Below are 144179 nucleotides of genomic sequence, written 5' to 3'. Positions count from 1 at the left end.
GACTAGGGACAATAATCCTGTGGTTTATACCCCCTGCCCAGACTCTGAGTGACAGCTGTGTGGAATCTGTAAACCCCGTGGGTAATTATCCCAGGTAATCAGTGCAGTCAGCTTGGTGTGTGAATATGTGTGTATGTGCAGTACATTTGCAGTGCTGGGAGGAGACCGCTTCCAGAGCATGCATGCTGTCTGTCCTGCATGCTGTCTGTCCTCTGAGCTCCTTCAAAGAGTCTTCTTAGGTGGGAAACTGGTCAAATCTGAAAGGAATAGAAGGGTGTCCTTACAAACTCTTAAAACGCAAGTAGAACCAAGATACCAACGTCCTCATTCAACAGTTAACCAGAGAGCAGTTTGTTGTATTGAACTGAATGGATAAAGCTTGGCCAGGGGTGCAGCTTTCAACCCCAGGGGATCAACTTTGTTAAGATGACTTGAAGGAAATGCAGATTGGACCGGTAGTAAAGGCTACAGGTAGGACTTAGGTCAGGGACAGGTCCTAAGTAATTCTCTTTGGAGCTGGGTTTCTTCTCTCTGCCACGGTGGCATGGTCACATATGCTTCACCAGCACGTTCCGAGGCGTGTCGTAAAGGCATTCTCTGAGGGTCGTGTTAGCGCTGAGGATTTACTAGGTCAACAGAGGATTTCGACCTGGGCTCTGCTGCTATATATATTGTGGCCACACGAGGGCGCGTAAAACCCTAAATAGTGTCCACACCTGCGAAAGCTGGCGTTGAGTCCACAAATCCTGGCCCTGCCTGCGCCCCTCTCTAAGCTTCCAGACTTCAGACTAGAGTCCACCTGCCCTGATCCTGGAGTCCTTTACTCTGTTCAGCAACGCGCACTGGTCACAGCCCCTCTGATGCAGGAGAAAAGGGGACTAGACTGAGATGCAAAGATGGGGAAAGGCAAGAAGTCCCTGCTCCCGGGAGGTCCTGACCATCAGCCGGCCTCGGAGAGCCCCTCCCGCCCTGCTCTGTGTCGCTAAGGCCAATGGGCTGAGCAAATCTGCTGTCTGTTCCCTGTCACAGGAACTCGACTCCTTGTCCAAAGCCTTCCTGGAACAGAGTCTCCTGCAGGGAAGTAAGCGGCTTTCCTGGAAACTTACAGGGAGGGCCTTGCAGATGGTTCTTAAGTGGGATTTTTAGGGATGAATAAGGATCAGAAATTCAGGACGAAAAGTTAATAAAAAGTTAATAATAAAATGGAATCCCTCCCGTGGAAATAAAGAGGAGGAGGAAGGGCCCTAGGCAAAGTACATGAAGATGTACAGTCCTTTGGACTGGTGCTTGTCAGAAAAGCCACTGTGGGAAGACGCCTATCTTTTATGTTTCCTTTTTATGCTGCTATTTATTTCTTCCTATTATTAAGTCTATAGTAAAGTTAGTTTTTTCAAAAAGCACTTTAGTTAGGTCTGCCAAGAGAAACAAGAAAGAAGTCATTATTTTTCATTATTTAAGATTGGCTTGTGTCGATAACAGGTGAGGAAGAGCTATATCAGGAATTTTCGTGGTGCATCAGCAGAAGGAAAATGAGTGAGCCCAGTCCAGGAGGACAGTCAGGGGCTCCAGAATATTTGAAGAGTTATACATGTTTCCTGTATGATGGATTAGATTCCTTATAAGCAATCTCTATATAGCTGATCTAACTGTGTAGTTCTAATATGATTCCACAGCACTGACCTTTCAAACCTTGATTCTCCCTGTCTGTCCACAGAAACATTATTACCTACCCTTGACCCTGATTTCTCACTGCTTTCTTGTATCCCATGGACCTTATTATACCTGAGAAAACACGTCTTTTTTTACCCCTAAGATATGTAGGGGCACTCTCTCCCTCTTACAGGTTTATCTTTTCTTGATTATTGTCATTTGTCTATGAAGATGCCAAAAATCCCAATTAATTTGATTTCAGAAATTAAAAGCTCTCAATTTTGGGCTGTCCCTAGGTGGTGGTAGACTTGGGGATAGGCAGAGCTGAATAGCTGTGAGTAACTAATATTCTGATATATTGATATTTGATGGTCAAGATGAAGAATGATTTTTCCAGTCACCTGGTACAGAGTGGTAGCCACCTAGAAAGGGTATTTTCTAATATATCCATTGAGGAGAGTAGATTTCTTTTCCTTCTACTCCCTCGCTTTCCCCTCTCTCTTACTGTTTCTCTTCTGGTGAGCTTCTTCTATTTTTTAAAAATTTATTTATTTGGCTGCGCCAGGTCTTAGTTGCGGTACGTGGGACCTTTATTGCAGCACGTGGGACCTTTATTGCGGCATGCAGGATCTAGTTCCCTGACCAGGGATCGAACCCGGGCCCCCTGCGTTGGGAGCGTGGAGTTTTAACCACTGGACCACCCAGGAAGTCCCTGGTGAGCTTTTACTGACCCTCTGTTTCTATGCCTTCATTTTTCTCTTAGAATTTGTGGACTATGTGATCACAAGGAAGACAGAGAAAGGCAATGTAAAAACTGATTCCAATAGTTCAAGACTTCCTGAAACATGTATTTCAAAAGGAAGCTCTTTGGAGGAAACAGAAGTAACATCTGCAGTGTCTTTAGAAAGCAGATTACTGAGCACTATCTGTAGACATTAGGCCTTTGAGCTCAAATTAATTTTCCAACATCCTAGGTTCTCTTAGGATTTATGACACACTCTAAGGTTTAATATAGAAATGCCATCTGAATGCTTTAAGATGTGAGGTTCATCCATTCCAGAGATAATCCCATCAGAAAGGAGGATAACATGGTAAAAATCTAAATTATTTGTAAGTGATCTGATGTTGGGACTCAGGGCACTTGGGTTTGAGTTCTGTCAGACTTTCCTATAGAAGTCTAGATAAATCACTAAACAACCTCTTTGGCCACAGATTATTTCCTTGTGAAATAAAAATAATATTTTTCATGCATACCTCTTATTGATTTCATTAAGAATCAAACTAAGTAAAAGATATAAAAATACTTTGAAAAACTTACAGCGTTGAACAGATGTATGGTGGTGTTTTGATTTTGCCTTGGTTGGAAACAAAATTATGCCTTTGAAAAGTAATTTCTAGATGTTAAAAACACATCACATTTAACTGTTGGACTGTCTGCATATTACCAAACGTCAAAAGCAAACTATCCAGATGTTTGGTCTACCAACATGCCAATCATCTGAAGGTTTCCAAAAACAATATTTAAGTCTTTATCACAGCCATTTTTTTCCCCAATAGTTTGATGTCTCCTGATAAATTCAGTGGGAAAACTTTTATTTAAATTGGTTATTTGGTAATATGCCAGTTATACCCAGCCTTTAAAAATTGTCCAAATCTCTAAGCGACTTTTCTGAAGATGCTATCTTTTCATGACAAATAGAAACGGAGCAGGACCCTATGGTCCTTGCCCCCCATGTCCTCTGCCTGTCTTTCATCTGTGGAAAAACTTTAGCCAAAGAATAAGTTTAATCAGAGAAGTGAGAAAATGCAGAAACAAAGGAAAATGGTCAAAGGAGACCAAATAATAATAGTTTAGTCATTAAACATTAATCAAGGACCCTTAGTTCTTACTCAAGGGCTATAGATAATATTATGAGCCATATCCTGTGAGCTGTCTTATAGGTACTGAAACCCTCACCAGGTGGAAGAAGCTAACTACATGATGGTCAGACTGTAGCCATGACATAAGCTGCCACAGTTCCAAGAATTGGCCTCAAGGAAATGGGAACAAACCAACCCTAGAACTGAAGATTAACTGTACTTAAAACAACCAAGATGGCAGCGGTCAGACTACCTCATGACCAATTTCAAGATGACGGTCAGAGCTGACTGTGCTGTTTCTGCATGTAGTCTCCTCCTTCAGCCTATAAAAGCCCTGCCTCTGATTGTCAGTGTCGGGGAGTCAGCCTTTGGACAGGTGTCCGCCCTGGTTGCTGGCATCCAACATAAAGCACACTTTCCTTTCCACCAACCTTGCCTCTTTATTGGCTTTTGAGCAGCAAGCGCTAGACCCCACTTTTGGTTACAAAATGAGGAGTTGTTTAGAAATTTAAAATTATGTAATAGGACATTTTAGCTAGGCAAGGGCTTGGGACTCACAGCCTGAAGCCACTTGGAGTTAGGGGTTGCCCCTCCCCCGCAATATACATCAGCTTTTGGAGCTTAGATGCTATTAAGTAGAATTGGAAGGGGTCCTCCCTACTTCAACTCTAGTCCATGTATTTATATACCGTCTCAATAACTGAGGGAGAATAATCTTTTAAGGTGGAAAAAAATCAAAATCCTGACTCTTGCCTTTGAGGTTTATAGATATAAGCCCATGTTGGATAGACTGGAGCAGCCCTAATCAAGGCAAATTTCAGAAAAACACTAGGGATCTTTTAGGAAAAAAAAACCAACACTGAAAGGAAGAGGAAAGGACCAGACTATGTATATGGACTTAGTAGGTCAGAAGAGAGTGGAAAAGGGATGGAGATCATATTTCTGGGCTATTAGAATCCATTCCCATGACCTGGGCATTCTGATTACACTGATATACCCTGGACAAAGTGATTTTAAGTCACATGAGTATGACTTAAAAATTTTAGACATAAAATGCTCTAATCAGTGATACATTGGTAAATTTTTAACAACTGGCTCTCAGGGGGAAAAAAAGGCATGTTTGCACATAAGTACATATGCTTATTATAAATTTTACTGATATAAAGAATGTGTGTCATAATTTTTAAATAATAATAACACATACAATATTCTTTATTGTAAATTCCATACAGCCTTTGGATTCTCACAGGATGCTTTCTTTGATTTCTGTTGAACAATTGTGTCTGTAGCCAAACTAGCTGCTGCAAATGATGAATGAGGGTAGTTCTGATATGAATATCAGAACTTGTATCTTTGTTTATGCAAATGAACAAAAATGAAACAACAAAGATATATATTTGAATTTCTCTCATTTGTCAAAGATGTGAGTGACTTTGTTTAAGTGGATAATAGTTTTCCAATACTGAAAGAATAGTCTCTTAACTTTTTTGTGCTATTCACATTGTAATTGCTATAAAGACTCTTTTTTTTTTTTTTTGCGGTACGCGGGCCTCTCACTGCTGTGGCCTCTCCCGCCGTGGAGCGCAGGCTCCGGACGCGCAGGCCTAGCGGCCATGGCTCACGGGCCCAGCCGCTCTGCGGCACGCGGGATCCCCCCGGACCGGGGCACGAACCCGTGTCCCCTGCATCGGCAGGCGGACCCTCAACCACTGCGCCACCAGGGAAGCCCTAAAGACTTATTTTTAAGTTGAATTTGCATTATAAAAAACTTCTCCATCACTTTCTGAAGTATAGACAATGTACAAAACAATCAGTGATTTATAGCACTTGCCTATTTCTATAATAAAATTCTCCCACCAGGGTCCATTTCAAAGCTACTAATGTGACGTCGCTGAACACAGAGTAGAGGTGTACACACTACACAGAGTAGCACACGGTTATACAGATAGTCCCAGACTTACGATGGTTCAGCTTACAATTTTTTGACTTTATGATGGTGCAAAAGCGATACCCATTCAGTAGAAACTGTCCTTCGAATTTTGAAATTTGATCTTTTCCCGGGCTAGTGATATGTGGTATGATCCTATCTCAAGATGCTGGGCAGTGGCAGGGAAGCAAAGCCCCCGGCCAGCCATGCAATCATGACGGGAAACAACCCGTACATTTATAACCATTCTGTACCCAGACAGTCATTCTGTTTTTCACTTTCAGTACAGTATTCAGTAAACTACTTGCAAGGTGGAACACTTCGGTGTAAAACAGACTTTTTGTTAGATGATTTTGCCCAGCTGTATGCTAACGGAAGTGTTCTGAGCACATTTAAGGTAGGCGAGGCTAAGCTACGAGGTTAGGTGTATTAACTGCATTTTCAACTTAACGATGGGTTTGTTGGGACATAATCCCATCATAAATCAAGGAAGATCTGTATGAGATTTCCATCACATGATTATGGTAGACCTAGACAACAAGAAGAGCACAGGATAGTAATATGTAGTATAATAGGAAGTGATAAGTTTTCAGTGTGTCCTTTGCTTTTGTGACTGCTAATTTTATGGGTAAACTTGACTGCACCACGGGGTGTCATAAGGCTCAGTAAAGCAGATTCCTCCTCAAGGTTGGTGGGCATCATCCAATCTGTTGAGGATCTGAGCAGAACAAAAGGTGGAGAAAAAAGAATTTTCCTGTTTTTTCTTCCTGCCTTCCTGCTTGAGCTGGGACACCTCATCTCAACTTCTACTGCCCTTGGACTGAATTACGCCAGCAGCTCTCCTGGCTCTCCAGATGGTGGATCTGGGGACTTCTCAGCCTTCATCATTGTGTGAGCGAATTCCTCACAACAAAATTCAATCTCTCTCTCTCTTACATAGGTAGGTAGGTAGATAGATAGATAGATATAAATATAGATGTAGATATGTATTTATTTATCATATGTATATGATATCTGTCATAAAGAGTGAGTAAATGTAAATATAGTATGTATGGTGTTTCTCTGGGGAGCTCTAATATAGGTTTTAATATAATGTATCTAATTATACATTTTTTTACAGGTTGGTTTTTTAGTAATGGCTGTGTTTTACAACCAATACTAGCTGTCTCCAGCATGCCACTGGCTATAATCCTTGCAGGTCAAGCAGTTTTACTATAAGAAGCCTCTATCTGAGCATGAGGTAGGGGAGAAATAAACCTAAAGAAACCCTTTTTCCTTGGAAGATTTGGGTGGGAGTTTGTATCAGACCAGTGGACAGTTGGGGATATTGACAGGTCCTGGCTGCAGCAGGGCCACCTACCAGCAACATCAGATGTGCAGCTTCACTGTAACACTTGTAGTTACAAACCCACCAGTAATATGGAAGCAAGGAAGGGGAAGGCAGCCGACACCAGCAAGCAGGGCTTTCTGGAAGGTTGCTTGTTCCAAAACCTAACCTTTAGAAGTATGTTTAAGTTCAAAACCTAACCTTTAGAAGTATGTTTAAGTTCCTCTTCTTCCAGCCCAGGCATCAGTGGAAACGTGGGCAGTTATTTTAATTGTTAAAAAGAGTTCAGAGAAACTTCAAAAAGAAGTCTAGTCTTGTGCGACTGGCCTCAAGTCATTTCATTTTGGGCATTAAAATATGATGTGACCTTTTCCATCTCCATCTCCACGATACCCAGCTCTCGTGGCAATGCCGTCAAATGACCAGAGGGAAAATTGTCTAATTATGTGAGGCTTTAACGTCTAACACAGACCTACAGCTAAACTAGAAAATATTCATTTCTGAAAATGACCACACAGAAAATCCTCAAAAAGTTGTGATTTTATTCATTGACATTGTGGTTCATTAAGCCAATAGATGAATGAAGCATTCCTTGGTGGCTAAATTCCAGTGTAAGCAATGCAGACTTCTCCAGATTAATATTAAATGTGATGGTGAAAGGATTACACATGACAAAATTAAAAATGCTTAATAAGGGTCTTCCCTGGTGGCGCAGTGGTTGAGAGTCCGCCTGCCAATGCAGGGGACACGGGTTCGTGCCCCGGTCCGGGGAGATCCCACATGCCGCGGAGCGGCTAGGCCCGTGAGCCATGGCCACTGAGCCTGCGCGTCCGGAGCCTGTGCTCCGCAACGGGAGAGGCCACAACAGTGAGGCCCGCGTACCACAAAAAAAAAAAAAAAAAAAAAAGTGGGGTTAAAACACATGTCACTTGTCATTTTACAATTCTGAATTGAGCCTGCATAATTCAGCAGAGCATTTTTTTTAGTGTTTATTTATTTTTACTTGTTGACAGTTTGTTTCATTTATTTATTTATTTATGGCTGTGTTGGGTCCTCGTTTCTGTGTGAGGGCCTTCTTTAGTTGCGGCAAGCGGGGACCACTCTTCATCGTGGTGCGCGGGCCTCTCACTATTGCGGCCTCTCTTGTTGCGGAGCACAGGCTCCGGACGCGCAGGCTCAGTAGCTGTGGCTCACGGGCCCAGCCGCTACGCGGCATGTGGGATCCTCCCAGACCAGGGCTCGAACCCGTGTGCCCTGCATTGGCAGGCAGACTCTCAACCACTGCACCACCAGGGAAGCCCCAGCAGAACATTTTGAGGTGTTTTAGTCAAAGGCTAATTTCTTTTGTTCTCCAAAGAGCAGAGCTAAACAACAGCTTCAGGGTCCTTAAAAATGCATTAAAGATCAGGCTTAGAAAACATGCAGCTTCTCTAAATACATTTATTGACCTGTTGGCTGGAGTGGTAAAAATATAGGAAGCATAATGACAAGTGAAAAGCCAAATATGTCTCGGGACAACAGTGAGAATATGCAAGATTCCTGGCATGTTTAGATTTCTTGATTCTTGTCCTGGCAAGTAGCATCTCAGTGAAATGGATTTTTGGATTCATTCTCTGATCAAAAGAAAAAAGTTTGGAAGCCATGGTTATTATAAATTATAAAATATTATGTAATAATAATAAATATTTATAGAATTTAAAAAATGGTAACAACCCTACTGAAAGACAATATCATTAGCTTCATTTTACAGGTGAGAAAACTAATTAAATAACTTGGCTTAAAGTCCCTAGTTTTGGGAAGAACTAAGAAAAGAATTGAAGTTTCCTGAGTCCAAGTCCAATTTTCTCTCCATGATACTAAATTGCCAACCTTGCCCGGTAATGGGGCATGCCCACCTATCATTCCAAGCCCCTAAAGAGTTGAATGGGTATTTTTTGTGATGTTATGCTTCTGGTCTCTGTGACAGAGGAAGAAAATGGGCCTAATGTCTAGCATTCCCTGCAGAGTGGGTCACACCAGGGGTTCAGCTGAGTGCAGTGATGCTTGGTGAGAGAATGAATGATGCTCCTCATCTTATGACCCTTCTGATCCTTTCCTTGAGGAAGTTATAGTCAATGGTTTTTGAGGCGATTATTCCCTTTATAATCTCTCTGCAGTTTCCGTCCCAGAAAAGATTCAGGAAATTCAGGAAAGGGTGGGGATTTGTAAGAATAACTCCTTTAATATAATTTATCCTGAACCTTTCCCTATTTATAACTTTTTGTTGTTGTTGCCATTTTTAGATTTGGAGACTGTTTTTCACTGAAAGGAATATATTCAGAACAATTAGGTTTCCTAGTCTAACTCATGTAGGAGTGTGTAAAACACAAAAATAAGTGAATTATGAATTATTGAGGCATTTTGAAAGGAATAAAATTGCTAAATCTTGTAGTGTGTTCTTAAATGTTATTTTCTGACTACCCTGCAAGTTTCAATGATCAGCACTTAAAAACAAAATTTGCTCTTCAATTGAGACCCTTTTAAATAAAATGTTCTGTCATATTACTTTGTATTAAACTTATAACTATCTAATAGAAATTTATACAAATTTTAGCACATATTTCAGCAGTCCTGATCTAGTAGATGATAAAGTAGCCACTTTTCTCATTACTATATTAGTATACACACAACTCTGAGTTATTTATGTTCATATTGATGTTTTTTTTCATTTCTGAAACTGAGTCATTTAAAAAATGTAAAATAAATTGTGTTTTAGTGTATTGTAGAACTCAGTGTCACATCTTTCTTAAATCACATAGAAGTTTGAAAATATTTGGAAACAGCAAGAAAAAAGAGTCTTACGTGTTACGGTTTACTGTTTTTTCCACAGTCAGCTTCAGGTTTTAACATACAGGTCATGGCCTCACAGCAAGGATTGGCACATTCCTTTAAAGCACACACACAATGCGAAAGTGGGTTCAAGTATTTTTTTTCCTGTAGACTAGGTGCACAGAATTCTGGTACAAGATGACAGTGAAATTTCACTTTCTAAACTAAATTACTCTGCTATACAAATTGCAGTGTAAATGACCAAGGAAATTTAATAATAGAAAAAATGCTGAGTAGTGAAAACTACCTCCTAAAAAGGACAAAAATAGAATTATCCAAGAATTATCCCAAATAAATTTGCCCACATGGTATTACATGTAAGTTAATTTAAAAGTTCAGAGGACAATATTTCTATACTATTCAAAACAGCTTGAAAATAGAGAAAAAAATTTTCTTAATCCTCAGTTCATTTTACCACTCCTGCATAATTTCGATAATGAGATTTGGTAATGAATATACACATACATACTGTTCTCATTTATGAGTACAAATGCAAAAACTTGAATAAAATATTAGTAAAACACTAGCTTATTAATATAACAGCTCTCTGTTATAAACTATGCAGGGTTTTTTTGTCACCAAAAATGCAAGAGTGACTCAACTGTACAGAATAAAGTAATATAATCCATCATATTAAAAGGCTGAGGGGAGAAAACAACTAATATTATTGTGATAGATGGCAAATATTAGTACAAATTAGGTAGCCATTATTTACTTATTTAAGCGTATATTAGTAAACTATGAACAGAGTTATGCATCATTATGATAAAATCTATCTGATGAATAGCAAATATTCAATAATGTAAACTATAAGACAAGAATTATTTATAAGCTATGTAAAGCAACTATACTCCAATAAAAATTAATTTTAAAAATTACTCGTAGGCTATATTTTAATGTAAATTCTGACAAATGCTATGAGTGAAAAAATACATGAAAGTATAAGAATTGGAACATAAAATCACACTTTCATTATTCATATGTGCTACAATTCTTGACCTAGGAAAAAAAGAGAGGATCAACTCTAAAAACTTTGAATGAGTCACTAAGATAGCTGTTTAAGATAACAATAAAATAACGTCAAGAACACTAATAAATTAGAACCTAAATAAAAAAGAAAACATTACACATATTAATAGCAAAAAGAAAAAAATTGAAAATACTTCAAAATAAACTTGCAAAATGTGCAAGAACTGCATGAAGAACATTTTATATAACTTCCCTGAAAAACTTCAAAGGCAACTTGTCTTTTAAGACAATACTTAATATTGTGAAAATGCCAGTGGCCTTCAGAGTGAATTATGAATTTAACACGTTTCAACCAGAATCTCAATTGTATTTGTGGACAAGTTGACAAAAAAAAAAAATTACTGGGAGTTTTATAGAAGAATGAACACTGAATAATTGCTATGTAAACACTGCAAAAAAAAAAAAAAAAAGCCAGTGAAGAAATTTTCTATTAAAGATATTAAAGTGTGTTACATAGTTACAGTCATTAAAATAGCATTCCGGTTGTGTGATAATATCTAGACAGGTAGATAGAATTATTTTTTAAATCTAGAAAAATACCTGCATATGTACATAAAAATAATAAAATAGCATATAAGATCATGGAAAACTGGATTTTTCACTAAAGGATACTATATAAAGTATATATACACTACTTTTTAGATAAGAAAACAGTTGTTTAAAAATTCAGTTGTTCGTAAGCTAGAACTCTCTAACTCTGATTTTATTCAACTACAGAAGAAGAAAATCAACAAGATATGGAAACAGTATAGCAGTTGGATGATATACTTAAAGAATATTAGGTATTATACATAATATATAGTAGTTCCTCTCTCTCCTCTCCTCCTCCCTTCCCTCCCTCTTTTTTTTGTGTGTCTGTATGTACTGAATACACGTTATTTACCTGCTGAAATTAGAAATACCAAAGATTGTGAACAACTTCAATGATCTTCCACCCAAGAAACCACATGGGAATGTAAGGAAGTAAGAATGAGATAAACATAAGTCTAACTTATTGTAAGGTATCACATCATCTGTAAAATTTCATGTCTCATTATAATTAAGAGAATATTTGCAATATTCTTTATAAATGATTAAGTTGCACCATGTAAACTTTTAATATAATTCAATAGCTTAAAATTTCTGAATAAATAAACTTAGGCATAGAGAGATTACATGCCTTCCTCATTGTCATAGAGCCTCTTAAAGTAATGGATAAGTCTTGGGCTGCAGTAGGCTTCACCAATTACTAGGTTTGTATCTTGGATCTAGTTACTTAAATTTTCTGTGTCTCACTTCTTTTCTAAATTGGGAAAATAACAAACCTATTTTGTAGATTTGTTGTGAGTAATAAGGAGATTGTGATTATAAAAGCATTTTGCAGATTGACACATAAAAATTATCTTCAAATAGTAACTCATTTTCTCAATCTTAAAAGTAAAAGAAGATAGCTAAGAAAATAGAATGCTTTCTTTTAGAAATCTAATCTGGGATTGCTAGTAAACATTCTATCAGAGACATTCTTTAGAGTACGCTGATGCCTTGAAGGGGTCAGATTTTTATGAAGATTAGCAGAAGTATAGTAATTATCTTAGACGTTCTATGTTAACCCATTTTCTACAGGTTTGTGTGATTTTTCTTTTTTCTGCTTCTGTTTTAATTTCTCCTCATTCACACACTGGTTTGATGAGAGAAGGCCAGCTCTTTTTCTATAGAGAGAACTTACTTCTAGACTTTTAATTGTTATTGCTCAACAAATGATCAGCTGTGACTTTATGTGATTTAGGAATTTCTGACTAATATATCTAGGAAAGATCATAAGTGACATCTTATAGTTAATGATTTACTTCTTTACACTGAACTTCATACAGTCATGTCATAAGGGTATCCTGGCATTGAAATGCTTTTCAAAAGATTACTAAAAGCAGTACTGAAAACAAGTGCAAGCCTACTTTTTACTAAGATGCCAAGTTTGTCTTTAAAAAGAATTTCCAAAAAAACATTTTAAAGGAAAAAAAAGAAAAAGAAAACAGTATAATTCTTATGCAACAATAACTCTTTAGTACATTTTTTAAACCGTGGGTATTTTCATACCTCAGGAGAGCCACAATCACAGACTTCTCCTACTTCCAGAAGTTGGTTCCCACACACTGGTTTTATCATCATATTTTTAGGAACCAGTGTTTGCAGCAAGCATCTTGGTTTTTGAGATAAAATATATTTTTTAAAATGTGAGCGACTGACTGTACTGAAATCCTTTGGGAATTTTGAACTGTAACCAGAAGAAAAATGAGAAATACCGTGACACACAGTGATAAGTGAACATGATAATCTGACTTGTCTAACTATATTACGTAGTTCAATGAAAATTCCAAATTTAGTATAAATGGACCATATTATATGTGGAGCATGATAGAGCATGCATACTATGCTGGTTGGAAAATTCTTTTCCTAGACACCCAGTTGTAGAGTTGGAAGAATTTAAATTCCCGTGTGGATTCACTTCTGTCCTAAAGGGCAGCAGTGATGAGCCTCGCCATTTATTATCATTCACTCATCTCGCCGAGGGCTAAGAGGTAAGTGATAATAACAATGAATAGTGAAAGGAAATAATTGCAGAATTAGAGGTTCTATGGACATATTTATCTTTCTATTTATGAACACTTCAAAAGCAAGGTATGATTTTTCATTTTTCTATCCCAGGTCCTTGCAAAGTGCCTGGAATTAAAAGGCAGCTATTAATAACATAAAAATGAATTGATTGGTGATGGGAATTTATAAGGATGTTGTCATCATCTTAATTAGATAAATACTTTTAGAAAATATATTATTTTAAGCTAAAATTATTTTAAGTTAAAATAACATGGTCATTATACTTATAAACTCTTATCTTGGCATATTTGGAGATCTTAAATAATGAACTCTGCTAGCTAGTAAGTCCTATACATCAAGAAGCTGGAGGGTGGGGATTTCCCTGGCAGTCCAGTGGTTAAGGCTCTGTGCTTCCAATGCAGGGGGCACAGGTTTGATCCCTGGTTGGGGAACTAAGATCCCACAAGCTGTGCGGTGCGGCCAAAAAAAAAGAAGCTGGAGGGTGAATTAGCAGGAAACACAGCCGTACATAAAAAAAATGTCCATCCAACTATATAGCCTGCATCTGAAATTCTTTTAAGATTTAAGAAATATTTTTTTCTCTAGGGTGACAAGGGCTCACCTCAGATATTCATTCATCACACAACTCCCAGAGAGACACTTAGTGTTATATGGAACATCAGGCATACCGAGGACATGACCCAACTCATGTGCCACCACTCCTACAAGAGAGACACTATTCTTTCTCTTACCCTGGAAAAAAAAATAGAAATATCTATTACTTCTGATTTTATTCAGTTATTTGTTAATTTTTGCCATGTTCAGTGTTACAAAAAAATAGTTTGACAGATGAAAATTATTGAATCATTGAGCTTCTTCCCCTGTCATTGGTTATTGTAAATTGTTGCATAAACATTTGAAATGATTGCCTCCTGGTAATCTAACCATTGAGCCAGTGCTCAATCAATATTTGCTGAATTAATGATGAATTCTTGGTAAACCATGGTTAAATTATGATAACTCCATTCTTCATAAGAAGTATTAAAATACACCATAGTATGTACTCAAAGACCTCCAAAAACTATTGCCGTGATGCCTATGACATTGGTAGTGTTTGGCCATATGACACCAGCATGTACTTTGTCTGACCTTCCTGGACATAGATACTAGGGATGATTAATTTGAAGTTGCCTCGGGCCCCAGAGGATACCTGGATTCCCTTTATGTCCCAATCTTCCTGTTTTTACTCCCTAACACAAACTAAAGAATGAAACCTCTGGGATGGTCAATGTAAAGAGATATTCTGTTTCATAATCCAAGGAATCTTCAGTGTAGTGATCTAGCAGGAGGTTCATTTCTACTTTTATTTACTGATTCAGCAAATGTACATTGCGCTAACTCTGAATAAGACATTGTGCTTGTCTTCCTGGAGGTTATAGAACCTCATGGAGCTATATTTTTACAAACCTCAATAACGGCAACAGACGATGGGGAGCACAAGGAATTCGAGGCTGCCAGTCCTGTAATTCGATTTTTGAAGCCAACTCCACTGTGTGAAAGTTACAGGTACATTGTCAGAATTTGAATCTTTGGAACCATCAGCTTTTTTCAACGATGTTTGAGATTTCCTTAGTTCCCCTACCCTTTTCATATTCACGAGGCCCCAGAAAAGCTTCTGCTGTTCTATAGCATTATAATGACCACAGATGGCTATCCCACATCCAAGAGTCAATTTTAGTGTTCTGACATGGATCTCCCATAATCTCACAGGTGAACTGCTATTAGTAGAACTTTAGGCTCTCTGATAACTGATCAGGGAGGTAGAATTGAACAGGAGTCTCTGCCAAGAAACCTTTGGGATAACTATCTTCTCTGCCAAAATAGGCCTGGCCCTGTCCAGCGTGTGCTCACCTGAGTAGCTGAGCATGGTCATGGATCTTCATCTTCCCCAGGTTAGAACGATGCCAATTCAGAAAGTTGTTAAAGGTGACATCTGCGTTGGGTACCACCTTTATCTTATCACCATCAGACCAGATTTCCATACCTATCAAGACCACTTGAACATCTATGGTATTATAAATCTGTGGAAAGAACATTTTTCTTCATGAAAATGTTTGAGATTTCTTTTTTTTAAAGTTTTGATTGAAGTATAGTTGATTTACAATGTGTTAATTTCTGCTGTACAGCAAAGTGACTCAGTTATATATATATATATATATATATATATATATATATATATATTCTTTTTCATATTCTTTTCCATTATGGTTTATCCCAGGATATTGAATATAGTTTCCTGTGCTATATAGTAGGAGAGATTTCTTTAGTATTTTACTGACCACAAGTGATGGATAAATGTATCCGAATTTTGAAAATAGAAAACCTAGAAGTTGCCTTTGCTACAGTATATGTGATTTTACCTTGATGTTGATCATTATCTGCTAAATTTCCCAAAACTGCTGGCCTTAAGCCATTGTGACTCTCCCAGCTCCTTATTTGGTGAACACATAGGGAAGCCCTAAGCTCCTGTGTGGAAATATATGTTTAGAGAACAAATATCTTACCACATTGAGTAGGTTTATCACGTCAAACACAAAGCTTCTTATCAAAGTTACATTCCTATTATACATGTTATACTGTAAAACACAAAATGCAAAGAGTAATTAAAACCACAAATTAAAGTGAGGAAGCTGATGGGGTACAGGATTTTACATTCTAAGAAAAATTACACATTTCAATGTAAATAAATGTCTATTCATTCCACATCTATCTTATATAAGAATCTATTTCAACAAATTCTAATTCAAATGTAAGAAGTTTTTGGCAGGGGAACAATTTGGCATTCATATAAAATATCAATTCAAATTAAGTTGAATAAATCAAGTTAATTTCAATGTTTTTAAACCAATTTAATATTATTAAAATTTGGTTATAAAGCAGTATTCGAGAGTTAGAAGCACAGATTCTAGTATTTTTGACCATATGAACATAATTTGTAAAGTATATATAGTTTTATGTCTATATGTATTATAGTGAGAACTTTTAAAAGATTTTAGTAACCCATTCTTTTATGTTTCTAGTTATTGTGGTGGTTTTACTGTTGCTATCTGGCATTAAGTATATTTCCAATACCTGAATATTTTGGCAGGAGATTTTAAAGGGGGGGATGAATGACAACTATTTTTGACAAAACAGGTAGAACAGACAAGACAATCAGGTGGACAGGCTTTGTATTTACAGCTAGAATAGTTTATTGCTTGTGTCCGCTTGATAAGAAAACTTAAAAGTTGACTTAACTGGCCAAGAAGTACTTATATTTCGTACTCACAAAGGCATTATCCAGCACCAAAAAGAGATCGATGTATTTCTCAGCCTGAAGAAAGTCTTTCTTTACAAAGAGTGAAAGAACATTGTTAATATCTTCAACCTAAGAGATTAAAAAAGCTTACAAAGAGATTTAAATAAGTAAATAAGGGTTGGGCTTTACTCATACGAGTCATTGCTGGGTGCACCAGTATTTCATACATCATTGCTGAAGTGAATGTTGGTCGGAAAGCTGCACTCACCTCTGGCCCTTTGAGTGACCTTGAGGTTCGAATAAGGCCCTGTTTCCCGCCAACATTTCTTACACCACAGGTGTGATTAGCTGGGTCTAGCTCCTCCTGGTTGTATACGAGGACAGCATGTTCTTCTTGGTCTGTGCTTTTCAGAGGCTTTATCATGTATCTCTGATTGTGATGTGTGAAGTATCCCCTGCGAGATACAGAGGCTCATATTTCAAGATTGTCTGCCAGAGTCACATCCACTGACCAGAGTGGAGGGATACCTCTCCCTGAATCCCAAGATCACACATAGAGTTTTCATTTGTAGGCCTTGCAGCTAACTTTTGCTAACATAAGTTATACTCAGTATTTATCAATACTAAAATAGAGCCTATTTTAATTACCTAGAGAATTCTGAACAAGATGTATTAAGATGAAGCTATCCCAAAGAATTTGGAATTTACACCATAGTTTATTTTCATACTTAGCAAATATTTCTTGGCAGGTCCCAGGCATATAATAGAAAATGCAGTAAAGGCATGTTTAGATACCAAGAACCCCAGAAGAGAGAAAGAATGATGAGCACATCAGCCAGAGGAACAGTTTGTAATTAGTATTAACTTAAAGATTTTCTCTTCTTAGAAGGAAGATTAGTTCAGAAATACAAAGTAACTCCATATGATAGAATATTAGAAAGCCAACACAGCTGTTAAAAATTACATCTATGAAGGTATTTTATGATCTGGTAAAAGGCTTATGATGTCATGTGTATGTCCCAGGTTGGCAGAAGAATCATGTATATTTTATTTCATATTTCAATCATGTAAAATATATATTTGTCTGTATGCATAAAAGGCAGCAACCATGACAATATTAATAATAGCGATACTCAGAGGTAAAATTTTATGGTGGATATTTTTGTATTTGTGCTTTCTCACACTTTAAAAATTTCCCCTAATTGGCAAGAATTACTTTAGTAAACAGAAATACCACACACACACACACACACACACACACACACACACACACACACATACACCCATACACACAAACTTCTAAAAATTATGTTCAACCATGACATTTGCAGGGTAGAATCTTTAAGAAACTGAAACAGGTGGTTTTGGGAAGTGAGTGGTAGAGTGGGTGATAAACATGAAAATGGATCCAGATATCATCAAGCTCCAGAATGTAGTACTTGTTTAAAAATTGCTAACTTTAACTTTTACTAGAACTGCAGATAATGAGTGCAAGGATGATACATTATTCTTCACTTTAACCACATATATTCAACATTTTATCAATGGAAACAATTTTACCAAGATAGTAAGAAGATATGGTGTTCAGAAAGACTCAAATTTGTGTAACAAAATGGTGCTTGATGTTTAACATTTTTGCAAGTGGCACTCACCTCAGCCCATCACAAGTACAAATGCTGGCAACAGAATCCTTTTCATTTAGGACGTGTCCTTTATAGTAGCAGTGTTCCTAAGGTTGGAAAAAATGTGTTTTTTTTTAACTACAAAAATAAACATATCACAGTTGTGTTGAAAGCTCTTATCTTGAATATGTAGGAAAGTTCTTCAAGTAGTGGCTGTGGCCAGACCAGTTCCCAGAAACAAAAACATTGAGAACCTCAGAGGTTTCATGAACTACTCCACGGGGAATTTGAATCTAAATGGACTCATGGCAAGAGTGGATGCTGCATTTGAGAAGTAGCCAGTTCCCCCGTGGGATCTATAGCACTCCCCAAGAGCTCTCAGGTTTAAGTGTCAACTTTTGAGAATTTAGTTCCCTTGTGCAAGCTCCACTGTGCATCACATATCAATAAAATGAGGTATTCATTTTTCCAGATTCTAGAGTCCTCAAGGGGCCACACCACCACTCCTGAGCCCCTCAGACTAACTGGTCCAACTCATTATTTTAACTAGTGTGTTAGTGGCATCCCTTTACCAGCATCCAAAGCCCAGAGAATTTGTCTACAACTAGAGATTCACACATGGTTGGCACTTCGTAGAAGCAAAGTAGTGGGTCACTTATGTAGAATGATCCAAGAAAGCTAATGAATAAACTCTTGCTCAGAATAAACTGACTTGCCTCAGGGCCTGAAAATCCATATGTGTCTTTCTTTCCTTTGTAAGAAACCTTGTCATCATAAACATTTTCTTATAGACGACTTGGAAAAGGTATCACATTAAGATATCACTGGCCATTCACACTTGAGCATGAATAAATTTATCAGATATTTTCCCCAGAGGTCAATGTTAGCAACAATCCAGACATCCATGAAATGAGAGTCTTGACTTGAGAAGGGAATGGAGAGTCATTCTGTGGCATAAGTCTTGTCTGTTCTTTTATAGAAACATAGATGTTTGGGGCACCATGGAGGGTGGCTCTGAGAAACTTGCTTAGCTTGGTAATACTCTATGAATGAGTCTTTTTATATTCTCTTCCTGTTTTTCCCTTGGCCTTGATTCTCTATGTCTGATATCTATACCTTGGCATTATTCATATGATGGTAGTTTAACCAGATAAAAAATTATATTAATTAAACAATTGATATACCTTTGCTGATCTCGGGATAAATGCATATATCATTAGAAAACAGTAAACAGCGACATGACCCTTCAAGTACCTAGGGGACAATATTTCTAACCTATTGATAAGATGGTTTAGGGGAAAGCAGACTTTTGGTTGCTTCTAAAAATGCAACACTTGGAAGCCTCCTACTACTCCTATCTTTTAAAAAAGATACAATTTTTTTCATCTGTTATCTCATTGGTCTTAGATGATCACCCTGTTTTCAAGTCCTTTAATTTTTTTTAAGTTGCCCTTGAACCTATGAATCTTATGATGTAAGCAGCAGATCCAAGCAAGAGTCCCAGAAAGCATTCAGAACCTACCATGTTCTGAGGGCTTGTTGTGATTTTCTCTCCTCTGGGTGAGTAATATGTTTCAAGGTAGTCTGGCCCCAGGAGATGCCTGTAGAGAGCAGAAAGCTGCATGATACTCTCATGGTGGTAATAAAGGCTAATATTCCTGTAAGATCATCAGTACTAAAGGAATGATAATGTCTACAGTGAGAAAGAGCTGGCATTCTGACCACTGGTCCTTTTCCAACATCAGAAGTCTGCTCCTGAAGCAAATCAAAGCATTAGTTAGACCTCTTAGATCTGAGGAAATAAATACCCTGAAATACTTTTCTGATAGAAAAATCACATAGGAATTTTTCTACCTTCAAATGGATTATTTTGGGATTCTTTGAACCAAGGATATAGCCTCCAAAGGATCTCTGTAGGGTGTTGGGTCATAAATACACATGAAGGACCACTGCATTCAGGGAGAAGTTTACTGACTATTATAGAACTTGGTGGAGCCCCATACCCTGGGATCTATCTCAAACTTGTGTGCCCTGAATGAGCATTAGATATATGTTATTATAAAAGTAATGGAGGAGAGGACCTTCAAGATGACAGAGGAGTAAGGCGGGGAGATCACCTTCCTCCCCAAAAGTACATCAAAAATACATCTACATGTGGAACAACTCCTACAGAACACCTACTGAACGCTGGCAGAAGACCTCAGACTTCCCAAAAGGCAAGAAACTCCCCACGTACCTGGGTAGGGCAAAAGAAAAAAAAAACTGAGACAGAAGAATAGGGACAGGACCTGCACTTCTGGAAGGGAGCTGTGAAGGAGGAAAAATTTCCAAACACTAGGAAGTCCCTTTGCAGGCAGAGGCTGTGTGTGGCAGAGGGGGGAAGCTTCAGAGCCACGGAGGAGAGCACAGCAACGGGTGCAGAGGGCAAAGTGGAGAGATTCCCGCACAGAGGATCGGCGCCGACCAGCACTCACCAGCCTGAGAGGCTTCTCTGCTCACCCGCCAGAGTGGGTGAGGGCTGGGAGCTGAGGCTCTGGCTTCGGAGTTCAGACCCAAGGGAGAGGACTGGGGTTGGCTGCATGAACACAGCCTGAAGGGGGCTAGTGTGCCACAGCTGTCTGGGAAAAAGTCTGGAGCTGCCTAAGAGTCAAGAGGCCACTGTTTTGGGGTGCATGAGGAGAGGAGATTCAGAGCACCACCTAAATAACCTTCAGAGATGGGCGCAAGCCACAGCTATCAGCACAGACCCCAGAGATGGGCATGAGATGCTAAGGCTGCTGCTGCTGCCACCAAGAAGCCTGTGTGTGCGAGCACAGGTCACTATCCACACCTCCCCTCTTGGGAGCCTGTGCAACCCGCCACTGCCTGGGTCCGGTGATCCAGAGACAATTGCCCTGGGAGAACATACGGCGCACCTCAGGCTGGTGCAACGTCACACCGGCCTCTGCCACTGCAGGCTCACCCTGCATTCCATACCTCTCCCACCCCATGGCCTAAGTGAGCCAGAGCCCCCAAATCAGCTGCTCTTTAATGCCCTCCTGTCTGGATGAAGAAGAGTTACCAGAGGGTGACCTACATGCAGAGGCGGGAACAAATCCAAAGCTGAACCCCAGGAACTGTGCGAACAAAGAAGAGAAAGGGAAATTTCTCTGTGCAGCCTCAGGGGCAGCGTATTAAATCTCTGCAATCAACTTGATGTACCCTGCATCTGTGGAATACCTGAATACAAAACTAATCATTCCAAAATTGAGGTGGTGGTCTTTAAGAGCAAGTGTAGACTTGGGGTTTGCTGTATGTGACTGACTAGTTTCTGATTTTTATGTTTATCTTAGTATAGTTTGTAGTGCTTCTTATCATTGGTGGATTTGTTTATTGGTTTGGTTGCTCTCGTCTTTTTCTTTTTTAATTAAAAAATTTTAATTTAATATCTTTTGATTTTTTATTTTAATAACTTTATTTTACGTATTCTTTTCTTTCTTTTCTCCCCTTTCTTCTGAGCCATGTGGCTGAGAGGGTCTTGGTGCTCCAGCCGGGTCTCAGACCTGAGCTGGGAGACATGAGTTCAAGACATTGGACCACCAGAGACCTCCCAGCCCCTCATAGATACTGTATCAATCGGTGAGAGCTCCCCCAGAGATCTCCGTCTCAACACTAAGACCCGGCTCCACTCAACAACCAGCAAGCTACAGCACTGGACACCCCATGCCAAACAACTGGCAAGACAGGAACACAACATCACCCATTAGCAGAGAGGCTGCCTAAAATAATAATAAATTCACAGACACCCCAAAACACACCACTAGATGTGGTCCTGCCCACCAGAAAGACAAGATCCAGCCTTATCCACCAGAGCACAGGCACCAGTCCCCTCCACGAGGAGCCTACACAAGCCACTGAAACAACTTTACCCACTGGGGGCAGACACCAAAAACAATGGGAACTACGAACATGCAGACTGTGAAAAGGAGACCCCAAACACAGTAAGTTAAGCAAAATGAGAAGACAGAGAAATACACAGCAGATGAAGGAGCAAAGTAAAAACACACCACACCAAATGAAGAGAAAATAGGCAGTCTACCTGAAAAAGAATTCAGAGTAATGATAGTAAAGATGATCCAAAATATTGGAAGTAGAATGGAGAAATACAAGAAACGTTTAACAAGGACCTAAAAGAACTAAAGAGCAAAGAAACAATGATGAACAACAGAATAAATGGAATTAAAAATTCTCTAGAAGGAATCAATAGCAGAATAACTAAGGCAGAAGAACGAATAAGTGAGCTGGAAGTAAAATAGTGGAAATAACTGCCACAGAGCAGAATAAAGAAAAAAGAATGAAAAAAAATGAGGACAGTCTCAGAGACCTCTGGGGCAACATTAAACACAACATTCAAATTATAGGGGTCCCAGAAGAAAAAGAAAGAGACTGAGAAAATATTTGAAGAGATTATAGTTGAAAACTTCCCTAATATGGGAAAGGAAATAGTTAATCAGGAAGTGCAGAGGCCCATAAAGGAGAAACACGCCAAGACACATATTAATCAAACTATCAAAAATTAAATACAAAGAAAAAATGTTAAAAGCAGCAAGGGAGAAGCAACAAATAACATAGGCGGGAATACCCATAAGGTTAACAGCTGATCTTTCAACAGAAACTCTGCAAGCCAGAAGGGAATGGCAGGAGATATTTGAAGTGATGAAAGGGAAAAGCCTATAACCAAGATTACTCTATCCAGAAAGGATCTCATTCAGATTCGATGGAGAAATTAAAATCTTTACAGGCAAGCAAAAACTAAGAGAAGTCAGTACCACCAAACAAGCTTCACAACAAATGCTAAAGGAATTATCTAGGCAGGAAACACAAGAGAATGAAAAGACCTACAAAAACAAACCCAAAACAATTAAGAAAGTGGTAAAAGGAATATACATATCTATAATTACCTTAAATGTAAATGGATTAAATGCTCCAACCAAAAGACATCAACTGGCTGAATGGATACAAAAACAAGACCCGTATATATGCTGTCTACAAGAGACCCACTTCAGACCTAGGGACACATACTGACTGAAAGTGAGGGGATGGAAAAAGATATTCCATGTAAATGGAAATCAAAAGAAAGCTGGAGTATCAATTCTCATATCAGACAAAATAGACTTTAAAATAAAGACTATTATAAGAGGCAAAGAAGGACACTACATAACGATCAAGGGATCAGTCCAAGAAAGAAGACATAACAATTGTACATATTTTTGCACCCAGCATAGGAGCACCTCAATACATAAGGAAAATACAGCCATAAAAGGGGAAATCGACAGTAACACAATCATAGTAGGGGACTTTAACACCCCACTTTCACCAAGGGACAGATCACCCAAAATGAAAATAAATAAGGAAACACAAGCATTAAATGATACATTAAACAAGATGGACTTAATTGATATTTATAGGACATTCCATCCAAAAACAACAGAATACACATTCTTCTCAAGTGCTCATGGAACGTTCTCCAGGCTAGATCATATCTTGGGTCACAAATCAAGCCTTGGTAAATTTAAGAAAATTGAAGTCGTATCAAGTATGTTTTCCAACCACAATGCTACGAGACTAGATACCAATTACAGGAAAACAACTGTAAAAAGTACAAACACATGGAGGCTGAGCAATGCACTACTAAATATCCAACAGATCACTGAAGAAATCAAAAGGAAATCAAAAAACACCTAGAAACAAATGACAATGAAGACACGACCACCCAAAATCTATGGGATGCAGCAAAAGCAGTTCTAAGAGGTAAATTTATAGCAATACAATCCTACTTCAAGAAATAAGAAGAATCTCAAACAACCTAACGTTACACCTAAAGCAATTAGAGAAAGAAGAACAAAAACCCCCAACGTTAGCAGAAGGAAAGAAATCATAAAGATCAGATGAGAAATAAATGAAAAAGAAAGAAGGAAACAACAGCAAAGTTCAATAAAATTAAAAGCTGGTTCTTTGAGAAGATAAACAAAACTGATAAACCACTAGCAAGACTCCTCAAGAAAAAAAGGGAGAAGAGTCAAATCAACTGAATTAGAAATGAAAAAGGAGAAGTAACAACTGACCCTGCAGAAATACAAAGAATCATGAAGGATTACTATAAATAACTGTATGCCAGTAAAATGGACAACCTGGAAGAAATGGACAAATTCTTAGAAAAGCACAATCTTCCGAGACTGAACCAGGAAGAAATAGAAAATGTAAACACCAATCACAAGCATAGAAATTGAGACTGTGATTAAAAATCTTCCAACAAACAACAGCCCAGGACCAGATGGCTTCACAGGTGAATTCTATCAAACATTTGGAGAAGAGCTTACTCCCATCCTTCTCAAACTCTTCCAAAAAATTGCAGAGGAACTAACACTCCCAAACTCATTCTATGAGGCCACCATCACCCTGATACCCAAACCAAAGACGTCACAAAAAAAGAAAACTAGAGGGCAATATCACTGATGAACATAGATGCAAAAATCCTCAAGAAAATATTAGCAAACACAATCCAACAGCACATTAAAAGGATCATACACCATGATCAAGTGCGGTTTATCCCAGGAATGCAAGGATTCAATATACGCAAATCAATCTATGTGATACACCATATTAAAAAATGGAAGGAAAAAAACCATATGATATTCTTAATAGATGTAGAAACAGCTTTCGACAAAATTCAACACCTATTTATGATGAGAACCCTCCAGAAAGTAGGCATAGAGGGAACTTACCTCAACAAAGTAAAGGCCATATATGACAAACCCACAGCCAACATCATTCTCAATGGTGAAAAACTGAAAGCATTTCCACTAAGATCAGGAACAAGATAAGGTTGCCCACTCCCACCGCTATTATTCAACATAGTTTTGGAAGTTTTAGCCACAGCAATCAGAGAAGAAAAATAAATAAAAGGAATCCAAAACGGAAAAGAAGTAAAACTGTCACTGTTTGCAGATGACATGATACTATACAATGAGAATCCTAAAGATGCCACCAGAAAACTACTAGAACTAATCAATGAATTTGGTAAAGTTGCAGGATCCAAAATTAATGCACAGAAATCTCTTGCATTACTATACACTAATGACGAAAATCTGAAAGAGAAATTAAGGAAACACTCCCATTTACCATTGCAACAAAAAAGAATAAAATACCTAGGAATAAAACTATCTAAGGAGACAAAAGACCTGTATGCAGAAAACTATAAGACACTGATAAAACATATTAAAGATGTTACAAACAGATGGAGAGATATACCATGTTCTTGGACTGGAAGAATCAACATTGTGAAAATGACTATACTACACAAAGCAATCTACAGATTCAGTGCAATCCCTATCAAATTACCAATGACGTTTTTCACATAACTAGACAAAAAAAATTCACAATTAGTGTTGAAACACAAAAGTCCCTGAGTAGCCAAAGCAATCTAAAGGAAGAAAAATGGAGCTGGAGGAATCAGGCTCCCTAACTTCAGACTATACTACAAAGCTACAATAATCAAGACAGTATGGGACTGGCACAAAAACAGAAAGATAGATCAATGGAACAGGATAGAAAACCCAGAGGTAAACCCATGCGCATATGGTCACCTTATCTTTGGTAAAGGAGGCAAGAATATACAATGGAGAAAAGACAGCCCCTTTAATAAGTGGTGCTGGGAAAACTGGACAGCTACATGTAAAAGAATGAAATTAGAACACTCCCTAACACCATACACAAAAATAAACTCAAATTGGGTTAAAGACCTAAATGTAAGGCCAGACACCATCAAACTCTTAGAGGAAAACATAGGCAGAACACTCTATGACATAAATCACAGCAAGATCCTTTTGACCCACCTCCTAGAGAAATGGAAAGAAAAACAAAAATAAACAAATGAGACCTAATGAAACTTAAAAGCTTTTGCAAAGCAAGGGAAGCCATAAACAAGATGAAAAGACAACCCTCAGAATGGGAGAAAATATTTAGAAAGCAAGCAACTGACAAAGGGTTAATCTCCAAAATATACAAGCAGCTCATGCAGCTCACTATCAAAAAAACAGACAACCCAATCCAAAAATGGGCAGAAGACCTAAATAGACATTTGTCCAATGAAGATATACAGATTTCCAACAACACGTGAAAGGATGCTCAACATCACTAATGATTAGAGAAATGCAAATCAAAACTACAATGAGGTATCACCTCACACCAGTCAAAATGGCCATCATCAAAAAATCTACAAACAATAAATGCTGGAGAGAGTGTGGAGAAAAGGGAACTCTCTTGCACTGTTGGTGGGAATGTAAATTGGTACAGCCACTATGGAGAACAGTATGGAGGTTCCTTAAAAAACTAAAAATAGAGCTACCATACGACCCCGCAATCCCACTACTGGGCATACACCCTAGAAAACCATAATTCAAAAAGTGTCATGTACCCCAATGTTCATTGCAGCTCTGTTTACAGTAGCCAGGACACAGAAGCAATCTAAGTGTCCATCGACAGATGAATGGATAAAGAAGATGTGGCACATACATATAATGGAATATTACTCAGCCATAAAAAGAAATGAAATTGAGTTATTTGTAGTGAGGTGGATGGACATGGAGTTTGTCATACAGGGTGAAGTAAGTCAGAAAGAGAAAAATACCATATGCTAACACATATGTATGGAATCTAAAAATAAATAAATAAATAATGGTTCTGAAGATCCTAGGGGCAGGACAGGAATAAAGATGCAGACGTAGAGAATGGAGTTGAGGACACGGGGAGGGGGAAGGGTAAGCTGGGATGAAGTGAGAGAGTGGCATGGACATATATACTCTACCAAATGTAAAATAGATAGCTAGTGGGAAGCAGCCGCATAGCACAGGGAGATCAGCTTGGTGCTTTTGACCACCTAAGATGGGTGGGATAGGGAAGTTGGGAGGCAGACAGAAGAGGGAGGGGATATAGGGATATATGTATACATATAACTGATTCACTTTGTTATACAGCTGTAACTATCACACCATTGTAAAGCAATTATACTCCAATAAAGATGTTTAAAAAAAATAAAAATGCTTTACAGAACAACAACAACAAAAAGTAATGGAAAGTCACATCAAAGGTTTCAGTTTATCTGGGTGGAAATTATTCTCAGTAAATTCCAAAAGCAGCAGGGAATCAAGTCATTCGTGCAGCTCTCTTTTACTTTTTGCATATAATTTCCTAGGGAAACATCAAACTTCTTAGATAATATTAACACCAACTATTAGCATCTAATGCTCAATATGCTTCATGTCTTCTATTTCAAATTACAGTATATAGAGTCTCAAGAAGATTTATTTTTCCACATTCTCTTAGGTATAATCCAGTGATTAGACTTGCAGGAAATACAACTTACTCGGCTTTTTGTAGGCAAAGAATGACTTCTTCTCCATTTAATATCATCTGATACTGAAGTTCAGGTTCATATCTTTCCTAAAAATATTTAATAATATAATGATAATTTATATTTATGAGTTTATCTAAAATAATTATAATGATATAGGTAGCTGTATAGAATAATAATTACAAATGTAATAGAAAGTTAATATCTATAATACATTTTTAAAATCTTGTTAATTAATGAGATAATATGATTTCTCTATTATAGACAAAAGGCAATTCAATGGGGCCAGGGGGTGAGGGTAGGGAGAAGACATGGGTTTGGTGGGCTTCGCAAGTAATATCTCCTCCTAGAAATACTGCCGTCTGTCCTCCTTTTTTTTTGTTCCCCCCACAGACTTGGAGAAACACCCAAACTGTTTTATTTTTTCTGATCCAGTGTGGGAGTTAACTCCCTTCCTGCTGCTTAATTGTAAAAGCATTTAGAGAAATCCTATGCCCTCTCTTGGGCAAAGGGGAACATTCGTGTAAATGGGCTTCAAGACTGAACTACTAGATGTTGACTGTGACATCACTTCTACTAGTAAAAAGGTCCTTTACTGTCTCTTTAGATGACAGCAAAATCCCACAGTCATCCCACTGCTTACCTCTTTGCCATGTTTCTCTGTCTGGTTGTTCTGTATCTCTCCTTTGTGTAAAATGTGTAGTTTTTTAGGACGAACTACTTCATAGGGCTGTAGTTCAGAAGTCCGCTTTATGGCTATTGCTAGAGAAAGAGAGGTAATACTGACAAGATATTTAAAGGTTTTTGTTGGTTGGTTTCTTGAAACTGAGTGGAAGACAATTTCCATTGAGAAGGGAAATATTGAGAAGAACAAGTTACTCCTCCAGTTCAGCTTTGATAACAAAGAATTTTTCTTTAGTTTTCTCTCCCTATTCTGGAAAGATGTGACAATGATGAAACAATTCTTTGGAACTGTCAATATATTAGTACTTACCTTGAGCTTGAACGATGAGCCAGAGGGTGGAAAGCAGGACCAAAGACATGCTGGCTACTGTAGGGAGCTGAGACGTCCCACACACCGTGAAGATTTGGTCCCCCCAGCTATCCAGTTTGATCTTCCCCTACTTCTCTTTACAAATTGAAAAAAAAAAAAAAAAAAAAGCTAAAAACCTCAAACCTTCTTTGGGAGATTGAGGAATGTTTCCTAATGACACAGGGAAGTTGCTAAGAGATTGCAGTGTCAAGATCGTGAGAATGTTCCTCATTTATGAGAGGTGTTTATGTCTGTGGTTACAGCTTAAGGAGTCACATCTGGACAGCTGCTTGGCCTCGGTGCTCCTATAGTAGTGGGAAAGTACCAACTGAGACTGAGATGTGTGTGCATATATTTGCATATTCACTAAGTTCAGCCATTGCTCATGCCGTTCGGTAATGTTGTAGAAATTGATCCACACAGTTAGAAAATACTTCAGTAGTCTGTACATATTTTGAAAAATTGGCACAGAGAAAACAATCTGTAAAACAAGCACCAGGCAAAGTTTTATAAGCTAGGATATTATAATTTCTCTGACCCTCGCTTTCCTTATCTGTGAAAAGGGGATGATGATAATGCTACCTACTCTAAGTTTCTTATAAAGTTCATACAAGGTAACACACACATGCACGCACACACACACGTAAAACTATAAGGAAATGTGCAAATGTAAATTCTCTTGATGACAGTGCTAGCCTCAAATTATACTGCATATAAAGTATTTTTGAAACGCACTTTGAGTTCTACTGAAGGAAAATAACTATTTTTCTGATTACAAAAATAATACACTTTCATGGTCATAAGCATCAAATCAGTATACTAAGGAAAAGAAGTTGGTCACCCAACAGCCCAACAGCAAGAAGTGACTTCTGTTAACATTTTGACAACTTATTTTCATCTCTCTTCCATGCACTAGTAAAAGAAAGGAAAGGAAAAGAAAAGAAAAGGAAATTAAACTTTATAAACTATAGTTCTTACTGTAGAAAAGGTTTGGGGAACCTGTTATTTTTTGCGTAGCATTATAGCATAAACATTGTCATCCTATTGTATATTGATATGTTATTTTAATGACTTTAGAATATTGCCTTGAGTGTTATGTTTTATATGTCGCTATTTGTGTATATTTCTATGATTGAATTTCTGATTACTTCTTTTGGATAACTTACTAGAAATGGTATTATTTAGTTAAAAAGGTAGAACAATTTGAGCTTCTTGGTATACATTGATCTGGTAATTCTCAGAGAATTAGCTCCAAATTACACCCCCACTTACAGAGTTTTCCCAATCTAAAAATCTATGCCCTTTAACTACTGAGCTTAGTTTTTACTGATACATTTGGGAGTTTGCTAGCATCGGATTGTAAGTTTTATAGTTACCTCTCCATGTTTATGCTTCTTTTTGTTCTTCTACATTCTGTTGTGTCATTTAAGCTTTCTCTATAACTATATATATATATATATATATATATTTGCTGGTCCAGAAGATCAACAGTCTACATATATCCTATAGTAGTTACCATTAAAATTTCACAAAATATGATCTTAATTAACATCTCTACCATCAAATAATACAAGACCTTGGGATGGTGTAACTCTTATCAACATCCCACCCCTTGCCATCTTACATGTTGTTGTCAGGTATTTTAGCTCTACCATGATTTTCACCCATAAGTTAGTCATTATCATTAGTTTGTGTTTTATACAGATAATACTATTTGAAATTACTCACAATCATACCACCTTCTTTGCTTATATAGATCCTTTTAGCATTAGTATTTTTTTAATGTCTTTGTAAAACATAGTCTCTGACAAATCATTTCTTAGAGTAAACACTGCGGTTTTAAAAAAATTTTTTTTCTGAGAGTATTTATTTCACCCTATTCTTTAATGGTGGTTTACCTGGGAATACAGTTTTAGAATGACAATTGATGTCTCAGCATTTGTGAGCTATTTTACTGTTTTTTTTTTTTTTTTTGACAACTAGTGTTGCTGTTGAAAAGTCTGCTTTCAGACTATTAAACACCACATTCATTTTTGGTTACTTATACAGCTAGTATTTCACGGTAAGTTAAATATTTATTGAGATCATGTTAAATTTGAGTTTATATTAAATTAATACTACATTTCTGGGCATTTCAAGATGGCCCTGATACTATCCTTAGTATTGTGATAGTCCCGTAACAAAGTCTAATAATAGAGATTAATTTACAAATACAAATGTAAATTACAAATTTACATCAGTTTATACAAATGGTAAACATTATGATTGAGGCTTGTGCACTACATTCAGGTAGATTTTAGAATACATCATTTGGTGCACAGAGAGAGTCAGATAATATTAGCTGGAAAAGAAATAGGGGAATGAGTATTCTGTGAGAGAAAACTATGTGAGAAAAGCCATGGATATGTAGAAAATCATAATATGTGTGTAGAACTACAATATGTTCTCCATGACTTGAACATAACGTAAAAAGTAATAGGCATATGGCATAAAGCTTTTGAGATATGCAGGGGGCCAAGTTATGGAGAGACAAATGCTAAAGGACTTAAAGAAAATGGTACCTATCTGAGAAATATTTAGCTCATAAAATTGTCACACTTGCTAATTGATTGGATGTAACAACTAAGGAAGATAGAAAAATCTGGAATGAGTTCTAAGGTGCAGCTTGAGCAACTGTATGAATCTTATAGATGACATCTACCCATTTGGTCAGTTGATCAGACTGTTTAGTTATAACCATTAAAGGCAGGATATATATCTCCTGGTGTATCTTTCAAGAGCACAGCACCTTGAAGATAATAGATGTTCAAAAATATTCACATTCAATGAAAAGAAGTTTGTAAACTGAACTATCTGCCTGAGATACTAATGCTGTTTGTTAAATAGTTGAATATCAGTCTATAAATTAAAACTGTGGAAGTAATAGTGAAGACATTGTTTACTTGATGCATCTGGAGGGAATAAGGAATGACATATCATGTACCCTTATGAACACAATATCCAAGGATTTACTAAACATAGGACTTAATTTGTGATCATAAAATTAAGACATGACCAACATCTTGACCACAGAGAATTTTGTTCCAATAAAACTTAACAACTTAACATTCTGAAATGTTTCATAATAAAGTATACTTGATGACTGGGGAAGATGTTTAAACAGTGTCTAACTAGAAATGAAAATAGAACAGCAACATAGATAAGAATTACAATAATCCCTTAAAATGTAAATATTTTACATACATTCTTTTATTTGGTAATCATAATAGATCTAAGTAGTCAGTTCAAAGATTGTGATTCCCATTTTATAGATGACTCAAAGAGACTTACTTCAAGTCATCCAGAAGGTCTGTAATATATGTCTCCTAAGTCACTGACATAGGAGAAGAGTTGCTCAATATGAGAACTAAAGTATTTCAAATATCTTATTGTGGGAGGGATCCATGATGGCTTCAATTGCTTCAAGGAAGAAGCCTATTCTAAGAATATGAGAGGATAGGAGTTAGTGGGTTGGGTGAGAGGTTTGAGATGAGAAGAGAGGGTTTAGAATAATTAAATGTATATATATGTATAAAGGCATCACTTTGCTGTACAGCAGAAATTAACACAACATTGTAAATCAACTATACTTTAATAAGAATAAATAAGTACTCAGAATAATTATTCAAAACAATGGAAGGGGAGATGACTAAGGAAAGGTAAAAAGATTGTTTAGTTAGTATTAATGAAACAACTAAGGTTATAAATCACAGAAAGAGTTAGATGTACAAGAATTTCATAGTAGACAATAGATTCGGTACCTAAGTTATCTGAAATGACAGTAAGTCTTGATACCACTAGAGTTAAAGTTTTGCCTTGCAGTAAGATCCAAGAACTATAATGTTATTATGCTTCTGGGTCTTTAAATATTAAAAGTTCTAAAGTTATAGCAGACTTTATTGATACAGAGAAGTACCACGGTGCACTATTAACGGTAACTAAGGGTAGTAACATGTAAATCTTAAATCTCAGTGGCTGTACACAACATATAGATCACTTAAAGTCCAATCAGCAGCAAGGGGGTCTGCTCCACACGGTCATTCGGAGACACTGGATGATGGAGGCCCCGCCATTTTCAACACATAACTTTCAGCGTTACCATGGACATCAACATCCATCTGAAAGATGGAGGAAGAGAAAGAGTGGAGCATTTATGGAGCTAGGCTTGGAAATAACATCGCATCTTTGGAACTCCATTGGCCAGAACTTACAGGGTCACATTTCATTGTAAGGGAGGCTGGGACAATAGTCCAGCTACACGATTCCAGAGAAAAGGGAAATGGGTTTGGTGAACAGCTACATCACACAGCTTTAATGTGTATTTGTTAGCTATCATCAAGTTGTTAGATATCAAAGATAAGTAAAAGTAGAAGGTGATAGCTGAGCAACATGAAACTTAATGGAAGTAAAAGTGAAAATGCAATAGTTTTAAAGCCATCTTTGGTGAACTAGCAGTTTTCCCAATTAATGTGGGAAATATGTGGAGTATGTTGGAAATATCCCTAAAATGCATGCAAGGTAACAAGGTCATTGAATGGAGAGTGGGATTTCAGTTATGACAGATGGTAAAGAGATTGAAGCTGAGGGGTAAGTATATTTTCAGGTGAATAAAGTAAAAGGAATGAGAGAGGGTTCAGTTGGGTTTGCTCATTCATTCAACAAATATTTAGAATTGCTTATGTTCCAGGCTTTGTATAAGGGTTTTGGGAGGTGAGATTCAATAGTATAATTGTGAGGAAAATTACACTGAACAGTAAGTGGAATGGTGCATGAGGGAAAAGAAAATACAGAATTGGGTAAGAGAAGAGTATTTTGGGTATCAACCAAAGAAAACTGCCAGCTATTGCGGACTAGGCTGTATGAGACCAGTCCCCCACTAGTAATATGTTCATGAGCTAGAGAAAAAAATGTATAAAACCTATTAAAATGAGTTTGAGAATAGCTATATAATATGTCTTGGAATTAGGTAAATTGATCTTTTCACTTCTTCCTTTTCAATATTGTTTTAGCTATACTAATTTCTATGCCTTTCCCTGTAAATTTTAGAGTTATCTTGTCTGTATATAGAAAAAAATTCTCATGAGATTTTGATAGGAATTGTGTTGAACCCATGTATCAGTTTGCAAAGAATTGACATGTTACTATACTAAGTCTCCCTAACCATGAATATGGTAGGTCTCCCCATTTATTTAAATCTTCTTTGATATACTGCATCAGCATTTTTTTTTTTTTTTCTTTTTGCGGTATGCGGGCCTCTCACTGTTGTGGCCTCTCCCGTTGCGGAGCACAGGCTCCGGATGCGCAGGCCCAGCGGCCATGGCTCACGGGCCCAGCCGCTCCGCGGCACATGGGATCCTCCCAGACCGGGGCACGAACCCGTATCCCCTGCATCGGCAGGCGGACTCTCAACCGCTGCGCCACCAGGGAGGCCCCTGCATCAGCATTTTTTATTGTTCAGCATATAAATCCTATATATGTTAGACTTACACGCATGTTTAATTTTTTAAGAAACTGCAAATGGGATTGTAGTTTTAGTTTAAGCTTCCTTGTTTTCATTAGCAGTATAGAGAAATAAAACTTATTTACATCTTGTATCTTTCAACCTTGTGGAACTTACTTATTCTAGGATTGTTTTGTAGATTCCTTGAGATTTTCTATATAGACCATCATGTCATCTGCAAATAAAGTTTTATTTTATCTTTTCTGATCTGATTTTTTCCCCCTTACTTGCCTTGTAGCACTGGTTAGCACTTCTACTACACTGATGAATAAGAGTGACGAGAACAGATAGCCTCACCTTGTTCCCAGTTTTAGGAGAAAACACTGAGTTTTTCATCATTAAATATAATTAAATATAATATTATATAATTAAATATAAAAAATTGTTAGAAGTTCTTTAACAAATTAAGGAAATTCCCTTCTATTCCTTTTTTCTGAGGGTTTAATCATGCACTACAGTTGAATTTTATTAAATTTTTTCTTCATTGATTGATATGATCATTTGATGTTTCTTCTTTAGTCTATTAATGTGATTTTTAAATACTGGCTTTTGTTTCTAGCGTGTTAATAGTTGCTGTTTCATGCATCTTTATAAAGACTGGTTTAAAATCTTTGTCAGACGATTCTATAACCTCTGTCATCTCAGTGTTTTCATCTATACTGGCTGATTTTTGTTTTTGTTTTTTTATCATTTAGTTTGAGATACCCACTGTTCTTGGTATAATGAGTAATTTCTTATTAAAACTTGGGCTTTGGAGATATTATGCTTTGAAACTCTAAATATTACTTAAACTTTCTGTTTTAGCTGACTTCTTCCAACACCTCTCTGGCAGGAGAAGGGGGACACTGCCTCATTACTTCCTACTGCAGGTAGAAATCCACATTCTCCACTCTAACTCAACTGACACCTAAAGGTGGGAATGCTTCTTATCATTCCTGGGTAGTCTTGAGGGGGTTCTGGCTCTCCACTAGGTTTCCACTGACACTTCCCTCTCTGGAGAGGTAGGAGCACCTTGTTACTGCTCCCCATATGGTCTCTTGTTACTGCTCCCCATATGGTCTCCATTGACACCTCGGTTAAGGAAGGTGGCCTTGTTACACCCGGGAGGTGATGAAAATCTTGACTCTCCATTAAGCTTCCTCTGACAACCCTGCAGCAGTGAGTGGGGAGGGAGCCCTTCATTATCCCCAGGTAGGAGTAGAAGTCAAGGCTCTCTACCTCATTTCCACTGAGACCAAGGGGAGGGGGCTGTCATGATCATTACTGCCTGGTGAGAATGAAAAAAGCTCAGGCCTCCACTTAGCCTTGTCTGACATCACCCCAGTATGGGGGTCAAAGGGTTCATTCAGCTTTTGCTGATGTAGTTGGAGTGTAGCCATAAATATTTGTGTAGTGTTTGGCCAGAGTAGAGCATTTAAAATTTTCTGTGTTGCTAACCTGTCTTGTTCCTGGTTCTTTGACTAAAATGAACAGACTTCTGTTGAGGATTTTCTTGTCTGTGTCCATTAACATTTCCAAGTTGATGGCTTCTTCAGATACAATCTGGGTGAAAGAAAACCTGGGGAACTCACTATTATGTCCTTACTTGCAGCCCAAGGTCCTAGATATTCTGTCTTCTCTCCACCTTTGAGTCTTATTATGTTTATTTTATATATATTCCACATACGGTTTTTAGTTGTACTTCATGTGAGAAATAGGGAAAAGTACACCTACTCTGTCTTCCAAATTAAATTGTTTTTAAAGGAATTCTTCTGTTTTATCTAAGCTGCTGAATTTTTACTGTAAACTTTTCATACTACTTTGTTATTATCCTTTTAACGTCTAAAGGGTCTGTTGTGATGGCATCACTCTGATTCTTGATATTAGTAATTTCTGCTTTCTCTTTATACTTGATATGTTTGGTAAAAGTTTATCAAACCTTTACCAAATTTCTCTTTTCAAATCAAATTATTACTTTATTCATTCCTTTATTAATTTTTGTGTGCCACTTCATTTTTTCTTATTTTTTATAAGATTTTTTTGATGTGGACTATTTTTAAAGTCTTTATTGAATTTGTTACAATATTGCTTCTGTTCTGTGTTTTGATTGTTTGGCCATGAGACATGTGGGATCTTAGCTCCCTGACCAGGGATTGAACCCGCACTGCCTACATTGGAAGGCAAAGTCTTAACCATTGGACCACCAGGGAAGTCCCTCATTTTTTCTTAATTTTTATAAGTTTAATTTTAATTAATTTATTTTCTTTTTAATTTTTTATTATTTGAATCGATTTTAAATTTCTAACAAGCATTGGGAAGCGATACATTTCTCAGCACTATCCACTATTTCATTTATTTAAAAGAGATAAAAATATCAGTTAAAAATATCTCCTGGGCTTCCCTGGTGGCGCAGTGGTTGAGAGTCCACCTGCCAATGCAGGGGACACGGGTTCGTACCCTGGTCCAGGAGGGTCCCACATGCTGCGGAGCGGCTGGGCCCGTGGGCCGTGGCTGCTGGGCCTGCGCGTCCGGAGCCTGTGCTCCGCGGTGGGAGAGGCCACAGCAGTGAGAGGCCCGCGTACTGCAAAAAAAAAAAAAAAAAAAAAAAAAGAAAAGCTCCTAATTTTATTTTTGTTATTAATTTATGAGATTTTGAAGCATGCTGCCTAATTGCAAAGTATTTGGAGCTTTCCAATGTATCCCATTTTAATGAAATTCTAATATATTACTGTTGTGTTCTGAGAAAATTTTTGTAACATTACAGTCTTTTGAAATATATGAGACATTCATCAACATATTAGTGAAAAATCCATGTTCTCTTAAAAATCATGTGTTTTCTGTGGTTATGAATATAATACTGTACTCATTATTAATTAGGTCATACTAGTTGTCTAGTTGGTAGTGTTGTTCAAGTCTTCTATAACTGTACTCTTAAAATTTTCCAGGTTGTTCCATCAATGCCTGAAAGAGGTATTTTAAATCACCTACCATAATTGTGGATTTACCTATTTCTCCCTTAATGCTTTTTAGTTTGTGTTTCGTGTATTTTTTTTTTTTTTTTTTTTTTTTTTTTTGTGGTACGCGGGCCTCTCACTGTTGTGGCCTCTCCCGTTGCAGAGCACAGGCTCTGGACATGCAGGCTCAGCAGCCATGGCTCACGGGCCCAGCTGCTCCGCGGCATGTGGGATCTTCCCAGACCGGGGCACGAACCCACGTCCCCTGCATCGGCAGGTGGACTCTCAACCACTGCACACCAGGGAAGCCCTCCAGCTGTATTTCTTGTATAAAATCTATTTTTTCTTATATTTATATAGCCACACTAACTTTCTTAAAGAGTGTTTACATGATATGTGTTTTTATAGTCAATTCTATTTTACAGTACTATTGAGTATATGTCTCTCTGGATGTAAATCAAATTTTAAACTTCTTCTGGAAATACTTTTTCTACTTCATTTCTTTAATTTACTGATATGTTCTTCAATTCCATACATTCCACAATTTATTCTATTTTATTCTGTATTTCAACTATGAAGTTTTTCATGCCTAATATTTTTCCTTATTTAAAAAAATATTTTCTTGTTTTATATTTGGAGTAACTTCTCTTATGCCTATTAATATGTTTATTGTTATTTTTGGACCCTCTCTTCTAATATATCTGCTTAGGCTGCCTTATTTTAGGCATTTTGCCTGTTTTCATTTTAGGTATTGTTATTTTGGTGGGGAGAATATGCTATTCTGCTGTTTCCTTTCTCTTTTTTTAATTTTTTAATTTAATTTAATTTATTTTTTTATACAGCACGTTCTTATTAGTCATCAGTTTTATACACATCAGTGTATCCATGTCAATCCTAATCGCCCAATTCATCACACCACTATCCCCACCCCCTCGCAGCTTTCCCCCTTTGGTGTCCATACGTTTGTTCTCTACATCTGTGTCTCAACTTCTGCCCTGCAAAGCGGATCATCTCTACCATTTTTCTAGGTTGCACATACATGCGTTAATATACGATATTTGTTTTTCTCTTTCTGACTTACTTCACTGTGTATGACAGTCTCTAGATCCATCCACATCTCAACATATGACCCAATTTCATTCTTTTTTATGGCTGAGTAATATTCCATTGTATATAAGTACCACATCTTCTTTATCCATTCATCTGTCAATGGGCATTTAAGTTGCTTCCAGGACCTGGCTATTGTAAATAGTGCTGCAATGAACATTGGGGTGCATGTGTCTTTTTGAATTATGGTTTTCTCTGGGTATATGCCCAGTAGTGGGATTGCTGGATCATATGGAAATTCTATTTTTAGTTTTTTAAGGAACCTCCATTCTGTTCTCCATAGTGTCTGTATCAATTTACATTCTCACCAACAGTGCAAGAGGGTTCCCTTTTCTCCACACCCTCTCCAGTATTTGTTGTTTGTACATTTTCTTATGATGCCCATTCTAACTGGTGTGAGGTGATACCTCATTGTAGTTTTGATTTGCATTTCTCTAATAATTAGTGATGTTGAGCAGCTTTTCATGTGCTTCTTGGCCCTCTGTATGTCTTCTTTGGAGAAATGTCTATTTAGGTCTTCTGCCCATTTTTGGATTGGGTTGTTTGTTTCTTTAATATTGAGCTGTATGAGCTGTTTATATATTTTGGAGATTAATCCTTTGTCCGTTGATTCGCTTGCAAACATTTTCTCCCATTCTGAGGGTTCTCTTTTCGTCTTGTTTATGGTTTCCTTTGCTGTGCAAAAGCTTTTAAGTTTCATTAGGTCCCATTTGCTTATTTTTGTTTTTTATTTCCATTACTGTAGGAGGTGGATCAAAAAAGACCTTGCTGTGATTTATGTCAAAGAGTGTTCTTCCTATGTTTTCCTCTAAGAGTTTTATAGTACCCTGTATAAAATTTAGGTCTCGAATCCATTTTGAGTTTATGTTTGTGTATGGGGTTAGGGAGGGTTCTAATTTCATTCTTTTACATGTAGATCTCCAGTTTTCCCAGCACCACTTATTGAAGAGACTGTATTTTCTCTATTGTATATCCTTGCCTCCTTTGTCATATTAGTTGACCATAGGTGCGTGGGTTTACCTCTGGGCTTTCTATATTGTTCCATTGATCTATGTTTCTGTTTTTATGCCAGTAGCATATTGTCTTGATTACTGTAGCTTTGTAGTATAGTCTGAAGTCAGGGAGTCTGATTCCTCCAGCTCCGTTTTTTTCCCTCAAAACTGCTTTGGCTAGTTGAGGTCTTTTATGTCTCCATACAAATTTTAAGATTTTTTGTTCTAGTTCTGTAAAAAGTGCCATTGGTAACTTGATAGGGATTGCATTGAATCTGTAGATTGCTTTGGGTAGTATAGTCATTTTCACAATATTGATTCTTCCAATCCAAGAACATGGTATATCTCTCCATCTGTTTGTATCATCTTTAATTTCTTTCATCAGTGTCTTATAGTTTTCTGCATACAGGTCTTTTGTCTCCCTAGGTAGGTTTATCCCTAGGTATTTTATTCTTTCTGTTGCAATGGTAAATGGGAGTGTTTCCTTAATTTCTCTTTCAGATTTTTCATCATTAGTATATGGGAATGCAAGAGATTTCTGTGCATTAATTTTGTATACTGCAACTTTACCAAATTCATTCATTAGCTCTAGTAGTTTTCTGGTGGCATTTTTAGGATTCTCTCTATATAGTATCATGTCATCTGCAAACAGTGACAGTTTTACTTCTTCTTTTCCAATTTGTATTCCTTTTATTTCTTTTACTTCTCTGATTGCTGTGGCTAGGACTTCCAAAACTATTTTGAATAATAGTGGTGAGAGTGGACATCCTTGTCTTGTTCCTGATCTTAGAGGAAATGCTTTAAGTTTTTCACCATTGAGAATGATGTTTGCTATGGGTTGTCGTATATGGCCTTTATTATGTTGAGATAGGTTTCCTCTATGCCCACCTTCTGGAGAGTTTTTATCATAAATGCGTGTTGAATTTTGTCGAAGCTTTTTCTGCATCTATTGAGGTCATCATATGGTTTTTATTCTTCCATTTGTTAATATGGTGTATCACATTGATTGATTTGTGTATATCGAAGAATCCTTGCATCCCTGGGATAAATCCCAGTTGATCATGTTGTATGATCCTTTTAATGTGTTGTTAGATTCTGTTTGCCAGTATTTTGTTGAGGATTCTTGCATCTATATTCATCAGTGATATTGGTCTGTAATTTTCTGTTTTTGTAGTATCTTTGTGTGGTTTTGGTATCAGGGTGTTGGTAGCCTCCTAGAACGAGTTTGGGAGTTTTCCTTCCTCTGCAATTTTTTGGAAGAGTTTGAGAAGGATGGGTGTTAGCTCTTCCCTAAATGTTTGATAGAATTCAACTGTGAAGCCATCTGGTCCTGGACTTTTGTTTGTTGGAAGATTTTTAATCACAGTTTCAATTTCATTACTTGTGATTGGTCTGTTTATATTTTCTATTTCTTCCTGGTTCAGTCTTGGAAGGTTATAACTTTCTAAGAATTTGTCCATTTCTTCCAGGTTGTCTATTTTATTGGCATAGAGTTGTTTGTAGTAGCCTCTTAGGATGCTTTTTATTTCTGTGGTGTCTGTTGTAACTTCTCCTTTTTCAATTCTAATTTTATTGATTTGAGTCCTCTCCCTCTTTTTCCTGATGAATCTAGCTAATGGTTTATCAACTTTGTTTATCTTCTCAAAGAACCAACTTTTAGTTTTATTGATCTTTGCTATTGTTTTCTTTATTTCTATTTCATTTATTTCTGCTCTGATCTTTATGATTTCTTTCCTTCTGCTAACTTTGGGTTTTGTTTGTTTTTCTTTCTCTAGTTCCTTTAAGTGTAAGGTTAGATTGTTTATCTGAGATTTTTCTTGTTTCTTTAGGTAGGCTTGTATAGCTATAAACTTCCCTCTTAGAACTGCTTTTGCTGCATCCCATAGGTTTTGGATCGTCGTGTTTTCATTGTCATTTGTCTCTAAGTATTTTTTTATTTCCTCTTTGATTTCTTCAATGATCTCTTGGTTATTTAGTAACGTAGTGTTTAGCCCCTATGTGTTTGTGATTTTTACATTTTTTTCCATGTAATTCATTTCTAATCTCATAGTGTTGTTGTCAGATAAGCTGCTTGATATGATTTCAATTTTCTTACATTTACTAAGGCTAGATTTGTGACCCAAGGTGTGATCTCTCCTGGAGAATGTTCCATGCACACTTGAGAAGAAAGTGTAATCTGTTTTTGGATGGAATGTCCTATAAATATCAATAAAATCTATTATGTCATTTAAAGCTTCTGATTCCTTACTTATTTTCATTTTGGATGATCTATTGGTGTAAGTGAGGTGTTAAAGTCCCCCACTATTATTGTGTTACTGTCAATTTCCTCTTTTATAGCTGTTAGCAGTTGTCTTATGTATTGAGGTGCTCCTATGTTGGGTGCATGTATATTTTCAATTGTTATATCTTCTTCTTGGACTGATCCCTTGATCATTATGTAATGTCCTTCCTTGTCTCTTGTAACATTCTCTATTTTAAAGTCTATTTTATCTGTTATGAGTATTGCTACCTCCCGCTTTCTTTTGATTTCCATTTGCATGGAATATCTTTCTCCATCCCCTCACTTTCAGTCTGTATGTGTCCCTAGGTCTGAAGTGGGTCTCTTGTAGACAACATATAGATGGGTCTTGTTTTTGTATCCATTCAGCAAGCCTGTGTCTTTTGGTTGGAGCATTTAATCCTTTCACCTTTAAGGTAATTATCGATATATATGTTCCTATGACCATTTTCTTAATTGTTTTGGGTTTGTTTTTGTAGATCCTTTCCTTCTCTTGTGTTTCCCACTTAGAGAATTTACTTTAGCATTTGTTGTAGAGCTGGTTTGGTGGTGCTGAATTCTCTTAGCTTTTGCTTGTCTGTAAAGCTTTTGATTTCTCCATCGAATCTGAATGAGATCCTTGCAGGTAGAGTAATCTTGGTTGTAGGTTTTTCCCTTTCATCACTTTAAGTATATCATGCCACTCCCTTCTGGCTTGTAGAGTTTCTGCTGAGAAATCAGCTGTTAACCTTATGGGAGTTCCCTTGTATGTTATTTGTCTTTTTTCCCTTGCTGCTTTCAATAATTTTTCTTTGTCTTTAATTTTTGCCAATTTGATTACTATGTGTCTCGGTGTGTTTCTCCTTGGGTTTATCCTGTATGGGACTCACTGCGCTTCCTGGACTTTGGTGGCTATTTCCTTTCCCATGTTAGGGAAGTTTTCGACTATAGTCTCTTCAAATATTTTCTCTGGTCCTTTCTCTCTCTCTTCTCCTTCTGGGACCCCTATAATGTGAATGTTGCTGCGTTTAATGTTATCCCAGAAATGAATGTTGTCTTTATTTCTTTTCATTCTTTTTTCTTTATTCTGTTCCACAACAGTGAATTCCAGCATTTTATCTTCCAGGTCACTTATCCATTCTTCTGCCTCAGTTACTCTGCTATTGATTCCTTCTAGTTTAGTTTTCATTTCAGTTATTGTATTGTTCATCTCTGTTTGTTTGTTCTTTAATTCTTCTATGTCTTTGTTAAACATTTCTTGCATCTTCTCGATCTTTGCCTCCATTCTTTTTCCGAGGTCCTGGATCATCTTCACTATCATTTTTATGAATTCTTTTTCTGGAGGTTGCCTATCTCCACTTCATGTAGTTGTTTTTCTGGGGTTTTATCTTGTTCCTTCATCTGGCACATAGCACTCTGACTTTTCATCTTGTCTATCTTTCTGTGAATGTGGTTTTTGTTCCTCAGGCTGCATGATTGTAGTTCTTGCTTCTGCTGTCTTCCCTCTAGTGGATGAGGCTATCGAAGAGCCTTGTGTAAGTTTTCTGATGGGAGGGACTGGTGGTGAGTAGAGCTGACTGTTGCTCTGTTGGGGAGAGCTCAGTAAAACTTTAATCTGCTTGACTGCTGATGGGTGGGGCTGGGTTCCCTGTTGGTGGTTTGGCCTGAGGTAACCCAACACTGGATCCTACCTGGGCTCTTTGGTGGGGCTAATGACAGACTCTGGGAGGGCTCACACCAAGAAGCACTTCCCAGAACCTCCGCCGCCAGCGTCCCCATCCCCACGGCGAGCCACAGCCACCCCTCGCCTCTGCAGGAGACCCTCCAACACCAGCACGTAGGTCTGGTTCAGTCTCGCCTGGGGTCACTGCTCCTTCCCCTGGGTCCTGGTGTGCACACTACTTTGTGTGTGCCCTCCAAGAGTGGAGTCTCTGTTTCCCCAAGTCCTGTAGAAGTCCTTCAATCAAATCCCACTAGGCTTCAACGTCTGATTCTCTAGGAATTCCTCCTCCCGTTGCCAGACCCCCACGTTGGGAAGCCTGATGGGCTCAGAACCTTCATTACAGTGGGTGGACTTCTGTGGTATAAGTGTTCTCCAGTCTTTGATTCACCCACCCAGCAGTTTTGAGATTTGGTTTTACTGTGATTGCGCCCCTCCTACCATCTCATTGTGTCTTCTCCTTTGTCTTTGGATGTGGTGTATCTTTTTTGGTGAGTTCCAGTGTCTTCCTGTCAGTGATTGTCCAGCAGCTAGTTGTGATTCTGGTGTTCTCACAGGAGGGAGTGAGAACACGTCCTTCTACTCCGCCATCTTGGTTCCTCTTCTCTTTTGAGTTTTTATGTAAACAACTTTTGGCAGTAACCTTTTAAAAGCCTGCTAGTGTTGGAGGGCCTCCTGCAGAGGCAAGGGGTGGCCCCCTCCCACCATGAGGACAAGGACACCAGCAGCAGAAGCCCCAGGAAGCACTCCCTGGCATGAGCCCCTCCAGAGTCTGCATGCATTTGCTTTTTATTCTCTTGTTTTTCCTTTCTTGCCTTCTTTTTGGTATTCAAATTTTTTTAGTATCTCTTTGTAATAGTTTTTTAGATTTTTTTCTTGTTGTTTGCTGCAGACCTTTATATAATTACATTAGTCTTAGCTTGTTAATTATATTGTCCACATCACCTATATATTCTTCCTAATTTTTTGTCTGTTTGAACTATTCATAATCAAAAGGAAGATGTTGAGATCTCTTACAATGAAGGTAAGTTTATCACTTTCCCCTTGTGGTTCTAGAAATTTATTAGGTGTTCAGATGCATAAAATACTACATTTTACTTGGTACCTTTTAAAATTATACAATAACTCTCTTTGTTCCCTACCCTCTCCATCCCTAATAATGCTTTTGTGCCATAAAGTATATATTCTCTGATAATTAGATACCCCAGGTTTCTTTTTATTTATATTTGCCTGATATTTCTATTCCTATCTTTTCACTTTACATGAAATTATATTTTAGATGTCACTTGTAAACTATGCATATCTGCATTTTATTTTTATTCAGTTCATCAATCTTTGTCTCTTAACTTGTAAGTTTAGTTTAATTATATTTATTGTTACTACTGGTATTTTTTGTCCTTGTTTTCATCTTTTCAAATTCTTTCTTTCTTTTTAAATAGTTGATAACTATTTCTCCCCCCAAATAAGATGAGAATTCACCTGGCTTTCATATTCCTTGCTCTTTCCCAAGTCTTACATTTTATTGATATCTTCTAGACTTATACTGTCCAAAAAGTAGTCACTAGCCACATGTGGCTATTAAGATTAACATTAATTAAAATTAAATACAAGTTAAACGTTCAGTCTCTAAGTCATAGAAGCCATATCTCAAACATACAATAGCTATGTGGCTAGTGGCTCCCATTTACAGGGTGAAAATGTAGAATACTTCCATCATAACCGAAAGTTTTCTTGAATAGAATTGATCCAGACTTTCAAATCAGGGAAATTATGGATATACTTTGTGGGAGGGGGCTATAACTATTTTCTTTTAGGATACATACATTTTATCAAGATGTTTAGTCATCTCTGCTTCATATATTTCTTGTGGTGTACTCTGGATTTTTTTTTGGTCTTATTTATTAATTTATCCCAAAGGCTTTTCAAGTGGGTCTTTGTGCAGTCAACTTCTGTAACCCCTGATGCTTGAGAATATTGTTGAATCAAACCCTTATAATTAAATAGAGTTTGGTTGGGTATAAAATCCTAGTTCTAAGTTTTTTCCTTCAAAACTTTAAAATTGCTATTGTATTTCCTTCATGAATCTATTACAGCTGTTGGAAAATGTGAGGTCAATGAAAATCTTTTTTTTTTTCTATGTGATATGCTATTTCTATTGGAATCACTGGATTTTTTTCTTTGTTCTGATATTCCTAAATTTGTCATAAATTTGCTAAGGGCAAGATTTTTTTTTTTTAATGTTTTGCCTCCCTTCCCCCTTTGACTCTCCATGGCTTTTCTCATATAGTGCTCTTTTGTCTTTCTTAAGTCTGGAAATTTCATCTCCATTATTCAAGTATTTACTTATCTCCCCTTTTTTGAGATATCATTTTTCTGGGATTTCTATTATTTGGACTTTAACATTTTTACTTCTACCCTCCATAATTTTTGGCTCTCCTTTTTTTAAAAATAATTCTTCATAATTTTTTGGTTCTTTCTGGAAAAAACTTTTTATTTGGTCTCTGCAGTTTACTGATTTGTTCCTCAATTCTATCCATTCTCTTATTTATTCTATTTTATTCTGTATACTTCAACTATTAAGTTTTCTTATACCTCATTTTCCCTTGATTCCTTTCTTTATGTTTTCTTGTTCTAGTTTCATATTTGAACTATCTTCCTTTACTCCTATTAGTATGTTTATTATTATTTTTGTCTCCTCTCTTCTAATATTTCTGCCTAGGTTGGAATCTGTAATCCAACATATTGCTTGTCTTTGGAAATGTTTGTTTCCCTAATGTGTTACTTTTGGGTCAGCTACCTCATTTTTACACAACACTATTGCTTATTCTACTAAGACATGCATATAGAGAAGGACAGCCTCAGATATTGTCAGCTAGAAAAGCTAGAAAGTGGGAAGTTGATGCATCTCCCACGGGGTGGAAACCCTCAAATACAAAGAAACAAGCCAATTACTCCCCACCCACAGACAGCTCTCAGACCTTCACGTTTGCCCCTAGAGAAAGAGCATTAGTAAGATAAACTCCTTAGATGTTACTTCCTTTGTCAGTTTAGAGCGGGTGAGGTGAGAAAGCAACTGTTAAGGATTAGTTAGTCTCATTTCCTCTGGAATCATACTGCTCAGGGTTTCTCTATTGCCCTGATTTTATCCCTGAGTCCACCAGGACTAATCCCAGTTGGAGCAGATATAATACACAACACTGTGTATTCAAGGCAAAGCTGGCAAACAGCCAGAAAAGCTCAATACGGTCTGTTCCTCTTTTACCCTCTTACAGATTTCCAAGCTGCCTCCTGTTCCAAGCCAAAGCTGCACACAGAAATCTTAAAACAAATCCACCCCCACTCCCACATTATCTGGGGAAGTCTTCCAGCTTCCTTAAGTTCTCCTGGGACTAAAGAAATAGCCAGATGTGCCATATCAGCTTATTTTCTTGAAATGACTGGATGATTTTTAAATGTAAACAAGATATGCATGTTTTCTTTCCTCACTAAATTTACCTAGAATTAGATCATTCAGCTGAATGGGTCCTTTAAAATCCCTTTCTAATTACAAAACCTATTTGTATCAGCCTAGCTTCCCTTTTCTCTCTTTACTTCTCCATTTTGTGTTTTAAGAAGAAAGCAGAAGTCTAAACCAAACAGCTCTTGTATCTTTAGTTGTGAGACCCACCTATTGCTAATGGAGGTATTATTTGAGGTCATCTGAGTCACTGCATGGAAGATTTACCATCTCAAGAGATATTAGAAGGACTCAAATATAAGTTTTATTATGACATTATCTTCAGCTGCAACAAAATAAAAGGTTCCTGGATCAGTTCAAAAGGCTATGTTTGGCAAATAAGCATATGAAAACACTCAACATCATATGTCATGAGGAACTGCAAATTAAGGCAACAATAAGATACGACTACACACCTACTAGAAAGGCCAAAATCCAGAGCACTGACAGTATCAAATGCTGGGGAGGATGTGGAACAACAGGAACACTCATTCTTTGCTGGTGGGAAAGCAAAATGTTTCTGCCACTTTGGAACACAATTTGGAGTAACCATACAATCCAGCAATCTCTTTCCTTGGTATTTAGCCAAATGGATGAAACTTATGTTCACACAAATACCTGAATATGGATAATTATAGAAGCTTTTTCATAATTACCAGAAGTTGGAAGCAACTAAGATATCCTTTAGCAAGTGAATGGATAAATAGACTGTAGTACATCCAGAAATGCAATTTTATTCAGCACTGAAAAGAAATGAACTATCAAGAATGAAAAGACATGGAAGAAACTTAAATGCATATTGCCACATGACAGAAGCCAATCTGAAAAAAGTTACATACTTTATGATTCCAACTCTATGACATTCTGGAAAAGGGAAAACTTTGGAGACAATAAAAGGATCAGTAGTTGTCAGGGGCTTGGGGGAATATTATTTGGCCTTAAGAAAGGAAGGAAATCCTGTCGTATGCAACAACATGGGTGAACCTGTAGGACATTATGCTAATTCATGAAATAAGTGAATTATAGAAAGACAAATATTGCATGATTCCATTTATGTGAGATGTCTGAAATAGGCAAACTCTTGGAAGCCAAGAACAGAATTGTGGTTGCCAGAGGCTGGGAGGGGAAAATGGGGAGTTGCCAATCAATCGGTATAAAATTTCAATTATGCAAGATGAATAAGAACTGGAGAGCTGCTGTCTAATATGTACTTACAGGTAACAGTACTTTGATGTACATTTAAGTATCTGTTAAGAGGACAGATGTCATGTCAAATGTTCTTGCCACAATACATTTTTAAAAATTTATTTTATAAAAAAGAGTATGGACTTCAGCACCAGGTGTGAGAGAGAAAAGAGTTAAATTTTAACAAGGAGATACTTTCATAGTAAACAGCATACCATAATTTTCTTCTGCTTAGGGATTTAGTTTCCATGACAATATTACTTATTTTTTTTGTTAGTTTCTGCTTTATAACAAAGTGAATCAGTTATACATATACATATGTTCCCATATCCCCTCCCTCTTGCGTCTCCCTCCCACCCTTCCTATCCCACCCCTCCAGGCGGTAACAAAGCACTGAGCTGATCTCCCTGTGCTATGCGGCTGCTTCCCACTACCTATCTACCTTACTTTTGGTAGTGTATATATGTCCATGCCTCTCTTTCGCTTTGTCACAGCTTACCCTTCCCCCTCCCCATATCCTCAAGTCTGTTCTCTAGTAGGTCTGTGTCTTTATTCCTGTTTTACCCCTAGGTTCTTCATGACATTTTTTTTCTTCTTAAATTCCATATATATGTGTTAGCATACGGTATTTGTCTTTCTCTTTCTGACTTCCTTCACTCTGTATGACAGACTCTAGGTCTATCCACCTCATTACAAATAGCTCAATTTCGTTTCTTTTTATGGCTGAGTAATATTCCATTGTATATATGTGCCACATCTTCTTTATCCATTCATCCGATGAGGGACACTTAGGTTGTTTCCATCTCCGGGCTATTGTAAATATTGTAAACATTTTGGTACATGACTCTTTTTGAATTATGGTTTTCTCAGGGTATATGCCCAGTACTGGGATTGCTGGGTCATATGGTAGTTCTATTTGTAGTTTTTTAAGGAACCTCCATAGTGTTCTCCATAGCGGCTGTACCAATTCACATTCCCACCAGCAGTGCAAGAGTGTTCCCTTTTCTCCACACCCTCTCCAGCATTTATTGTTTCTAGATTTTTTTATCATGGCCATTCTGACTGGTGTGAGATGATACCTCATTGTAGTTTTGATTTGCATTTCTCTAATGATTAAAGATGTTGAGCATTCTTTCATGTGTTTGTTGGCAGTCTGTATATCTTCTGTGGAGAAATGTCTATTTAGGTCTTCTGCCCATTTTTGGATTGGGTTGTTTGTTTTTTTGTTATTGAACTGCTTATAATTTTTCGAGATTAATCCTTTGTCAGTTGCTTCATTTGCAAATATTTTCTCCCATTCTGAGGGTTGTCTTTTGGTCTTGTTTATGGTTTCCTTTGCTGTGAAAAAGCTTTGAAGTTTCATTAGGTCCCATGTGTTTATTTTTGTCTTTATTTCCATTTCTCGAGGAGGTGGGTCAAAGAGGATCTTGCGGTGATTTATGTCATAGAGTGTTCTGCCTATGTTTTCCTCTAAGAGTTTGATAGTTCCTTGCCTTACATTTAGGTCTTTAATCCATTTTGAGCTTATTTTGGTGTATAGTGTTAGGGAGTGATCTAATTTCATACTTTTACATGTCCCTGTCCAGTTTTCCCAGCACCACTTATTGAAGAGGCTGTCCTTTCTCCACTATATATTCCTGCCTCCTTTATCAAAGATAAGGTGACCATATGTCCGTAGGTTTATCTCTGGGCTTTCTATCCTGTTCCATTGATCTATCTTTCTGTTTTTGTGCCAGTACCATACTGTCTTGATTACTGTAGCTTTGTAGTATAGTCTGAAGTCAGGGAGCCTGCTTCCTCCAGCTCAATTTTTCGTTCTCAAGATTGCTTTGGCTATTCGGGGTCTTTTGTGTTTCAATAGAAATTGTGAAATTTTTTGTTCTAGTTCTGTGAAAAATGCCAGTGGTAGTTTGATAGGGATTGCATTGAATCTGTAGATTGCTTTGGGTAGTAGAGTCCTTTTCACAATGTTGATTCTTCCAATCCAAGAACATGGTATATCTCTCCATCTATTTGTATCATCTTTAATTTCTTTCATCAGTGTCTTATAATTTTCTGCATACAGGTCTTTTGTCTCCTTAGGTAGGTTTATTCCTAGATATTTTATTCTTTTTGTTGCAGTGGTAAATGGGAGTGTTTTCTTGATTTCACTTTCAGATATTTCATCATTAGTGTATAGGAATGCCAGAGATTTCTGTGCATTAATTTTGTATCCTGCTACTTTACCAAATTCATTGATTAGCTCTAGTAGTTTTCTGGTAGCATCTTTAGGATCCTCTATGTATAGTATCATGTCATCTGCAAACAGTGACAGCTTTACTTCTTCTTTTCCAATTTGGATTCCTTTTATTTCCTTTTCTTCTCTGATTGCTGTGCCTAAAACTTCCAAAACTATGTTGAATAAGAGTGGTGAGAGTGGGCAACCTTGTCTTGTTCCTAATCTTAGTGGAAATGCTTTCAGTTTTTTACCATTGAGGATGATGTTGGCTGTGGGTTTGTCATATATGGCCTTTATTATGTTGAGGAAAGTTCCCTCTGTGCCTACTTTCTGCAGGGTTTTTGTCATAAATGGGTGTTGAATTTTGTCGAAAGCTTTCTCTGCATCTATTGAGATGATCATGTGGTTTTTCTCCTTCAATTTGTTAATATGGTGTATCACATTGATTGATTTGCGTATATTGAAGAATCCTTGCATTCCTGGAATAAACCCCACTTGATCATGGTGTATGATCCTTTTAATGTGCTGTTGGATTCTGTTTGCTAGTGTTTTGTTGAGGATTTTTGCATCTATGTTCATCAGTGATATTGGCCTGTAGTTTTCTTTCTTTGTGACATCCTTGTCTGGTTTTGGTATCAAGGTGATGGTGGCCTCGTAGAATGAGTTTGGGAGTGTTCCTCCCTCTGCTATATTTTGGAAGAGTTTGAGAAGGATAGGTGTTAGCTCTTCTCTAAATGCTTGATAGATTTCACCTGTGAAGCCATCTGGTCCTGGGCTTTTGTTTGTTGGAAGATTTTTTATCACAGTTTCAATTTCGGTGCTTGTGATTGTTCTGTTCATATTTTCTATTTCTTCCTGATTCAGTCTTGGCAGGTTGTGCATTTCTAAGAATTTGTCCATTTCTTCCAGGTTGTCCATTTTATTGGCATAGAGTTGCTTGTAGTAATCTCTCATGGTCCTTTGTATTTCTGCAGTGTCAGTTGTTACCTCTCCTTTTTCATTTCTAATTCTATTGATTTGAGTCTTCTCCCTTTTTGTCTTGATGAGTCTGGCTAATGGTTTATCAATTTTGTTTATCTTCTCAAAGAACCAGATTTTAGTTTCATTGATCTTTGCTATCGTTTCCTTCATTTGTTTTTCATTTATTTCTGATCTGATTTTTATGATTTCTTTCCTTCTGCTAACTTTGGGGTGTTTTTGTTCTTTCTCTAATTGCTTTAGGTGCAAAGTTAAGTTGTTTATTCGAGATGTTTCCTGTTTCTTAAGGTGGGATTGTATTGCTATAAACTTCCCTCTTAGAACTGCTTTTGCTGCATCCCATAGGTTTTGGGTCATCGTGTCTCCATTGTCATTTGTTTCTAGGTATTTTTTGATTTCCTCTTTGATTTCTTCAGTGATCACTTCGTTATTAAGTAGTGTATTGTTTAGCCTCCATGTGTTTGTATTTTTTACAGATCTTGTCCTGTAATTGATATCTAGTCTCATAGCGTTGTGGTCGGAAAAGATACTTGATACAATTTCAATTTTCTTATAAATTTACCAAGGCTTGATTTGTGACCCAAGATATGATCTATCCTGGAGAATGTTCCATGAGCACTTGAGAAAAATGTGTATTCTGTTGTTTTTGGATGGAATGTCCTATAAATATCAATTAAGTCCATCTTGTTTAATGTATCATTTAAAGCTTGTGTTTCCTTATTTATTTTCATTTTGGATGATCTGTCCATTGGTGAAAGTGGGGTGTTAAAGTCCCCTACTATGAATGTGTTACTGTCGATTTCTCCTTTTATGGCTGTTAGTATTTGCCTTATGTATTGAGGTGCTCCTATGTTGGGTGCATAAATATTTACAATTGTTATATCTTCTTCTTGGATCGATCCCTTGATCATTATGTAGTGTCCTTCTTTGTCTCTTCTAGTAGTCTTTATTTTAAAGTCTATTTTGTCTGATATGAGAATTGCTACTCCAGCTTTCTTTTGGTTTCCATTTGCATGGAATATCTTTTTCCATCCCCTTACTTTCAGTCTGTATGTGTCTCTATGTCTTAAGTGGGTCTCTTGTAGACAGCATATATATGGGTCTTGTTTTTGTATCCATTTAGCCAATCTGTTTTTTTTGGTGGGAGCATTTATGATATGTATGTTCCTATGCCCATTTTCTTAATTGTTTTGGGTTCGTTATTGTAGGTCTTTTCCTTCTCTTTTGTTTCTTGCCTAAGGACTTTCCTTTAGCATTTGTTGTAAAGCTGGTTTGGTGGTGCTGAACTCTCTCAGCTTTTGCTTGTCTGTAAAGGTTTTAATTTCTCCATCAAATCTGAATGAGATCTTTGCTGGGTAGAGTAATCTTGGTTGTAGGTTTTTCTCCTTCATCACTTTAAATATGTCTTGCAAGTCCCTTCTGGCTTGCAGAGTTTCTGCTGAAAGATCAGCTGTTAACCTGATGGGGATTCCCTTGTGTGCTATTTGTTGTTTTTCCCTTGCTGCTTTTAATATTTTTTCTTTGTATTTAATTTTTGACAGTTTGATTAATATGTGTCTTGGCATATTTCTCCTTGGATTTATCCTGTATGGGACTTTCTGTGCCTCCTGGATTTGATTAACTATTTCCTTTCCCATATTTGGGAAGTTTTCAACTATAATCTCTTCAAATATTTTCTCAGTCCCTTCCTTTTTCTCTTCTTCTTCTGGAACCCCTATAATTCGAATGTTGGTGCGTTTAATGTCCCAGAGGTCTCTGAGACTGTCCTCACTTCCTTTCATTCTTTTTTCTTTATTCTGCTCTGCAGTAGTTATTTCCACTATTTTATCTTCCACCTCACTTATCCGTTCTTCTGCCTCAGTTATTCTGCTATTGATCCCATCTAGAGTATTTTTAATTTCATTTATTGTGTTGTTCATCATTGCTTGTTTCATCTTTAGTTCTTCTAGGCCCTTGTTAACTGTTTCTTGCATTTTGTCTATTCTATTTCCAAGATTTTGGATCATCTTTACTATCATTATTCTGAATTCTTTTTCAGGTAGACTGCCTATTTCCTCTTCATTTGTTAGGTCTGGTGGGTTTTTATCTTGCTCCTTCTCCTGCTGTGTGTTTTTCTGTCTTCTCATTTTGCTTATCTTACTGTGTTTGGGGTCTCCTTTTTGCAGGCTGCAGGTTCGTAGTTCCCGTTGTTTTTGGTGTCTGTTCCTAGTGGCTAAGGTTTGTTCAGTGGGTTGTGTAGGCTTCCTGGTGGAGGGGACTAGTGCCTGTGTTCTGGTGGATGAGGCTGGATCTTGTCTTTCTGGTGGGCAAGTCCACGTCTGGTGGTGTGTTTTGGGGTGTCTGTGGACTTATTATGATTTTAGGCAGCCTCTCTGCTAATGGGTGGGGTTGTGTTCCTGTCTTGCTAGTTGTTTGGCATAGGGTGTCCAGCACTGTAGCTTGCTGGTCGTTGAGTGAAGCTGGGTGCTGGTGTTGAGATGGAGATCTCTGGAAGATTTTCGCCGTTTGATATTATGTGGAGCCGGGAGGTCTCTTGTGGACCAGTGTCCTGAAGTTGGCTCTCCCACCTCAGAGGCACAGCACTGACTCCTGGCTCCTCAATTTGGGATGATTTGTTGTCTATTCATGTATTCCACAGATGCAGGGTACATCGAGTTGATTGTGGAGCTTTAATCCACTGCTCTGAGGCTGCTGGGAGAGGTTTCCCTTTCTCTTCTTTGTTCTCACAGCTCCTGGGTCTCAGTTTTGGATTTGGCCCTGCCCGTGTGTAGGTCGCCCGAGGGCGTCTGTTTTTCCGCTCAGACAGGACAGGGTTAAAGGAGCCGCTTCGGGGACTCTGGCTCACTCCGGCGGGCGGGGGGGGGAGGGGTACAGAGGTGGGGCGAGCGTGCAGCGGCAGAGGCCAGCGTGATGTTGCACCAGCCTGAGGCGCGCTGTGTGCTCTCCCGGGGAAGTTTTCCTTGGATCCTGGGGCCGGCAGTGGCGGGCTGCACAGGCTCCCCGGAAGGGGGGCGTGGACAGTGACCTGCGCTCGCACACAGGCCTCTTGGTGGCGGCGGCGGCAGCATCCCCGGCGTCCCGCGCCCGTCTCTGGAGCTCCTTTAAGCAGCGCTCTGAATCCCCTCTCCTCGCGCACCAGGAACCAAAGAGGGAAGAAAAAGTCTCCTGCCTCTTCGGCAGGTCCAGACTTTTCCCCGGACTCCCTCCCGGCTAGCCGTGGTGCACTAACCCCTTCAGGCTGTGTTCACGCCGCCAGCCCCAGTCCTCTCCCTGCGCTCCGACCGAAGCCCAAGCCTCAGCTCCCAGCCCCGCCCGCCCCGGCGGGTGAGCAGACAAGCCTCTTGGGTTGATGAGTGCCAGTCGGCCCCGATCCTCTGTGCGGGAATCTCTCCGCTTTGCCCTCCGCACCCCTGTTGCTGTGCTCACCTCCGCGGCTCCGAAGCTCCCCTCTCCGCCACCCGCAGTCTCCGCCCGCGAAGGGGCTTCTAGTATGTGGAAACCTTTCCTCCTTCACAGCTCCCTCCCACTGGTGCAGGTACCGTCCCTATCCTTTTGTCTCTGTTTATTCTTTTTTCTTTTGCCCTACCCAGGTACGTGGGGAGTTTCTTATCTTTTGGGAGGTCTGAGGTCTTCTGCCAGCGTTCAGTGGGTGTTCTGTAGGAGTTGTTCCACGTGTAGATGTATTTCTGGTGTATGTGTAATATTACTTATTTAGCAGATCAAGAATAGTAATATTGTATTAGTGTTGAGCAGAATAGCAGACTGTCCAGGGCTAATTGCTAAGCAATGTCTAAAGTTGTCATTGGCAAGGGAAGGTCTTTTTCTGGAAGCAATATATAGCGGTGATGACGAAGTTGAAAAGCATGTGCCCTAATAATAGGAGCAGCTACTTTATTCGTCAGGATGGCTTCTGTCACAAATAAGAGCAAATTTAACTTGAAATGGCTTAAACAATAAGAAAATTTTATTGGTCATGCAACAGAAGTCCCAAGAAAGTACATGGTGATGCAGGCAGTCATGAATCTACCAGTTCATGACATCATTAAAAGACCAGGTTTTATTCTTTTCATTTTTCTGCTCTCTCTTATTCAGTATAGCAGCCATGCCCTCATAATCACAACATGGCTGCAACAATACCAGATAGTATATCCAAATAGCCAGAAGGGACAAGGATATCTTTCCTAGAAATTCCCCAGCATATCTCCTGTCTTGTCCCACTGGCAAAAAAGGGGGGAATGGGGGTAGGGCGGGTTAATATACTTACCTCCAAATCAATCAACCACTGGTAAAGGAAATGAGATTATTGTGATTGACTTAGAGTGATAGAAATGTATCCAGGAGATGGAGTTAGGATTATCTTTTTTGTTTAAATTTTTTATTTTATATTGGGGTGTAGTTGATTTACAATGTTATGTTAGTTAGTTTCAGATGTACAGCAAAGTGATTTAGTTATACATATTCATTTATCTATTCTTTTTCAGATTCTTTTCCCATATAGGTTATTACAGAGATTATCTTTTCATGCATGCATGAAAATGGAAATGCATATGGAAAACTGAACAAAATTTGGCTTCTGAAAAGCAAGAAAGGCGTTTTTGGTAGGTAACCTACAATGTTTGTTCCATCACCTGTCATCTAAGCTGATGGTTGCTGTGGGCAATGTGATTCCAGTGTTGACAAACCATTTGATTACTTTTAAAATGCTGGAGGTCTGGATGTTTATGTACGATCTCCCAAGTTTTAAATATTGGCAGTACATTCAAAACAAACATTAAAAGATACTTTTTGGCCAAAATCATTGAGGCCAAATAAAATAAATCTGCAGTCCAGACACATCCTGCTGGTCAGCAGTTTACAACTTCTGGTTTACGTTACTAATTTATTTAACTAAAACTTTTTCTACTTAGAAAGTAATGTTCACTTTAAGCTTACCAGTAACTGAATTATACAAATTTCTATGAAAAAAAATTTAATTAATAAAGTCTTCATCAGCTGTAGTGAACTTCCAATGACACAGCTAATAAGAATTCCAAAAGATAATGTAGGGTAGGAAAAAGACATGATATAAACCAGAGAACGGTTGTATAATTTTCTTTGTAACTGAGGGTTCTAATTTGACAGTTTCAGGGTTCAAACAATTAAGCTATTGCTAGTTGTGGAATAAGGAGTATACAATTTTCTCCCATCCTTCCCAGTTTCCTGTGATTTCTTGTTTTTTGTTTTCACTAGAGGGTGAATTAATTCCTACTGAATGAGAAAATCAAGGTACTCAAAACCCTTTAACAAATATTAGTCAACATCACAGTAAAAAAGGGGGGGTGTGTGGGAAAGGTTAGGAAATTCACTTAATTAGAGATTTCAGCTTTATAGCTCTTTCTTTAGAGCCATCCTCTTTTCCATGAGTATAGAGAACAGAAAATTTTAATTCATACAAAGATTATCAAGAGTATGTCTCGAAAGTTTTATGTCTTCAAAGTATAATCAAGAAATAGGAACCTCCTTGAGTGTCCAGAGCGATATTAGTACATTTCTCTTCCATCCAGATTGTCCAGTCTTCTAACTTGATCATTTACCCACCAATCCTTGCTTAGCTGTTACTTCAGACTTCTGGATTGGAGCCCTAAAAAAAGACAGAACTCTTAAATAATGAACTTATCCTAAAAATTTCGATATTACATAACTTTGAACTATTAAGAAATTAAAATGATTTCTCTGTAGTCACTCTTCCTATTCTGTAGCTTATTTGATACTTGACCGTGAAGGAGTGGAAACATAAGAGGGTAGAGAAAGGAGAGAAAAACATCACACTGGGATTCAACTATCCACCTGGCCACTTATCAGTTGTAGAGGGTGGGGCATCAGGAGAAGAATTATGCCATGCTGAGTAATTTTTCTGTGGAGAATTTTCTCCATCTCACTATCCCTGGGTAATTTTTCTGAGAAAACAAAGAATATTGGGGTCATCATCACTTTCTAGCAAAGACCCTTACATCTTCTTTCTCTTGGTTTTTGTCCAAGCTCGGAAGGAAGACATATACTAGAACCCAAAATATACTCATATGGACACTGTCCTTAGGGAACATCTTCTAGGAAGACATGGTTAGAACTTCTGTCCTTGATTCTAAGAGGGCTACAAGATTAGAATAGTTTGGTTATAGATCTCTTACCTTCAGGGTAGAAATTAGCTTATCCTTGAAAACAGTAGAGGAAAGTCCTTTTGTGTCTTTATGCTATATTAGGGACAAAAATAATGGGAGGGTGTTAGAAATGCTGTGCAATTCCCATGGTTGTGATACTTAGTTCCTTATTTAAATCCTTCCTACCTCCTTGTCACTTATTTTAAATTCTGCCCAGCTCTCAGGGTCCAGTACAAATTCCAACCACTTAGTCAATGGACCTTCCTCTTCCTTTCCCATTCCTACCCCCACTCATTGTCCCCTCACCATACTTCTCTCAGTAGTATTGCCTGCTTTGGCACACATAATATATGAGGAGTTAAGTGCTCCATATGCATATGACTTGTTTTCCCACCAAAAATGTAAAAATTATTGAAAAAAATGACCTTAAGTTTTAATTCCCTCTCATTTACTCACAACAAAGTACCAAGTATGAGGGGAATATGTTCAGGATCCACTTGAGCGAATGACTCTACCTGTTACTTCATGAGTGCTTGGCTTTTATTCTGGGTTTGCCTTCATGTGCTCCGTTTTTCGTACCCTTCCTCCTCTAGAAAACTGTGAGTAATATAGACCTTATTCTGTCTAGAATAAACAAGTAAAGTCTAATTTATGATACAATTTTGTATCCTCCAAAATGAGCGTCTAGAAACTAACCTGTGAAGGAGACAGTTCAACTTGCACAACAGAACCATTTATCATTTCTTAACAATTATGTAACAGTAGAACTATTTTTAACAGTAAAAAATTAATAGCCATTCTAATTTGTAGATAGTGAGTAGGCCTTCTTTCTCAGATATTCCTATGGGCTATGATATCTCAGGTTAGCTTAGCGTATCCTGAAGGGAACCCAGAGATCTGAAGACACCCTTCACATTGGGCACAAGAGACATTTAAAACACGGCCAGTGACCATCTGATACTCACAAGGAAAGAGAATGACACAGATGTAGGAATTGGCGGTGGAGAAAAATCTGGCTTCGTAATTAGCTAGGAAGAAGGTAAAAAAAAAAAAATTAAAAATGGGGCCTCGAAAACAGGTGTGCTTAACAGAAAGGCTTAAATCACTTTGAGAAATGGAGAACTAGGAATCTTCTAAACCTGTACATTTAATTGCTTTCACTTAGGTGCGCACATGCAGTTCAGAAATAAGCTCAATGCCAACAGACGTATGATGAAGATGGCATTCCATGAAGCAGATCAGTTTTCTTCTTTAATGAATTAGCTTTTCAGACCCAGTAATTCAGGTTGAAGGGTTAAATTTAGTAGTATAATGGAAAGGCAAGCTCGTATTTCGTCTTTTCAAAAAGTTTTGCAGAAGAATCCATATTTTCTGTGAATATTCACACGGATCTGAACATTCTCCTGAAGAAATAATTGGGCATTGTGGGTTATGTCTTTCACTAGTATTCCCCTGAGGTTAGATTGGAAGGGCTTTTTAAGAGAATTTACCAACTCACAACAGAAGCTGGAGGTGCATCCTCCTCTGCCAGAAGGTCAGGTGTGTCAAGCTTCATCTAAAAAGAAAAAAATAAAAATTTAAAATGGGTTTATATGAAATCGTGTGTGAAAATTTTGAAAATTGTAAAGCACTATAGAATTTAAAGAATGCTTCATTCAGTAGAAATGAAATTGTAAAAATGAAACGATCAGTGTCCTAATTTCAGCTTCCAAATAAGCACCCGTTTCTGATCATGTGAGCTCAGAACTAAGATGACACTAAGAGATTGGATGGAAAATCACAGTGGCCCAGCTGCTGCATTCTGCTGTGTACAGAGCTATCAGAGATGGGTAAGTTTCCATCAAAAACATTATTACCAATGTCATTGTCATTAGGCAACTGCCACTTAAATTTTTAAACTTGCAGGACACAACTAGGGCATTAAGGATTATACATATTACACAAGTATACATATCATTGTCATTATTGGGATATTGCAAAAGGAATAAGGAATCAACCTAGAATCACACAGAGAGAAAGAGAGAGAGAGAGAGAGAGAGACAGAGAGAGCTGGCGTCTGCCCTCCCCTTTCTCTTTATTCTCTTTGCGTTCTGTGAACCCCAGCAAAGCAGCCTCTGAATTGTAGAGAGACTCTTTTGCACTGAACAAAAGGCAAAGGTGAACTTTCTGAATGTGTAGTTCAGAGGCCACAGTCCTTGCTACATACTAACTAGTGAGATGGATTTGTAAAACACTGCTGAGTAGAAATGACAGCTAGCTGGTCAGGACAAGAGTGAGAGAATCACAAACTGGGACCCAGGGCAAACACAGTACAGACTATGGTTCACCTCTTGGGGTTGAACAGCCTTCGCCGTCTGTGGTTTCCTCTTCTGCTTGTGTGGCCCGGTGTCAGTGGTAGACAGTGGCCTGTATGTGAAAGCATATCATATAAACTGACAGAAATTCTTTCCCCGTGAGAGGGAGATTCAAGAGAAGTCTGCTAGTGTCCTTTGCCCATTGTTTCATACTTGGTAATTGACTGGGTTTTCATCTGCTCCCTAGGGCACCCTGCAGGTTTTCTTGTCTTGTAATTAATAATCATTACCACTAATTTTCTTTTCCATTCTCTACCAATCCCTGAAACCTAATAATGATGGTGCTGAATCCAACTTTTATGTAAATAATGCCATTTAATTAAAGATTTGTTTTATTCATTCAGTATTTATTAAAAGCCCATTCTGGATGAATAAATCAATTTTTAAAAAATGCTAGAAAGAGACTGTAATGTCAAGATTATCTTTGAAAGACTGACTATGTGTAAACCTAGACTCCATTACTTACTTTGTAAGACTTTGAACATGTTAGTTTATCTCCCTGAGCTTCTGTTCCCACATCAGTAAAAAAGTGAAGTGCCTGACCTTGCAGGATTGTTGTGAGGATCAATCTATAACACCTTTTCATCTATAAAATGGAAATAATAGTAACTATTATTTCCTTATGAAGATTAAATGACATAATATATGTAAAAGGGCTAAGCAGAGTCCTTGTCATAAAGCTATGATCAATACATTTTAGATAATGTATTTGGAAAATGAGCATAAACATCTTTAATAATGAGATTTATTATTAATTATAAATGGTGATTAACAGAAGAAAAAAAGGAGATCTTACTGTGAAGAATTTCCCAGTAAAAAGAATAACTAGCCTCTGGTCCAAGAAAAATGTATCTGTACTTATTTCTGAGTATTTGAAGTAAACTAAAATTAAACTGGATAAAAATTCCTTACATTTAAAGTGAGTTAGAGGCCAAAAACTTCCCCAAGGCAAGATAATGCCTACCTCTGGACTTCCTTCTGCTTTCCTCTGGTGCTTTGGTATCGGGTTACTATAGCAAACAACACAAATAGGACGGCCACAGGGAACAGCACCCCAACCACAATGGAGAAATCTGCAACCAAGAGAACGAGGGCCTCGTGAGAATATGGGAAATTCACAAATATACATCACACTGGTCCTTATTTATTTATCACAAACTCCACCTACCTTTTCCCCCAAAGGACATGCAGTCCCTGGAGAATCTCTCATAGCCAGTAAAATGAAAATATATTTTGACAATGATTATTATAATATTATTTAGATAGAAGAAATTGAGAGGCTGTCTAGGGAAAACATTTTACATGAGGTAGGTAAAGCATCGTACTACTGGGAATTCTTAGAAGGGATGACGTTTGTGATAAATTGAAAACAAAGGGCTGGGAGATCAGAAAGAATATGAAGTAAGGAGGATGCAGAAGAGGAGGGAAACATTATTAAAATTCAGCCTTGGAATAACACCAGTGAAAAGAATCTGAAGACTTGAAATCATATTCCTCTTAGTAGCAAGTAAGAAGCTGAGACGTGAAAAAGAGAATTGATGGATAACTGATAAGTGACAGATAGGATATAAGTGAGTGTCCTGATGTTTGCTCTATAGTGGAATTATGGACAAAAAAATTAGGTGACCTTGTGAATTGGGGAATGGTTCTAACAAAGTTTTTTGGTTTATAGGGTGTTTTTTACCTACTAATCTAATTAATGAATGCAACTTCCATCTTTTGCTATCTCATGTATTCATTTCTCTTACAATCATCTGAAAGCACAAAGACCAGGAGGTACACGTTTGAAGAGCAATGCAAACAGCTACTGCTCTCTTATTACAGAGACGGCGGAGATCAGTAAATGAATAATAAGAATGATTTTTGCATAAATGCAAGAAAAGTTCACAGTGTGAGCACACGTGTGCAGAGAGAGAGAGACCTCAGAAGCAGAATTCTAGGTAAGATAATAACCGTTCAGATACCTAATACTCTCTACCCTCCATAAAAATTCCTACCCAAAAAGTCAAAGGAAATAAAGTTCTGAGGCATCTGTGTTAGAAACAGTATAGATGTGTTCAGAATTTTTAAAGTGTACTTGCACTAACAACAGAATTGTAGCTATTTTCAAAAGAGTGACATGGTCCAGAGGAAATAAAGAGGAACTTGGCAGTACTTCACAGACATCCATAGTTTGAAAGGATGTGGTCTAGAGGTAAAGCTGGGGCATCAGGCAGATGGAGAGTATTATAACAATTAACAGGAAGCAGGTTTAGAGTTGAAGATGTCAGTGATTGAACAAAAAATACAGCCCTTTGTGTTTCTGGAAATGGTGGTCTAGGAAATTTGGACCAGCTCTCTCACTAAAAACAACTAATAAATTAAGAAAAAAATCTTCCTAAAAGCACAGAAGTGCTGAAGAAATAGGGGGAAATTATTTTGGAGTGAGAAAATTACTTTGGAGTGAGAAAGCAGGAACTCAGAAACACAGGAAGGAAAACGATCATAAAAGGAAGCTCAGAAATGCAGAAAGGAGTGAAAAGTAAATAAACCAAGAGTGAACCTTAATGTAAACTGTGGACTTTGGATGATCATCACATGTCAATGTAGGTTCATTAATTGTAACAAACGTTCCACTCTGGTTGGGGGATGTTAGCGGTGGGAGACTGTGCATGTGTGGGGCAGGGATATAGGGGAAATCTCTGTACTTTCTGCTCAGTTTTGCTGTGAACCTAAGACTGCTCTAAAATGTAAAGTCTCTATTAAGAATAATAAATGGAAACTTTTATGCTGGCCACTAAAAGAATATAAAATAAATGTATAATCTCCAAATTAATAATAATAAAAATGAAGTGATTAAAATCCTCAGTAAGTCCGTAAGAAAACAAGAAAGGAGAGAAAAAGGAACAGGAACCAGGCAGGACAAATAAAAAGCATATAATATAAGATTGTAGATTACACCCAAATATATCAGTAATTACATTTAATGTGAATGGACTAAGTTTTTAAAAACTGATTGAGACTAAAATTTTTAAATGTATCTGTATATTTTTAAATGAGAGACAGATATAAAACGAGGATTCAGAAAGGATGAAAGTAAAAGTATGAAGAAAAAGTTACACCAAAGCAAAAGGGACCAAGAGAAATATGGTACAGCTATATTTTTCTCCAGGAACTGTGGACTTTAAAAGGCAAGAAGACTAGAGATGCACAAAAGCATTTCATAATAACAAAAGTGTTAATTCACTGGGAAGACATACAATTCTAAACATTATTGTAGATAACAGCATGGTCTCAAATATATAGGTATTGATAGAACCAGAAGTAATAGCCAAATTCAGTTATGGTGGGGGTTTTAACACTCTTGACTCAGTAATTGGTACAACAAACAAACAAGATATCAGGAAGGGTTAATATATTACACACAATTAACAAACATGGCATTAAAAACATATGGAAAACACTGCACATAAGTGCAGAACACATATTTTTGTGTTCATAGAACGCTTACAATATGGGCATATGCTGGGTCATAAAGCAAGTGTCAACAAATTTCAGCATATTCTCAACACAGTAGGTTTTCTGATCCCTATGGAATTATACTAAGTATTAATTTAACAAAAGCTAGAAAATCTCCATATGCATGTATGTTAAGAAATATATGTCTAAACAGGGCCAAAGAAGAAAGCAAATAGAAAATGGAAAATAATTTGAAACAAATGATAATGAAAATACCAATTACGATATGGTCTACAAACTGAAAATTAATGAGCCAAAGATTCCTTTCAAGATTTTTCTTTTAAAGATGAAATAGACTTAAGGAAATGGAATTGTATAAAGTAGAAATTGAAATAGCAAAAAAAATGTTAAAGAAACAAATCATAAAGAATAAGTTTTAAAATTTTGTTAGGATAATATAAAAAAAGAGAAAAAACAATGCTACAGATACTATTGATATTGAAAAGATAAGTGAGTATTATGAGCAATCTTAAACCAAAACATTGAAATTTAGGTGAAGTAGGAAAATGTCTAGGAAAAATATAACATACTAAAACTTGCATAAGAAGAAATTACATACCTGAAGGGCCTTATAGCTACTAAAGACACTGAATCTTTAACTAAAATATTGTCCAGAATTCTAGGCCTACATGGCTTACTGACAAGTTCTACCAGATATTTAAGGAAAGAGTCTTCCATTCTTATACAAACTCTTCCAGAGAATTTAAATCAATGAAAATGCTCCACTTCATTTAATATGTGTAGCATAACCATGATACTCAAATTTAGCAAGTACAGGCATCACTCATGAACATAAAATAATAGCAAGCATCATCCATCAGTATCCGTGAGAGCTATTTCCATGTTGGGTTTATCCAAAGTATGCACAGTTAGATAAATGTTCAAATATCAATTTATTTTGCAATACCAACAGAGTAAAGAGGTAAAAATCTGAACCAATAAATAAAAAGTATTTGATAAAATTCTTAGCAAACTAGAAATAGAAGTGAATTTTCTTGATCAAATGAAGAGGATCCAATATGTACAGAATACCTTCAGACAACAGGGCAAAATACTGAAAGTCTTTCCTAAGATTGGGAAAGAGACAAAGAGGCTTGCTATCTCTATTTCTATTCAGCATTGCACAAGAGTACTACTCAGTGAAGGAAAACAAGTATGAGAAATTAAAATTGTGAAGATTAGAGAAGGAACAAAACTGTCATTTTTCTGAAACAGAATGATTGAATATGTAGAAAATCTAATGGAATCTACAAATAAATTACTAAAATTATTGAGAGGTTAGCAGAGGTGCTTGATATAAAAATAAATATACAAAAATTAGTTGACCTTCTATATTCTAGTAACAGTTGAAAAATATTTTTTCAAAAAATACCATTTAAAAATACAGTAAAAATTAATTTCTTATAAAACAAACAAAATATATATAATTTCTGTGGTGAAAACCGTTAACTATTATTGGGTAAAGAAGACTAAGTAAATGGATAGATATTTCATGTCAATAGGTTTGGAATTCAATATTTTATATATGCTCATTTTCCACAAGTAAATCTATAGATGTAGTGATCCCAACAGGAATTCTGTAACTTGAGAATCTGATGGTAAAATATATGTGGAGGGGCTTCCCTGGTGGCGCAGTGGTTGAGAGTCCGCTTGCCGATGCAGGGGACGCGGGTTCGTGCCCTGGTCCGGGAGGATCCCACATGCCGCGGAGCGGCTGGCCCGTGAGCCATGGCCGCTGAGCCTGCGTGTCCGGGGCCTGTGCTCCGCAGCGGGAGAGGCCCGTGTACCACAAAAAAAAAAAAAAAAAAAAAAAAAAATATGTGGAAATACAAAAGCTAATAGCCAAGACATTCTTGAAGAACAATGTTAAAGGACCTCCTATAAGCTAACAAAATTATTTTAAAGATATAATAATAGAGTGTTATACTGGCATAAGGATAGCCAACCAAATAGGACCACCAGAAAAGAATAGATAACCCAGAACAACACACGTGCGTGGACACATGTGCTTTATTAGAAAACTGGCACTACAGGAAGGATGATCTATTTTATGAATAATGGTGTGTCAGCTGGGCATCTATCTGAGATAAAAACGAAATTGAACACTTGCATCACACACAAAATAATTCCAGATATGTTATAGACTTAAATTTGAAAAGGCAATACAAAAATCCTTTTTAGAAGATAATATATGGGTATACATTCATAACTTCAGGATAGGAAAATTTTCCTTAAAAAGGACACAAAAAGAAAAAAAACTAATCATCAAGGAAATGATTAACAAATTGACTACATTACAATTAAAAGCTTCTTTAGAGCTTCCCTGGTGGTGCAGTGGTTAAGAATCCGCCTGCCAATGCAGGGGACACGGGTTCAAGCCCTGGTCCGGGAAGATCCCACATGCCACAGAGCAACTAAGCCTGTGCACCACAACTACTGAGCCTGTGCTCCAGAGCCCGTGAGCCACAACTACTGAAGCTCACGCGCCTAGAGCCCGTGCTCCGCAACAAGAGAAGCCACCGCAGTGAGAAGCCCCCGCACTTCAACGAAGAGTAGCCCCCACTTGAAACTAGAGGAAGTCCGCGAGCAGCAACAAAGACCCAATGCAGCCAAAAATAGATTAAAAATAATAATTAAAAAAGCTTCTTTAATCACATGACATCACGAAGAGAGTGAGAAAACACAGAATGAAGGGAGTTATTTGCAGCATATATAACTGAAAAAATAGCTTATATCAAGAATATATTAAAACTTACACAAGTTATTAAGGGGTCAGGGGAGACACCCAATAGAAGAATAAACAAAATGGCTTGAACAAATGCTTTGCAAAAAACAAAATCCAAATGGCCAAAAAATAAGAAAAGATTTTAGTAGTCGTAGTAGTAGTTATAAAGAGCAAGTCAACCTAATCCCACATTCAAAGAAGGATCATACATACTGAAGAAAAACAGCGCAGGGAAATACAAGAGACAGGGTGAAAAAACAACTCAACTCAAAAGAAATAGGGATAATCTAGAGAACAAAGTGAACCTACAAAAATTATGTCATATTCTTAGAGTTTTATGAGGATATTATATCTAGTATATATTCAGTCAAGGCTGCTATGAAAATGGAACAGTCATAAAGCAAGAAAATTTGGAAAATTAAAATAAAATGACAAATATAAAATTTCAAGAAATCTTTTTGTATGTAGCATAAAAACATAAGAATGTGGAAAATATGATTAAAAAGTTGCTGGGGAGACTTTGGGGATTAATATTGTGGATTCAATATCTACAGAATAGGAATTCCAAGAGGAGTGGGAAAAAGACAATGAAATCTTACATAACCGGAAATAAAAGCTTGGAAGAGGAGAGTAATTTTCTCACATTAGATGTGCAATATTACTTACTGAAGACCACGGAAGAACCATCGCAATCAGGAGGGGCCCATCCTTCTTTACATTGACATTGGAGCTCGTGGTCACACACCTAGAGGAGCAATGATCCTGTTAGTTTTCTCACTGGACTAATCCCCAACCCGAGGGTCGATTCATCCATAATTAAGTCCAATCCAAAAAAAGAATGACCTCTGCTCTGTAGCCTTTCAACTGTCTACGTAATGTATGAATCAGTAATAGGAATTTCAGTACCAGGTTCTTTTTTTTTTTTTTTTTTTTTTTGCTGTATGCGGGCCTCTCTCTGTTGTGGCCTCTCCCGTTGCGGAGCACAGGCTCCGGATGCGCAGGCTCAGCGGCCATGGCTCACGGGCCCAGCCGCTCTGCGGCATGTGGGATCTTCCCAGACCCGGGCACAAACCCGTGTCCCCTGCATCGGCAGGCGGACCCTCAACCACTGAGCCACCAGGGAAGCCCAGTACCAGGTTCTTTGAAGGAATTTTTCATTGAATCAAACTAGTGAGGAGTCAGATAATAATTTTAATCATTCAACGCTGAAACATCATTTTAACATCATCCAAACTGTCTGACCTAAAATGACACAAGATTCAGCAAGCTTGGGGAAATGTTGTCAAGACTTACAGCATGTCCTTTGCATTTAGAGGAGCAATTGGCCGATTTGTACGTTCTTTCGACATCCACACATTCTGCATTAATGCAAACCTGAAAGTGATATGAAAAACACAAAGTAGACATGAATGTCCAGTGGTTTCAGTTCTGCAAACTGTTGACTCTTTGATATTTAGCCTTGTATTTTTAGCTATCAAACTTGCCTTTTCATTAGGGAAATCACCGAATCCTTTTGAAAATAGGAATATGGAATCTAGATAATTTTTATAATAAAATATTTAGGAAGTCCTCTTTAAAGAAGATTTCCTTACTTCACGTCATATCTCATGGGTCATCTTTAATGCACCTCTTTAGTCCAACTCTGAAGACCTGAGAGCACTGAGCTAAGCATTGCACATGGTACAAGGTACGCATCCTAAACAAAAATACTATGGAAAACATGGTAATATCACATCATCTCCAATATTAAGATAATTATCATTTATGTAAAAATAAATAGTATTGTTATGATTTTTTTCATTATTATCATCAGAATAGCTCTCATTTATTGAGACCGTACCAATTTGGGGGAAATAAAGTTTACCTAAATTTAACAACCTAGTGCTAAGCACATAATAGGTACTTATTACATAACATTGAAGGGAAGAATGCAGTCATGTATACATGAATGGCATAAACATTGCTTTGAAAACTGTGCTCCATGAAACACAAGGAGGCCTTGAGAAGCAAGCAAACAAAATGAACAAACAACCAGAACATTTTGAGTAAAAGCCACCATTTCAATGTACCTTATTCTCTCCACACTTGGTTCCATTGGCTACTATGCTGATTTCTTGACTGCTGTCTTCAGGTTCAAATGTTTTACATGTCAGGAACGTTATTATACGTCCTTTCCAGAGCAGATAATCTGACCCACCATTACAGAACAACTTCCCACACATGGCATCACTGAAGAAAAGCCAAAATTTGCTTCCTTTGAAATAGCAGGATCCAAAATGCAGTTTTATACAAATGTAAATCAGCTCCCTATCGATATTTAACTAATGGTATTTCCCCCTATGGCAGAGACGTCTAGTTCTCCTTTATACCAATTTCCCCCTTATTCTTCAGTAATAGAACCACTGAATAATAGCAAGGCACAATGTTGCTCAAAAGAAAAATCCCATGTCTCCCATATTCCCAAAGTTTGGCCAGTTGCCTAAATTCTAGCTAATGGGAAGGAAGCAGAATCTTAACTGCAGATTCTTGAGGGTGGCCTTACGTGAGGGTATATGTCCTCTTCTCAATATTTTCTCCTTTTTGCTTATTGGAATATGACGGTTGGAGTCGGAGAAGCCATCACAGACTGAGAGAAACATTTGGGAAAGGAGATCCTACGTATGACGGAGCAAGAAGCTATAAGGAGGATGAACGTCTAACATCATGGAGGGCGCCTAGGAAATCAGATTCTGTCATGTTTCAGCTCAGGTTATTTACTGCCATGAAGGACAGCAGAATAATTCTCTCGACTATAGTTGTATCAGTGTAAGGCTGAGCCTTGGTTGTCACTCCAAGGCATCGTGTGTTACTGGAAGAACCCCTGAAAATTCAGATGAAACTGCTCAGTGCTCCCTAAAGCCTTGCCTTCACTAGCAAGGGGAAGAAAGTCATCGCCAACAAAATTGGAATCAATTGCTTTATGCAGAATTTAGAGGAATGCTGTAAAAAACTCTTCTGAGAGTGGTAGAATCAGATTCTTCTCATGTCTCTGAGGCTTTTAGAAAATACCATTGAGGAGTGGAGAAAGGCATGCATTCTCTCCAGACTTGAGGGGGGTGTTTTTCTTGAATCATTTAGGTAGAGCTTTATGAGGAAGGCTCTAGGACACAGGGACTTGCAGGCTTACTTCCCACTACAGCCAAAGACTATCAAGAAGTGACCAGGAGGTCAGCCTGTGGGAAGAAATGAAATGCTTGTGCCTCTGGTTGCAGAAATTATCCAGTGTTCACACAAAGTTATACAGGACAAGGGTGTATACACTCTACAGAGGTCAGATGGAATTACCCTAGTCTCTTTTCCCTGTCACGACCTCTCAGACTAAATATTGCCACACTCCCACCCCACTCGCCCACACATATTGCCTTTTACATAATCTTCCCTGATTTCCTGTAAAGAAGAGCCCACAGGGTATGATTATCTTTGAGGCTTAGACTCCCCAAGAGATGACCTTCTGTCCAAAATATAGTTTGTTTGGTAACATCTATCATTGAGAAAAATCAGTGTTATTTTAATAGAAAATCTTTGAGAAATGCTGATTTTTTTCATTCAATCTCTGGTTACACATTAGTTTGTATGTGTAAAATTTGGAGCAGGAATAAAGTTTAATCTATTATCATTTGAATTTTAAAAGTCATCTTAAAATTGCAGAATCAAAGGAAAATGTATAGAAAAATCTCAAGTTCATTGCTTATGGTGTTCTATCATTTTTTTCAGACTATCAACACAAAAAGGAAAACAAATTCTTTAGGTAAATTGTCAATCTTCCCCTTACTGTATTTTTTCTTTATGGAATGCCATGGCAAGTTTAAATAAAACTGTACAATCATCATATTGCTTATTTCTCTGAGTAGATACATATTTATACCCTAGAATCATAATGAAAGACGCTTGATGGAAAAGCATCTAAAGTATACTGGAGAATCAGTTTACAAATTTCCAGCCAGGCCCATTTAACTATTGCATGCTCGGTCTCAAACATTCATTCTATTTAACAACAGCTGTACTTGGTGTCCTTTGAAGCATCCATTATGAGAGACTGGAAAAAGGGGATCATTCCCTATTTGTCTTTTTTAACTCACTGCCTAGCCTAAAATATAGCATATAATAGTCACTCAATGAATGTTTATCAAATGAATAATGTCCAAATTCACTTTCTCTTTAAATGGGATAAATCAGAATATGTCAAAATGAGCACTAAGGTTCAAATAACAAGGCCACTTACTTTTCTTTACAGGGAATGCGTGTGTCATCCACTTTTCGACAGTACCCGTAACTTGACCCTCGTTCATTCCTGCTAAAACATGACTTATCTGCAACCTGGGTTCCTGGGACCAGGCATAGTCAGTAGGCACACAGTTGAAAAGAAAAGAGATAAATAGTTCAGTGCCATAAAGGATTCATGAAACAGAAAACCAGCATGAGGAATACGATTTTAGCATCATCCTCTTGACCCTTCTTGGAAATATAGGTTGCACTAATTTGATATCAAGAGAGATAGCTGGAGTTAAAACAATCTTTTGGATAGGCTATTTTTGAATAATGGCTATCTAAATATTTGGAACCATCTGGATGATTGAAGACTTAGCTGGAAGAGCCGTAGTTATTGTAGTAGCAGCCCACAGCAGATACTGGAATGTTATCCTGCTGGAGGGTGCAGCTGTGACAGGTACATGCTGTGCTTAGTCAAACTTCTGCTCTGCCAGGCACCAGAGATGAGCGTTGCATGTTTAATTTCTCAGGTAATCTTCCTCAGGTCCCCATCAACTGGGGCAACACAACAGTGGTTAAGAGCTCAGGCGTTAAGTAAGAGCTGTGTGATCTTTGGCAAGTGCCTTAACCTCTTGGTTTGCTCTGTGTAAAAATGAGGATTCTATAATAGTACCTCCCCCACAGCATTATTATGAGAATTAAATGAGTTAATATATGTGAGCCACTGAGAGGAGTGCCTGGTCTGTAATACATGGTTCAGAAAGAAAATGCTGGCTGAAAATCCTTTGTAAATAAATAATACCTGGGTACTATTGCTAAGGAAATGAGCACATTTTCTTTTTAGGTTGCACACACATTTTTCCAAATTCTCTGTGAAAAGATTGTACTAATTCATACTCTTACCAGAGCACATTAAACTAAGTGTTTTGTCACATCCTCACCAACACTAAACATTAACTGTAACAAAGCTTTCCAATTTAACAAGTATAGAAGATTAACTTGTCTTCATTTATATTTCTTACCATATATTGCATGTGCTGATGGATTAATAGGGTTTCATACTTCTTGCTAGTGAGTTAAAATGATTTTAATGTTTATTAAACACTTGTACTTCTTTATGATGAATTGCCTGTTTATTCCTTGGTCACATTTTCAATATTTGGAATTCCAAATGATTTATAGGAGGTTAAAGACAGTGATTTTTCCCCCTTATATGTGTTATAAGACTTCTCAAACTTTGAACTAATTTAAAATAAATGTGTGATCCTTGTGAATTGTACAATTTGAAATTTTATTTAGGCAAATCTGTTTTTCTGGTCTTTTATAAAGGCCACCTTTAAATATATGATTTTTTTTTTTTCTTTCAGTATGTGGGCCTCTCACTGTTGTGGCCTCTCCCGTTGCGGAGCACAGGCTCTGGACACGCAGGCTCAGCGGCCATGGCTCACAGGCCCAGCAGCTCCGTGGCATGTGGGATCTTCCCAGACCGGGGCACGAACCCGTGTCCCCTGCATTGGCAGGCGGACTCTCAACCACTGCGCCACCAGGGAAGCCCTAAATATATGATTTGAAAGTTCTTCTCTATTCCAATATTGGATAAATATATTCAACATTAATTCAATAGATCACTTGGAACATTTACTAAAGTCAGGCACTGTGCTAGGATACACTGGGAATAACAACTATGAACAAAACAGTGTCTAGGTACTAGAAAACTTACAGATTTGTAAGGGAGGTGATACTGAAGGGTCAGGCAAAAAGAAGAAAGTAATAGTTTTTATCGCAGTGATTTATAGCCAAGTAACAAAGGAGATGTTCAGAGCTTCATCTCTGTGCTGAAGATTTCCTTTCCCCAGGTTTCTGCCATATACTGAAGTTAGCCAAGGAAGTACAAGGTCTTTAACCAGCAAAGCCATCTTTGCTTGCACCTGTAACTTAGCACGTCCATCTGCATTACCTATAAACTGGAGGAGAGCCAGAACCGAATTCCAGACCATCAGAGCACTTCCTGATGCACCAGTGGTATCAAGCTTTCTCCTCAAATTGTGTCTCAGCTCACCCTAGCCTGATACAGAGGCTTTCATTCAGGGATTTTTCTAGGTTCCTGTTAATTTATTTCCCAGGTTTCTTTTTTTCTGGGTGTACTGTCAATCAGTGATTTTTGTTGCTTTCCTTCATCTTGTCTTATGTATATTTTCAGGAATTACGGAAAGTTTCCAGCATATGATAACCTTCTTCAAATATTTTTAGGAATATGTATTTTCCCCGTTAAAAATAGTCCTTCAGGGCTTCCCTGGTGGTGCAGTGGTTGAGAGTCCGCCTGCCAATGCAGGGGACACGGGTTCGTGCCCCGGTCCGGGAAGATCCCGCGGAGCGGCTAGGCCGGTGAGCCATGGCCACTGAGCCTGCGCGTCCGGAGCCTGTGCTCTGCAACGGGAGAGGCCACAACAGTGAGAGGCCCGCGTACTGCAAAAAAAAAAAAAAAAAAAATAGTCCTTCAGCCATTTAAGTAGTAATCTGGAAATGTAGCAGAAAATGGTATGAAAATTAAATATATGTACACAATATACATCATATCCAGGAAGTCCAAAGAATTGATATTTTAAAAATTGCTCTTCTAATCAAGTTATTTAGCATAATTTAAATTTGGGTTTAAAGTCTTTGAAGATTCTTAAGTTATGCTTTTATTTTTAATTTCTTTTTTATGGTATAATCAGAGAATATGACCTCTAAAATTCTGGTATTATGGACAAAATAAACATTTTAAAAACTTTCAATTTTCCTCACTGCTCCTTTGCATTCCACCCCTATACACACACACACACAATTCCAAGGGTCTGCTTAACTGGGAAGGATTTTGCTTAGAGCTGCCAGATAAACTACAGGACATCCAGTTAAATTTAAATTCCAGATAAAGACTTTTTTTCAGCATAAGTCTCACCCAAATATTGCATGAGACATACTGAAACTTAAAAAAAAACTGTTAATCTGAAATTCAAATTTAACTGGACTGTCCTTATTTTTATTTGCTAAATCTAGCAACACCAAAATTCTCCACTTACCCAGGATTTTGAGCAGTCAGTGGCACAGTTTCTAAGATGGAAGAAAGGGACAGGATGCCACTTTGGCCATGATTAAACACTGTCACTTGGAGCGATACGATTTTCCTTTGTATGTACAAAGGTAGTGCCAGCATCACTGGGGTGTGTCCTCCTACCTGGTCCCCACAGCTCGGTGCACTGCTCCTCCAGGGTGGGGCACATCCCCATCAAGCAGTAGCCCTTCCCATTTTGGCAAGGGAAGCCACTGACTTGGAATCGATCATCAGGGCAAAGACCAGATATGCCATCACACATTTCGGGCAGGTCACACTCATGTTTTGCTGGTCTGCACACCTCGCCAGCCTTTTTAAACTATAGGGAAATAAAATCGGAGAGGAAGCTTTTCTTCCACCTGACTTAACCCTAATATCTCAAATTGATTCAAATAATATTTTCCCTGTGGCCTTTTTTTGGCAACATAGTTAGAGGCATCGTTCTATTTTAGTTCACGTTTTCATTGTATAAGCTAAAGCCATCTCCTATGATGTCTCTTCTATTGACTTTGGCCAAGCCCTGAGTCTTTAAGCAATCAATATTTCTGAATTTGTAGAGCAAACGTTATAGAAATAACAATGAAAAACTACAGAAGAAAACTGAGCAATATCTTAGGTGGAAAGAAGGAAGTTATTTCTCCCTTTGTTGAACGCATCTTTGACAAGCTTTTCAAGGCGATGTAAATCTGCAGCTTCAGAGATTTATTGGTGAAGTAAATCTTCCATAATAAGGAAGATAAGTTTATAAGCCCAGATCAGCATGCTCTGAGACTTTCCCAGGCATAGAGTTTCCTAATCCTTAATTCCTTTTATTGTATGTTCAGATATTTGTTTTCAACTCACGTCTTTCTATGTAATGATTTATCAGAAGGAGGGAACAACCAAATATTCATTTCATGTGTTAATTCCATTGTGATCTATTACTGCGAGTCTTGCTCTTATGAGCTCAGAGAAACCTTAGGAAAAGAAATTCTGCCATTCATACAAATCTGAAGAAGCCTGTGTGGATATTGGAAGCATACCCTTCTCTAGTTGAAGTGAGAAGGCATGCTCTCATATCATCAAAAGACTTTCCAGGGCTTCCCTGGTGGCGCAGTGGTTGAGAGTCTGCCTGCCAATACAGGGGACGCAGGTTCGTGCCCCGGTCCGGGAAGATCCCACATGCCGCGGAGCGGCTGGGCCCGTGGGCCATGGCTCTGGGCCTACGCGTCTGGAGCCTGTGCTCCGCAGCAGGAGAGGCCACAACAGTGAGAGGCCCGCGTACCGCAAAAAAAAAAAAAAAAAGACTTTCCATATCTTTTTTGTGTGTGTGTGTGATAAGCGGGCCTCTCACTGTTGTGGCCTCTCCCATTGCAGAGCACAGGCTCTGGACACGCAGGCTCAGCAGCCATGGCTCACGGGCCTAGCTGCTCCACAGCATGTGGGATCTTCCCGGACCGGGACACGAATCCGTGTCCCCTGCATCAGCAGGCAGACTCTCAACCACTGCGCCACCAGGGAAGCCCGACTTTCCATATCTTTACGCTGGTGACAGAATGTGCCAAAACTAAGATCCAGCACAGCCAAATAAATAAATAAATATTTTTAAAAGAATCCAAATTTTCATCAGAGCATAAGAGACCCTCCAAATTCAAGCCCCCCCTACTCCAGTCAGACTAGCTTTCTTACCAGATGTCACAAAAACCATGCTTATATATCTTCTTTTCTTTCTTCTTTCTCCCTGCCTGCTCACTTGGAATTTTTTCTTTCTATTTATCTAAAATCTCCTCTGACCTCTTCAATGCAAATCACTGTCCCTCTTTTCTACATGTGGTAGGAAAAGAGCCCTGAATTTGCATTTGAAAGATACAGGTTTGAATCTTGGCTCTGCCAGTGGCTAGATGTGTACCCTTAGCAAATGGATTTAATCTCTCTGAAAATCCATTTCCCGATCCAGTATTAACTTTATAAGGTCATTATGAACATTAAGTGAAAATATATGTGGAAACTATTACCCATATAATGGCCATCTGTCATTATAATATCTATCTGAGCATTTAATCATGTATCATATTTTCATCGTTTTAGTTATGTATATCATCACCCTAAAGAAATAGCAAGTTTTTTGAAGTCAAATACTAGTTTTCTTTATCACCCATAATCTCTAACAAACAAGACTTAATAAATACTTGTTGAATACTACTTAAATTCTCAAATTTTCTTCATTTTGGCCTCCTTTATTTGTTTCCTCTCCCTCCAACATTAAAAAAAAGAAAAAAGAAACAAACAGAAAACAACCTATCTCAAACACTGCCTATAACCTGGCATGCCATCTGCACATTTCTTTTACAGATGGTTATTGGGCTTTTAAAATGAACGCAATTCTGTGTTAGGTGAGCATGAATCAGACTCCAGACATTAAGAATCAGTCTAACTAAGAAGACACAAAAACAAATAATCATAATAGAGAATTCTCTGCAACAGCAGAATGTAACATGCTGAACTATAACTGGAAGAGAAAGTCAAAAAAGCCCCACAGAGAAAATGACACGACATCCTCATCTTATGTCTTTTTTCTAAGAATTTCACCCGGAAGTGACTTCAAAGGTTGAAGATAGAGGAGCCCCTATATTATTAAAATTAAAAGCTTTTTCACTACACCATATTAAAGTGGGAAATAAAATTCATATTTTATGGCAAGACAAAGAAAATTTAAACATAAATTGTCTCTCCCTCTGACCTCCTCTCTCCCCATACAGTGCACTGTGTACCTGCATTAGGCATTGACCAGACCTCCCCATCAGCAGAAATACCTGCTCAACCATAAAGACAGACATACTCCCAGCACCAACAAGATAACTCCTTAAAAGATAACATTCCTTCTTGATCTTGTAAGGGGCCATGGTGACGCTTAGACATGGATTGTGTAAATTATCAATAATATGCCATTTAACGTACAGCCCTCTGTCTCAAAAAACTTACACAACTGTGCTTTGACTTCTAACTGGCTCAAGAGTTTTCAGAGCTTTCTGAGATGCTCTTCCCCGGTTATAATCCTCAATGTGGCTAGAATAAAAATTTCCATTTCTTTCTTAGATTGACTGATTAATTTTTTGCCGACAAAAGGGATATGCAAGCAATTACTGGATTTGGTCCAAGAGGATCTCACGGCATCAGAAGAAATAGCAGGTGGGAGTAACAAAGCATTGGCTTTGGAACTGATCACACTTGGATTCTGCCATTTAGTGGCTGTATTATTTTGTACATTATCTGTTCTGAGACTCTGTCCGCTCGAAAACAAAATTTAATAATATATATTTCAAAGGGCTGTTGGAGGATTAAAGAGCCCATCTTTGCAAAGTACTCAGTGAGGACTTGATGGTAGGTAACATTATTTTATAGACAGAAAAATATTACTTTGCCTATTTCATTTAACATAATCCCTAAGATTTTAATTCAGAAAAAAAAAGAGTAATCATAATTATTAAGATAGAATAAAATAATAATCTTACCTGGCATTTTTCACAGCATTCCCCTACCGCACATTGAAAATTTGCTTTGATTTTACATGTTTTTGCATCACAGCAAACGTTGGTACATTCCTAAGAAATACCAGAAACAAATGCAAATGCAAGATTACCTTTTGGTCTCATTTTGACACAATTCATAATACAATTTATTCATCACACAGACCTTTCTTTGATACAGTTTGAAAATGATTTGGGGGAAAATTAAAAAAAAAAAAGTTTAACGTTAGAAATACTGAGTTTATCTGAATTCTACTTACATCATTTTTTTATTTGAATAGCTTTTCTAGTTCCCCCTATCTCCCATAGTAATACTAAACATGGTCTATTTTTGGTGAAATAGGAGAGAAAACAAAAGAAAGGGACAGTTTTTGAAAATCAAATTCCTCTAAATTGTTACAGAACATAATTAGTTCAGCTCATCAATTTTGTATCTATCCAGCAGTAAACTTAATCTCAGGAGCATGTACTGAAAATCTAAGAATACAGTTCTTTATTCAAGTTTGACATTTAATTCAGCTCTCTGTAAAGCAGTGTACTTTGTCTTCTTCTCCCCACCTTGCTTCTGAGAAATTAGGCATCTGCACAGGCTTTGGGGAAACTCCTACTTTGGGAACCTCAGAGTGAGATATTTACAGTTACCAACTCTTAGGGTTAAAACTCTTGCCCTTATTCAAACAAACATCCTCTGGGAAAGATTCCTTTTTCTCACAGAAGGGATAAATGTGTAATCCTATTTTGAAGTTACTGAAATGCCAACCCCCTGAGAGCTTGGCCTGGTACTGGCATTAGGTGTTAATAAGATGGGGGCAAAGGTCCCATTCAGAATCCTGGCTGCCCTGTCAAGAGGATGGGACCAAGCCAGGCACTTCGAATGGTAAAAAGTCCTGAGTCCCAAAGTTGGCCTAACAAACGTCTACAAACAAACATTTACAAAGTTACAAGAAGTGTGATTTTTTTAGTGAAGCGCACATTCTTTGATAGTTTATCTCTCAGCAGTTGAAAACCAAAGTAGATCATTTTAGAAAGAACTTGATGGTACCTCGGGGGTCCCACAGTCACAGTCTTCTCCCATTTCTATCAACTGGTTCCCACAGATCGGGGTGGATATGATATCTGTAGGCAGCGGAATGTTAAAGAGGCAATTGGATAATTTATCTTCCAAGAATTTTTCATAGCTGACACGGCTGCAGGAACTGAAGTCCGTAGGTATATAGAAGCTGTAAAGGTAAGGAAAAAGAAAATGGAATACAGTCATGCTGAGCAGATAGGGAGAAATATCAGACACTGGGTGTCATACACTCAAAACGTGACCCAAAAGATCAAAGGGAATACACTCACCAGCTGCTAAATCATGAGCTCTTATTTTTGCGCCTGAATTAGCCCACCCGGGCAGGTATAAACACCTCCAGCTTAATGAACAAGGCAGGTATGGTCACATCTTAAAATAGAACATCCAGGCTGCTGTTTAATAAACTAAAAATCCTTCTAATTTATCCAGATAAGTTCATTCAGCCTTCGATCATTTTGGTTTTGAAGTCCTAAAGGCACTAAAATTATATTTATTTACAGGTTTAAGAATTCATTTTCCTTCAGAGGGATTTCTATTGACAGCCTCTCTTCATTCCACAAATAACAATGAGATTAAAAAAGCAGTAGCCGGGCTTCCCTGGTGGCGCGGTGGTTGAGAGTCCGCCTGCCGATGCAGGGGACACGGGTTCGTGCCCCGGTCCAGGAAGATCACACATGCTGCGGAGCGGCTGGGCCCGTGAGCCATGGCCGCTGAGCCTGCGCATCCGGAGCCTGTGCTCCGCAACGGGAGAGGCCATAACAGTGAGAGGCCCGCATACCACCAAAAAAAAAAAAAAAAAAAAGCAGTAGACAAGGGGGCTGGGGGGGAGGGAAGGAATGGAAGTTTGCAATTAGCAGAGGCAAACTATTATATATAGAATGGATAAACAACAAGGTCCTACTGTATAGCACAGGGAACTATATTCAATACCCTGTGATAAACCATAATGGAAAAGAATATGAAAAAGAATATATATGTCTACCTATCTGAGTCACTTTGCTGTACAGAAGAAATTAACACAACATTGTAAATCAACTATACTTAAATAAAATTTTTTTAAAAATTTAAAAATGCAGTAATATATGTGAGAGATAGCATAAGATATGTAACTGGCATGCAGCCATATGCTATTTTGTGGAAGGGCATGGGAGACTAACCCTAGCTTGAATGAGCGGGGAGAGGGAAATACAAAAAGAGGAAATGAACACATAAAAGGGATTGTGGGGTTCTTAAAAATAAAATTCCAGGGCAGTTTTGCCTAAGGTGTGGCAGGAATGTGTAACCTCTTTTCAAAGACTCTCATCATCTTCCTGTGAGAACATTCTTCTTTTAAAAAAATTTTTATTAGCGTATAGTTGCTTTACAATGTTGTTAGTTTCGCGTATACGGCAAAGCGAATCAGTTATACATATACATAAATCCACTCTTTTTTAGATTATTTCCCCATATAGGCCATTACAGAGTATTTAATAGAGTTCCTGGTGTGATACAGTAGGTCCTTATTACCTATTTTGTATCTAGTAGTGTGTATATGTCAATCCCAGTCTCCCAATTTATCTGCTCCCCCTTTACACCCTGGTAACCATTAGTTTGTTTTCTACATCTGTAACTCTATTTCTGTTTTGTAGCTAAGTTCATTTGTACCCTTTTTTTAGATTCCACATATAAGTGTTATCATATATTTGTCTTTCTCTGTCTGACTTAGTTCACTCTGTATGACAATCTCTAGGTCCATCCGTGTTGCTGCAAATGGCATTATTTCATTCTTTCTTATGGCTGAGTAATATTCCTTTGTATATATGTACCACATCTTCTTTATCCATTCCTCTGTTGATGGACATTTAAGTTGCTTCCATGTCCTGGCTATTGTAAATAATGCTGCAATAAACATTGGGGTTGCATGTATCTTTTCGAATTATGGTTTTCTCTGGATATATGCCCAGGAGTGGAATTATATGGTAACTCTATTTTTAGTTTTTTAAGGAACCTCCATACTGTTCTCCATTGTGGCTGCACCAATTTACATTCCCACCAACAAGGTAGGTGTGTTCCCTTTTCTCCACACCCTCTCCAGCATTTATTGTTTGTAGATTTTTTGATCATGGCCATTCTGACCCATGTGAGTTGATACCTCATTGTAGTTTTGATTTGCATTTCTCTAATAATTAATGATGTTGAGCATCTTTTCATGTGCTTTTTAGTCATCTGTATGTCTTCTTTGGAAAAATGTCTATTTAGATCTTCTCATTTTTTGATTGGTTTGTTTTTTTGATATTGAGCTGCATGAGCTGTTTGTATAATTTTGGAGATTAATCCCTTGTCGGTTGCTTTGTTTGCAAATATTTTCTCCCATTCTGAGGGTTGTCTTTTTGTTTTGTTTATGGTCTCCTTTGCTGTGCAAAACCTTTTAAGTTTCATTAGGTCCCATTTGTTTATTTTTGTTTTTATTTTCATTACTCTAGGAGGTGGATTGAAAAAGATCTTGCTGTGGTTTATGTTTAAGTGTGTTCTGCCTATGTTTTCCTCTAAGAGTTTTATAGTATCCAGCCTTACCTTTAGGTCTTTAATCCATTTTGAGTTTGTGTATGGTGTTAGGAAGTGTTCTAATTTCATTCTTCTTTAATTACATTTTTCTTCTAAAACTTCTCCATTACCACCACCCAATCTGAATTCACATGGGCCCAGCCGCTCCACGGCATGTGGGATCTTCCCGGACCGGGGCACGAACCCATGTCCCCTGCATCAGCAGGCAGACTCTCAACCACTGCACCACCAGGGAAGCCCCATTCTTCTTTAATTACATTTTTCTTCTAAAACTTCTCCATTACCACCACCCAATCTGAATTCACTGAAAATGTGATACATGCTAATGATTTTATGAACCCAGATCTTGTGTAGCTAAGATGAGGATAAAGTGACACATCACCTCAACAGCAAAGAGACAGTATGTTTAAACTATGTCTCAGTTAATGAAAAACATTACACATAGATGAGGTACCAGGTAGTTTGGTAGAGGTACACATCCATGATTTTGTCCTGATACTGCTATTTAATAATTTGCAAGTTTGAACATGTCACTGAAGATGACAGCCCAGAGTGAATCCAAAACACAGATAAATAGCATCTTCCCAGAAAGGCTCACCTTAGTGCTCTGTCCATCACACATACTGGAGAAGGGCACTTGCAAGCATAGGTGTCATGAAACATTCCGAAGTTATGGCCCATTTCATGGGCCATGGTCCCTGCAACGCTGAGCATGTTGTGACTGTAGTCCTGAGGATGAGAATAGGGAGACAGATCCTCTCGTTTGCAAACTGAATTATCACTCAGGACATAATTAAGTATTTTTACTGTAGTCAAGTGTGGAGTAGAGAGTCTGATTTTAGCTTCAGTCTCCTCACCTTACCCATCTCTTCCCCTCTCTCCTTCTCTTCCCTTCTCTCCTGCCTCTCCCCCTGACTTTCTCTGCCCTTTTGTCTCTCTGTCTCTGTACCTCTTGCTGTCTCTCCCCCCAACACACACACCCCTTTGGTACTGAATCCCCATCACAAGGCATACAGCCTACTCTCTGTTCTTGTCAATGGGTCCCTATAATGAAAATTTGTTATTTCCTGCCGTGACAGATAATGACAACCTTTTTTTCAACAATAATAATAAGTTAGAATTTTTAAAAACTGATGCCAATAACACCCACCCACAGAAAACTGATTCCCTTATGTACTTCATTCCAAAGAACAAAATAGAGAAGTCCCTCAGGCACAGTACAAGGCTGGCAAACAAGGAACACTTACTGTGAGACAGGAAGTTAATACCTACAACTCACAATATTGTTTCATCCTGTTGAGGTGAACCTGGTAACCTTACTGTCTATTAAGATGAAGTGTCATCAGTGGGGACAAAAACAAACCAAACAATTTAAGAAAAAAGGAAATGTGTTTAAATAGATACTTTCCAGATTGCCTTATTTAAGGTTCCTTCAAATTTAGGGTACCTTCCTTTAAATAATTATTTTCATAACTTACATGGTTTTTTCTACTGGAATTACCTCCATCCTCTCTTCCCCTTAAATCCAATCCATGCTTTGAGGTTCATCTTTTTTTTTTTTTTTTTTTTTTCGGTACATGGGCCTCTCACTGTTGTGGCCTCTCCCATTGCAGAGCACAGGCTCCGGATGCACAGGCTCAGCAGCCATGGCTCACGGGCCCAGCCCCTCCGCGGCATGTGGGATCTTCCCAGACCGGGGCACGAACCCGTGTCGCCTGCATTGGCAGGCGGACTCTGAACCACTGCACCACCAGGGAAGCCCTGAGGTTCATCTTAATGCAACTTTTCCTGACCACATTACTCTTCATCAACAATCCTCTCCTCTGGATTCCTACTGCAGTTTTAAGTCTATTGGGTTGGCCAAAAAGTTTGTTCAGGTTTTTTCCATAACATCTTATGGATGTTACTATCATATATTATTAACTATTGCTTTAAGTAGGCTAGTTTCTCTTCCAATTTTATGGTAGGCACTTTCACGTTTTAAAATACATATTTTACTCCCTCTGTTTATGATAGGAAGCCTGTCATAAACCCAGACTCATAAGATATATTGGAGAGATATATACATATTCACTGATGGGAGAAGTAGCAACAGCCTATAGCAGAACTGACGACCTGCGCGCGCGCGCGCACACACACACACACACACACACACACACCCCACCCCACCCCCCCCCACAAAAACCTCTACTCCTAAGAGAGAGGGGCAGACAAAAATCCTGAGCCTGGGATCCTATATTGATATCAATTGAGGTTTTCTGCCATTGCAGGAGGGCCAGGAAACTCCCCAGGAATGATCTGCAAAAGTCAGAAAGCAGAGTTTTGCTGCCATTGAAAGGATGCAGGATCACTGAGAAAGCCTAACTGCTGAGATCCAGGGCCTGATGAAAACTGAAATTAGACAAAGTCAGATGAGAATTCCCTGACCCCTGTTTCCCATCACCAGATGGGAATAGAAAGCTGGACAGAGCATCACACCCAAACGTATTGTAGTCAGATTCACAATTTTCTAGAACCAATCTTAGAGCTGAGGCCACAAGGCAACAAAGCTGAAATCTAAGGAAAGACAGGCTGGCACCTAGTGGGAGAGATGGATATGAACTTCTGTTTACCTGGGGCAGACACTACCAGATGCCAGTAATAACTCATACAAAACATTAAAAACTGATGCGAAGTACGAGTAGAATCGACATATATCCACTACCAAATGTAAAATTGTCACCCAGTGGGAAGCAGCCGCATAGCACAGGGAGATCAGCTCGGTGCTTTGCGATGACCTAGAGGGGTGGGATAGGGAGGGTGAGAGGGAGGCTCAAGAGGGAGGGCATATGGGGATGTATGTGTGCATGTGGCTGACTCACTTTGTTGTGTGACAGAGGCTAGTGGAGTATTGTGAAGCAGTTATACTCCAATAAAGATCTATTAAAAAAAAATGTGGTGGAAACACCAAAAAAAAAAACCGCAAAAAACGGATAAATGTTGATTGTGAATAGCAAGAGAATATGCAAAATGTGAGGAGTTCAGACATAAGAGAAATTCCCACCTATTCACAGATTTTTCTCCACATGATGTCACTAAGTGAGAGTTCTGGGAAATCCTCCATCATGGTATTGACCTGGGGGAGCAGAACAGCAGTAGCAAAGGCATGAAACCCCTTCACGACCCTTCTCCCTTATCCCTGTAATGGAGCAAACATGACCAGCACCAGGGTGAGCTAAGTGCCTCACTTGGCTTACTCTAGTCCTAGCCCTAATTAAGGTCTTCAACTTATGAGAGAAGGGCAACAAATCTTGTCACCCTGAAGGCACTGGTGAAGTCTCAGTGCAATTGTGAAAAAGAAAGGGAAAAAAAAAAACCCAAACCAAAAAACCTCTACCACTGGAGGGGAGAGGCAGAAGAGGCAGGAATGCCTGCTGGGTTGACGTCACTAGAGGTCTCCACCGTCTGGCAGTGGGTCAGGGTCACTAGGAGGACCCATGCCAGAAACTAAGAGATGCAGGACTTGCCTAAGACTGAGCTTAATGGGAACAAAAGGAAATGCCCTCCTCCCACCAGAAGTCCAACAATCACCCAGTAACAAGTAACAACAACCGATTGATGGGAGATGGATAACAGCTTAAAGAGACTCCCTGTGAGGTGCAGTAAAGCCCTAAAGACGAGTGTGGAACACACAGTGAGAAAACCCCTGGCAAACCATCCTTCATTCTAAACACAAAATAATGTGAAAGGAATTTAACATCTGTGATGCACTGAGGATGGCCATAGCAACTAGAAAATCCTGAACCCAGCTCAACTCCTGCTAGATTGATTCAAATCCTCACACTGAAGTCCTAGAAGAAGGAAAGAAGTGGCCAAAAAAAAGAAAAAATTTATTTACCTCAGACTATCGCCTTTCACGAGATGCCTAACTTTCAACTAAAAGTAATAAGGCATCCAAAAAAAAAAAAAAAACCAAGAAAAAACAATACCCTGCCAATCAACAGAACCAGACCCAGATTATTAGTGCTATTGGAGAGGCACTTTAAAATAACTATGATTAATATGTTAAAAGCTCCAGTGGAAAACATGAATATCATATAAGACTGGATGAAAAATTTCAGCAGAGAATTGGACACCATAAGAGAGAATCAAGTGGAAACACTAGAATTGAAAAAGACAGTAACAGAGATGAATAATGCCTTCCATAGGCTTAACAGTAGATCCGGAATAGCTGAGGAAAGAATCAGTGGATTTAATATTTCAACAGAAATTACCCAAATGGTAACACGAATTGAAAAAAATGATAAAAAGGAAAAACCAAACAAAATGAAACAAACAATGGAGATACAAGTTTTGTGGGGTAATATAGAATGATCATACATGTATGTTCAATTACTTATATGTAATTGAAATCCCAGAAAGTAAAAAGGATGAGAATGGAAGAGAAGAAATATTTGAAGACATAATGGCCTAAAATTTTCCAAAATTAATCACAAATACCAAGCCTCAGGACAAAGGAACACTAAGTAGGATAAATTACCTCTCCCCACAAAAACCCCTTAGTTATAACATAATTATAATTATAATCAAATTGAAGAAATTAAGGACAAAGGAAAAATCTTAAAATCAGAAAAAAAAAAAAAACCCACACACATTAGAGAGGAACAAAGATAAAGTTTACAGCAGATTTCTCGTTAGGAACTCCAGCAGGCAGTGAAATCACTAAAAGTGCTGAAAGAAAAACACTGTCCACCCAGAATTGTAAACCCAGTGAAATATATATACAAAAATGAAAGAGAGATATGGTCATCTTCTTAAAAAAATGGAAAGAATTAATGGACAGGAGACTTGTATTATAAGAAATATTTTTAAAAAATTGTTATGGAAGAAAAAATATATTATGCCAGAGAGAAATATTCTGTCCACAAAGAAATGAAGAATGTTGGGAATGTAACCAAAATAAGCACCAGTAAAGACAAGATAAATGGAAAACTAATTTTTTCTCATTTTAAATTGCACAGCAAGATAACTTTTAAAGAAAAATTAGTTACAATGTATATTGTATTTATAGTATATGCGAAGTTAAACATTTGATAAAAATAGCACAAAGGATGGAAGGGAGTAATTAGAGGTGTTCCCTTGTAAAGTCCTTATACTATATGTGAACCAGTTAATATCATTTCAAGGTAAAACATACAAGCAGAGATGTACAATAACCCCCAGGGTAACCATTAAAAAGAAACAAATCAATAAGAAGCTAATAATGGAGATAAATGAAATTTTTTATATATACTCAATCCTAAAAAGGCAGAAAAAAATAGAAGAGATGGCATAGGAAACATCTAGCAAAATGAAAGATTTTAATCCAACAATATCAATAATGATATTACATATAAATTATTTAAACATACCAAATAAAAGACAGAGGTTGTCAGATTAGATAAAAAATAAAATCCAAGTATATACTGTCTAGCAGAAACCTTCTTTAAATGTAAAGAAATACATATGTTAAAAATAAAAGTAAGGAAGAGGTTGTATCAAGTACACTATAGCCACAAAGTATTGGAGTGATTATACTGAATTTGGACAAAGTAGACTTCAGAATAGGAATGTTTCAGGGAAATAGAGGGACATAATATGATAAATGGATCAGTTCTCCAACAAGACATGACAACTCTGTGTATTCACTTTACAATAGAGCTTCAAAATACATGAAGTGAAACTTATAGAATTGAAAGAAACAGACACATCTACAGTTCTGCTTGGATACTTAAACACTCTCTCCATAAACGATTCAACAGAACTGAACAACACTATAAGTCAACTTGACATAATTGACAATTACAGAACCCTCCAACAGCATCAGGACACATTCTTTTTGAAGTTCATATGGGGTAATGACCAAGAACAAACCTCAAAAAAATTTAAAACATCAAAATTCTACAAAGTATATTCCCAGACTATTATGAACTAAATTGTGTCCTGCCCGCTAATTCATATGTTGAAGCCCTAACTCCTAACGTGACTGTATTTGGAGATGGAATCTTCAAAGGATAATTAGGTTAGATGAGGTCATAAGGGTGGGGCCCGAATACAATAAGACTGATGTCCTTATGAGAAGAGGAAGAGACACCAGGGATGAGTGTGCACAGAAAAACGGCCACGTGAGGACACAGCAAAAAGGTGGTCATCATCAAGCCAAGGAGACAAGCCTCAATACCTTGTTACCTAAAGCTCCTGACACCTTGATCTTGGATTTCCGGCCTCCAGAACTGTGAGAAAATAATTTCTATTGTTTAAACCACACAGGTGATAGTATTTTGTTATGGCAGCCCTAAAAAATGAATACACAGACCATGACAGAATAACAGAATTAAACTAAAAAGTCAATAACGAAAATTATTACAATACACATCTAAATAATACATGAGTCAAAAAGAAATTAAGAGGACTTGCCTGGTGGTGCAGTGGTTAAGAATCCGCCTGCCAATTCAGGGGACACGGGTTCGATCCCTGGTCTAGGAAGATCCCACATGCTGTGGAGCAACTAAGCCCGTGTGCCACAACTACTGAGCCTGCGTGTCACAACTACTGAAGCCCGTGCGCCTAGGGCCTGTGCTCCGCAACAGAGATAAGCCACTGCAATGAGAAGCCCACACACCACAATGAAGAGTAGCCCCTGCTCGCTGCAACTATAGAAAGCCTGCATGCAGCAACAGAGACCCAACACAGCCAAAAATAAATAAATAAACGAGTAAATAAATCTATTAAAAAGATTAGCAAATATTTTTAATTTAATGAAAATGAAAACACATGTATCCAAAAAACTTGGATGCTGCTAAAGTAGTGCATAGTGGGAAATTTATAGCATTAAATGATTATATGTGAAAAGAAGAAAACCCTCAAATTCACAATCTAAAATTCTCCCTTAAGTAACTAGAAAAAGTAACAAATTAAATGCAGAGAGTGCAGAAAAAATCAATAATCAAGACAAGAGCGGAAATCAATGAAATTGAAACTAGGAAAGCCTCAGTAAAGCAAAAACTGTTTCCTTGAGATCAATAAAATTGATATACCTTTGGCCAGACTGATCGTGGGGAAAAAACCCCCCACAAATTACTAATATCATGAATGATAGAGGGAAAATCACTACAAATCCTACAGATATTAAAAGGATAGTAAAGGAATATCATTGACAAATATATGCCAACTTAAATGAAATGGACAACTTTCCTTGAAGACACAAACTACCAAGGCTCACTCAAGAAGAGAGAAATAACCTGAGAAGTCCAAGATCTATTGAGGAAATGGAAAATGTAGTTTAACAATTTTCCACAAAAAAATGCCAGACCCATATGGTTTTACTGGTGAATTACACCAAACATTTCAGGACGGAATAATAGTAATTTTACTCAAATATTCCAGAAAACCGAAGAGTTGGGAGCACATCATTTTATGTGGCCAGCTTTACCCTGATATTTGTTCTAATAACAAAACCTGAAAAACACATTACAGGATAAGATAACTACAGACTAATGTCCCTCATGAATATAGATGCAAAAATCCTCTACATATGTTACCATGTTGACTCCAGCAATATATACAAATAATACATTATGACCATGTTGGGTTTACACTGGATATGCAAGATTGTTTCAACATTAGAAATTCAGTCACTGTTTTTTACCATGCCAAAGAACCAAAGGAGAAAAACTACATGACCTTCTCAATAGATGCAGCAGAACAGCATTTGACAGGCTTGAGCTGTAGAACCAACAGTTTAAACAAACCTGAACAATGCCAACAGAATGATATGGAGAGCACATTGTAGACATGAAAGCAAGGCCCACAGTTGTTCCAGAAAATTCACCTGCCCTGCGAAAAAGAGAGAAATTGATAAAGCTTGTGACTCTTTAAGTATATATTTTCTATAGACAATTCATCAGAACCCTAACTAATTAACAGAGAAACTCACATCGCGAATCATCACTCAAATATTTCCTTCAGCGAGTTTGCAGAAGGCATTTTTTTAAATCTGATGGTTTTCATACCACCTAAATCCAAGCATCTGGGAGTAATCACTTTAATATTTTATATCTCTTACTCATGATTCTTATATTTTTCATTATGGAATTCATCTCTTGTCAGGAAATAAAGGGGGATTTTTTTCTAACAAATGTTTTGCTTTATATATACACATATGTATGTATAAATTTATATAAATATATAAATTAAGATCAAACATGTTTCCTTTTAACTTATATTCTCATGTATTTTTATATATGTTTACTTTTATTTTAGCACTGTTTTAGCTGTAGCTTGATTTAAGTTTGGGCTCATTCTATAAGTATTTGTGTTATTGAAGCATTTATGCATTTGTAATATTTGTCCTATTGGAGAGACATTTGAACCACTGGCATTTATTTACGTAGATAAGATATTTGGTCTTTAGTAATTTTAATTTCTATTTTGGTTTTGTTTCATTTTTTCTTTCAATTTTTAATAATTCCATGTGCTTTTATTGTTATTATTATTCTGTTATTATTGTCTGTTAAGAATCTGACCTTGGGGCTTCCCTGGTGGCGCAGTGGTTGGGAGTCTGCCTGCTGATGCTGGGGACATGGGTTCGAGCCCTGGTCTGGGAGGATCCCACATGTGGCGGAGCAACTAGGCCCGTGAGCCACAACTACTGAGCCTGCGCGTCTGGAGCCTGTGCTCTGCAACAAGAGAGGCCGCGATAGTGAGAGGCCCATGCACCACAATGAAGAGTGGACCCCGCTTGCCGCAACCAGAGAAAGCCCTCACACCGAAATGAAGACCCAACACAACAAAAATAAATTAAAAAGAAAAAAAGAATCTGACCCTGGTTTGCATCTAGAAATTTGCAAGTATGCATCATTTTTAAAATTCCCTTAGTAGGTGCCTTTACATAAAAAGTTGAACCTGTATTTTCCCACTTATCAACATGAAGAATGGCAAGTACACATTTTGCCACATGAAAAACGAGGAAATGAGAGAACTTCCTGCCATTTCCCATCCCCTATGGAGATTTCAATATCTGTTATTCTGTAATGATATTTGGTATCATACATGATGTTTTAAAGATTTATGGCATTTATATTCTCTTTTAAGATTATACTGTAAAATTATTTATACTTAAGTCTACATTTTTGTGGATTTAATTCTTACTACTAGCTCATTTATAAAAAATAAAATCTTCCTCCATTATGGGATTAACTATTTCGGTTTCTCTTTTCAGTGGATAGCGTATATTTGGACTCTAAGATTCATACTTGGTTATGCCCAGGTATAGGTATATTTTGTTCATTTGTCAGGTAAATGGTAAGGCTTTCAATTTACACATGAAAGGACAATTATTTCCTTCCACCCTTATCTTTTTAGTTCTTTTATCCTGTTTATTCTGGTCTATTCAGGAAATCTACTCTTGATATTGGATTGCTATTTTTTATCTATACATCTGTCATCTTGTCTATAATTTATACTTCTCTACCCTATTACTTCACAATACTGGATTCAACTACCATTTTAGCTTTGTCCTGGGACCAGTCTGGTAAGAGTTGAATTCCCTTACTACTCACTACCTTCGAGACCCTGGAAAATCACCAAACCACTCCCCCAAATGAGCTATGTCTTGTGGTGGGCCCCTGCGTCTGGAACTCATCTTTCTAAATTAAGGAACTGTGGCAGCTAGTTAACCCAATGAGCCAGCCTTGTGGTATTCATATCCTGTGTAGCACCTTCCCTAAAACTGGATACATCTATGACTTGTTCTTGACCAACAGAATACACCAGAAGTGATGTGTGATTTCTAAGACTGAGTCATAACAAGCCTTGAAGTTTTCTCCTGGGCCTCTTAGAATGCTTCTGGGGAAAGCTAGTCACCTTGTTAAGATATCCAGAAACCTGAGACTGCCATATTGGAGCAAGTCCAAGTTAGCCACATGAAAAGCTGTATATGCAAAGAGATGATCAACCAGCACCCCAGGCAAGGCACTAGACATATAAATGAAAAAGACTTATTTTAAGTCTGGAAGTTGCGGGCCGATGCATCATGCAGTCATAGATAACCAGCACAGAATATTAATTAATTCTGACAGGACCTAGTCCACTTATTTCCCATGACACCCACTGTTTTCTTAGGTAGTGAAACTCAAGTAATTTTAAGTCACTCTTTGTTGCACTCTGATTCCAGCTGCAAACCATCCAGCAGAACTGTCTTGAGGCATATGCTTAGCAGTCTTGTATCATTTATAGCTGTTGGATTTATTTCCCCTATTTTTTAAATTAGTCACTAATTAGTCATTTCGTCAGGATGGTAGAAGTATGGGATTAGAATATCACGTTCAATTTTCCTTCAGTCCTAGAAGTTTGTCCTGATTGGTGCGTAAAGCTAATCCATTCTATTAAAACATTGAATCTAAATCCCTCTTGCCATTATCTAAACCCGCCTTTCCTTTCTGTTATACACAATCAAAACAAACAAGCTTGTTATGAATCATTGCTCACTTACTAGCCTCTCTCTTAAAAAAAAACAAAAAAAGAAAAAGAAATAGTTGGAACAAAAGTAAGAGCACATGCAACATAAGATCCAAATGAATACTTTTTAAACTTTTAACGCTCTATGTGTAAACCTGTAACCTGAGATACCATTTGCTTTGCCAAGGCTTTGAAAAGTGTCTATGGCAAATACCACAGAACATACAAAGGGGAAAATCTATACATACGTGATTAACTGAGCAACATCATGACGCTTTCTTCTTAGGAGGACACCCTCCCTCCATTTAGCAAAATTTTCCAAGGTGAGGCTTGCATTGGGGGATATCTTTATCTTATCCTTGTCATTCCAGATTTCCATCCCGATTAAGGCAACATGAGTATTGAGCTTTTTATAAAGCTGTTTGAAAGAGAATAAATGGCAAAGTAACAACTCATAATGGTGTTATTATCTTTTAATATTTTCAGTGTACTTTAGATTTTGAAACTTATTTACAACAGCACTGTAAAAACCTTCTTTCCAAACATACTTGTGAAATGGAAGTTACCATCTCTTTTGGCAGAACTAGCATCCCCATTTGTAGGCAAGACAGACACCCTTAGATATTTCAGGTCTATAATCTCCCTTTTTTGGGACAAAGGGTCTATTGAAACAAACTTTTCCTGCTTGCAACCTCAAAAAATATTATAATTTCCTGCTAGTAGTTCATGACTATGACTTTACTATAAATATATTTCCTCAAATGCTATGTAACTTCCTCAGAGTCATAATTTTTCAGAATTAGCAAGCTTGACTCAGTGCTGATTTGGACATCAGAAAAGGAACAGGATACATGAAAAAGTCCTGCATATGTGAGTTACAATAAAGTAAGGGACCTCTAATACTTGAAACTGGACTGAACCAAATAATCTACAATGCATATAGAGTAACCTTTAGAAATAACTAGTTAAGCTTATGAGACAATACACTTACTCTAAAGATGAAAACTTAAATTACTACTATAGTTTATAAAACTGCACAGTGTTGGTCAAAGAGTACAAGCTTCCAGTTATAAGATGAGTAAGTTCTGGGGATCTAATGTACAACATGGTGATTAAAGTTAATAATACTGTATTCTATGCTTCAAAATTGCTAAGAGAGTAGATCTTTAATGTTCTCATCACAAAAAAGAAATGGAATCATGTGACGGGATGGAGGTGTTAGCCAGCCTATTAGGTGAGTGAACCTAATCATTTTGCAATATATATCAGATCAACACAATGAACACCTTAAATTTGCCCAATGTAATATGCCAATTATATCTCAATAAAGCTGGGGAAAAAAAACTACACAGTTACAGGCTTTCTCCTGGGGCAACTTTCTGCTGAGAAACCTGAGGAGATATTTTTTCAAAACAAACAAGAAAAGTGTTGAGGAATGCAATTATCACCAAAAGCAAAGTAAACATCTAATCAGATTAAAATCTTGCCTTTGATTTTTTTCCAACTTCCTTATTCCTCTCTTTTATTTTACTCACCTGACAAAACTCCAATCCCGGTTAAAACAAACTCTTCCTTCTGTCTCTCCTCCATCAAGCCCCGAACACAGACAGGGGAGAACAAATGATGTTGGCTGCTTTCACCTAGAAGCCATGACCACTAACCTCAAGTGGTCTGAACCACCCTCCAGCAAACCTGCTGCATTTCCAAAACCCGTTCACTCTCACAACCTTCTATACATGTTTTCATGCTTGCTCTTCTTTCTCAAAAATTCTGCCACTTTCTTTGAAAGCCTCACTTTGAGCAGATGTCCCTGCTGCCAAATTCATCGAAGAGCATATAGATGCAACCAGAAGAGAATCTCCACAAGCTCCCAACCCGGCCACCCACTGGTCAACACCTGTTCAAACAACCTGTGCTTCCCCTTCCTCACTATATGAATGAACTGTGAGCCCAAGGCCAACTTCTCCGTGCATGCACTGGACCTGCCATCTCTCCCCAGATCAAAGAGATTCCTCCAACAATTATTCCATCTTTTTTTGCATTGTCAGTGTTTAGCCTTTCGTGCAATGGTTCTCATCAGCATAAAAAGGATGCCTCATCGTGGCGGGACCGGAATTTCTCTTTATGATTCTTCCTCCAATGACTATGCCCCATTTCTCTGCTTCCATTTATAACAAAACTTCTTTATTTGCTGTCTCTAATTCCACTTCTTTCATTGTCTCCTGGATTCCCTGGAATCATGCTTTTACACTCCACAGAAACTTGCTTCATCCAGGAGACCAATAACTTCTACTTTGTTAAATCCAGTGGCCAGTCCCTGGTCCTCAGAAGCATCTCACATCATTGATCATGTCTTCCTTTGATAGATTTTTGTTTCAAGTAGCTTCTAGAATAACAACTTCTCCTGGATTTCCTCCTATCTCACTGCCTAATCCTTGGTCTCACCTCCACTCTCACCTCCTCCCCTCTTACTCCTCCTTAGAGAAGTACTTCGAGTATATATCTTTGTGTCATTTTCCTACTTATCTACACCCATTCCCTTGGTGATTTTACAAACATTTTCTGCAAAGGTACAGGTAGAAAATATTTTAGGCTTTGAGGCCATGGGTCTTCGTTGCAATTACTCACCACCTTGGGCATTGTAGCAGGAAAGCAACCATAAACAATGTAAACAAATGGGCATGACTGTGTTTGAATAAAACTTTATTTTATAAAAAGGCAACAGGCCAGAGTTGGTCCACAGGCTACAGTTTGCTAACCTGTGTCTTATGCCATCTATATGGGCTAAAAACATAAATTTATATCTATGGACCTGGACCTGCCATCTCTTGCCCTGAACTTCAATCTTGTATCTCCAGCATTTCCACCTAGAAATTTTTATACAAAGAGATATCTCAAAGTTGCTGTGTCCAAAATGGAAATCCTAACCTTTCCTCTGATAGATTTCCAATATCCCCCACCACTGTTCCTCATCCTTGAAGTTGCTTAGGTCAAAACCCTTGGTGTCACCTTACTCCACTCTTTTTCTTATGCTTCTCATCTTCCACCCACCTCATAAACCCAGTTGACTCTATCCAGACATCAGATCTTCTCAGTAGGTCTCCCATTACTGCCTTTCCTCAAGCCACCATCTTCTCTTGCCCTGAATTATGACACGATTCCCCTACCTGGTCTCGTTTCTGCCCTTGCTTTCCTTTAGTTTATTTTCAACAGCATGGCCAACGTAATCTTTTAAGAACACAGATCTGAACATGTCACACCTCAGCTCAGGCTTTCCAATGTCTTCCTCATTCATTAAGAATAACAAAGTGCTAAATACCATATGTTATCACTTATATGTGGAATCTAAAATATGACATAAATGAACCTATCCACGAAACAGAAACAGACTCATACACATAGAGAACAGACTTGTGGTTGCCAAGGGAGAGGGGGGTGGGAGAGGGAAGGATTTGGAGTTTGAGATTAGCAGATGAAAACTATTATATATAATATGGATAAACAACAAGATCGTACTTATAGCACAGGGAACTACACTCAGTATCCTGTGATAAACTATAATGGAAAAGAATATGAAAAAGAATGTATATATATGTGTGTATAACTGAATCACTTTGCTGTACAGCAGAAATTAACATAACATTGTAAATCAACTATACTTCAATAAAAAAGAAAGAATAACAAAGTCCTTATGCAGACCCACAGGGCCTTCAGGTTCTGGCCACTGCTACCTTTAGATGTCATCTCCCACCCTAGCCCTGGCTTATTACAACCAGCCACAATGGCCTTCCCCTTATTCCTCAAACAAGGCAATCTAGGTTCTGCCCTCAGGTCCTTTGCTCTGCCTAGGGTCAGGCTTCTCTCCCTTCCTTCAAGTCTCTACTCAAATGTTACCCTATTAGAAATGACTTCCCTGTCTAACACAGTACCCAAGATATCTCAATCTTTCTCCTCTCTCTCTCTCTCCCTTTTTCTCTCTCTTTTTAAAAACTCTGCTTTATTTTTCTTTATAGCACTTATCACCATCTTACATACTCTTTATTTGACTTCTTTGTTTGCCTCCTTGAACAAGGATGCTAACTTCCTGAAGGGAAGAATAACTCCTTGAAAAAAAGGATATTTGTCAGTTTTGTCCCCCATTTTATTTCTGTAATCTAGAAAAGTACCTGACACAAAGTAGGTGCTCAATAAATATGGCCAGTTCTTGGGGCTCCTTAAGAGGAGTCAGCATACTCTTTGTGGTGAGAAGATGAGATATGACCTTGGTCATTGTATCCACCTTCGTTTTATTTCTATCCTCAGAGGATTTGCAGGACTACAAGTGACTCAGCCATTTCAACTAAGTAGGTAACCATATGTTCAACTAATAGGGAACTAACAAAATTTAAATAGAAAGGATATAAAAATCATTTTTTAAAAGTTTTTAGAAATTAGATAATAAAATCATGTTTAAAGAACCGAATCAACAGTCGTACAATGGAAATAGGCTTGGAAATCTAACCAATCTAAGTTGAAATCTTCTCTCTACCATTTCCTAACCTTGTGATTTTAGGCAAGTTATTTTGCATCTTAGAAACTAATTTCTTAGCTATAAATTATGTTTAATAATATGTTAGCATTGTTCAAGGATTAAATGAGATTAGGTATTGAAAGCTGCTACTGTACCAGAGCTTGGCTTATTTTGTTTTTAGGTTGGTTGGTTGGTTGGTTGGCTTTCCGTTTTCTTCCTTAGACTGGTTTTCTATTGGGATTTGTATGTCAGCATTTTCTTACTGGGTTTTAGAAAAGCAAAAACCATGAAACAAAACCACCTCCTATACCTTCATGGACCTGAGAATAGTGTGGTGAGTATGTATACTTCTCTATCATGTAATATTAATATTCAATTAAGTTGCCAAAGTTGTGGTCACCCTTCAAGAGCCAGTAAGCAGTATTAGTCTTAGGACTATTGGCTTTTCTTCCCTGCTTCATGAGCATTCATAGAAACACCCAATGACACCACCTAGCAAATTGTTAAAATTACACTTAATAAAATATATCATACCATGTTGATGTAATTGACCATCTCAAACACCCGCTTTCTTATTTCCTCTTGATCTTGATGGTACTTTTTAAACTACAGACAAAATATAGACATGGATAGAAATGAATATAAATGGAAGGTAAAAAAAAGCAATTTCACTTTATTTTACTTACTATAATTAATGATCAGTTATAAAAGTTAACATTTAAACATTAAAAACAAAGCACTTCCTTATTTCTCTACCTAAATTAAAGCAGTTTGGGAGAAGAGAGGATGTTTTGTCCCCTGAAGTACTGGCTCAGTGTAAAGCTCTAAGGAGCTATTGCAGACATATTTTCAGTTAAATACCATGGTTTCCTAAGCTGAGGAGCATTAGTGCAAGGAATAGTCTACTTATTTCAAAAAATATGAGCCGTAAGTGAATTCAGTATAATAAGAGAGGTCAAACTTTTAGGGTCTGAACTAACTTACTCATATTATCATAACACAAAAATTTTCCTTTTGAGAGCACACATGTGGACTTCAGGTTTAGAACAATCAATATATAAAATGCATTCTTATAAAAGAAGATTAACAATGAATATTACCAAAAAAATCATCCTTTTCAGAAAATTCTATCCATTAGTGTTTTTTTTTAATTTACCACTCCCTGATGAGCATAAACTTTAATTTACCAATGATTTAACTACTTAACAGAAGACAAAGTGACAAAGGAATTTAATTGGAAAATAAGTTTGGGGCTCTTAAGACAATGAGAAAGGAGCATTATAGTGCAAAAAAATCAGTTTATGCAAATCATATTAGGTGTACATTCCTTAAAAGGTAAGATCATATCAGTCTAATTATATGTCATATTTCCTAGGTTCATAACAATTTGTAAAAAAGAATAGATCATGCTCATTATTTTTAAAAACTTATCCATTATTTAATATCCTGCATAATAAATTTATGTAGTATAGCATTTTAAAAGACACATTTATCTGATATAATTACCTCACCATTATCCAGGACCAAAAAATATTCTATGTATTTATTTTGTTCCCACGCCTTCTGGTCTTTGGATTTCTATAATAAACATAAAAAAGAAGATTACTAAGACAACATCTTTCTCTGCAAGAATCATTCTTAAATTTTAAATGAGTAATTTTGTAAGAGTTGGTTGGTCTGGGAATGAAGGAAGACAATATTACCATTTTGACTCTAACTAACCATCCAGAATCATCTATAGACAAGGCTCAGAATGTCAGAGGTAGAAGAGACATTGGTGATATTCTAGTCTAGCCCCTTCATTTTTACCAAAGAGTGTAAAGGATTACACGACTGAGTGCTAAAAATAAAACCAAAGTCTTCATATTTTTTGAACGGTGGACTTTCTCCACTAGCCTGCTGTGAAACAGAGGCATGTTAACTTCAGCATGCTCCTAGGGTTTTGTTCGGTTTTGGTTGCCTTTTATTCCTATCCCAGTGAATACACCCTCCTTTACCAATGGTGCAAAGCCCAGAGCCACCGCGGCACCCAGCCTGTCCTTTTCTTCTCAGACAGTGCTTGATCTCCTTCCCACATTCCAAGCCTTCTTATTTTCAGTTTCTTTCTCTCCACAAAATGAAACAAAAGCAAAAAACATGTTTCACAGTAGATTTTTTAATGATCTGGGTACTTGAACTCTTTAATCAGTAGAAATTGATACAAGGCCAGATGAGAAATTCAGACAAGGGTTAGATGCATGAAGTAGGTAGCTACTTGTAACAGTCTGGCCTCTAAAGGCAAAGGCTGGAGATATACATTTGTTGGTAATTAGTGCAGAGTTCCTATTTAAATAAGACATAGCACCGGATGAGATTACCTAGGAAGAATGTGTAGATAAAGTAAAGAATGGGACCCAGTATTGAATTACATGAGGCCTCTAATATTTAGTGGTCCATCAGAGGCAGGATAACAGTGAGAGGAACTGAGAAGAAGTAGCAAAACCAAACAGTAAGATGTCATGAGAGCGAGGTTATTTGCACACAGTTACCAAGGAATTGAGACAGAAAGACGAGAGGCCTGTACCCAGCTAAACCAGGAGATCAACGTTCATAGGAACATATAGCTCAGAGTGATTCTCCTGGACTCTTAGATATCATACCGCTGGTAGAATTTAAACCCGTAGCAGATTAAACCCAACAGAGATTGTATTTTATTCAAACCTATTCTGTCCAGTGCTCATGCATTCTGAGAACATGTATCAGTAGAAGAGATGACTGGATGTGAAGTGTATCCTAAAGAAAATGAAGGTACTAATGACGAAGTTTTTGTGTATATATTTTATAGTTTCAAACTATATTCAAGCAATATTCATTTTCCTTCTGTGACCAGAAGCTGAATTCCAGGTATGAAAGAATATTCCAAGTTCCTGTGGGAAGATCTGATATTTAATTTGCTCACTGCTATATCCCCAGCACCTATGGCAATACTTCCAGAAAGATTTATTGAATAGATTCATTCATGGAGACAACAGGGTATTTTATCTCAAAGCAGTAATAATACTTTACACCTTTGTTGTATGGTGTAGTATCGTGAAAGCTGTCTGCTTCTAGGAGGCCAGCATTCTATCTATGCATCTTTTTAACCCTTGCACACAACATGTTGTTAATAATAGTTGATCCTTACACACTCATTAAATAAATCGTCAGTGTACAGTAAGGTTTTCATGTCTCTGTAACCTACTAGTTTCAACAATGGCTGTAAAGCTTCAGTCAGTTGGAGCTACTAAGACTGGAACCCAGAGCAGCCAGGATGAGATACATGAGAGCACTGCAAATAAAAAATAAAAGGCATACAACAAGACTGGTGGCCGATGGGACTGCCTTCTGATGAATTTCAGGTACCCATAACATGTCATCCATCCCACAGTTGCTGTTAGTCTTCTGTTCATCAGGATCGTGCTTGAAGAGTGCGTGTTCCTGTTCATCCTGAGTTGTGGGGCTTAAAGGTTCAATGAAGTACTTGTGATCTCCCTGACTGAAGTAGCCCCTGAAAAACACAAGAATCTAAGCTTCCTAAAAATATTCCAGTTCTGAGCACTCAAGATTTGCCGACTTCAAAAAATGACCAATGCCAAAGCATTCCAAGCTCATGGCAGTAAAATATAGTATAACATTATAGCTGAAGAGACTCTTCGAGATTACCTAAACTTATTTTCTCTATGAGGAAATTGGACTAGTTGGGGAGAAGTAACTACTGCAGTCATATAGCTAACCTGTGTCAGAACTGGTGCTAGAATGGAAAATTCCTGACTCTCAGTCAAGTGTCCTTCCAATTCTCATGCCTGGTCTGCTCTAAAGATACACCGACAATAAAAGAGACTTTGAAGTCTTATAGAGAGAGTTAAAATTCTGGGTCTATCACTTATTATCCGTGATCCCATGGGAAAATGACTTAAGCTCACATAGCCTTAGTTCTCCACCTCTAACATGAGAATAATAATAACTACCTAACAGGATAGTTGTAAAGATTGAAGGAGATAATACGTAAGGCACATAATCAATGAATATTATCAATTTCTTCTCGATTCTCTCTGCTAAAGCCCTGAGCTAAGATTCATTTAACCATGAATTAGGGAGCACCCATTATTCATTAGACATTGGAGCAAGGGCAGAAGGTAAAAGGAAAAGAGTCGTGGTCTCTCATCTCATGGAGCTTATATCCAAATAAGGAAGATGGATGTGGATCGAATAATCACATTTGATCCACAAATATATACAATTTTATGATGTATACGTAATACATGCAATTATGGCAGATAATTGCTAGGAAGAAAAAGTCTGAGAATATATAGCAGGGAGACTGGACTAAGCATACATGGAAGCAGAAGAGTGGACTGGGGAAATAAGTTAGGTGATTTGTTGCAATAGTCTGCCTAAAGGATCATGGCAGTTTGGACTAGGATGTGGCAGTAGAGAGAATGTAGTGAATAATCCCAGGGACTATTTAGAACATATAATCAATAGGGCTTGTTAAATGGATTGAAAATGTGTATTTGAAAGGCAAGAAGTCACCAAGGAACCTAGGTTTCTGTATTAGGTGGTTGGTTGACTATATCTTTTATTGAGATGGGAAACACTGGAAAAACATCACATGAGGGAGAATATCATTAGTTTGATTTGGAGTATATTAAGATTGAGATTTCCTTAAGATATCCAGATATGGAGAGATATGGAGATATGGAAGAGGAAGTGAGATAATGAAGTCTGGGCATCAGAAGAGATACCTTACTGTAGACAAATACATGACAAGTCATTAACATTCTGAAAGAAACGGACGTCATAGGCATGGATTGGACACACTAGAGAGAGTTTAGAGTGACGAGAGGTGCTCCCATTCCCTAAAGATTCTGACTCTAAAACTGGGACTCAAAAACCTATATTTTGAAAACAAGCAAACAAACAAAAACAACTCTGCAAGCAATTCAGAGGTGTAATTTACAAACTACTACCAAGAAAAGCCATGTTTCCTTCAAATTTCAAAATTTTTGAGTCCTTAGAATTCATACTCAACTATAGCATAATTTATTATATTTGAGATTCTTTAGGTAATTAACACGCACATACACCCATCATCGCAGGTACATACAAACCATTATGAAGCCTTACCTTAGACCCCTACATGTGTTGATACTAGCATCAGAAACATTTTCATTAATGATGTGTCCTTGGTAATAACAGTCATCCTGGACAACAGGGAAAAGGGGTTTGACAAAGGAAAAGTGTGCACGTACTTTAGACCCGCTACTAAATTTGAATTTGAAATCTTGAAACAAGATCTATAATGTCTTCAAATCATTTTATGCTGAACAACAAATTTTTTTTTAATTTCTTTTTTTTTTGGGGGGTGCATTGGGTCTTAGTTGCAGCACGCAGGATCATCGTTGAGGCATCTTTCGTTGCTGCGTGCTGGCTTCTCTCTAGTTGTGGTGTGTGGGCTCTCTAGTTGAGGCACGTGAGCTCAGTAGCTGTGGCATGCAGGCTTAGTTGCCACACGGCATGTGGGATCTTAGTCCCCCAACCAGGGATCAAATCCTCATCCCCTGCATTGGAAGGTGGATTCTTTACCACTGGACCACCAGGGAAATCTCCCTAAAAAAAATTTTTTTAAAGCAGCCTTTTGTGGTTAAAATCTTTACTATTTAGCTAATGATCCCAAATGCTTAGGGGGCATTAACTAAACACTGTTGTAAATTTTGTTATTGCAGAAGAAGGATAACAGGGATGAATACAGTCTGGGAAAAAACCAACTCACAGGTATAAGTTTAAAACCTGAGCCCCCAGAATGCCAGACATTCATTCTTTCCCTTGGCTAATTGCTCATTAAATTTTCCTAACACAATGTGGGGCGGAAAAAAAAAAAAATTTCCTAACACTGATGAGCTCTTTCCAATGAATGGATTATTCAGTTTGTGATGTTATTTCTTGATTTATCCAGAGAGTGCCACCAGACTAACTAGATTAGTTTAACATCCCTGTATCCACTCGAAGCAAAATGCTCAGTCTTAGCACTTTTTCACATGGACGTACTTCAGTCAAATTCACCTTTCTACTTTGGAACAGGTGAGGTATTGGCCCACATAAACCTCTGTGCATTGCTATGGAGGAAAATGCTCGAAAAACTTCCTCAGAATAGACGGCAAGGATAAAGCACTCCTCATACCACTTCATCCGTCTTCTCTGAATAAGAGTCCAGAGTGGAAATTATTTAGGGAAAACATAGAATTCTGCAATTCTACCATTGAGGAAATAGTCTTGAGTTTGAGAGACTCCATGATCCTGAGAGGTGATTGGCACTGAATAAGAACACCAGATACATTTAATTCTTTACTTTTCAAATGAAAATAAGCAGCTCTTTCTGCTCACTCTCCTATAAGGAGTCCTTAAAGGGTTAACATGGTGGTCAAGGAATACATTTGTTCTTGTCAGACTGTAAAAATGTTAGAGGGGGCTTCCCTGGTGGCGCAGTGGTTGGGAGTCCGCCTGCCGATGCAGGGGACACGGGTCTGTGCCCCGGTCTGGGAAGGTCCCACGTGCCGCGGAGCGGCTGGGCCCGTAAGCCATGGCTGCTGAGCCTGCACGTCTGGAGCCTGTGCTTCCCAACGGGAGAGGCCACAACAATGAGAGGCCCACATACCGCAAAAAAAAAAAAAAATGTTAGAGGATCTATTAAGGAATTACTACTGTTTCTGTTTTGTAAATAAGTTCATTTGTATCACTTTTTTTTTAGATTCCACATGTAAGTGATATCATATGGTATTTTTCTTTCTCTGTCTGACTTACTTCACTTAGTATGATAATCTCTAGGTCCATCCATGTTGCTGCAAATGGGATTTTTTCATTCTTTTTTATGACTGAGTAATATTCCATAGTATATAGGTACCACATCTTATATACACCACTACATATAAAATAGATAATCAATCAGCAAGGACCTACTGTATAGCACAGGGAACTCTACTCAGTATCCCATAAGTTATATGGGAAAAGAATCTGGAAAAGAACAGATATATATACATGTATAACTGAATCACTTTGCTGTACACCTGAAACTGACACAATATTGTAAATCAACTATACTCCAATATAAAATAAAAATTAAAGGAAAGAAATTACTACTGTGAAAAAAACATCGTTGCTCTAACACCATTTCACTTTCACTAATTGGCAATGACACTGCCTCTGAGTGTGTGGGTCACATGCCCATTAGCAATGAATTTAGGATACTCTGTCTTACCATGATCTGTGGGCTCGTAGTGACCGCCTTTCCAGTGGAATTATAATATGTTTCCGTGTAGCCTGGTGCAAGGAGACCCCTGGGGGTGGGGGGAAAATGTCACGTTTACTCGTGCTAATTGCAAAGTCCAGTGATCAAAGCGAGAGCGTTCCCTGGGTGTGGAGAAAAGTTTTACCTCTTAGCCCCTCAGGGCAAATCCAAGCGTGAAAGGGATGCTTAAACTGGAGAGAGTGGGGAGGGCAGGGACATGCCTGAGTACTGTGGAACAATGTCTGTTTCCTCATCAGACTCTGCATGTTTGTCTGAGGAGAGATTTGAGGAAGAAGTAGAACCGAGTAGGGCAAAGTTCATAAAAATAACTGAAAAGAGCAGCGTTCCCCACAGCTAAGGATGACTGCATTTTCCACCCAGTCCTTGTCAGCTACCAGTAACTGTTAACAGTTACAGCAGTGGAAAGTGTACTGAAAACTGACTTGCACTGGGAAGTTGGGGCTCTTTCAGCATTCTCACTGAGCTTCTTAAAGTGCTTTCAATGATCCACCAACAAATAGGAGTCTGAATATATTTTTAAAAGAGGCAGAGCAAGGAGAAAAGGAAGTAACTAATATGTATGCTATACCATCTCTATCCTGGCCGCTGGGATAGACCTATTACACATATCATTTAATCATTTCAACAATCCTACCAGATAAATATTACTCTCCTTATTTTTCAGAGGAGATTAAACAGTTCAAGTGGCAAAGAATCCTATCCAGATTTGCCTGAATTCAAAGCCTGTACTATTTCCATTGTACCACACTGTTTCCAAACTCTCGACAGTTGTGACTTTTTGCAAAAGGTGATAGTCTATTTGAGGGAAAAAAAAAAATCTCATTGCCCTATATTGAACAACTGAGGGATTAAAAAAGCTTGAAAGCATAGAATTAGGAAAAGACTACTTTGGATATAGTCTAGATATAGGATGATCAAGATCTGGGAGAGAGCTGAGGTAGTGAAATTTGAAAAAGAATGTTGAATTTCAATGAACTGAATGGAGAGAATGAAGGAATACAGGAAAATGTAATGTATGAGAAAATGGAGGGTTAGTGGTTGGCTAGGTAGAAACAGCATTGGCGTTGCAATCAGGGGACCCTGATTCAGTTTTTACCACTGACTTTTTTTTTTGGCCCTAGAGTTTATTTAACTTATGTATGTCTTGTTTTTCTGATGAAAATAGTTGCAGATTTTTTTAATATCTAATCTTTCAGTGTTAAAATAACAAAACGCAGTGATGCATGGGGGAGACTTAAAAATCTATGAGCTGTTTCATAGAAGTTGATAAAATATACGTCTGCTCGCACCTCATTCATTGTGTTTTATGACTTCACCTAGCAGAACGCTAGTAAACTGTTACCTTACTCAGTGTCTCTACTACTTCAGTACGAACAAATACTCGCGGAAGCCCTTGGGTCAGTTGAGAGTAAAAGCTGATGAGCCAAGGTTTGTGGGCATCATAAGTAGTAACAGACTCAGTTATCACAGTTGCCACATGCTAACTGGCTGTTGGTGAGGACAGTATCAGAAGTAAAGACTCTTACTTGTTTTTCTTCAAGTAAAGCACCGCGATTTTTCCATTAACTGTCATTTCATACTTCAATTCAGTTTCAAATTGTTCCTGCAAAAATGCACAAACACTTACTGGTGATTAAAAACATACACACACAGATTCCTTTGGCTAGGTCCACCTGTCTCATCATTAGAAAGCGATGCCTGCTTTTCTTTAACAGTGGTCTCTATGATTCCAGATGTCTGCTTCTGCCTCTGTTAACAAGTCAAACAACTGCCAGCTGAAGAGACAAATTATCTGAGACCTTTATACAAACCCATCTATCCATCCAGGCAGCCTCACATTCTACAAAGAGGATGTGAGTGTGGGTTATATGCCAGGCACTGTTAAGTTCTGGATACTGGCCTCTGAGCAGGAAACATTGGTACTGACTGTCAGAAAGCTTATAATATTGTGGAAAGACAGACAATAAAAGTGAGTTATATGATAAGGGGTATGAATCTGGAAGCACGGTAGGATGTCTAACGTCTTAAGGGCAGGGAAAGACTTTCCTGAGGAAGGAACATGTCAGCTGAGATATGAATTAGCCAAGTGACACAGGGTGGGGAACTTATTTGAGAAGAAGTACTACTATGCACACAGACCCAAAGACCTGCAAGCCTCTCAACTGATGATTTGGTCTAGAGGTCTTCTCACTGCTACATGGAGGGCAGAATATGGGCAAAATAACATGAATCTGTACCCTAAGGCAGGAAGAAGTCATCAGGAAGAAAACATAGTCTCGGGTGTTCAGAAAGAGAAGAAAATGTCCCTTCTAGTAAACTGTGTGGAAAAGGAGAACTAGTTTAAGTTTAGATTTATATATACAGGAGGAGATAGGTCTAAACAGAAGAATTTTAAAGAAGATGTTATCAGGTACTGAATTCTGACTTTGTCCTATAAAACAGGGTTATTAGCCATGGTGACACGTAATATCTACCAATTCACTGGGAAGTAGCAGGACCTTGATGTTATTAAAGAGATCCAATATGGCAGAGCAAACGCGATAGAGCACCAGTTATTATGGACTCAGTGATACTTCCGCTACTGTGTTGCACCTAAGGTCAAGCTTTCTTGTCTCCTCCCTCTCCTGAAGGAGAGAAAAGGCCCTGAGCTCATCCAGGGACAATAGAAAGAGCCAAATGAGAAGGAAATCCAGATAAGAGGGGATATATGTATACATATAGCTGATTCATTTTGCTGCACAGTATAAACTAACACAATATTATAAAGCAACTATACTCCAATAAAAATTTTTAAAAATAAAATAAAATTGTTGATTAAATAAAAGCAAGGGGCTTCCCTGGTGGCGCAGTGGTTGAGAGTCCACCTGCAGATGCAGGGGACACGGGTTCGTGCCCCAGTCCTGGAAGATCCCACATGCTGCGCAGCGGCTGGGCCTGTGAGCCATGGCCGCTGAGCCTGCGCGTCCGGAGCCTGTGCTCTGCAACGGGAGAGGCCACAACAGTGAGAGGCCTGCGTACCGAAAAAAAAAAAAAAAAGTTACAGCCATCTGGTCAGAATATTGTGCAGGGATTTGCCATCTCCAAGGTCAGTTATTTCCGCTAAAATTTCCTTTAAATTTTTAGTTATTGAAGTGTGTCTCTGGTGTCAAAAATCTCAGACTATAAATATCCTACACTGTGGGTCTAGATGAGGGGAAGCTGCTATAATTCAGTTCACTTTCATGAATAACAGGAGCTGGAAAAAAGCCTGAGGGTTGAAAACAAACATCATGGAGAATTGTTGTCACCACTTCTTGTTCAGGCTTAAGAAAGGCCAGATAAAATGAAAATATTAGGAGGATACCAGATATGACAGTCCATACAGAAGAGCCTTCCAGATATCTGTTTTCTGTCAGCAATGGATTTTAGTAGATTTTCAGATAAAATATTATTTGGAGGTTGTTTCAGAAAAGATAATTGGGTAATGGGAGTTTTAGCCAATACTATCATAGAGGGTATGGATGAAAGAAAACAGCAAAGAAGAAAACCAGAGACTATACGAAAGAGGGTGCACTGGGTAATGTTATAATTGTACTTCTCAAGTAGAAGCTCATGGTGGAGAACAATGCCTGCTAATAAGAAGTGTGTCTTATTTGTATTCTATCTAGGTTCTGAGCTATGGGTTGGGAGAGGAAATAGGCACCTTGATTTGGAGAGCTTCCACTACAAGGAAATGATTTGGAGCCCACTGAGTAAGGTTAACTGGGCACAGGGACATATAAATAAAAATTTCCTCCAGGAAACACCATGGGTAAGGTCTAGTGGGTGGACTGGGATGGTTAGAGTCCTGTATCGTTCTGAGATGGAAACAGAACTGTAAAGTCGACATGATGCCTGTGAATACACAAAGGAAACCCTGTAGCCCAACTATTGTGATAACATACAGTAATCCCAGGCCTCTGAAAGCCCTGGTGGACCTAGCTACGGCCTGACATTGTTCCCAATAGGGGAGGCATTGTGATGCCAGATATTCTGTTTTAAGGCATGGACCAACAGCAAGATGATTTTGGCCTCTAAGGAAGCATGGGATCTGAAGACTGAATCCTAGAAAGAATAGTGACCACCTTTAGAATGTAAGTTTCAACATCAGGGACCTTGGCTGAGAATGTGTTGACTGTACATCTATGCACGTTTATAGGAAATGTATTCCACTTACACTCATTCATTTGTCTGTGTGTTTACTTACTCATTTGCTCACTTATTCAACAAACACTTATTCAGGTCTCCTTATGCCATGTATGTAAAATACAATCAAGAATACAATCATGAATCAAATCTTTAAGATTCTGCCTTGGCTGTTAGTGTCTCCTCCAGAAAATTTTTCAGAGGATTACTTCTTTCTAGCTCAAATCTTAAGTAATGTGTCCAGGTGTGATGAAGTCAGAAAGATGGGCCATGCTCTTGGCATTCCTGACAGGTAATGTTGGTGCCTTAGTTCTCTGGTCCAGCAGAGGGCACAGTGGTATAATAAGTACAAGAGTCCTCCTCTTCACTGCCTTGAGAAGTGATCAGTCCAGACTGAGATCTGTGTAGATACAGGGATCACCTCTGTCCCATGCACTCTAAATTCTAAATGTTTCAAGTAATTGCTAATCAATTATTTGCACAAGGAAGACCAAGAGTCTCAACACAGAAATCACAAAGTTAATTTCTAGGAACTTGGCTTTCACCTCAAAATATTCAGTGAAAAATGTAGTTGGCATTTTTAAGAGACTGCCAGAAAGCATTTGAAGAAAGCCATATTGACAGGGAATCCAATGCATATGGGTCCTATATAAATTTAGCAGAAACATTTTGTTGAGAGACAATTATTTTGGGAAACAGAGTCTACTCTGGGTTCTATTGCTATACATGTGTTTGCTTTAGAAAAAATAATTTGTGAGGAACTTTGTCCAGTTGGGGAATATGAGCTTCCAGTGAGTTTCATCTTACAATAGGTAGATGTAGTAGATGTAAAAGTTGTCATTTATGTCTCATTTATTTGTATTTTCCTGGCTCCCAGCAGAAGACTTCCAGGTGTGGGTAATTAGAAAATTGCTGTAGAATGAATCATCATGTTTTAGCTTTCCTCTTTTGACTGAGAACGTGTGTTTTGTCAAGTGGTAAGAATTCTACAAACTTTAATAGCCGACTCTTTTGAAAAAACAGAGGTAAATTTTATGTTCAATTACAGTAATTAATCCTAATTTACTCCACATATATGCATTTATTCACCCACAATATTTTATTTTTTACTTCAATTTTAGTGTTCACAGTTTTGCTTGTATATGTGTATGTATAGATGATAGATAGAGATATATAAAGAGATAGATAAAAGAAGTTGCATCAAATTCTCTAGAAGTAACAGAATAAGATAAATTATCATAAATAAAGTTTACCCTCTGTGTGACCTTGGACAGTTAGTTTATTTCAACTGCCAGAACTTTAAAATCAAAATAAAGCTAATAATAGAATGTTGGGTTATCGTGAAGATTAATAAAGATAAAACAGGTTAAAAAACACAAATGTGTGTATGTATATATACAAAAATATGTATATATATCTACATATTAAATATAGTTATATATATGCATGTGTGTGTGTGTGTGTGTGTGTGCGTGTATTCAAAATTCTTTATTAAATCAAAAGCTGTACCTGTTGACCTGGATCCTTGACTTCTCTTTTATGTAGTGGATGAAGTCTTCTGGGATAAACCACTTCATAGTTTTTCACTCCAGGGAGTTCTTTTATAGAATTTACTGAGCAAAAAAAAAAAAAAAGAGAAGATTCATCTAAGCAGAACATAAGCTGTTCGGTAGTGGTCATCTTGATAGCGTTTCTGATGAATGATGCCACACGCAGGGGCTTTAACTGAGTTATGTGAGAGAGTTATAAAAGTGCAGACACCAGAAAAGTTCAACAAAATCAGAAGCCTACTCTTCCTCTCAGATCTTTAATCTATATCTTCAGATATTTTCCCACTGAAAGTTTACCGGTGTTTCTCAGCTTAGTGAACATATTTCTTTGGAATTTTCCCGCTACTCTTTACCACTTTGTGTCCCCTAGAAGAAGGTAGCAAATAGTACAGGCAAAAGCCAGGACAGGAGAACAGAAGCCAAACTAATCCTCTAAGAACCTAATCAGTGTCAGAATAATCAAACTGAAGCACTCGGAAACTACACAGTGTCATAAAAATGAAATAACTAATGGATGCCATTTCAGATTCTAATATATTTTTCTTGGGTTTTCCAACAGCAATATTTTACACTAATAAAGAAACGAAATCAGTAAGAAAAGGCTCCAATATCAGCTCCATAGAATGGGCTGACTTTTGCAGTACAGACATACCTTCATTTTTGAATACAAAACATGAAAAATATGAAACTTGGAGAAGCAGACAATTAGAACACTAGGACTAGTCTGGAAGGAAAACTTCTGAACCTGCAGTTATATTGAAAGAGAATTGGAAAGATTCAACCTACTATTGGCATCTTGAATTCTCATTTCAATGCTGTTTCTAGAAGTTATTTTTTTTTTAGAGAAATTCAGTTTTCCCAAAGCTGATGCTGAATTTTCTACTTTCTTTTTTATTTGCCCATATGGTCCAGTCCCTGCTCTGTATAAAGAAGTGCCTGAGGAAATGTCAACAGACCAGCTCTTTAGAGGTCAAGGGGCTGCATATCCACAGAGAATGTAGGTACAGGGGAACAGGGATCCACAGTATGGCCCCAACCCAGCAGTTTCCTAACTGGAACTGGAAAGGCTTTAAATGACTAGAGGGTAATTCTAGCTCATTAAAATAGGCAAACCTAAATTCTATAGTCACATAAATTTATGTGACTGGGGTTGATCTTTTAGCAAATAAAACAGTATTTTTCATTAGTCACTTTGCATGAATGTACACTTATCCCAGTGATGCTCCAGAGAATAAATGCTTATTTTTTTCAAAGTTTCTTCAGAAACTAAAGTAGAAACTTCTCAAAATTCCTAGTGATATCAATTTTCTTTTATCATTTGAGGATGGCTTTCATTCTTCTGACCATTCAAGAGCCATTTGCATCTAACTTTGAAGAATAGAAAAAGTGATTAAATTTGCTAAAAGCTCACTGGGTCAAAAATGGAATGTTAAAGTGATGAAATGGCGTTTCTTTCACTGGCTCAAGATTTACTGTTAAAAATAATTCAAAAACACTTAAAGCCATGGCATCAACACTAGACTACATTAACTTTGGGTTTAGTTTGGGTTTTTTAATTGTGAAAAGGGGGGGCAGATTAAATGATCTTGAAGCAGAGTTCAAGTAGTCTACAGCTTTATGCAAATAAATACAGAATCTCCAATGATCTCTTTGAATAGGTGACCATCATTTCAATAACGCTCTAATCAGAACCTTGTGATAAAATGTCTCATTACACAGTCACACTTCAAGAATTACATCACAAGTTCCCTTAGTCACTTACTTCTTGCTGTTATAGAGCTGATCACTGGGCATCTTTTATTTCTATTTAATTAATTTTTGGTAGAGGAAAATGATAACGTTCGTTTTAAAACAATAAGCGAGGTTCAAGATCCTAAAGGAAGAGTCAATCAGCCATTTTCTTTCCATCGAGTGAAAATTTTCCTAATTATCGTAATTATTTCAAAATAATAAGATGCCAAGAGTAAGAAAATTACTCTTGCCAGAAATTAACTGACGGTAGCAACACAATTCCGTACAGTCTCCTGTTACTCTCTGAGTACACCATAAGGCACCCGCATGCTGTCTGGTGGACTGTGTTCAATCAATGCAATTAGTCCTATTAATATGGAGCTCATGAAGCCATATATTCACCAACATTGCAACCAGAGTAACTCTTCTAAAAATGCTGTATGAAACACACATTATTCTGATGGGAAATATTAGTCTAAGCTGCCCTCAGTTCATAAAATAATAACTACCCAACTAATTCTTTTTATAAAAGCAGAAAGGGGGCTTCCCTGGTGGCGCAGTGGTTGAGAGTCCGCCTGTTGATACAGGGGACACGGGTTCGTGCCCCGGTCTGGGAAGATCCCACATGCCGCGGAGCGGCTGGGCCCGTGAGCCACGGCCGCTGAGCCTGCGCGTCCGGAGCCTGTGCTCCGCAACGGGAGAGGCCACAGCAGTGAGAGGCCCGCGTACCGCAAAAAAAAAAAAAAAAAAAAAGCAGAAGGGGACAACACTCACATGCCCCCCATCAGAAGTGGTGAGAAGGGGACAGGCCAATCCAACCAACACAAGTTTTCTCTAATATACACACTGATCTCTATGCCTCTAGTTAGTATCTAAATGCTAATGTTTCCCAACTGACTATGAAATATGGAGTCTAAACATGTAAATCAGTGGAGAAATTTCTTTCCAACTGTTTGTTTGATGGCCAAGCACTTCCAAATGGCAACCAAAACAAATCAGTGAATAAACTAAACCAGAATATTTTTTAAAACGCCTCCAGCAACCTCTCACTTTCCTCAGTTTGAAGTGAACAGATTTCCAGCTTTTCACATTCTTGCAACAGGGTACATTCTCTAAAGATAACAGATAGAATTTCTGTTATCTTAATGGCCCTTCTTTTTCTGAAGCCAAGAAGGCCCTGAAAGAATGAGATCTGAGATACAACAAATTATACAGCAGTTAAAGAGAGGCAATAGACCTAAGTGTTGTGTGGCTCATTCATCCTAAGGTGTGATGGTGCAGCCTCCTCCCAGCTGAATAACAGCAGACGAATTATTTTGAGGCCTGTGGAACAAACACAACTAACTGTCATCCAGGGATTACACAGATCTGAGATGAAACACAATATGTTTCTACTAATTCACTTTAATACTTGCTTTTCTCTCTCCCACAGAACTCACAGGATGGATTAGTTTTGACTAGCAAAACCAGATCAAGAAAAAGAAAACTGTTATTTGGCTTTGGGTTAGATAGTTATTTTCACTGTTTATTAGTTTTAGAAAAGTGAAATCTTTGGGGGGGGGGTACTTTTAAACACTTTTTATTTGGCAATAATTTCAAATGTATACAAGAATTGCAGGAATAGGAATAGTACAAATAATGTCTTTATCTCCTTCACCCAGATTTACCTAATTCACAGATCTACCCTTTTGCCAACATGTTCATGAGTGACAAAGTATTCTTGTAAGCCACCAATATTTTGAGGTTGTTGTCACTGAGATTTTGAATATTCTCAGTCTCTCACATATATACATATGTATATCTACATATACATATGTATACAAATATACATACACATACACACACTTTTTTCTAAACATTTGAGGATGAGTTACATGACATACATCATGGTTCTTTATCCCTACAAACTTGAGTGTTTCCTAAGTACAAGAATCTTCTCTTACACAGCCATAGCACAGCTCTCAAATTTAAGACATTTAACACTGAGCCAGTACTTTTATCTAATCTCCCATCAGTATTCCAGTTTTGTCAATTGACCAAATAATATCCTTTATAGAATTTTCCCCATTCCAGTGCAGGATCCACTCTAGGGTCAGGTATTTTATCTTGTTTTCATGTCTCTTTACTCTCTCTCTTTTTTTTTTTTTTTTTGCGGTACGCGGGCCTCTCACTGTTGTGGCCTCTCCCGTTGCGGAGCACAGGCTCCGGACGTGCAGGCTCAGCGGCCATAGCTCACAGGCCCAGCCGCTCCGTGGCATGTGGGATCCTCCCGGACCGGGGCACGAACCCATGTCCCCTGCATCGGCAGGTGGACTCTCAACCACTGAGCCACCAGGGAAGCCCTCTTTACTCTCTTTTACTCTGGAAACTTCTCACCTTCCTCCCTCCCTCCCTTCATCCTTCCTTCCAACCGTTTTCTTTCTTTCTCTTTCTTCCTTCCTCTATCTCCCTCTCTCTCTCTGCCTCCCTCCCTCTGTCTTTAGAAAAGTTAAATCTTGTTGATAAGATTAATACACCAGACATTAGTCTGGATGGCTACTTTATTTTTTAATGTGTTTGGAGCCATTTTAGAGTTTAGCCCCTTTGTACATAATACTGATATTTCCATTTTTCTTCAAATCTGTTCAGAACTGTTGAAAGCAATGTCTTTTCAAACTAAACACATGATGTTAAGCCCTGAATCAGGGCTTATGCAATGACATGGACTTAAGTTCTGGAATTCTCTGTACCCCATCAAGCTATCTGGTGATTTTAAACTTCATGCAGTAAAAGTGAGTACAAACACTAAGGGAAAAAACACATCCTAATTACGTCTATCACTTTGGCTCTAAAGATCAAATTACGTATACTCTTTGGGGTCTTCCTGTCGGCTTATGAAGACAGGAAGAAATTGCAATTTGAAATAAAATAATTTCAGAAAGTACTGTACCCCCTGGATATTCTGCTGAAGTAAAGAAATTTCTCCCTACTTCTTCACCCCCAAGCACCTGTCACATTCTTTAAATTTTTTTCCCTTTCCTACAATGAAGTCTTATAAGTTATTTTTCTCAGGGGATTGTAAAGCTCATTACAAACAGTTGGCCTGATTTGACCTCATTTTTTAATTTCGCGTATGTAAGAACTGGGCAGAAGTCATGGTTGGAGGGGCATGTACTTATTATCTGGATGATGGGGGCAGAGAAACAAAAAGAGGAGATGGGAAAATGGAAATTGCTTTACATCTTACATTTCAGTGGGTTTTTCATTTCAGGGTTGTTTCAGTGACCATGGAGACATTCCTTTTTTTTTTTTTTTTTGGCTGCATTGGGTCTTGGTTGCTGTACACGGGCTTTCTCCAGTTGTGGCGAGCAGGGGCTACTCTCCGTTGTGGTGCATGGCCTCCTTATTGCCGTGGCTTCTCTTGTTGCGGAGCACGGGCTCTAGGCTCATGGGCTTCAGTAATTGCGGCACACGGGCTCAGTAGCTGTGGCACGTGGGCTCAGTAGTTGTGGCTCACAGGCTTAGTTGCTCTGCAGCATGTGGGATCTACCGGACCAGGGCTCGAACCCATGTCCCCTGAATTGGCAGGTGGATTCATGGAGACATTCTTGAAAATACACAATGGAAAATAAAAAAGAGGGGGCAGCTTTCTGTTCCAGATGAAAGATAAGGGAAGGCAGCTTTCTGTTCGTCCCCCCATCCTCACAAAAGCCACTTCAGAACCTCTGTCCCCCTCTCACCAAGTATTCAGAGATGTCACACTTTGAGACATGACCTCTAAAGATGTTTTGTCTCTTGGGGCAAATGATGTGAACACAAAGACAAGAGAACAGAATCAGTTGGTATGCCCAAATTCACCGAAAAGGCTATAATGTGGGTGGACCTCACTGGTAGCTATGTTATTCTGTTAACAGATCCAGCTTGATCTTTATGCTGTTGGGTAAGGCTAGTACACAAACAATTCTTATGTTTCAACCAAGCAAAGTGTCCCAGAGAGTGTTCAGTGATCCTACTTTTGGAGAATGTAGGGAAAGAAGATTTCTATTAACTTTGACTCAAAAAATAGGAATTTTAAGTCAATAATTTAAATTCCTAGCACAGTTCTATACCAAAAGATATTAAGTAAAACTTTCCCAAGTTTGAAAAACAAATCAGAAACCAGCGTAAAAGGAAAGTCGCTTTTAGTGACAAAATACTGAGTGGGCAAAAGGCACAGGAGAATATATCCCTACCTAACCCCATCCTTCTTGTTGATAATTTGTTCCCATTTCTAGGTCCCAGCAAACATTCTAAAGCCCAGGAAAAGGTTTACCAGGGAAGGCGTCTCATGCACTGAAGCTAATGTGCTGACTTTCAATAAGCTCTCGAAGTAGAAATAAACAAAGGGAATGTGTTAGCCAATCGAATTTAACCAAAATCTAATTGGAGAATTCATCAGAGATGGAGAGATATGCTAGATATAACATTATTAGGAAGTAATATTACTCTACTTTTGACAACTTAAACTAAAAATTGCTGTTCGCCATCTGGCACTACAAGAATGAAGTCACTTGGGGCTTCCCTGGTGGCGCAGTGGTTGAGAGTCCGCCTGTCGATGCAGGGGACACGGGTTCGTGCCCTGGTCCGGGAGGATCCCACGTGCCGCGGAGCAGCTGGGCCCGTGAGCCATGGCCGCTGAGCCTGCGCGTCCGGAGCCTGTGCTCCACAACGGGAGGGGCCACAACAGTGAGAGGCCTGCGTACCACAAAAAAAAAAAAAAAAAAAAAAGAATGAAGTCACTAGCCGCTGCAGTAGTTGACCTTCAACACACAGCCTGAAACAGGAGCTCAGGGCTGGCAAAGATCAGAAATGAGGCACTCTGTACTCTGGGAAAAACTGGCAGAACAGACCTTCAAATAATTCGATACTTTTAGGAGAAGATGTTATGAACCCAATTTCTTGCATTTTCTCATATGTAGAAAAGCTCTAAAATTATTAATGGAGACATCCGCTCACCGTGACTAGCAGCAACCTCCTGCCAAAATGTATGCTCGATTCCATGGTTCCCCCTTCAACAAAACACATAAAACTGATCTCCCTGCCCTACTTCTGAACAGTTCCTCAGCGTTATCTGAGAGGTTGTCTCCCAGGCTATAGTCCTCATTGTGCCCCAAATAAAACTTCACTCACAACTCTCACATTGTGCTTTTTTTTTTTTTCAGTCGACAAATGTTTGATCTAACCAGCAAAATGGAAGTGAATGATCAACCTAAGTTCAAGGGCAACATTGTTTTGATCAAGTGATATCACAGTGCTTTATAAACATGAAATGGGTCCACTACTTATTTCTAATTCATCATATTTATCATCACCAATAATGAAAGGACTAAATATAAAAATGTGATCGAAAGGAATAGGACAAATCAAACTGGCCCTAATAATAATAACATACTTTCTGAAGCCTTCTGTACCGTAATAACCAGTCAAATCTGCCTCATCTTAACTGCTCTAAAAACTGACAATGTTGATTTTGGTGCATTCCATTCTTTGATGCAAAGATCACATTCATTGTTTAAATGATGCTGAATGAAATTTCCCCTTTCATTTCTAAGTGTTCTCAGATCAGACGTGTAAATATTGATTCAAGAAGTCTGCTTGCCTCTCCTTTACACTGAGTGTTTAAATCAGTCAGAGCCCCCCCCCCCCAAAGCAACAAATTAAACCAGCTCAACTGGTTAGTAAAATTGGTTAAAAAAAATACTGGGAGAAGAAGAAAAGCAAGCAGTTCCCTGGGTATTTAACAGAACCTGCAAAGGAGTTAAACACCTACCTGGAAGTGGAGAAAGGAGGAAAGTGGCTGTCAAAAGAAGCCCTCGCCACATGCTGGGTGATCCCAGGAGCCTGCTGTCTGTCCTCCTGTCTCAAGCAGACATGCACTGCTGGGTCTGCCGCTTCCTCTAAAATGAGACAGAATGAAACCTCAGGGTTCATTCTTGTCTCTGCTTCAGGAAGTGTTTACTCAAGGTGTTGCACAACCTCAGAGCTATGGTCCTGTGACAATAGCACAGCAGGCGGAAGTTCTGGCCGCAGTCTGGCTCTAAGGTCCCTTGATCCTACGCTATTGTTTCTTTCTTTCTTCCCCATATTCCCCACTCAGAAGTAGTACATTTCCAATAAAATACTATATTCCAATAAGCCACTGCAATAATGGCTTCAATGTAGCTTGATAAATGTGTGTATTTATTATGTGTATAATAAATATATGTGTATGTACACACTACTATATATAAAATAGATAACCAGCAAGGACCTACTGTATAGCACAGGGAACTATACTCAGTATTTTGTAATGACCTCTAAGGGAAAAGAATCTGAAAAAGTATATATATATATATTTGTAAATATATATATACACATATATACATGTATATATAAAAGTATATATATATATATGTAGCGGAATCACTTTGCGGACCCCTGAAACTAACACAACACTGTAAAGCAACTATACTTCAATAAAAAAATGACTAAATAAAAATTTAAAAAAATAAAAAGCAAAATAAATAAATACATGTATACGTATTTATATATGTATTTGCTATGTTGGCAAAAATTTATTGAGAAGGTTATCCTCTCACATATACATGTGGTTCAGTGAAGCAATTTCTGATCCAATCCCATTATTATATAAAACTCTCTTTTCCAATTATTTTGTATCCTTAGCCTGTTCTTCCACAATGGCGATCTCAGGGAGCTTGAACTATCATGAAATAAGAATGTAGGACTCTAGACTTCCGGGTAAGATGGCGGAAGAATAAGACGCGGAGATCACCTTCCTTCCCACGGATACACCAGAAATACAGCTACACGTGGAACAACTCCTACAGAACACCTACTGAACGCTGGCAGAAGACCCCAGACCTCCCAAAAGGCAAAAACTCCCCACATACCTGGGTAGGGCAAAGCGGAGAGATCCCCACACAGAGGATCGGTGCCGAGCGGCACTCACCAGCCCGAGAGGCTTGTCTGCTCGCCCGCCGGGGCGGGCGGCGCTGGAAGCTGAGGCTCGGGCTTCGGTCGGAGCGCAGGGAGAGGACTGGGGCTGGCGGCGAAAACTCAGCCTGAAGGGGGCTAATGTGCCACAGCTAGCCGGCAGGGAGTCCGGGAAAACTCTGGAGCTGCCGAAGAGGCAAGAGACTTTTTCTTCCCTCTTGGTTTCCTGGTGCGCGAGGAGAGGGGATTAAGAGCGCTGCTTAAAGGGGCTCCACAGACGGGTACGAGTCGCGGCTGAAAGCGCGGAGCCCAGTGACGGGCGTGGGACGCTGGGGCTGCTGCTGCCGCCAAGAAGCCTGTGTGCGAGCGCAGGTCACTGTCCACACCGCCCTTCCGGGAGCCTGTGCAGCCCGCCACTGCCGGGGTCTCGGGATCCAGGGGCCGCTTCCCTGGGAGAACGCACGGCGCGCCTCGGGCTGGTGCAACGTCACGCCGGCCTCTGCCGCTGCAGGCTCGCCCCGCGCTCCGTGCCCCTCCCTCCCGCCCGGCCTGAGTGAGCCAGAGTCCCCGAAGAGGCTGCTCCTTTAACCCTGTCCTGTCTGAGCGAAAAACAGACACCCTCCGGCGACCTACACACAGAGGCGGGGCCAAATCCAAAGCTGAGACACAGGAGCTGTGAGAACAAAGAAGAGAAAGGGAAATCTCTCCCAGCAGCCTCAGAAGCAGCGGATTAAAGCTCCACAATCAACTTGATGTACCCTGCATCTGTGGTATACATGAATAGACAACACATCATCCCAAATTGAGGAGCCAGGAGTCAGTGCTGTGCCTCTGAGGTGGGAGAGCCAACTTCAGGACACTGGTCCACAAGAGACCTCCCAGCTCCACATAATATCAAACGGCGAAAATCTTCCAGAGATCTCCATCTCAACACCAGCACCCAGCTTCACTCAACGACCAGCAAGCTACAGTGCTGGACACCCTATGCCAAACAACTAGAAAGACAGGAACACAAACCCACCCATTAGCAGAGAGGTGGCCTAAAATCATAAAAAGTCCACAGACACCCCAAAACACACCACCATACGTGGACCTGCCCACCAGAAAGACAAGATCCAGCCTCATCCACCAGAACACAGGCACTAGTCCCCTCCACCAGGAAGCCTACACAACCCACTAAACCAACCTTAGCCACTGGGGACAGACACCAAAAACAACGGGAACTACGAACCTGCAGCCTGCAAAAAGGAGACCCCAAACACAGTAACATAAGCAAAATGAGAAGACAGAAAAACACAGCAGGAGAAGGAGCAAGATAAAAACCCATGAGAACTAACAAATGAAGAGGTAATAGGCAGTCTACCTGAAAAAGAATTCAGAATAATGATGGTAAAGATGATCCAAGATTCTATTTCCAAGATCCAAAATCTTGGAAATAGAATAGACAAAATGCAAGAAACAGTTAACAAGGACCTAGAAGAACTAAAGATGAATCAAGCATCGATTAAAAACACAATAAATGAAATGAAAAATACTCTAGATGGGATCAATAGCAGAATAACTGAGGCAGAAGAACGGATAAGTGAGGTGGAAGATAAAATAGTGGAAATAACTGCTGCAGAGCAAATAAAGAAAAAAAGAATGAAAAGAACAGAGGACAGTCTCAGAGACCTCTGGGACAACATTAAACACACCAACATTCGAATTATAGGGGTTCCAGAAGAAGAAGAGAAAAAGAAAGGGACTGAGAAAATATATGAAGAGATTATAGTTGAAAACTTCCCAAATATGGGAAAGGAAATAGTTAATCAAGTCCAGGAAGCACAGAGAGTCCCATACAGAATAAATCCAAGGAGAAATACGCCAAGACACATATTAATCAAACTGTCAAAAATTAAACACAAAGAAATCATATTAAAAGCAGCAAGGGAAAAACAACAAATAACACACAAGGGAATCCCCATCAGGATAACGCTGATCTCTCAGCAGAAACTCTACAAGCCAGAAGGGAGTGGCAGGACATAATTAAAGTGATGAAGGAGAAAAACCTGCAACCAAGATTACTCTACCCAGCAAGGATCTCATTCAGATTTGATGGAGAAATTAAAACCTTTACATACAAGCAAAAGCTGAGAGAATTCAGCACCACCAAACCAGCTTTACAACAAATGCTAAAGGAACTTCTCTAGGCAAGAAACACAACAGAAGTAAAAGACCTACAATAACAAACCCAAAACAATTAAGAAAATGGGAATAGGAACATACATATCGATAATTACCTTAAATGTAAATGGACTAAATGCTCCCACCAAAAGACACAGATTGGCTGAATGGATACAAAAACAAGACCCATATATATGCTGTCTACAAGAGACCCACTTCAGACATAGAGACACATACAGACTGAAAGTAAGGGGATGGAAAAAGATATTCCATGCAAATGGAAACCAAAAGAAAGCTGGAGTAGCAATTCTCATATCAGACAAAATAGACTTTAAAATAAAGACTATTAGAAGAGACAAAGAAGGACACTACATAATGATCAAGGGATCGATCCAAGAAGATATAACAATTGTAAATATTTATGCACCCAACATAGGAGCGCCTCAATACATAAGGCAAATACTAACAGCCATAAAAGGGGAAATCGACAGTAACACAATCATAGTAGGGGACTTTAACACCCCACTTTCAGCAATGGACAGATCATCCAAAATGAAAATAAATAAGGAAACACAAGCTTTAAATGATACATTAAACAAGATGGACTTAATTGATATTTATAGGACATTCCATCCAAAAACAACAGAATACACATTTTTCTCAAGTGCTCATGGAACATTCTCCAGGATAGATCATATCTTGGGTCACAAATCAAGCCTTGGTAAATTTAAGAAAATTGAAATTGTATCAAGTATCTTTTCCAACCACAATGCTATGAGACTAGATATCAATTACAGGAAAAGAGCTGTAAAAAATACAAACACATGGAGGCTATAAACAATACACTACTTAATAACGAAGTGATCACTGAAGAAATCAAAGAGGAAATCAAAAAATACCTAGAAACAAATGACAATGGAGACACGACGACCCAAAACCTATGGGATGCAGCAAAAGCAGTTCTAAGAAGGAAGTTTATAGCAATACAATCCCACCTTAAGAAACAGGAAACATCTCAAATAAACAACCTAACCTTGCACCTAAAGCAATTAGAGAAAGAAGAACAAAAACATCCCAAAGTTAGCAGAAGGAAAGAAATCATAAAAATCAGATCAGAAATAAATGAAAAAGAAATGAAGGAAATGATAGCAAAGATCAATGAAACTAAAAGCTGGTTCTTTGAGAAGATAAACAAAATTGATAAACCATTAGCCAGACTCATCAAGAATAAAAGGGAGAAGACTCAAATCAATAGAATTAGAAATGAAAAAGGAGAAGTAACAACCGACACTGCAGAAATACAAAAGATCATGAGAGATTACTATAAGCAACTCTATGCCAATAAAATGGACAACCTGGAAGAAATGGACAAATTCTTAGAAATGCACAACCTGCCAAGACTGAATCAGGAAGAAATAGAAAATATGAACAGAACAATCACAAGCACTGAAATTGAAACTGTGATAAAAAATCTTCCAACAAACAAAAGCCCAGGACCAGATGGCTTCACAGGCGAATTCTATCAAGCATTTAGAGAAGAGCTAACACCTATACTTCTCAAACTCTTCCAAAATATAGCAGAGGGAGGAACACTCCCAAACTCATTCTATGAGGCCACCATCACCTTGATACCAAAACCAGACAAGGATGTCACAAAGAAAGAAAACTACAGGCCAATATCACTGATGAACATAGATGCAAAAATCCTCAACAAAATACTAGCAAACAGAATCCAACAGCACATTAAAAGGATCATACACCATGATCAAGTGGGGTTTATTCCAGGAATGCAAGGATTCTTCAATATACGCAAATCAATCAACGTGATACACCATATTAACAAATTGAAGGAGAAAAACCATATGATCATCTCAATAGATGCAGAGAAAGCTTTCGACAAAATCCAACACCCATTTATGATAAAAACCCTGCAGAAAGTAGGCACAGAGGGAACTTTCCTCAACATAATAAAGGCCATATATGACAAACCCACAGCCAGCATCATCCTCAATGGTGAAAAACTGAAACCATTTCCACTAAGATCAGGAACAAGACAAGGTTGCCCACTCTCACCACTCTTATGCAACATAGTTTTGGAAGTTTTAGGCACAGCAATCAGAGAAGAAAAGGAAATAAAAGGAATCCAAATCGGAAAAGAAGAAGTAAAGCTGTCACTGTTTGCAGATGACATGATACTATACATAGAGAATCCTAAAGATGCTACCAGAAAACTATTAGAGCTAATCAATGAATTTGGTAAAGTAGCAGGATACAAAATTAATGCACAGAAATCTCTGGCATTCCTATATACTAATGATGAAAAATCTGAAAGTGAAATCAAGGAAACACTCCCATTTACCATTGCAACAAAAAGAATAAAATATCTAGGAATAAACCTACCTAAGGAGACAAAAGACCTGTATGCAGAAAATTATGACACTGATGAAAGAAATTAAAGATGATACAAATAGATGGAGAGATGTACCATGTTCTTGGATTGGAAGAATCAACATTGTGAAAATGACTTTACTACCCAAAGCAATCTACAGATTCAATGCAATCCCTATCAAACTACCACTGGCATTTTTCACAGAACTAGAACAAATAATTTCACAATTTGTATGGAAACACAAAAGACCCTGAATAGCCAAAGCAATCTTGAGAACGAAAAATGGAGCTGGAGGAATCAGGCTCCCTGACTTCAGACTATACTACAAAGCTACAGTAATCAAGACAGTATGGTACTGGCACAAAAACAGAAAGATAGATCAATGGAACAGGATAGAAAGCCCAGAGATAAACCCACGCACATATGGTCACCTTATCTTTGATAAAGGAGGCAGGAATGTACAGTGGAGAAAGGACAGTCTCTTCAATAAGTGGTGCTGGGAAAACTGGATAGGGGCATGTAAAAGTATGAGATTAGATCACTCCCTAACACCATACAGAAAAATAAGCTCAAAATGGATTAAAGACCTAAATGTAAGGCCAGACACTATCAAACTCTTAGAGGAAAACATAGGCAGAACACTCTATGACATAAATCACAGCAAGATCCTTTTTGACCCACCTCCTAGAGAAATGGAAATAAACACAAAAATAAACACATGGGACCTAATGAAACTTCAAAGCTTTTGCACAGCAAAGGAAACCATGAACAAGACCAAAAGACAACCCTCAGAATGGGAGAAAATATTTGCAAATGAAGCAACTGACAAAGTTAATCTCCAAAATTTATAAGCAGCTCATGCAGCTCAATAACAAAAAAACAAACAACCCAATCCAAAAATGGGCAGAAGACCTAAATAGACATTTCTCCACAGAAGATATACAGACTGCCAACAAACATATGAAAGGATGCTCAACATCTTTACTCATTAGAGAAATGCAAATCAAAACTACAATGAGATATCATCTCACACCAGTCAGAATGGCCATCATCAAAAAATCTAGAAACAATAAATGCTGGAGAGGGTGTGGAAAAAAGGGAACACTCTTGCACTGCTGGTGGGAATGTGAATTGGTACAGCCACTATGGAGAACGGTATGGAGGTTCCTTAAAAAACTACAAATAGAACTACCATATGACCCAGCAATCCCACTACTGGGCATATACCCTGGGAAAACCATAATTCAAAAAGAGTCATGTACCAAAATGTTCATTGCAGCCCTATTTACAATAGCCCAGAGATGGAAACAACCTAAGTGTCCATCATCGGATGAATGGGTAAAGAAGATGTGGCACATATATACAATGGAATATTACTCAGCCATAAAAAGAAATGAAATTGAGCTATTTGTAATGAGGTGGCTGGACCTAGAGTCTGTCATATAGAGTGAAGTAAGTCAGAAAGAGAAAGACAAATACTGTATGCTGACACATATATATGGAATTTAAGGAAAAAAAATGTCATGAAGAACATAGGGGTAAGACAGGAATAAAGACACAGACCTACTAGAGAATGGACTTGCGGATATGGGGAGGGGGAAGGGTAAGCTGTGACAAAGCGAGAGAGAGGCATGGACATATATACACTACCAAACGTGAGGTAGATAGCTAGTGGGAAGCAGCCGCATAGCACAGGGAGATCAGCTCGGTGCTTTGTGACCGCCTGGAGGGGTGGGATAGGGAGGGCGGGAGGGAGACGCAAAAGGGAGGGGATATGGGAACATATGTATATGTATAACTGATTAAATTAGTTATAAAGCAAAAAAAAATAAAATTTGAATTTAAAAAGATACAACAAACAAAGAAACAAACAAACAAAAAAAGAATGTAGGACTCTATTAGCTCAAGGTTTCTCAGCTCCCCAAGGGTATTTGTATCGTCAATAACAACCAAGAAAAAGGGGTTGGGGGAAGCCTTTAAGACTCAAAAAATGTAACTTCCAGGAAAATTTCAGGAGTTGTCACAGGTGGTAGTGAGTCTAAGTTGGCATGCCCAGATAGCATACAGTATAGCTAATATTAATTAGAGCTGCTTACTAAGTTCCAGGTCCTTTATACTTATTATCATATTGATTCTTATGATACTCCTGTGTGATAAATATCATCTTACCCATATTTTGTATATGAACAAAACTGGGGTTTAAAAAGATAAAAAATTCAGAAGATTAAGACTCAGTTTTCCTCATTTTATAGAATAAAAAGAGTAAGCAGCTTGCCCAAAGTTACCTAGCTAGTAAGTGGTAGGAGTGGAATTTGGACCTGGTGTTGTCTGATCTCCTACTCACAGACTCTAATGCTTCCTACTTATGCAGCTGATTTATACACCCGGTTATATTTCTGTTGAGAAATAAATATACAATTCCTACTAAAAAACCCTGAAGTATTATTACAAAACCCATTCCTGGTCCACTAAAATTATGCATCATTTTATGGATTCTGAAGCACATTCTTATACTAGTGATTGCAATGAAAAGGGATATCTCTAAATGATAATACACATATTGGCCAACAAGCATAAGGGAATTTTTTAATCTAGTTATTGAACATTTCAGCCATCAGGATTGGGAATCTCACAGGTGTCTTTGTCTCTTCCATCCAAGTTCTACTGGTTTGTTTTTTTCAGGGAACAGAAAGAATACATGTGCTTTTAAATGATTACATGGTTCTTCTCCATTAATTCTGTACACATTCATTAGTATCTTATGCGTAGGACACTGAGGTCATGGCTGAAAACACAATCATTTCCTTTGAGATGCTTACAGTCTGGTGAGGCAGATAGGCAAGAACGGTTACCATGAAGTTGTGCAAAGTGAGTACTGTCCGTAGATCACAGTACCTTGTGTTTAGTGCTATGATAGATTTAGGCATAGAGGTCAGAGGTCAGAGGTGACCTCTATGCCGAAACCCTGTCAGGGCAAGGAAGGCTTCCTGGAGGCAAGAACAGTGAGATCAGTGAGGAACCAACTGTGAGAAGAAGTGAGGAGGATGTCTCATAACACATTAGTTTATGGCTGGTGATGTTCTGGTGTTTTTGGAGCAAAGAGTGCCTGGGGGAATGGGAAGATGTTGTTGTGATATCAGCACAGGATCTTGAGTGGGAAAATACAGGCTCAAGTTCTTACTCTGCCACTTGCGTTATTACACTGGGAATGTAACTTTCTCTTAAATCTTGATTATGGACAAAGTTAAGTTCCAAAGTCATGTAGCAAATAACTTCCAGCATTCTACTTCACTGGACTTTATAAGGATCAGATGATAATATATATTTGAAAAGCGCTTGTAAAATGTTTATCCTCTATTCTGCACAAATTTCTCTTAGTTAAACGTCACCTAACGAGAGGGTTCTAACAAGATGATCCATTTTAATCATTTGATTAAAAACAGTGAGGAACAAAATCTGATCTGGATACAGGTAAGAACATTACTACTTTGAACTGGTGTTCCAGACTGTGTAGTTCCTATGCATTGTAATGTATAAGACACTTGTAAAGCCCCTTCCCTTTAATATATGCCTGATGCCATTTGAAGTTCATTGTATGTGGTGTCGCTAGTTCCTATTAAAATTTTTCGATGTATGTATCAACAACTCCAAGTTACATATGCAGAAACTGAGGTCCAGATGTATTAAGGGAGTTTTTGCAGGGACTCCAGCAGTGTGTAGCTTATGAAGGATTGTTTTTTGGTAGCGCTGGAGTTACTCAGATCCTCCTCCATCCTTCAGGGCCACAGTTCACTGGGAGATGATTAGCAGAAAAAGAAAATCCTTTAGGGATACTGGTTGGGAAAGACTGATAGTGAAAGGACCCCACAGCACCAAGCAGGAGACAGGCAATGAGGATCAGTGTACTGTATCAGGGAGGATCTGGTCTTGAGCTCTGCCTATTCATTGATGCTTTGGGAAGTGTTTCTTGGAGCGGAGTATCTGTACCACAATAGGATACCCTCTCTTCTTGTTTTCCTCCCTGCTGCACACCTCAAAAAAGAAACTTCTGGAGAAACAGACATAGATAAATGGATAGGGGAGGTGTTCAAGGTTTAAAACACCTTATCTTTACCTCTTAGGAGTAGATGGACCTAAAACCGAGAGTGGGATCATGGGAAGAAAAGGACCCAATTATGGGTAGGTTACTAAGACTCATAGATTGTATCTTCGATTTAATAAATATAATCGTTCTGCTGTGTTCTCTGTATGTTTATGTCATTCAAGGCTTTCAAAATTTCTTCAACAGTAATTATTTAGAATCATCGAATCATATGAATGAGAGATCAAGTCTTGAACTCTGCCCAAGATGGGTTCTCACTGAAGCTCCAGGAAGAACTTACTGTCACTGTTTCACCTCCCAGGACCATTATAGCTCTGTCCCTATTCACTAAGGGCGAAGAGGAATAGCACACGTGGAAGACTGTATTTTTCCTCAAAAGAACTTCACAAAAATCTCTTTTCAGCCCAGAATTCTCACTATTCTTTCTGCTTTCCATTCTGATTAGTTCAAAGAACATCACACAGAAAAAAGACCAAATGATGTTAGTATTGGAACTGGGAGAAAAGGATGATTCAGTCACCACCTACTTGACCCTACTCAGACCAAGCGGATGCAAAGTCTTCTTACAGGAAGAGAGAAAGGAGCAAATGCTTACTGTGTGATTAGAATGTGCCAGTTGCTTTGTATTAACATGAATCATCTTCACCACAACCTAGAACCTAGAGAAGGAAGTGTCATTGAATTATCAAAGACTTGATATTGATCTTTTCTTTTTTTTTTGGCCGCTCAGCTTGCGGGATCTTACTTCCCTGACCAGGGATCAAACCTGCGTCCCCTGCAGCAGAACTGCGGAGCCTTAACCACTGGACCCCCAGGGAAGTCCCAGTATTGATCTTTTCTGAGCATGTGTGACAAATCTTGGGACCACTGGGTGTAGGATCTTTCTTCAATATGTTTTTATTTAATTAAAACATTCCTACACTGCTATGCTCTTACAAATTGCTCCTGGAACAGACAGAGAGGTACCATTCCTTCAACCCAAAGACACACTATAGGGTCAGTGAATACTGAGGCACCACCTTTGTTTTCCCTGGGCCCAGAAATGAATTACACAGAGCTGGCACTGTGTAAATTAAATAGCTTCCAGAGACGCTATTAAAGGACATGTTGTAGAGCATAAGGAACTCAGGCGTTAACACGGCTGAATACATTCCTTCTGCCTGCTCTATACACATACTGTACACATGTTGAAAATTTATTGGATCACATCTCTATAACAGAACAAACAAAAATACAAACTTAAGAGTTTAAAGGAAGACAGACTGGTCATCAAATTCAAGATTTTAAAATATTTTCTATTTTAAACAAGGAATTCAACCACTGAGAATCACTCTAAGAAAATTGTCTGAAATATAAAATGGGTTTTATGCATCAAGATGTTAATTACATTATCTCTAAGGAATAAAACTAAAACTAAATATCCAAAAATAAAAAGATGGGCATATAGTCAACTACATACCTACTCAATAACATATTAAACCACTTACAATGAAATGTAATATTTTGGAACAAAACTGAAGCCACAAATTTATATACAAAACGGTCACAGCTACATAAAAATTTCAAAAACCTATTTGGAGTAAAATAAAAAAAGCAAAAAAATCCCCAAATATATAGGGAGGTGTTTCTGTATGTGCTGGGAAGATGAACTACATAAAAATTTCAAAAACCTATTTGGAATAAAAAAAAAAAAAAAAAAAAAAGGCAAAAAAATTCCCAAGTATTTAGGGAGGTGTTTCTGTATGTGCTGGGAAGATGAGTGTTTTCACCTCTTTTCTTTCTGTATTTCTTAATTTTTAAGTAGTGGTTACTATTATTTTTATAATTTAAAAATTACATAAAGTAAACACAAAAATCAAAATATTTTTTCAAAACTATAGACCTATTCTCCCCTAAATTAAGCTCTCCTTGAGGATACATATTAGTCATCATTGCACCCTCAAGACCCCAACATAGTGCTTAGAAAATACTAGCTAATGAATATATGTTTGCACACTGATTTAATGATTTGAAGGAGGATCACTCAAAAAACAAGCAGAGTCCCTGAACTACAAGCCACGAGCAGCTGAGTCTTAGAAAAAAAGAGCGAAAAGCCCTGTTAGTCTTTTAAAACCAGAACAAAGGTAAAGCCTTAAGGTTTCCTCTTCTAACTTATTATGTTCCCACCTGTGTTAAGTAGATAGTGTAACACAAAGAAAGCAAGCTATTGGCTTTTAAGCTCTGTAAATACATTTTTATATACGAAAGCCAAGAGGTTTTTGTTATCTCCTTTCAGGTACTATGTTTACGTAAGATTTCACTTTCTTGCTTAAGTTTAACTGTTATAATCAGCCAATAACTCCTCTCACCCTGAATCACCCTTAATTACTAGCTATTATTTAAGACTTGCTACATTGCATTAGGCTCTTAGTAACATGAAGTGACCTTTCCTCTCATCATACATTATCTAAATTAAAAAGCAGTAGCTCATCACAGAGATTTATTGCGTCCAATCAAACTGATGCATCATTTGCATAATCTTAACAAGCAGATAGGGCTGTCGGAACACTGTCTTCCAGGTGGAATGAGAATAGACATTGTCCATCTTTATATTTGTGATTCTTCTAGTTTTTCTGTGCTCCATTGCTGACCTACACTCTCCCCTACCCCTCATCTGGTATAAAAACTAAAATTCAGATCCAATATGTGTGCTTTGATATGGCAAAAAAAAAAGAGAGAGAGAGAGAGAGAGAGAGAGCCTGGATTGGCCTAACTACAAATTTCCCTCCCTACTCTATTTTTATGGATAAGGTCCCCTAGTCAAACAGTAATCCTTTCCAAAGGGACCAGGGAGGCATTCTGCTTATATCTGTTTTGATTCATTATGTGTTGATTTCACATTTAAACTCCCATAGGGAAATCTCATTCCTCTTATTTACAATCAAAGGTAGAGAAAGTTTGCTTATGGTCGTCCCCTCATGATCTTCCTACACGTGAAAATCCAGACTGACTGAAAAATCGTCACCATCCTAATTAAACTCAACTCCATCCATTACAATGACTTTCAAGGCTGTACAGGACCTGTACTCCGACTCCCTTCTGGTCTGAGCTCATCTTCTTGCTCACGCTAATCAAGCCACACTGGATGACTCCACATTTCTTGAATAATCAGGCACAGGCTTGCCGCAGCGTTTGCTTTGACCCTTCCTTCTGCCTGAAATACTCCTCCCTCAGATAGGTACCTGGATGATTAGTTCAAGTATTTGGTCAAAGATTGCCTTCTTGGGCTTCCCTGGTGGCGCAGTGGTTGAAAGTCCGCCTGCTGATACAGGGGTCACGGGTTTGTGCCCCGGTCCGGGAAGATCCCACATACCGCGGAGCAGCTGGGCCCGTGAGCCATGGCCGCTGAGCCTGCGCGTCCAGGGCCTGTGCTCCGCAATGGGAGAGGCCACAACAGTGAGAAGCCCGCGTACCACACACACAAAAAAAATTGCCTTCTCAATGAGGTGTAACAATCAGAAATTTCCATTTTTCTTTTTTCTAGCACAACTCATACCCTTTCTGTTTTATTTTTCCCCATTGCACTTATTACACACCAACATTCTACATTATGTATTTGTGTGTTTATTCATTTTTAAAGCCTTTCTCTCATCCACTTGAATGTAAATTCCATGAAGCAAGTAATGGTTCAATAAGTTAGCTCTAACACTTAGAACTGTGCATGTTTTAGAAAAAGTGCCCAATAAATATTTGTTAATGTTTTTTAAATTGATGAAATTTAAATTAAAAAGTAAAAAATTGGAGCAAAAATTCTTTTATCTATTGACATAAAATTCTGATGTATATTTTAACTTTAGAAAAGTTTTTAGTAACCCACTTGAGACCCCATTACACAGTTAACAGGAAACCCATTATATTTCTCTGTATACACCCTTCCATTCCCCAAATCATTCAAAACTCTTACAGATTTACATAGTTGAAAGTACGTCATGCCTTTTCAAGATATTAAGCAGAGACTGAGAACTGGATTCTGATTGGTCTATTATTGCAACTGTTTTGTCACTGGATGGAAGAACTGGTCCATAATATAGGAGTATTTTTACAGGCTCTGAACCCTCCCTGGACAGTGATGGTGCTCCAAATAAGGCACTAAGGTTCTTAGTTCACACTGACTTGGTTAGCTATTGTTCACATTGCTTGTTCACGGAAGGATAGCTAGATTTAAAGGAAGTGGCAGCTGCATATTGCTTCAAATCAACTCTTCTCAATCAAACTTAAAACCTTGTCTAAAGCCCGTCCTCCAGCTTAAATTCCCTTTTCCCACATGCTATTTAATTCAGAGGTCTCTGTCTTTGGTCCTCATATCCTGAAGTATTCCCTGAGTTGCCTCGCACAATTGTGGAGGCTGGCGAGTCCAAAATCTGTAGGGTATGCTAGCAGGCTGGAAACCCAGAAGAGTTAGGATTGCAGCTCAAGTCTGAAGGCCGGCTACTGGCAGAATGCTCTCTTTCTCAGGGGAGGTCATTCTTTTTTCTACTAAAGCCTACAAGTAATTGGATGAGGCCTGTACATATTAAGGTGGGTAATCTCCTTTGCTGAAGTCTGCTGATTTACATGTTAATGTCATCTGCAAAAATATCTTCACAGGAACAGGATACTGTTTGACCAAATATCTTAGTACTGTGGCCTAGCCAAGTTAACACAAAAAATTAATCATACACTGAGCATACAGATTGGGATTTGACTTTCCTTCCAGAAAGCCCAGGGCTTTTAATTTAAATTGTCACTCTCTTCACAGAGATGTACTCCACACTGCAGCTATTTCATCATTGAAAAAAGAAAAAAAAGGACTGGTTATACACTAATTCTCTAATCCTAGAAAAATGTGTTCCTGCTAGCCCTACATTTGCATATCAAAGAGGGCCCTCCAAGAGATCCTTTGCCAGACAAAGAGGATCAACTCAGGATTACACATCTTGGGCCCACTGTAGAAAGGAAGGGATGGCCACATGAGTCATAATGCCCAAAGCTGTGACAGGTTAATTAAAATGAACTTGAAACACCTGGAAGTGAAAGCAAGATGCTGATCGCAAGTTCTGAGTAAATGTTTTTTGAGTAGGTTCTCAGACCCTATTGTTCATCTTTTGACCTGGTGGGAACATGAAAACCAGGACCAACAAAAACCTTGAGGCTGAAGGCATTGTCCTTACTTTTATACAAACTGTATGGAAGCACATTGTTCCAGGAGTCACATTCAACACATTTATTTATTTGTAACTTAGTCATTCTACAAACTCTACTTCTGTGTCACATGCTTCTGGGTTGAGAAGAAGTACTCTGTAAGCTTGATAGAATAAGAATATAGGACTGGGTGATCCTTTCTGATTTCTCTCTGGACTTAACCAAGCAGAGCTGCTAACCCATGCACTTATTAACGTGTGATCATTTATGCACTATATGTATGAATTAAAACCATCCAATTACTCATAAATTAATTTTGTGTTGAGCAGATCTTCTTAATAGGTCAAGAATAAAGCCATTCCTGAGAGTGGCTTAAGAAGAGAAAAGATAAATGCAACTGAATGCTAAGGAACTGAGAACAGTTTGAAGAAATTAAGATTTAGAATTTAACTTATAAATATGTGATGGTTAATATTATGTGGCAACTTGGCTGAGCCATGATACCCAGATATTTGTTCAAATATTATTCTGGATATTTCTATGAAGGTTTTTTTTTGGATGAGATTAACACTTAAGTCAGCAGATTCTTTTTTAAACCACTTTATTGAGGTATAATTGACATGTAAAAGGCTGTACATATTCAAAGTATACAAGTTGATGTGTCTGGGGATAAGTATACACCTGTGAAGCCGTCACCACTATCAAGGCCATAGATATATCCAAGTCCTCCTAAAGCTTCCTCCCCACCTCCTTTGTAAATTATTGTTTATTACTACTATTATTATTATTTTGTGTGGTAAAAACAGTTAACATAAGATCTACCCTCTTAGTAAATTTTAAGTATACAATACAGTATTGTTAGATCTAGGCACTGTTCTGTACAGTAGATTTCTAGAACTTATTTACCACACAAAACTGAAACTTTGTACCTTTTAACCATCAACTCCCCATTTCCCTTCCCCCCCAGCCCCTGATACCCACCATTCTACTCTCTGCTTCTATGAATTTTTTTTTTTTTTTTTTTTTTTTTTTGTGGTACGCGGGCCTCTCACTGCTGTGGCCTCTCCCATTGCGGAGCACAGGCTCCGGACATGCAGGCTCAGCGGCCACGGCTCACGGGCCCAGCCACTCCGTGGCATGTGGGATCTTCCCGGACCGGGGCATGAACCCACGTCCCCTGCATCGGCAGGCGGACTCTCAACCACTGCGCCACCAGGGAAGCCCTTCTTCTATGAATCTGATGATTTTAGATTCCACATATAAATGAGATCATTCTGTATTTGTCTTTCCACGTCTAGATTATTTCATTTAGCTTAACCTTCTCCTGGTCCACCTATGTTATCATAAATGATAGGATTTTCTTCTTTTTTAAGCTTGAATAATATTCCATTGTATGCATATATAAATTTTTTAATCCACTCATCCATCAATGGACATTACATTGTTTCCATATCTTGGCTATTGTGAATAATGCTGCACTGAACAGGGGAGTACAGACATCTCTTCGAGATCTTGATTTCAATTATTTTTGATAAATACCTACAAGTGGGATTGCTGGATCATATGGTAGCTCTATTTTTAATATCTTGAGGGATCATCATACTGTTTTCTTTAGTTGTTGCACCAATTAACATTCTCACCAACAGTGCACAAGGGTTGCCTTTTCTCCATATTCTCACCAGCACTTTCTATGGATTGTTTGTTTGATGATGGCCATTCTAATAGGCGTGAGGTGATATATCTCATTGTAGTTTTGTTCTGCATTTCCCTGATGATTAGTGATGTTGAACATCATTTCATGTGCCTGTTGACTGTCTGTATGTCTTTTTTGGAAAAATGTTTTTTCAGGTCTTTGCCCGTTTTTTAATTGGACTGTATGTTTTTTAGTTATTTAGTTGTATAAGTTCCTATATACTTTGGTTATTAACCCCTTACCAGATATATAATTTGCAAATATTTTCTCCCATTCTGTAGTTGCCTTTTCATTTTGTCAATTGTTTACCTGTTGTGCAGTTTTGTTTTATTATTTTTTATTTTTTTAGTTTGATGTAGTCTTACTTGTTTATTTTTGTTTTTGTTCCTTTTGCTTTTGGCATCAAATCCAAACAATCATTGCCAGAACCATTGCCAAGAATATTTTTTCCTGTTTTATTCTAGGAGTTTTGTGATTTCAGGTCTTATAGTTAAGTCTTTAATCCATTTTGAGTTATTTTTTGTGTACGGCATAAGATAGGGGTCCAACTGCATTCTTCTGTGTGTTATTATCCAGTTTTCTTAAAACCATTTATTGCAGAGGCTGTCTCTTCTCCATTGAGTACTCTTGGCTCCTTTGTCAAATATTAATTGATCATTTATGTGAGGGTTTATAAATGGATTAAACTAAGGTTCTGGATTATAAATTGTTAAGATAAAGATAACATGCACATTACAGACAATAAATGGATGGATGGATAGAGAGATGGATAGATTGATAGATCGATATAGAGGTAGATTGATATATAACTTACAAATTATCAATATCCTGGGCTTACTGGTGAGTTGTATGTTCTTTATATACTTAAATTCTCTTAAATTTTTCTAAAGTGAACATTATTAATTTTATATAATAAATTAGAAATCAAAAACTTTTTTTTTTTTTTTTGCAATATGCAGGCCTCTCACTGTTGTGGCCTCTCCCGTCATGGAGCACAGGCTCCGGACGCGCAGGCTCAGCGGCCATGGCTCACGGGCCTAGCCGCTCTGCGGCATGTGGGATCTTCCTGGACCGGGGCACAAACCCATGTCCTCTGCATCGGTAGGCGGACTCTCAACCACTGCGCCACCAGGGAAGCCCAAAACTTTTTTTTAATGTTCCAAAACTGGAGAATTTTATAGCGATGAACAGGTTGAGGATGAAGCTATTTCTGAGAATGACATAAGGGGAAGATAAATGCAACAGAATGTCAAGGAACTGAGTGATAAGCTCAGCTTTTTTATCAGATTACATGAACATTGTACTCACTTGGATGATGGTAGAAACTAGGGTTTGAAAGCAGAAAATCTGTGAAAAGTGTGCTAACTTGTAGATGAATATGCAGAAGTAGCTTGGAGGCTAAGTAAATATAGAGTGCTGCCCAGCTTCAAAGGAAAAAAGATTTGCACACGTGTAGAAGAGGAAAGATACCAATAGCTGGGAAACTTAGGAAAACTGAACACTGCTTCCTGCATACTTAGGAGGTAATAGAATGAGGACTGTCTACTAAAAAGCTACAGATGTACATTATCCTTGCTAGAGATGAATGAAGTGAAGTGATGTCAAAAGTAACACAGGTTTTGTAAACAATGCCACAGTCATTCTGGAAGGCACAATGGAAAGCCTGAAAAGAGAGCAGTGGTGTAGTGACAAGGTGGCACAAGAAGCACAGAGAAATTTCGAGACAAGAATATAGAAAAAAATTGACCAAAGTCGTTTTCACCTGGAAGATGACCACGAATGGCAGGACTTGAAAGAAAAAGGAACAGTTCGATAGTCAACAAGGACCTATTATATAGCACAGGGAACTCTACTCAATACTCTGTAATAACCTATATGGGAAAAGAATCTGAAAAGGAATGGATATATATATACAGATATATATATATATATCTGAATCACTTTGCTGTACACCTGCAACTAACACAACATTGTAAATCAAGTGTACTCCAATCTAAAATAAAAATTAAATTAAAAAAAGAAAAAGGTACAGCTCTAGGAGAACATACTTGGAAGAATAAGTAGAATGCAGAATGGGAGATGAGAGCTTCATGTACAAATATTGTCTTGAACTGTCTTCATAGATCACAGAGACTTCCAGAAGCAATCTCAGATGTCTCCAGTATGCAATTCTCTAATGAATCACTGCCAGGGTTGCTTGACTTAGCAGAGTTGTTAGGTGCAAACCTTAGCACGTGTCTTTCTATATATAGGAAAGGTATTTATCAGGAACAACCTTGTGAATGGGGTCAGGATGAATAGAATGAAACATGACTCACAGAACCCAAGGAGTTATCTGAAGTTTCTACATTGTTATTTCTTGTTCCTAGGAAAGAAGCTGGGTGGCAAGGAGTAAGAACATTTATAGTAGAAAAGCTGATTAGGAGAAATACTGATCTGCAGGTGAACACTGTCTACGTGTGCAGACAAGTCGTAATGATATCACTGACCCATATACCTAGAGAAATACATCACAAGTTTACCTGTCAAAATTTTGTAAGGGGTCCCTAAACAGTCCTGTTCATGCTCTTGAGTTCCTTGATTAATAATTCTCTATTCATTTTAGTAAACACCCCTTCATTAAAGTGAGGACAAGGAGGGGCAAATTTTCACCAGATTTAAATCATGAAGCTACACTATTTAAAAGTCTTGTCCAGGCAGAGTAACAGACAGATAAATGAGATCGACTAGATAGTCCAGAAATGGACCATAATATATCTATAAATTTAGTGTATAATAAGGTTAAATTTTCATACCAGCTTATGGTCCTCAATAAGTGGTATTAATTAGTAGGTTTACTAATTATTAAGTCTAGCTAATTAACTATATAGAAAAGAAAAATATCAACTTATAATTCCTGTCTGATATACTAATTCCACATTAATTAAAAATTAATATAAAATATAAATAAACATATTTTTCACCCATCAAATTAGCACAGATTTTTAAAATGATAGTGCTTAATATTGCCAAGGATATCACTGCTGAAGGAAGGGGAATTAGTCCAATATTTTGGATACGTTGTATACATTCTAATCATTTTCTTGGGTCTTATTCCAAAGTGTAAAATTTTTCTTATGCTGAGGGCATGATGATTCTTGGGCTTTAACATATATGGCCAAATAGCCATCTTGAATGTGTTTTTCTTTATTATCATATTAACTCATGTTGAGTATAGAAGAACAGAAAGTACCAACAAGCAAAAAAAGAAAAAAAGGCTTTTAAAGGCTCTAATTTCTCCACACCAGAGACAAGTTCTCACCAGGGTATATTCATTTGGAAAATTTTCAACACATCTATATGTGTGTTACTTTTTCCAAAATGAGACCATGATATTAAGTTCTATAGCTTTCCTTTACATTTAAAAATGTATTGTGAAAATCTCTTAAATTAATAGGTACAGTTCTGAAGCATCTGTATTGCTGCCCAGTGCTCCACTGGATGGATGCACAACAATTTAACTAATGCACGTTTGTTGGGATTGCTTCCAACATTTCATTGTCACAACGTTACAGAAAATACTCATGCAGAAGCATGTGAACACTCTCACCATTTGGGGATAGACACAATTTTATTAGAACATCTTTTGGTATTGTAGCCAATTTTACTGATACTGGCAAATTGGAATGCAGTCTTGGATAGCTGGGCTGTTTGCAGGGAGAGTGTATGCATATATAAATATACATGTGTGTAAGTGTGTGTGTGTGTATAAACACAACACCAGTGTAAATTAGTGATTTATAAATTAGTTCCACTCTTGCCAAAATAGGCAACACCTTTCACTGGAAATGAAAATATCCCTGTTGTTGGCAGATCTCACGCTCTCACAAAGTCCCTGTCAACTGAGAATTAATAGTCATAGTCATCTGAAAATTTGAAGTCAACTAATTCTTAGCATGGTGACATTTTCCTGAAAGCACGATTTATTTTACTTACATTTAAAAACCTTAAATACACCTTCTAAGAAGATGTGGGGTTTGGAAAATTCTGAAATAAATCTGAAAAGTGGGAGCTACAAAAAAAATCTCATTGAATTTTTCAAAACTTTGGCTTTTCTTACTTAAGTATAAATAAATTAGTAGGTCAATGTGTTTCTCTGTTCTAATTATTAATAGAAAATGACACCCCATTGATTTTCATGTATTTTAACCAGTTTCATTCATTCACTCCATAAGTGATTACTCATTACCTTCTTTATATTCTCACATTCCCTCTCTCTCTCCCTCTCCCTCTCCCTCTCATACACACACACACACACACACACACACACAGAGCAGACACCAAAGAAACTACCTTCAAGAGGCTCACATAAGCTCCTAATCTGAGTATTTTTGAAAAAAATAGAGCAAGGGAAGAAAGCAACTCATTTACACCATGATGACACTCTGAGATCATGCGACAGGTATAACATGAATTTGCATACATCATACAGAGGTCCTTTGCCAAAGATCACAAAGCAAGTAACAAAATAAGCACGAGAATTTGGTTCTCCCATGCCCACTGCTCAAGTAGAGAATGTTTTTCTTCTCTGGGAATTTATCATCAAGAACCAGCGACCTGAATATCATAAAATCAATGATTAAATAACACACTACGTATGGGAGAAGATGGCAGGAGAGAGGCAATATTTTCATTGGTCGTGCTTTATTGATTCTTTCTCTCCAGGCAAGAAAACTTCTTACAAGAATAAACTAGGCTTAGGAACAAAACTGGGTCATTTGTAGAGACATGAATGGACCTAGAGACTGTCATACAGGGTGAAGTAAGTCAGAAAGAGAAAAACAAATATCATATATTAACACATATATGTGGAATCTGAAAAAGTTGGTATAGACGATCTTATTTATAAACAGAAATAGAGACACAGATGTAGAGAACAAATGTATGGATACAAAGGGGGAAAGGGGGGTTGGGATGAATTGGGAGATTGGGATTGACATATATACACTATTGATACTATGTATAAAATAGATAACTGATGAGGACCTACTGTATAGCACAGGGAACTCAATGCTCTGTGGTGACCTAAATGAAAAGGAAATCCAAAAAAGAGGGGATAAATGTATATGTATAGCTGATTCACTTTGCTGTACAGTATAAACTAACACAATATTGTAAAGCAACTATACCCCAATTAAAAAAAAAAACAGAATAAACAAGACTTAGAGATGAAGAAGCAGGCTGAAGACATAAAGGGAACAGTTGTAATGATTGCTCATGACTTGGGTACAAGATTGAAGGCTGAGAGAGTTACCAGTGAGGAAATGAGGAGAGGACATTTAGAATTTAGAACTCATGAAAGGTAGAAGCGACAGGAAGGCCGGGGATGCTATGTGACATAAAGTGAACTGATAATGTGCGTGGCGAGAAGATAATTTGGAGGAGAGGAAGAAGACAGAACCAAGCAAAGGAAAGACTGGGCTGTGAAAATCAAGCTTGCTTTGCACAATACAACATTATTAACCCCAAGAGAAATGCTGCTGAATGTATCAGAGATCTGAGTTACAGAATAACTAGTTAGGTGGGCCTTCTAGCCAAACCTACTTATTTGCCTGATAAGAAAGCTGGAGTCAACAAGGCTAAGTTATCTTTTTTAAAAGTCCCAGGAGGAAATAAAGTCAGTTCTCTCTCTGTCAAAAAATTTTTCTTTCTTTTTTTTGTTTCTGCAAACCTTGGCTCCAATTATAGTATTTCTTATGAGTTTGTTTAGGCAGAAATGGACCAGGGCCAGGGCATGAGATTTATTTGCATGGACTGAGAATTTGCATTCCCTCCCCCAGCCCCCTACACACACAGTGTGAGAAAAAACACAGGATTTGAGGGCCTTGTGTTTGGAGATAAGGGTCATGTAAAAAACACACTAGACTCTTCAGAAGCTCATCTTACAAAACAAGTTTTTCCAAAACCATCTGTTCCCACCATTTCTGGATGGGAAAGAGGGACATGTTTGCACACCAGAGGGTGTGGTTTGTACCAGATGACAAAGTGAGTCATGATTACTTTCTGCTTCTCTTTATAATGTCTCATTAATGCTTGATCCCAGCATAAATGGTGTAGCACTCAGGTCTTCTCCAAAAGCCCTACGTGCATATTAACCATGGTTCTATGCTCTTACTGTCACTCTAGCTTCGTTTCGGCCTGTCAGTGTTTACTTCAGGGAAACTTCAGATGGCATTTTGAGCAAACATGATCTTGTAGATCAGAATGAGGCACTCAGGAGATATCAGGTAGGTAATTTGAGCTCAAGCTACCCAGAAACCTGAGTTTCATTCCATTCCAGCCTAATGAACTGGGGTGTCACCCCTGAGTTCTGTCTAGCACATCTTTTTAAAAATTTTATTAGAGTTGATTTACAATGTTGTGTTAGTTTCAAGTGTCCAGCAAAGTGATTCAGTTATACATACACATGTATCTATTCTTTTTCAGATTCTTTTCCCATATAGGTTATTACAGAGTATTGAATAGAGGTCCCTGTGCTCTACAGTAGGTCCTTGCTGTTTTCTATTTTATATGTAGTAGTGTGTGCATGTTCATCCCAACCTCCTAATTTATCCCTCCCCCACAACTTTCCCCTTTGGTAACCATAAGTTTATTTTCTAAGTCTGTGAATCTGTTTCTGTTTTGTAAATAAGTTCACTTATATCGTTTTTTTACATTCCACATATAAGTGGTATCATATGATAATTGTCTTTCCCTGTCTGACTTACTTCACTTAGTATGATAATCTCTAGGTCCATCCATGTTACTGCAAATGGCATTATTTCATTCTTTTTTACTGTCTAGCCCATTCTTGAAATGAAGATCTTTACTGGTCCAGAAAGGACATTGGATGGCTTGGAGCAAAAGCTTTTATTCAGTTGCACAGAATCTTTTTTGGCCAAATTAGAAAGGTAGCAATGCACCTAAAAGCATAAATTTAGCCACTAGTGAGATGTTTCAGCAATAGTCTAAAACATCAAGTAGAAACAGAGAGCTTTTCTAGTTTTTTTCAATACTCTCTGTGATACACTGGAATTTTTTAGATATTAAGAATTGTTTCTACCAAAAAAGGGGGTAAGGGTGGTCCAGTTGTACCGGTTGGGTTGCTACTTTATCCTCTGAGTCCCTTTTGCTAACCCAGAGCTTTGTACTTCCAGAAAAGAGTTCTGGATACAACTTGTACAACTGATATAACTCCTCCTCCAGTCTAACCAAATGGTGGCCTAGCCTACTGTCCCCTGTCTTTGATTTGGGATAACGTACGTGCGAGCGTGCGTGTGTGTATTTGTACCGAGAGATAACCCGACACCTGTCTTAGTCCCACCTCAAGGCTTGAGCTCTGCTCTAGACCCAAGTCAGTATGAAGAATCTTGCCATCCAGGAAGAATTTTCACAAATAACAACTACTTCCTTACCTTCCCGCCGAAATCTGAAAACTAACCTTTGCCAAAATCCCCTACTATTTTGTTCTGAATACCTGATTCACTGGCCACCTGAATTCTTTACCAAATCGTATTCCGTCCCCTTTACCCATCTGCACCTCTGGAGTCCCTCTTGCAGCCAAGTCACTTTCTTGAGCATCCTTTTTTTCCAAAAGTCCCCGCAAAGAGACCATGTTCTGTACCTAAATCTGTAAAGATAACACTGTTCAAATTCACCATGGAACAGAAGACCCTACATAACTTATCTTCCCATAGGTGCTCAGCCTTACTTCCTATAATTCCCAAAGCAGATCCCTTCTCTTCAGGCTAGTCCAGAAGTCCTTTTCTCATGTATGTGTGGAATCTTAAAAAAAGAAAAAGTCAAACGCAGAGTAGCAGAGAGTAGAATGATAATAACCAGAGAATGGGGGTGTAAGGGAAAAGGGGAGATACTGATCAAAGAGGACAAACTGTCAATTATAAAATGAATACATTCTGGAGCCCTCACATTATACATGGTGACCAGAGTTAATAATGATGTACTGTATACTTTAGATTTGCCAAGATAGTAGATCTCTCTCTCTCTCTCTCACACACACACACACACACACACACAAAATGATAACTATGGGAGGTGATGGATATGTTAATTAGTATGATTTGTGATAATCATTTCACGAAAAAAACTGCATGTTCTCTAGAACATGAAGTTGATAAACACAGGAAAAGAATAATATCCCATCTGGAATCATTAAAGTTGGTCTGAAAAAGAGGATGGCAAATAGCCAAGGAATGTTGACGACATCCTCTCATTACCAAAGCCGGAAGTGGCTGGATGCCTTCAAACCTCCAGCTCAATTAAACAGAAGAGAGTAGATGAATGACAGCTTTATGGGTCACATCCATCTCAGTGGGGAGGAAAGAGTTTTGAATATTTTTTTCTTGAAGACAGGTTTTGAAGAGGGAGAAAAAGACCATCAGAACAGAGTATTGAAATGGGAGGGAATGACTTGAACAGAATATTGTTAAAGAAGACAAAATATTACAGAAAGGAGAGGCTGGGAATACTAAACATAAAAGCATCAACTTTGCAGTCTTAGAGCAGGATTTACGTCCTTTGACAGTCTAGATCTGTGATTTTTATGTCTTCTTTGGTTCATAAAACCTTTAGATAATTTGAGGAAATCTTTGGACTTGGTCGATAAATGCAAAAAAAAAAAATTAACAAAATTCTGCATAGATTTTCATGAGAAGTACTGAGCCTGTGAAGTCCATTTACTGATTTGTTTTCAAAACCAGTGTTCTAGAATGTACACTCATTCTTGATATCAAAGGTAAGCTATAATAATGTTGGCAAGGAGGTTGTTCCCACTCTGTTGTAACTGCCAACATCACCCCCGCAAACTGAAGAGTGAGGTTTCACCTCTAAGAAGCCTCCTACATCTATTTTCTTTGTCAGGAAGACCCCACTAGGGAGGTGGTCCCGGAACATTTCACCCATTTCCTAGAACACTTCCTCCCTAAATTGCATTTATTGGTCATCTTCAAAGCCTGAGAAATTCACTAGGGATGGTGAGGAAGTGGCGAAAGTGAAGTAGACTTGGACTTGAAGATCTGGGTTCTGGCCTCAGAACAACTGTGTGACTTTAGCCCACTCACATAACCTCTCGACAGCTCAATCCTCTCACCTGTGAAATAACAGCCAGATAAGATGATTTTTAATTTTCCTTTCTGCAGTGTGGATGTGTCCAGGAGAAGGTGAGACCTGGATTTGGAGGGTTTGGTAGGATTAATGAACAGGGGAGGAAGTCTATTCTGTGTTTTTGGAGAAACTTTATTAAGTCTCCAAAGTGTGTTAACAACTGGCTTTAAAATTTCCTATAAAGAAACAGACATATGAAGTTGAATTTATTTAACAGGTTTGGGTGTGTTGTTTTGGGACAGGAATACCTCCCATTTACAATACTGCCTTAGAGCATCTATTGAAAATAGATGAGTCAGCAAGAAGTTTTCTTCATCCTATTATATTTGTAGGGCCATATTTTGAGATACGACACATCAATCCATATACATTTCTGTTTTGTAGGGATATTTCTAGTGTGTCACACTGGAGAATTCTGGCCCCTGCTTTCTCTTACTTTTCTGAATTTAACTCTTTATGTTTCCATAAAACAACAGAAACATATACTGGTGACTCTTAAGGTAATTAAAAAAAAAAAAACTTGTTAAGGTTGCACTACTTGTTTGAAAATTTCATATATATATTTAATATATGCAAATTATATGTTAATATATTTTACATATAAATATAAAATTATATATTAATACATTCACATCTATATCTTCACTTAAAATATACCGCTTTTCTGAATAGATACAAAGATGAAGCAGAACTTCTTTCCTGGCATTGAGGAGCTTACAATCTGTCATAAATTCAAATCTTTCCTAAACTGCTCCATACTGTCCAATATTGCTTTAAGTGATTTGCAATATAATAATGCCTTCCTTTTATTTAGCTATTTATCATTTTACAAAGTGCTGTTATTAACTTGTCTTCATTTAATTTGAATTACACTCATGAATAAGTGTTTGGCAGTAAATTCTGAACTTTGTTTTATCTGTGTAGGCCAAAAGAAAAAACAAAAGTCAAAGAAAAGGTATTTGTGGGGGTTTTTTTTTCCTTTCTTTTACTTTTTTTCCCCTTATTTCTTCCCTGGTAAATGTTCCATACATCATGTGTGAGTCTAAGAAATCAAATATCAAACTATCAATTTAAAAACTTTCCAAGATTTAAATCATGTCTTCATATTCTAAGGTTTCTTAGAATATGTTTCTAACTTTACACACTGCTGGTATAAGCGGTAGCCCACACCACCACATTCATTTACAGCAAATGACTCATTTGAAAATAATTCCTATTGCCACAAAGAATGGAGACTATTCCATTTACCCACTAAGTATTCTATGAGGGTATATATAACATGTCGGCAACGAAAACAAAAAACCTGTATTTTGTTGACATGCCCACAATTTTATGCATGGTGCTTAGAACCAACACCAGCCAAACTAATAAAAAGGCAGTATGAAACCAACCAAAAGTCAGATAAGAACAGTGGCTTGATTCTGAGACAATCCAGTTCCAAAATAAAATGGAAAGTACTGGAATTTTGTAATTTTTTTTAAACAAGTAACTTTGAAACTTAAAGAGGAAATTTATAAAGTCGGAAGTTAGTTTCCCTAAGGTTTATGTTTTCATAATTCTTGGCTCAGACTGCTTTTATAAAATGTCTAAATTTTGCTCACTGGATCTTTAAGCACTGCCTCCAATTGGACTTCAAATGGTTCCATAGAGCTCTGTTGGTCTTGAGAATTGTTGAATCCATGTTTCTCTTTATTAACTCATTATCATTATTACAAGTAATAATCATGTAGTACAATTGCTCAAGTTTCATAAGTGAGCTAATCTCATGATATTTCTAGAAGGACACCCAGAATGAACATTAAGCTAAATATGTAGGGCTTGCCAATCACAAAGAAAATGATGGGATATAAAAAACACGGAGTGCAGACCTACTAGAGAATGGCCTTGAGGATATGGGGAGGGGGAAGGGTAAGCTGGGACAAAGTGAGAGAGTGGCATGGACATATATACACTACCAAACGTAAGGTAGATAGATAGTGGGAAGCAGCCGCATAGCACAGGGAGATCAGCTCTGTGCTTTGTGACCACCTAGAGGGGTGGGATAGGGAGGGTGGGAGGGAGGGAGACGCAAGAGGGAAGAGATATGGGAACAGATGTATATGTATAGCTGATTCACTTTGTTATAAAGCAGAAACTAACACACTATTGTAAAGCAATTATACTCCAATAAAGATGTTAAAGTAAATAAATAATATAAAAATAAAAAACACAAAGTGTTAATATGGGTAGAAATGTATGCAGTTCTTGTATTAATGTCCTTGTTTCTTACTGAAGATGCCACTGTAATGTCTGGGCCTAGGAAAAAATACATAAATAAGTAAAGATTGCTCTTTGCAACCCTTCTACTCTGTTGTCAGCAATTGTTCCACTAGCCATTCCACATTTGGGGTGGCTTTTTGCATTATCCCTCAAGAACTTTGTGAATGCCTTTGTAAATTTAGTGAATGCTTACTGATTACCTATTTTACAAGAGCAAGTTCTAGGGGCCACAGATAAAACAGAGATGAATGGAATACAATTTCTGCTATCACTTAACATTTCAACCTAAAATATAAAATAAGATAAATTTTAAAATACACTAAAGGCAGAATGCATTTGTTACTGTAAAAGACATTCATGCTACAATATGTATTTGATTTGGTTAGT

General features: G+C 38.0%; 2 protein-coding genes and 1 long non-coding RNA gene across 11 annotated transcripts; 1 reads left to right on the top strand and 2 right to left on the bottom strand.

The window, feature by feature from the left end:
- Window positions 1-8237: 8237 nt before the first annotated feature.
- Window positions 8238-28866, bottom strand: ADAMDEC1 (ADAM like decysin 1). Of its 6 annotated transcripts, XM_082619063.1 has the most exons (14): window positions 28538-28866; window positions 28187-28305; window positions 27556-27632; window positions 19675-19753; window positions 18183-18259; window positions 16799-16985; window positions 16561-16620; window positions 15797-15868; window positions 15144-15313; window positions 14700-14781; window positions 13855-13985; window positions 12735-12912; window positions 9606-9689; window positions 8238-8377 (listed from the first exon to the last, which is right to left on the bottom strand). In XM_082619063.1, exons 1-13 carry the CDS (start codon window positions 28584-28586, stop codon window positions 9609-9611), a joined length of 1362 nt encoding a protein of 453 aa, XP_082475189.1. In that variant the 5' UTR covers window positions 28587-28866; the 3' UTR covers window positions 8238-8377; window positions 9606-9608. The 6 variants fall into 6 exon arrangements, 5 of the variants coding, with proteins under 5 accessions (XP_082475189.1, XP_082475191.1, XP_082475193.1 ...); XR_014293909.1 differs by lacking the exon at window positions 12735-12912; XM_082619065.1 differs by lacking the exon at window positions 28187-28305.
- A 4484-nt stretch (window positions 28867-33350) lies between these two features.
- On the top strand, window positions 33351-55554 carry LOC309808201. The gene is made up of 3 exons (XR_014294709.1): window positions 33351-33411; window positions 34920-34984; window positions 55483-55554. It is a non-coding gene; the product is annotated as an uncharacterized lncRNA (long non-coding RNA).
- ADAM28 (ADAM metallopeptidase domain 28) lies at window positions 54944-115851 on the bottom strand. 4 transcript variants are annotated; one of them, XM_082628197.1, is made up of 24 exons: window positions 115723-115851; window positions 108163-108266; window positions 104016-104092; window positions 102439-102517; window positions 100311-100387; window positions 98499-98691; window positions 96672-96743; window positions 95700-95771; window positions 90904-91073; window positions 87949-88033; window positions 80778-80908; window positions 77606-77783; window positions 76549-76638; window positions 73181-73376; window positions 69977-70079; window positions 67785-67944; window positions 67009-67089; window positions 66382-66460; window positions 60457-60565; window positions 59466-59544; window positions 58637-58693; window positions 58104-58166; window positions 57169-57231; window positions 54944-56621 (listed from the first exon to the last, which is right to left on the bottom strand). In XM_082628197.1, the coding sequence occupies exons 1-24, from the start codon at window positions 115772-115774 to the stop codon at window positions 56601-56603; spliced, it is 2391 nt and encodes a 796-aa protein (XP_082484323.1). In that variant the 5' UTR covers window positions 115775-115851; the 3' UTR covers window positions 54944-56600. The 4 variants fall into 4 exon arrangements, with proteins under 4 accessions (XP_082484323.1, XP_082484325.1, XP_082484324.1 ...); XM_082628199.1 differs by lacking the exon at window positions 58104-58166 and having other exon boundaries at window positions 58629-58693; XM_082628198.1 differs by lacking the exon at window positions 58104-58166.
- Between the last annotated feature and the right edge of the window lie 28328 nt (window positions 115852-144179).

Source organism: Mesoplodon mirus, assembly GCF_964341445.2.
Source record: "Mesoplodon mirus genome assembly, chromosome: 1".
Lineage (NCBI taxonomy): Eukaryota > Metazoa > Chordata > Mammalia > Artiodactyla > Ziphiidae > Mesoplodon > Mesoplodon mirus.
Note: the sequence above shows the minus strand (reverse complement) of the source record. Positions and strands in the feature narration are given on the sequence as shown.

Excerpts from the sequence above, each read along its gene's own strand:
- ADAMDEC1 (XM_082619063.1), bottom strand. The coding sequence starts at position 28,586 with ATGTCTTTGGTCCTGCTTTCCACCCTCTGGCTCATCGTTCAAGCTCAA. Across the intron at positions 18,260-19,674 it reads CAACAAGCCCTCAGAACATG|GAACACTGCTACTATAAAGG; the intron begins GTAGGTTCTGAA and ends TTCCAACCTTAG. Across the intron at positions 14,782-15,143 it reads GACCATGCTCAGCTACTCAG|TGGAGTTGGCTTCAAAAATC; the intron begins GTGAGCACACGC and ends ACTTTCACACAG.
- ADAM28 (XM_082628197.1), bottom strand. The coding sequence starts at position 115,774 with ATGTGGCGAGGGCTTCTTTTGACAGCCACTTTCCTCCTTTCTCCACTT. Across the intron at positions 96,744-98,498 it reads CATCGGCCACCAGTCTTGTT|AAATCCAAAGACCAGAAGGC; the intron begins GTATGCCTTTTA and ends TGTTTATTATAG. Across the intron at positions 67,090-67,784 it reads CCAAGTGTGGAGAGAATAAG|GTTTGCATTAATGCAGAATG; the intron begins GTACATTGAAAT and ends TATCACTTTCAG.